General features: G+C 38.3%; 4 protein-coding genes across 4 annotated transcripts in view; 2 read left to right on the top strand and 2 right to left on the bottom strand.

Moving 5' to 3' along the window:
* Positions 1–29,923, bottom strand: part of RECQL (RecQ like helicase) — a 36,327-nt gene extending 6,404 nt beyond the window's left edge. The window contains exons 1-11 of the mRNA XM_007194822.2: positions 29,838–29,923; positions 27,468–27,515; positions 19,439–19,636; positions 17,988–18,167; positions 14,596–14,702; positions 10,185–10,383; positions 3,847–4,013; positions 3,015–3,096; positions 1,806–1,954; positions 1,596–1,713; positions 375–513 (exon numbers count right to left, since the gene is read on the bottom strand). Of these exons, the coding sequence (XP_007194884.2) occupies positions 375–513; positions 1,596–1,713; positions 1,806–1,954; positions 3,015–3,096; positions 3,847–4,013; positions 10,185–10,383; positions 14,596–14,702; positions 17,988–18,167; positions 19,439–19,636; positions 27,468–27,483 (1,355 nt within the window). The 5' untranslated portion in view covers positions 27,484–27,515; positions 29,838–29,923. The remainder of the gene's footprint in view (positions 1–374; positions 514–1,595; positions 1,714–1,805; positions 1,955–3,014; positions 3,097–3,846; positions 4,014–10,184; positions 10,384–14,595; positions 14,703–17,987; positions 18,168–19,438; positions 19,637–27,467; positions 27,516–29,837) is intronic.
* Positions 29,924–30,070: 147 nt separating this feature from the next.
* GOLT1B (golgi transport 1B) lies at positions 30,071–42,967 on the top strand. Its single transcript, XM_007194823.3, has 5 exons — positions 30,071–30,220; positions 35,339–35,430; positions 36,822–37,000; positions 38,143–38,224; positions 40,436–42,967. The coding sequence occupies exons 1-5, from the start codon at positions 30,196–30,198 to the stop codon at positions 40,472–40,474; spliced, it is 417 nt and encodes a 138-aa protein (XP_007194885.1). The 5' UTR covers positions 30,071–30,195; the 3' UTR covers positions 40,475–42,967.
* A 6,760-nt stretch (positions 42,968–49,727) lies between these two features.
* SPX (spexin hormone) lies at positions 49,728–60,317 on the top strand. The gene is made up of 6 exons (XM_057557662.1): positions 49,728–49,951; positions 50,364–50,444; positions 50,686–50,743; positions 51,234–51,296; positions 52,546–52,629; positions 57,447–60,317. Exons 1-6 carry the CDS (start codon positions 49,946–49,948, stop codon positions 57,503–57,505), a joined length of 351 nt encoding a protein of 116 aa, XP_057413645.1. The 5' UTR covers positions 49,728–49,945; the 3' UTR covers positions 57,506–60,317.
* Positions 60,318–62,028: 1,711 nt separating this feature from the next.
* On the bottom strand, positions 62,029–118,611 carry GYS2 (glycogen synthase 2). The gene is made up of 16 exons (XM_007194826.3): positions 118,133–118,611; positions 106,947–107,128; positions 105,890–106,081; positions 102,883–103,065; positions 97,445–97,589; positions 87,340–87,457; positions 87,037–87,157; positions 84,344–84,450; positions 83,286–83,345; positions 81,994–82,072; positions 81,107–81,220; positions 70,825–70,951; positions 67,299–67,394; positions 66,241–66,404; positions 65,071–65,151; positions 62,029–62,995 (listed from the first exon to the last, which is right to left on the bottom strand). Exons 1-16 carry the CDS (start codon positions 118,248–118,250, stop codon positions 62,774–62,776), a joined length of 2,109 nt encoding a protein of 702 aa, XP_007194888.2. The 5' UTR covers positions 118,251–118,611; the 3' UTR covers positions 62,029–62,773.
* Between the last annotated feature and the right edge of the window lie 25,568 nt (positions 118,612–144,179).

The raw sequence follows: 144,179 nt of genomic DNA, 5'->3' as shown, positions 1-144,179 counted from the left end.
AAGATACTATTTATTTTTTTACTTTTATACAATTTTTAAAGGTTACTTTCCATTTACAGTTATTACAAAATATTAGCTATATTCCCCGTGTTGCAGTACCTCCCACACCCCCACCCCTATACTGCTCCTCCCCGACTCTCCCCACTGGTAACCACTACTTTGTTCTCTATATCTGAGAATATATTTTCTTAGATTCAGGCATCCTGCAGGTTCATGTACTGGTTCCCACCCTTCAGACATCTGCTTTTACTGGTTTGCACTTGATGTTTCACTAATGTATTTACTCACTTGAGTAAGGACTCAAAGTAATGTCATATGCTTTCATATTGTGCTTGTCTTTAATTGACAAAAGTGACAAAAAGGTGTGTGCTTACTTGCTTATGTTTTGGCAGTATGACACCATCTCATAGAGCTTCTGTTGTCCCACATTTTCCATCACCACCATTGAACTTATCCTGAATATATCTCCAAAGCCATAATACAAAATACAGTCTGCTTTCATGTCATCTCTACCTGCAGTGGGAAGAATCTTGAGATTGCATAATTACTTTAAAAAGTCAAAACATGCAAAAATAATATATAAAATTTGCTGCCAATATTTTGTAGTCTAAATATATATCTAGAAATTTCAGACGGAGCTGTGAAAGTTAATTTGTAACAGCTGCCCTCATATTTTTAAAAAAATGACTAAAGAGATCTATCAATAATCAGCCTTACTAGCTTAAAAATGTGTCCATAAGTAATCCAGTTATTTAAATTATAGACTTGAAACCACTAATTAAAAACTCAGGAGGCAAAGATGGACATCAAATTATTTTAGCAAATATGAGAAGAAATAATTCATGACACTCCAATAGAACATAAATAAAATTTCTCCATAGGCAAATATAAAACTACAAAAAATATTTCATTGTTTGTTATAAAAATACTAGCCAATAAAGATTAAAAATACAGTATTATTAAACATCACTTATAGTGTTTTTAAAGCTCTTTAAAAATTATTTCTAGGGGGCTTCCCTGGTGGCGCAGTGGTTGAGAATCTGCCTGCCAATACAGGGGACACAGGTTCGAGCCCTGGTCTGGGAAGATCCCACATGCCGTGGAGCAACTGGGCCCGTGAGCCACAATTACTGAGCCTGCGCGTCTGGAGCCTGTGCTCCGCAACAAGAGAGGCCGTGATAGTGAGAGGCCCGCGCACCACGATGAAGAGTGGCCCCCGCTTGCCACAACTAGAGAAAGCCCTCGCACAGAAACGAAGACCCAACACAGCCATAAATAAATAAATAAATAAATAAAGGGGAAAAAAATTATTTCTAGGGGACTTCCCTGGTGGTCCAGTGGTTAAGAATCCGCCTTCCAATGCAGGGGACACGGGTTCAATCCCTGGTCAGGTAACTAAGATCCCACATGCTGTGGAGCAACTAAGCCCACAAGCTGCAACTACTGAGCCCGCGCACTCTGGAGCCCACGTGCCACAACTAGAGAGAAGCCTGTGCGCCACGAAAGAGCCCACACACTGCAACTAAGACCTGACGCAGCCAAATAAATAAATAAACATTAAAAAAAAATTATTTCTGGATGTGAATTACACATACCTGCACGTCCACTCTCTTGGTAATAATTTTCCATGGATTTACTCATTGAATGATGAATAACAAACCTCACATCTGGTTTATCAATTCCCATACCAAATGCAACTGTTGCCACTACTACCTAAAATGTGTTAACATTTTATATATTAATTAAGTAAAGTTAAAATATATTCAAAGGTGAATTGGGCTTCTATTGAAGATCTATTACTTAACCTGAATTTCATTAGCTGACCATCTTCTGTGAACCTTGGTCTTATCTTCTGGTTCCATATTGGCATGGTATGCCCCTGCAGGAATCCCCAGTTTCTGTAAACTAACTGTAACTTGCTCAGAGTCTTTCTGAGAAAAGCAATATATTATTCCTGTAGTGAAAGAAATGGTTAGATATATATATAGTACATTCCTAGAAAATTTTTAATTCACACACTGAAGAGGTTGATAATTACAATGCATGGGGGAAAATAAGAAGTATGAAAAATTCCAAGGCCCTGAACACATACTGATTTTTCAGTGTAAGTCAAGGTCTGATCACCAACTTGCTCCAGAGCAGTAACAAGCCTGGAGCCACCAGCTTGGGTTCCCATTATCTCAGTTCTCTCTCCAACTTTATCTCCCACTACATAGTCTTTCTCAAACTGATGCCTCACAGCTCCACAAGATATTAACAAGCATGCTATGAGAAAAGAGTTTCGTGTGCAAATAAGTTTGGGAAGGTTAACAAAGTTAGACAAACACGTGTGTCTCTTTGTTTGCAGGGCTGGTCAGAACTTCTAAGGTGCTGATACACCCTGTGACTCTGCAGGAGGAATAAACAGCTGCAGCCTTTCTCAAACTTATTTGACCCTGGAACTCCTTTTACCCATGGCCCCTATTAATATCTCCTGAAAATCTACAGAATAGTTTTGAAATTCTACTTGTATACCAACTCTTTGCTTTAGTAACACTTGTCTCTACCTTAATCCTGGAACACATGTTATGCACACTCTCAACTCCATCTATACTTAGTTCATTCAGTATGTACTGTTTATTTCTTTAATGCGTCCTTTACTATAAGGAACTATATTTTATATCCCTTTAGAAAATCACTGCTTAACCTTCAATCATATACAGTGGATACTTACTAAATATGTGCTGTTGATAATTAACATTATGTCATTATGTCCACTCTTTAACACAATTAAGTGTAAATAAGCAAAAATAAATCAGTTTTATGACGCTTATAATCTGTGTAATTAGCAAATGCCACACCTGATTTCTAAGATCACCAAGCAAATTAATTTTATCATGATATTTTCAAGTATCTTCTGCCATGCATTAATATTTCTGGTGCTAGTCTTTTTCTCAGTGTATTAGTATAAATAATATTTGCTACTTTTGGAAAGTTCTCTCTCAGTCTTCAAACTTGGTTTGTTTCTATATTACCTGATTGCCCCTTGTATCTTCCATTAATGAGCTTTACAATATCCTCAATAAAATCTTCAGTGTTTGAGGGCTTCTGCCGAACCTAAAAAAAAGTCAACTTGTTAAAAAGTAAATTAATGAATACCATTCATGCGGTTGTTTACTTACAGCTTTCAAGGCGCCACTCTTTCTTGGGCATGGTGTTTTTTTCTATTACTCTTTCACTCGCCCATCTGACCCTATCACCTCCCAGACTCTTCTTGATCCTTATTTTTGAATTTACCAGAGATGAGGAAACACAGAAGCAGTGAATAACTTGTAAAGACAGAGACTTTTTAAATTTTCTGATGCTACTTTTGTAAAAACATAAACCATGGCAGAAACAACTAGTCAGTAAGAGCTCAGAAAAATATTAAGTCTATCCTTAAAAGGATTGGAAAGTAAAAACAGCTGTGAGGTTATTTACCTTTCAAGGTTGTATATCAGATAAAATCTAAATAGGGAGTATTAGCAAATCTTTAGTGGTATATTAATTTTTGCATTATTTCATAATTAATTTCTATAGAGATGTCATTAGGGTCCTTAGTATCGATACATGCTTTCTCTCCATCCTTGCATAAGAAAGCATGTATGCAAATTTAATGAGGCAGTGTTTTCTACTTAACTGAGCAAAGAATTAAATTGCACAGGAGATATGCGAAGAAAGCATTCTTTAGTAAGTCTGCTTATACTCACTTGATTTTTTTTAAACTTTTAAACATAATTAACTGTGACTCATGTAAATAGACATAATGAAAAAGTAACCTTTCTTCTGAAATCCTTCACAAAATAAATTGACATAAAAGTTACATACCTCATAATAGAGATTTGGCCGATTAAAAGAAGCTGTAAAAGTAAAACACTTTTCAACACACAGTATTTTCTGAGCATCCTTCAAAACATGACTGGTTGCAGTTGCAGTCAGCCCAATTAGCGATGCATTGGGGAACTGCCGCTTCAAAATACCAAGGGCCTTATAATCTGGGGAAAAAAAAAAAAATACAAAGTAGCCCTCTTCCTATTCTTTAAGGAGCACATTACACCTGCTAACATTCTGCAGATCATCAAGATGACTGCAATTTTACTTCCACAGCCATCTGTATCTAAGCCGTGGTTGCTCCCTAGCCTTGGTGATAGACAGGCTTTACTCTACTTCTAACTGGTTCTTCAGAAACACTGTTCTTGGCCATAGGTGTCTTCAGTAGGGAATACCACAACATTCCCAGTCAGCTGAGCACTGGTCTATACCTGCTGAACAGTGGATTTGAGAGGCAGAGTGGGAGGAGCCATAGTGTTTGAATCTATGGCAACTGACGAGAGATAAAAAGACCATCAGTCGAAACCCTTCTACCACAGGTATCATCCAAGAGTGGCAAACTCAGAACAGAAAATGCTTGGTGAAGGCATTGGTTTTTATATAACCCACTTCAAGAAAGCCATTCTGGGCTCATATTTATCAGACACATCTAAGTCTCTAGATAAGTTGACTATGAGTACACCCTTAAGTACGTAAACTATCTGGAGAAAAGTGAAAAAGAAATGTGGGAGAAATGGCTCCGTGCTAAGGTAGAGGACTCCTATGAAAACAGGGAACAGAAAGTAACTGCTTGGGAAGTTGTGAAAGCTTCAAGGGAGATAACATCTGAGTTGGGTCTGGAAGAATCCAGCAGAAGTTCGGGAGGAAGGGAAGAAGAAGAAAACATCAGGCAGAGGAAGCAGCATACACACACGCGGCAAACACACTGGCATGAAATCACTCGGTAGGTTCAGGTATCAGCGAGCAGTTCAGAGGCGCTAGATCACAGGGTGCTGTGCTAGATGGACCTACTGTCAACCCCAGTCGGCTGGGAACTCTAGTCTATTCCCTGGATGGTTCCAAGTTACAGCTGGACCAGAAGAGGAACCTGTGCAAGGCCTGGGAGGCAGGAGGGAAGCAGCTGCTACACTCTCTGAAGGGCCTTCCTGGCAGATAGGATGGTGGGCAAGTGCCCAGCCAGTGCCAGCCTGTTCCAGTTCTTCCCCACTCCTCCTTCAGCCCTTCTTCCCAACTGTAGGCTTCGCTGATCAACACTGGCCCCCTAGAGGCCTGGCAGCAGACCCACGGAGGTGACGGCTACTCGGAGGAAACTAACCAGAGACCTCGCCTGAGCTCCCCCTGTGCGGCCCCTTTGGCAGTGGCCATGCCAGTTGCAGATTCCCCTACAAGCTCCGGTTGGTGCTCCCACACCAGTGCTCCAGGACTAGTCAGTGACTCTTCTCCGATCCTCCAACTCCCCCTCCAGACCTTCCCTTCCCCAGCTCCTCCCACAACTGTGCAAGGTCTGCTTCCTAAAATCAATCCCTTAGCCCTTAACATTCATAATAGCTCGGCTTCCCTGCCCAAACCCTGACTGATACTGTTACTCCAAAGAATATAAAAAGGCAGGTTTAAGTAAGACTATGAACTGAACAGTTGGTTGATTCTAAGGAGCTAGAACTTTGTCCTATAGGAAATGAGTAGTCGTGTGATTTTTCAAGCAGATAAAGGACACAGTCTATGTTTCAGGAATCGTCTTTTGGTGGAAGTGTGAAGGATGGGCTGGAGTAAAGCAAAAGGCTGAAGAAAGGGAGACGAGTTAAAAGGTGGCAATGACAGACTGGAAAAAAAACTAGTGAATATGAAATAAGGCATGACACTGAGGATAAATCAGAAAGAAAAGACTGAAATACATGAACTGGAACCCCATAGGTCCTAGTGACTATTGGGATATGGTGGGGGGCGGGGAGAGAGTCCAAGATTCATCCATTCATCACCTGGCATATGTTGAACACTTTTAATTATGTGCCAAGCACCTAGAGACCTAGGCACCAGAGATAAAGTGAGAACAAGACAAAGATGCTATGCAAACGGAACTACAATTCAAGCAAAGAAATCAGACAATGCAAGGAGTAAACCAATAAGTATCTGATTATCAGCGCATGGTAAGTGGTCATCATGATGACCTTATTGTAGCTGGAGTATAACATGTGAGGGGAAATTGGGCAGAGACAAACGGGGGACAGATCACATACAGTCTTAGGGACCCCAGTTAAGAATATAGATTTTATTCTAAGTACAAAGAGAATCTGCTGGGTAGTTTAGGGAGGGAAGTAACATGATTTGATTTGCTTGCTGGGTGGAGGATGAACTATAAAAGGCTAAGACCGGAACAGAGACCAGCGAGGGAGCTACTGCAGTAGACTGGTGGAAAGGAGCCCAGCTGGGCTTAAGAAATAGCAGTACAGACACAGAGAAGTGGACAAGCTTGAGATTCAACTGAGAGGTGGAGGTGACAGGACTTGGTGGTGGGCCGGATCTGCAGAGGTAGGATAAGTCAAGGACAATGTGCCACTATGAAGTCATTTGTTCTCAGCTCCAGCTCCACCCTTCTGGACTCTGCTTTGTGGTGCTGGCGTGGGGAATCTCTGCTTTGCCGGCTGGCCCTAGAAGTACAAAGTGCAAGGCTGGGGGAGGAAGAAGACTGCTGCTCCTCCAGTCTGCTTCCTGTGTGTTTGCTGGTGTTCCCGAGAATGTCGCCCCAGCAAGGTTTAGCCACCACTTAGCAGCAGCTGAATACAGTTGGCAGTTTTCTAAGCTTTGGAGAACCAACTTCATCACAGGTCCACCCTATCTCTGCCTCCACAGACACCAGCACCAGGGAGCTGGGCCTCCCATGGGTCTGAGCGTCAGCTCCACAAGGCCCCTCCTCTAGGTTTCTAAATCTCATCAATCCCAACTTTTTCTTCTTGTTCCCCCAGCCCTAGGGATGGTAGTTGCTTCTTCTAGCTTTTACCTCCATGATACCTTGGAGTTTTCTTTTTCTTTTTTCAGTTAGCTGCTTATAATCACTTTTTACTTACTTAACAATTCTTTACATAATGTAATGTAAATTCTCTGTGTTCAAATAACTGGTATAGCTTTTGCCTCCTGACTAGACCCTGACTAAACAGATCTGCTAAAACTTTGGCTTGAGTTAACATGTGAGTGGTTAAGTGATTTTCTAAGGTAGGGAAGACTGAAGGGGAAATTGCTTGGGAGAACAGGGAGGAAGAGGGAAAGACACGGAGAAGGGAAGCAAATCAAAAGTTTTTGATCAAGAAAAAAAAAAAAAAAGTTTTTGATCTAGCATGGCAACAGGGCAAATAGTGATTCCCAGTTACAAGACAGAAGGAAAAAGAACAGGCCTTTTGGGAGGCATTTAGTTGTAGTCATGCTAATTGAGATACACATGAAGAAAGAGAAATTTTACAATGTCTTGAGACAAGTGAAAGTGGAAATACAACATACCAAAACTTACAAGAAGCAGCAAGAGCAGTTCTAAGAGGGAAGTTCATAGCAAAAAACATCTACATTAAGAAACAAGAAAGATCTCAAATAAACAACCTAGCTTTACACCTCAAGGAACTAAAATAGGGAGAACAAACTAGGCCCAAAGTTAGCAGAAGGAAGAAAATAACAAAGATCAGAGTGGAAATAAAAGAAATAGAGACTAAAAAGACAATAGAAAAGATCAATGAAACTAAGAGCAGGTTTTTTGAAAAGATAAACAAAATAGACCAACTTGTTAGCCATACTCAACAAGAAAAAAGAGAGAAGACTCATATAAATAAAATCAGAAATGAAAAAGGAGACATAACAACTGATACTATGAAAATACAATTATAAGACAGTATTGTAAACAATTATATACCAACAAATTCGACAACTCAGAAGAAACAGATAAATTCCTAGAAACCTAAAACCTATCAAAACTAAATCATTAAGAAATAGAAAATCTGAACAGACAAACCACTAGTAAGGAGATTGAATCAGTAATCAAAAACCTCCCAACAAAAGTCCAGGACCAGATGGCTACACTGGTAAATTCTACCAAAAATTTAAAGAAGAATTAACACTAGTCTTTCTCAAACTCTTACAAAACACAGAAGAGAAGGGAACACTTCCAAACTCATTCTACGAGGCTAGCATTATCCTGATACCAAAACCAGGAAAGAACACTACAAGAAAAGTTATGGGCCAACATCCATGACAAACATAGATACAAAAATCCTCAACAAAATATTAACAAACTAAATTCAGCAATACATTAAAAGGATCATACACCATGATGAAATGAGATTTACTCCAGGATTGCAAGGATGGTTCAACATCTGCAAATCAATCAATGTGATATATACCACAGTAACAAAATGAAAGCTAAAACTCACATGATCATCCCAGTAGATGCAGAAAAAGCAAAATTCAACATGCATTCATGATAAAAACTCTCAACAAAGTAGGTTTAGAGGGGACAACTCTCACCATAATAAAGGCCATATGTGACAAGCCCACAGCTAACATCATACTCAATGGTGAACAGCTGAAAACTATTCCTCTAAGATCAGGAACAAGACAAGGATGCCCCCTCTCACCACTTTTATTCAACATAGATTGGAAGTCCTAGTCAATAATTAGGTAAGAAAACAAAATAAAAGGCATCCAAATCAGAATGAAAGAAGTAAAACTCACTATTTTCAAATGACATAATATTATACATAGAAAACCCTAAAGACCCCACCAAAAACCTGTAGAACTTATAAACAAATTCAGCGAAGTTGCAGGATACAAAATCAAAATACAAAAATCAGTTGTGTTTCTATACACTAATAACAACTATCAGAAAGAGAAATTAAACTAGACCAAAAAAGAATAAAATCCCTAGGAATATATTTAACCAAGAAGGTGAAATGCCTCTATACTGAAAACTAAAAGACACTGATGAATGAAACTGAAGAAGACACAAACAAATGGAAAGATATTCTGTGCTCATGAACTGGAAAAATTAATATTGTTAAAATGTCCAAACTACCCAGCACAATCTACAGATTCAGTGCAATTCCTATCAAAAGTCCAATGGCATTTTTCACAGAAATAGGAAAAACCACCCTAAAGTTTGTATGGACCACAAAGACCCCAAATAGCCAAAGCAATCCTGAGAAAGAACAAAGCCAGAGGTATTACGCTTTCTGATTTCAAACTATATTACAAAGCTACAGTAATAAAAATATAAGAACATACAAATAAAAGCTATAGCTAAAGTAACGGGACAGAATAGAGAGCCCAGAAATAAACTCATGCATATACAGTCAATAAAGTTACTACAAAGGAGCCAAGAACATATAATGGGGAAATGATAGTTTCTTCAATAAATGGTGGTGGGAGCACTGGACAGCCACATGCAAAAGAATAAAACTGGACCCTTATCTTACACCACATACAAAAATCAACTCAAGATGAATTAAAAACTCTAACGTAATATCTGGAACCATAAAACTCCTAGATGAAAACATATGAGATAAGCTCCTTGACATCAGTCTTGGCAATGATTTTTTGAATCTGAGGCCAAAAGCAATAGCACAAAAGCAAAAAAACTCACACACAAAAAAACAAGTGGGGTTGCCTCAAATTAAAAAGCTTCTGTATAGCAAAGGAAACCATTAACATAATGAAAGGCAACCTATGGAATGGGAGAAAATATTTGCAAATCATATACCTGGTAAGAGGTTGGTTAATATACAAAATATATAAAGAGCTCATACAGCTCAACAGCAAAAAAACCCAAACAGTTTAATTAATATTCAGATTTTTTTGCATAGAACACGTCTGAGTAATCTGATTCAGGCTATGACTGTAGGATTCTGTTGGAGAAGCAAAGAATAAGGTTACTAAAATATACCACAGAACTATAACACTGAGGAGTTAGCTGGGTGTAGATCCTGAAGTGGGTGCTAAAGACACCCAGAAGGATGACTAAAAGAGACAAATTTGAAGCAGATGCAAATTCCTCAACGGATGTGAAGGAGAATCTGGAGGTCAGTAAACCTTTATGGCTAAAGATGGCAAGGTATAATATTTGCTAATAAGCACACATTTCAAAAGATAAAGGCAATTAGACTAATAAACACTACCATGGGGGTGAGGGGTAAAGAGATCAAAGATTCTGCCTCTTGACTCCCCTTATATTAAGGCAAGAAAAAATGAGTAATAACTACCTAAGAAGATAATTTTAATGGAAGCAGGGATTTCCATCATGCAAAGCTGAGTAAGAAAAGAGTCCCTAGCATCAATGGGTTTTCTAGATACAACATACATACCAGGTCTGAAATCGTGTCCCCATTGACTACAGCAATGAACTTCGTCTACAGCAATTCGGGTAAATCTCCTTGCTTCATAGGCTTTTTCTAGTCTTGACATAAACATTTTGCTTTTTGCAATTTTCTCTGGAGTCACATAAATTAGCTTTAGCTTGGAGTTTTTATTTACCATTTCAGCATGAACCCATTTCACATGCTCCTATTGAAAGGAAACACAGACACAATGATAGTAGAGCTAAGCTAGCCGACTGCAATACTCAGTGGTAAATGAAGACATTCATTACTCAGAAGCAACAGCCTTGGGGCTGTTTTAGCAACAGATGTTTACTGCATTAAAATCAAAATGATGTCCCAGTACTAAACTTCATGGCAGCTGTGCAAACAGCATTTCAGTTATTTACTTATTACATCCAGACTGCTGATAAAAGAATAATCTCATTTGACAAAAAAGAGAACAAAAAAATGAATGTGAAGACACTCCAATAAGCATTTACTCCATAAAGGCATAATTCTAAATTTTTCACAATAAATGCCAAAATGTAAGCTCAATGCAATAGGTATGGTGATAAAGGTGGGTTTTATTAATTTTTAACATTATATTTGAAATCATTTCATGCATGTGTGAACTAGCTACTTTAATGATGTTATCAAATCTACTCATAATCTATTTAGGTTTTATGAAGTATCTTATTCATTAAATTTTTATAATATGAAATACATATATTTATATATTATATATATCAGGGGTCCCCAACCCCCAGGCCACAGAACACTACCCGTCCGTGGCCTGTTAGGAACCGGGCCGCACAGCAGGAGATGAGCGGCGAGTGAGCAAAGCTTCATCTGTATTTACAGCTGTTCTCCATTGCTCGCATCACTGCCTGAACTCCGCCTCCTGTCGGCACTATGGTGAGCTGTATAATTAGTTCATTATATATTACAATGTAATAATAATAGAAATAAAGTGCACAATAAATGTAACGCACTTGAATCATCCTGAAACCACCACCCCCCCAACCCCCGTCCGTGGAAAAACTGTCTTCCACAAAACTGGTCCCTGGTGCCAAAAAGCTCAGGGACCGCTGACATATGTAACAAGAATAAATCTTAAGAACTAACAGCTATTAGGTTCTTAGTTGTTCTTTTCTATAATATTTAGAACACTGGATGTTGTATTTTTTCCTTCTAACCTAATTAGGACCAAAAGAAGTGGTGAATGCGATAGAAAGTCAAAATACTTTCAATCATCCCAGCAAAGCAGTTTGTTAACTCGAGATATTCCTAGTTTTGTTAAGAAATGGCCAAAGTGTATTAAATATTTCAGCTGGTCCTAAATGTCCCAGAAATCTTAGAGGAGAACATAAGGCTATTTCCTCAGAAATGGGCAGGTGCCAAAAAATACTAGAACTTCTGGCAGAATAAGTGGAGAAGCAAGGGGAAAAAAGGTTGTCCTCACATCCTATGAACGATCAGTGAAAGCAACCAGAAAACTGGACTTATACCTTTCTCTTTCTCCAACTCTTCAAGCAGTAGTGACATGGCCTGAACTTGTAATCATCACACCTTTCTAACTACAGTCGACCCTGGAACAACTCAAATTTGAATTGCATGGGTCCATTTATATGCAGATTCTTTTCAGTAGTAAATACTACAGTACTGGGCTTCCCTGGTGGCACAGTGGTTGAGAATCCGCCTGCCAATGCAGGGGACACGGGTTCGAGCCCTGGTCTGGGAGGATCCCACATGCCGCGGAGCAACTAGGCCTGTGAGCCACAATTACTGAGCCTGCGCATCTGGAGCCTGTGCTCCGCAACAAGAGAGGCCACGATAGTGAGAGGCCTGCGCACCGCGATGAAGAGTGGCCCCCGCTTGCCACAACTAGAGAAAGCCCTCGCACAGAAACGAAGACCCAACACAGCCATAAATAAATAAATAAATAAATAAATATTTAAAAAAAAAAAAAATACTACAGTACTACACGATCTGCAGTTGGTTGAATCCCTGAAATGAGGAGAGCTGACTACAAGTCACCCGCAGATTTTGACTGTGTGGAGGACGGTTAGGGGCCCCCAACCCTCACGTTGTTTAAAGGTCAACTGTACTTTCCATTATTATTACTCTCTTTTTCAGTTTTAAAGAAGTGCAATATGAGAAGGCAGTGTTCTCCACAGATTCATTTTGGTGAATGAGAAAGCAGTTATAATGACACAAGAGTTTAAATAAAACAAAATTATACGGGAAAGACTAGGAGAACCAGGGCTTCTTGAAGACATAGCTGACTTTAGGTCTGGGAGCAAATATGCAAAATGAGCACACAGTATCTTATAAAAGAAAGCAAAGACTCAAAAGCTATGAGTTAGATTTAGGAGACACCTTAGATAGACTCTCACTACTCAAAGATGGGACTATTTCACCATAAAAAAAGAATAATAACTATGGATCAAAAGACAGCAAACATGTTAAAAATCCATAAGTTTACAATGATACTTGGAAAAAAAAAAAAAAAAAGAACTTATTGACCACCTTTGGAGAATGCTGGAAAACCAACTCTTTCTGAAAATTGGTAAAGAAAGGGAAAGAACTTTCAATCTGCAAAGAGTTAATAAGGAAAAAGTTCTTTTTTACAGAAAAAGTCTAGCTAATATAAGAAAAAGTGAGAATTAGAAATCACCATCTTGTAATCCCCTAATTAAATAATGCTCTAAGGTAGGCAATAATCATCGGTGGCTGCTAAAAACCATTAGATGAAAAGGTGATAGAGAACTTGATAATTATAGAGCAGGCAGACATAAGCTGAACCCACTGATCAAGCTAATGTCACAAAAATATAACTGGGTATTATATACCTCCTGAGTGATACCAGGGGAAAGTATACTCTTGCCAAAAAAAAAGAAAAGAAAAGAAAGCCCAAATACAGTCAAGCTTTTAGATCTAACTAAAAGGAACAAGTAAAACAACATCACAAGAATACAGTCAGGAAGAGACAAAATATAGGAAAGTATAGGACAAAAAAACAAACAAAAAAACCAACCTAAACAATAATTTGCATGGGAAACAAACAAGAAATAAGGGAAACCTATGGATATATCAACCAGTACAACATAATGCATGAACCTTATCTGGACCATGATTAAAAAAAATGATATTTGATGAGACAGAAATCTGAATCTTTTTATTTGATGGTTTTAAGGAACTAATACTAAATTTTTTAGATGTGATAATGGCATTGTAGTTACCTTTTTAAAATGTTAGAGATACACACTGAAGAAGAAGCTACAACTGAAATGATATGATGTCTAGGACTTGTCTCAAATAAATAAATCAAGGGTGGGCAGGAAGGGAAATTGGGGGTATACAGATGAAAAAAATTGGTCATGTGCTTATAACTGTTAAAGGTACTTAACGGATACATGGCAGTTTTTATACTATTCTCTCTACTTTTGTATATTTTTAAAATTTTCAATAATATGCTTTTTAAAAAACAAACACCTTGGAAATGCTTTATTCTACAAGTAAAGGTAAGAGAGTCCATTCCCAAACAGAAGAAATTCCACAGGGGTTGGGTATCTTGTTACTAATTCATTTTTTGTATTTAATTATATTGCATAATAAGAAATTCTTGCTCACTATTTTAGAATGGATACTATAAAACAGTCAGCAAATATTTCCTGTAAAGTGCCAGATAGAAAATATTAGGTGTTGTGGTCCATATCACAGCTACTCAACTCTGCCGTTACAGCATGAAAACAGTCACAGACTACACATAAAAGAACCAGCATGATTCTGTTCCAACAGAACATTATTTATGGCCACTGAAATTTGAATTTCATGTAACTTTCACACTTCACAAAATACTATTCTTCTTTTGATTTTTTTTTTAAAGTATTCTTTTTTTTTTTAATTAATTAATTCATTATTTATTTATTTTGGCTGTGTTGGGTCTTCGTTTCTGTGCGAGGGCTTTCTCTAGTTGTGGCAAGCGGGGGCCACTCTTCATCGCGGTGCGCAGGCCTCTCACTATCACGGCCTCTCTTGTTGCGGGGCACAGGCTCCAGACGCGCAGGCTCAGTAATTGTGGCTCACGGGCCTAGTTGCTCCGTGGCATGTGGGATCTTCCCAGACCAGGGCTCGAACCCGTGTCCCCTGCATTGACAGGCAGATTCTCAACCACTGCGCCACCAGGGAAGCCCCTTGATTTTTTTTTAACCATTTAAAAATATAAAAACTAATCTTACTTCACGGACCACACACAATAGGCAGTGGGCTAGAACTGGCCTATGAGCAGTAATTTTCGACTCCAACGTAAACAGTTATCAGTTTTTTAATTTTATAAGCAACTCAATTGTAGCTAAGGTTCCTACTTCAATGAAGAGTGTAAATTAAAAATACAATAAAAGCCACAGACACATACCTTAGAACTAGAAGCATTTAACATGGTAGCTGAAATTCCTAATTGTTTCAAAACCATTAATTGGTCTTCCATAAGGGAGATCAATGGGCAAATCACGAGTGTAAAACCTAAAAGAGAAAGAAATTTACTTTAAATTTTACATCACCACCAGAATGAGTTTACCTTCTTTACTGTAACTTGTGGCCCTGCCCATCAATTTGGACTGATTTTCAATGCAGCCTTAGCAATATACCACCTATTTCTTACCCTCATTAATAAAGGAGGTAGATACAAATAAACAATAAGCCAAATAAGCAGATATAAGATAAACAGAAGTCTCTCACCCTATCAGTCTTATAAAAATATAGATAGATGTTATCATTTTGAATTTACTCTCATTTTTAACATTCAGTATTGATAATCTTAGTAAAATGATATAAATCAAGTCAAATACTATCCAGTTAGCTTTCCAAAGAAAACATAGCAACTTGCATCATCTAGAATGATAGTTACATGAGTATCCAGTCACTTACTGCACCAGATTAATTTAGTCAGATCAGACATCAGTGAACGGTTTATTGACTGACTCAAGTTCTCGTAATATATCCCCTTTCTCTGAAAACTGAAATTGTTTGCAGCAGCTACAAAAGCTATTCTACATTGTTAAAATCCTACGATCTTATGTTTCTGTAGTTTGTTCCTTAAAAGAACCTAGGGCAGAAAGCAGACCAGTTTAAAAAACATACTCAAGATTAAGACCTTATCAAGGATTTTACCCTCTCAATTAGTCCTCTCTCCTGTATTTTCACTTTCTCCCTCATTACTGGCAACTTCTCATTACTATTTTATTTTATCTTATCATCTTATCTTATCTTATTTTTTGGCCACCCTATATGGCATGTAGGATCTTAGTTCCCCGACCAGGGATCAAACCCTTGCCCCCTGCAGTGGAAGTGCGGAGTCTTAACCACTGGACCACCAGGGAAGTCCCTCATTACGTTTAAACACGGTCAAGTCTCTCTCAAATTTGAAGAAACCCTGAACACCTAATTCAGGGCCCCCTGTCTTTTTCCCTACATAGCAATTCTTTCCCAGGAGTGTCCCTTTCACTGGTCCCACTTCCTCACTCCTACTCACTCCCAAACAATTGCTCTTTGGTTGCCACCCAACCATTTTACTGAAGCTGCTCTAGCCAAGGTCATATTTGAGTCCCTTGTCACTAAGTCCACTGAAACTTCCATGTCCTTATTTTATTTGACCTTTTCCCAACAGTCATCACTATTAACTACTCCCTGCTTGAAATACTCCCTTCTCCAGGCTTCTGATAATACCATACTCTCCTGACTACCCTCCTACACTTTGCTACTCTGTCTTAGCCTTCTCTGTAAGGCCCTCTTTCTCTGTTTATCCCTACACTCTTGGTGTTCTGGTTTCTGTTCTGGGCGCTCTTCTCTTCTCACATTGCTCTGGATGATATAATTCGCTTCAATAGCCATCTGCATACTAACAGCCTCCAACCCAGCAACCACAGATCTCTCGGACCCAAGCTTTCCACTCAAGCATCCTCCTACTCAGAGGACAATTCTACCTGGATATCTTGCAGGCATCATAAATTCAACAGGCCCCAAATTAAATTCATCACCTTCCCTCTCCATTCCCAAATAAGTTCTTTCTCCAATGTACCCTGTTTCAGTGAACAACTTCACCATCTGTCCCAGCCTCAAATCTGGGCAGCTAGACTATCTCTTCTCCTAGTCCTGTATCCAATGAAAACCAAGTCCTACTGAACCTACCTCCTAAATATTTCTGGAATTCCTCCATCTGCTGGAATTATCCTTCTAAACCACAAATCTGACAAGTCTCTTACCTGTTTAAGACCCTTCAATAGCTTTCCACTCATCTAAGGAAAAGTTTTTAAAATATCTTTAAAGACTCTTTCCACATGTCTTGCCCCTCACTGCCTGCCACACTAAAATGCTTCCAGGTTACTGAATACCCCACACCATGCATGTTCTCTCACTTTTAGGCGCGCACACACACACACACACACACACACACACACACACAGTATGGAATATTACTCGGCCATAAAAAAGAATGAAATAATGCCATTTGCAGCAACATGGATGGACCTAGAGATTATCATACTAAGTGAAGTAAGCCAGACAGAGAAAGACGAATATCATATACCACTTATATGTGGAATCTTAAAAAAATATATATATATATACAAATGAACTTATTTACAAAACAGAAACAGACCCACAGACACAGAAAACAAACTTACAGTTACCAAAGGGGAAAGGGTAAGGGAGGGATAAATTAGGAGTTTGGGATTAACATATACACACTAGTACATATAAAATAGATAACCAACAAGGACCTGCTGTAGAGCACAGGAAACTCTACTCAATATTTTGTAATAACCTATAAGGGAAAAGAATCTGAAAAAATATATATACATATATACATATAACTGAATCACTTTGCTGTACACCTGAAACACTGTAAATCAACTATACTTCAATGAAAAAAAAATTAAAAAAAAAAATGCCACTTCCTCAGGCCTTCCCTAACAGCCCCTAGACCAGATCTTTGCACTGACTTAATTCCCTATTAAAACCTTTATCACAAAACCTTTAATGCAATTGCTTGCAATTAAGCTGTACTCTCTAGACCAGGGGTCAACAAACTAAGGGCCGGTTGCTTGTTTTTGTAAATAAGGTTTTCCTGGAACACAGCCACAGCCATCCCTTTACCTATCGTCTGTGGCTGCTTTCCTGCTACACTGGCAGCTGAGCAGTCGGCAGAGACCTCACGGACCGCAGAGCCTGTCCCATTTACTGACTGGCTCTTCGAGGAGAAGTCTGCTGACCCTGCTCTATACCCCTGGTAGTCCCCAAACAGCAGCATGAGTGTCATCGGAGGGCCTGTCAGAAATGCAAGCTCTTGGGTCTCACTCTAAATTAGAATCTGCATGTTGATCAGATTACCAGCTGATTCTTATGCACATTACAGTTTGAGAAAGCACTGCTGGCCACTGAGCTCTGTGAAAACGAGGACCACGTACATTTGCTGACTCCAGTATCTCCAGGGCCTAACACCACAGCAGACACTCCACAAAGACCTGGGGCTCGACTCCAGGCCTACTGACTCCTTTTCTAGTGCTTTTTCTCCTACAACATGTTTTTTAATGATGTTTCAGGAACCAGATAAAAGAATGAATTACTCTCAGAGTCTTTAACATTCCCTCTCTAGGTGAATCCTTTAAATGTGTATTAGTGGAGAGATAAATCAAACAAAAACGCACTTGATTTTGGCAAATATAGGGCTAGACATTTTTTTAAAGACTTAAAGATATATTCAGAGAAACGATGTTTCTTCACGTTAAATTAATGTTGATTAATACCCACCATCTGAACATAACGCTGGTAACTGGTAGCATAAGCTCTTTCCCCCACCTGTAGGCATAACGAGAAATACCTCCTTTCCAGACATTGTTACATTAATCGTTTCCAGCTGAAGTGACCTGAAATTCTGCAGTTTAAAGACATTTTGCAGAACATCCTTAACTTTACCAGACCATGGGAAATCTAGAAAGAGAAAAACAAACCAGATAGATTAGAACTATTCAGCATTATGAATGAGACACAAATGTGAATGGCCGTTTTTATAATAGAGAAGAATCAGATCAATATATAAGACTTTTAATACAATGGACAATTTAACTTTTTTTTTTTTTTTTTTTTTTTAAATTTGTAGAGCTTTCTTTTTTTTTTTTTTTTTTTTATTAATTAATTTATTTATTTTTGTCTGTATTGGGTCTTCGGTTCGTGCGAGGGCTTTCTCCAGTTGCGGCAAGCGGGGGCCACTCTTCATCGCGGTGCGGGGACCGCTCTTCATCGCGGTGCGCGGGCCTTTCTCCATCGCGGCCCCTCCCGTTGCGGGGCACAGGCTCCAGACGCGCAGGCTCAGCAATTGTGGCTCACGGGCCCAGCTGCTCCGTGGCATGTGGGATCTTCCCAGACCAGGGCTCGAACCCGTGTCCCCTGCATTAGCAGGCAGATTCTCAACCACTGCGCCACCAGGGAAGCCCCAATTTAACTTTTATAAAAATAATTTTGAGATCTGTTTAATTCACGATGCTAAGCAAAATCAAATTTAATGATATATCATGAGAAAAAGTACATCAGAAAAAAATGACAACCTTTGCCGGTGATAAATAACTTACAGAGGAGAAAGGTGCTTGGTCAGGTATTTGAAAAACAGTCTGCATGTCCATCAGGAAATTCACAGCATCATAGAAAACTCAACTATCATGAACAAAGTTAATAATTACCTGAAATTTTTGGTGTAAATATCTTGTTTAAAAATGAACACTGGAAAAAAAGGCCCACAAAAGCAATTCAATTCTTTTGAAAGTTATAGTATTCCACAATTAATGATAAACAAGATGCTTGGCAAGATCCTGAATCAAGAAAGGTTTGTTCACTAGGGCAGGAGAATGAACTACCCTTTAACGAGGAATTTGAATTTTTTTCTCAATTGTTTAATTTTTTCTAGTTAAAACCTAAAAAATTGAGTTAAATAAATATCTTATTTTTCCAAGCACCGATTAATGTTGCTGAAACCATATTTGGACAAAATAATACGTTCAGAATAATAAAGGCTTCATTTAAAAAGAACATGGGTAAAGAATGGTCTGCCTCCAAGTTCCCCTGCCACTTAAGGAATGGCCAGTTTCAACTCTTAAGCTACTAGAAAGCACTGACCCAGGCACAATGGTTTAATTCCAGTTCATAGAACTGAGAAGAAACAAAACTGGCAAAGATAAAAAGAAACACAACAAAAAAAAAGAGCAAACCTTCTTTATTCCAAGAGGCAGGTGAAGAATCACATTCGCTGCTCTCCCCAGCATCAGAATTCTCTAAACACTGCTTTATTCTCTTTGTTAGGACATTTTTTTTCTGAATAAGCTCCTGTTGCCTTTCCAGAAGTTCTTGAATTTGAATGTCCACTGCATGTAGTTCACTGGTTATAGAATCCAGTTCCTCACTTAGAGCTACGAGGGAGGAAAAAAGACATAATGACCAGACAGAGTTAATCACAACTTTAGGTTTCCTTATTATTGATTTTTGGGTATTCCTCACCATCAAAATTATAAACTTATCGTAGTATAGCAGAGTGGTTAAGAGCATGTGTTTGGAACCACACAGACCCGAGTTAAATCTTAGGTCTTCCTCTTACTGGCTGAGTGACCTCAGACGAAGTACCTTATACTTAACTGAGCCTCAATTTCCCTATCTGTAAAATGGGGATAATATTAATACCTAGCTTTCATAGAACTGCTATAACAAATTAAATGAGATAGCATATTGAAAGTTCTTAACACAGTACCTGGCACACAGTTAAGCATTTAATCAATAATAATGTTTTTTTTATTATGTTGTAGGGCAGTGGTCCAACCATCTCCTAAATCATTTCAGTAAAGTGACCAGACTTTGAAGCAAGAGGAAATTATTTAAAAGTCGTACCCTAACTACTTAGCTATCATTTTACAAAAACATTCATATTTGGGTTCATACTGTGACATGGTAAGGAGTCGGCGATTATAAACACAATGATGTAACAGTAAAGAGAGAAATCAAGCGTGCTACTGGAATTGGCGTTACAAGGCCAGCATGCTAACTTATAAAGAAGCCTTAACGTATGACTCTAATCAGTCCAAATGTTAAAGTCAAAGTGAGATTTCTTTTGACATCACATCAGTGGAAGCTAGAAAAATTTTATAGATTGGTGTTTTCTAAAACATCTGCCTGCATTAATCAGTGTCCAGTTTTTGTTTTGTTTTTGTTTGTTTTTTTTCTTGGCCATGCTGCATGGCTCGTGGGATCTCAGTTCCCCGACTAGGGACTGAACCCTGGCCCTCGGCAGTGAAAGCGCAGAGTCCTAACCACCGGACCGCCAGGGAATTCCCAATCAGTGTCCAGTCTTAATGCCTTTCATGAGATGAAATCTTACAGTTGTGATTTAAAATAGGATGCTCCAGTGGCTTTGTATTGTACCAACCGCCTGCGTGATTCTTGGTTAGGGCTGGCCACCAGGGAAGTCTGTGGAAATGAAACAGCAGCCAGGTTTACAGTCAGGAGGCTGGCATAAGGTCAGGTGTTGCTGCAGCTCACTCCCATTGTCGCTGATCTGCTGGCTCACCTTGTTGACAGGGGGCAGAAACAGGGGCAGGTTTACTCACAGCTTCTTCAGCTTCTTTGAATCCTTGGCCGGGTTCACATGCAACTTTCTGCGGCAAGTGCACCAGCTCTTCCGCAGGGCACCAGCAGCCTGGAGGTCAGAGCCTTGGGGACAGTGACACACCACATGAGTCCCAGTGACACACAGGTTCCACTTGGTCCTAGTGAGTTTCAGCTCTTCCTTATCCTCCCACATGCCACATCCATCTTGCTGTCCCTACTGCTGGCTCTTGTGACTTCCAGACTAGCAATGGACTTCTTCACCAGGTCCCATGATCATGTAGAGACTAATCCCTGGCATAAATCCCTTATATCACTCATAATGATTCAGCTTCCATGATGGAACCCTAACCAATGCCAAATGTTGTCCCAGAGGAACAGAACATTAAAGATGGGTTCTCTGAATCGTTTCTGGGTCACCTGGAATTGAGTCTCTGATCTGATTAGATTTAAGGGCATTAATGACGCCTCTTTGCAGTGGTAGAAGCGATAATGGTATTCCACAGCATGCAGTAGACGGAGTTAAATTATCATCTATAGACATCAGTAATTAAGTATCTAGAGAAGGCAATGCTCTGGGTGACCAAGTGTTTGCTGTCACAGAAGATTTTTGTAAGAATAATGGGGTTGGTTGGTTGCTTCCGAGTATGCTGGAGCTACAGGGCTGAGATTACTGAATACCAACAAGTTTAAATTCTGCAGGTGGCTGAATTATGATACAAACTGAATTCCCAACCTCACAGGGACTCTTCTGTTAAAGTTAGGACATTGATTTGGAAGGAGTGAGACCCTGAAATCGGGATGGGAACATATGGGCAGATTCCAACGAAGCAGGGGACCTTGAGCCACTAATTCTGCCAAGTCTTTTTTACCCCCCCTCCCTTTTCTGAAACAGCCTCCTCCTGCCCGTTACGGTCTTTCCTGGGGTAGGTGCTCTGCAAGAGCATGCTAATCACCCGCAGGATCTGCCCCCGCCACCTCCCAGCGCTACAAGACCCACGAGGCCCCAGAGGATGAGGTATACAAATGTGAACCATGAGAAAACATGAAACACACCAAAAGAGTTGCATTTGCCAATATCTATCACCAGAAACTATAGCGTATACGTGGGAATAGGTCCTAAGGCTACTAAATCAAGGTGGACAGCATACAATATTGAACGAAGCCAAATTTACTGGTGTGGACTCAATAAGAAATTCTGGATTTAGGGACTTGCCTGGTGGCGCAGTGGTAAAGAATCCGCCTGCCAATGCAGGGGACATGGGTTCGAGCCCCGGTCTGGGACGATCCCACAGGCCACAGAGCAACTAAGCCCGTGCGACACAACCACTGAGCCTGCGCTCTAGAGCCCGTGAGCCACAACTACTGAGCCCGCGTGCCACAATTACTGAAGCCCACACGCCTAGAGCTAGAAGCCACCGCAACGAGAAGCCCGCGCACCGCAATGAAGAGTAGACCCCGCTCGCCGCAACTACAGAAAGCCTGGGCAGCAACGAAGACCCAACGCAGCCAAAAATAAATAAATAAATTTATTTAAAAAAAAAAAAAAAAAAGACAGGACATAGTCCAACAACAAAATTTAAAAAAAAAAAAAAAAAAGAAAGAAAGAAATTCTAGATTTAGTGTGCTAAATATAGTGGCCAGGAGTGGTTCTAATAATTTACTTAGCTGGTCCCAAAGATGAATATCAGAAAGTTGGGGTGGAATGACACAGGTGGAGGTGCCAATGAAGTGGAAAGGCTAGGACCTCCTGGGTATGCTCTAAAGGAGGGAAACCTGAGGCTTAGGGAGATGGGAGTGCTAGAGTGGATTATCAGGTGGGTTGATCGTCCACTCTCCTGTGGTCCGGTCCCCCAGCAGGACCCAGAGGATCCTCCCTTCACCAAGCCTGAAAGAAATGCATTCATGAGGGGAGCCCCAGCATCCGGGAAGAGGGCTGGAGTGGCTGTTCTCTGTAAGCCAGGAATGACCATGGGAAGTACTGCCTTTGAACTAGACTACCTGAATCAACGAGAATGATGGATTCTAAGACATGGGGGCTAAAGGCTGGCAATTCAGTTCACGACCAGAGGAAAGGTGGATGTGGCTGCCATACCGGGCAGTAGAGTAGAACAGTCTGACCCACACAGATCTCTGGCAGTAGCTAGCTGATCGTGACGTCTGAAATGGAAATAGAGGACTTGATCTGTCCAGGCAGAATACAAAGGCCTGACTCTGGTAAACACACGCCTGATCTGAATCACCGCAACGGAGCCCTAGTCCTTCAACCAGTTCCCGGAAATGGCCAGTTTATAGACCTAGAGTCCCTTGTATAAAGTGGAAGTGGGGCCCTTTGAAAAAGGACTCTCCTACACAGCTAAAAATGTATGTGGTAAATCTTTCCACTATCCTTCTCCAGAGAAACTTATCAAGGTAATTGTGTATTGGGAAAAGGAAAATAACTTCTCAGAAACTACCAGACATCAACTCTAAACTGATAATTCCTGGAGAACTAAAATGCCATGGTGATCCACCAGTCAGAGTAGGGACTAGACTTAAGCAAAGCCGATGATCAATGCAGTTCTGCTTGGGTGCATCATACAGTGGGCTAGGAGGTCCTCCAACCTACTCTGTGGTTACTTCCCCAGTTCCAGCAGGCATAATTAGAACAGATATATTCAGCAACTGGCTGAGTTCACACATTGGTCTCCTGACCCAAGAGTAAGGACGATTATGGTAGGAAAGACCAAGTGGAAGGCAGATAAGTGTGCTTACCTATCACAACAGCAAACAGTGCTCTTCCCACTGCCAGGATCCACTAGTGAAGTGTTTGCTTCCCACCCCTGAAACTTTGGACTCTGCTGGTCTAGAGGTCTTAGTTAGCAAGGAAGAACTCTTCTACCAGGAGATAAAGCAACGGTTCCATTTAACTGGAAGTTGACTACCACTTGGCCAGTTTGCGTTCCTCATGACAGGAAATCAACAGGCCAAGAAGGGGGTTACTGGACTGGCTGGGGTGAGTGATCCTGACTATTAAAGGGAATTGGATTGCTGTGACACTGCAGAGGTGAGGAGAAGTGTGTCTGGAACGGAGGGGATCCTCTAGGCTGTCTTTTGGTATTCCCATGTCCTCTGATTAGAGTTAATGGAAAACTACCAAAACTCATTACAAGCAAACTGCTAAGGCAAATCCCACCAGGCAAGGCCCCATGACCAGGTGAGGTGCTTGCTGAGAACAAAAGGATATGGAATGAGAAGTTGAAAAGGCAGTTATAAAATAATAGCTATGACCACATGATCAGGTGAGAACCAAGAACTGTAATAGCTATCAGCATTTCTCCCTTATTTTGATATTCCTATATAAGCCAAATTTGGGTTTTTCTTGTTGGTGGTTGGTTGGTTGGTTGGTTGGTTGATGGATGGATGGATGGGTTGATTGATGTTCCTGCTCCCATTCCCCTAAACTCTAAAATAAAAAGTGTTAATAGTCGCTAACCTTGTATCTCAGGATTTAAGTTAGAAGATTATCAAGAAGGATGTGATTCAGCAAGAAGAGGAATGAGCATCACCCAAAGATGAATAAAAAGAACTCCTGTCCTCTTCGGAGGAGAGGATCAGTGTATATTTGGTTGGACCAGGGACAGCTGTATCATGTTGGGGAGCCAGCAATGTAGAAGGTGGAAGTGAAGCCGTCGCCATATTTTCCATATTTAAGAAGGTCAGTGCAAGGTCAGGACTGGTGACCTCACTGGCATGGGGCAGCAGCTGGGTCCATGATTCAGCTGCTGCTAGATATCCGTAGGGAAACAGCAGGGCCTGCAGCTCCTCTAGATCCTGTTGGTTCTCCTCCCCTGGCTTCTCTGAACACCCAGCCAGGTCATATGCAACTCCACGGGGAAGGACGCGAGCATTCTGACAGGTCCTGCATCACCTACACTGGAGGCTTTGAGGCAATAAGAGACTGATCTAGGTTCCGGTAAGATTCATCTTCGTGGGGAGCAGTTTGTTTGGGCATTCCCCACTGCATATGCATCTTCTCTTCCTAACTGCCGGCTCCGCCAGCTTTGGGCCCAGCTCCAGACACACAGGCAACAGACAGAAAGAAAGAGCTTAACCACTTCCCATATTCACACCAAGTAGAATCCCTACAGTCAGTCCCTTATATCGCTCATAGTGGCTCTGCTTCCTGATCAAATCCTACGTAACGGAGATGTTAATGTCAAATTATGCTACAAAGTCAGTATCATCGTACCTTAGATAAAGTCCTGATTGACTAAGAGTATAAGAAAATAGAGCTAGTTGTAATAAATCAGGGTCTTTTAATGTTTTTGTTCAAAATTATATCACCTCTATTGCCAGCACGGACAACACATGACTTGTATTATTGGAGATGAGATTGAAAAGTGAAAGATTTCAATAATCCGTAACAAAGAGGGCTTATTACTATAATATATCTCAAGAGCACATAGTATTGAGCAGGGATCACACTCCAGAGTTCCTAAGCTTACAGCTGATGCAAGGGAGGTACCAGGCTTCAGAAACAGCACATTTTCTAGCAATATCCCATACTGAAATGAACAACGAAAGGAAAGTGATTTGCCACAAGGGAAGCCATCAAATCCAAATCAACAAACTTGTCTGAAGGCAACTTCAGAGGCACTTCAAATATAGTTCGACAAGTGGGTAGAACAATAGAAGAGGTGGGTTATTTGAAAGGGGCACAATATGTAAAGGCAATGATTCAAAATAAGCATTTCCTCTTAAATAAAATTTATCTATATCATTACTCAGTTATTTTAAAATCATAGCCTACTGAGAAAGCTTAAAGTCTTGTTAAGTAGAATAACTCATTTATGCATTCCAAAAATACCTATACCGAACTGAGGCAAGGTTCTGTAACATCTCTGAAACCCTCACCTTTGTCTCTTAGTAAAGAACATTTGGATTAGCATTTAATATAACTTAAATTGTTACCATTTATTATTAACCCTTAAGCTGTGAGAATGAGTCATAAGACAAAGCCAAAATCTATGTCACCATTTTTTACATATTTATATTTAAATAAATTGTAAAGTTTTTAGGGGTGGATGGGAGGATGCCATACTTAGGAAAACCATTTCTTTAAAGTTTGAAAAGAACCTAATCCTGTTACCCCACTGTTAGTGCTAGTATGTAGCAAAGGTCATATTCACTATATCCTACAAAGGACAGGAAAATAACCATAGAATAAGTTCCTCACTCCTGCCATCCACTTCTTTACTGAATAGTCAGCAAGACCTCACTAATAAGCACAATAGAATCTAGCCAAGTTTATAAAAACAAGCAATAGATGGAAATATACCAAAATACCAAGAGTAGCTGCCTGGAAAAGGTCAAATGAAAGTTTTTCTTTTATACTTTAAAAACGTTTCGAATAGCTCCACTTATAGGAACTTATCTTAAGGAAATAATCGGAGACGCACACAAAGCTTTTGATTCAAAGATGTTCAATGCAACCTTTTTTACATTTTAAAAATGGAGACAGACTAAAAGTTCAACACCAACTTACTAAAAGTGTTAATTATTTAATGTCACTTCAAAACAATAAAATACAGAACAGTATTAAAAATAGAATATTTACAACTTAACAATATGTCTATATTCTATATCTACATATTTTTAAAAATCACATTACCAAACATTATGTACAAAATGTTAAAAATTTTGTTGAAAAACAATACATCTAAATGTTACAGTATTAACCTGACTAGTGAGATTATAAATGATTTATATTGTCTACTTGATAATTTCTTAAGTTCCCAGAATGCTATCAAAAAACATATCATTCCTTGGAACTCTTATGTATTGCTTTTTGGGAACGTAAAATGGTATAGCCACGATGGAAAACAGTACGGTCGTTCCTCAAAAAATTAAACACAGAAATACCATGTTAACCAGCAATTCCACTTGTAGGTATACACCCCCAAAAACTGGCAGCAGGGGCTCAAATGGATATTTGTACACAATGTTTGTAGCAGCATTATTCACAAAAGCCAAAAAGTGAAATAACCCAATGTCCACTGACAGACAAATGGATAAAGAGAAGGTGTATATACATACAATGGACTATTAGTCAGCCTTAAAAAGATACATGTTACAAAACAGATGAACCTCAAAGACATGCTTAAGTGAAATAAGCCAGACACAAAAGGACAAATATTGTATGATTCCACTTAAATGAGGTACCTAGAATGGTCAAATTCACAGAGACAGAAAGCAGAATAGTGTTACCTGCAGGGAAGGGAGGAATGGGTTTAATTGGTACTGAGTTTCAGTTTGGAGTGATGAAAAAGTTCTGGAGATGGATAATGGTGATGACTGCACAACAGTGCAAATGCATGTAATGCCATGCACGTAATGCCACTGAACTGTGTGCTTACAAGCAGCTAAAATGGTAAATTTCATTAAGTACATTTTCCCACAATGTAAAAAAAATCTGAAAAGACATCACTTCTATAATCAGAATTTTTAAAACAAGTATTTTTAAAATTTATTTTTATTAATTTCTATTAAGACTTTTTTAGAGCAGTTTAAGGTTCACAGCAAAATTGAGGGGAAGGTACAGAGAAAAACATGCAATTAGAAAGAGAACAGAATGAACTACAAAATGTAATCATCTCCACTAACCTGAAACGGATGCCATTCTAAAGTTGAATTGGAGAGCCAAATTTCTTTCTAAAAGTGAAAGAAAAATCAGAGCAACAACTTTTTAAAAACAGTACTGTTGATAATGCTCAATGATAATCTGTCATTACGAAGCACAAAAAAATGTTAGAAAGTAAACTATATACTGCAGTGACCTTCCAATAAGGACTACATGCTTCTTCCCACTCTACTTTTTTATGGAAAATTCTCTAGATTTTAGAGAAGTGTCCAAAGTCACATAAACATATAATAACAAGTATGACGTCAAGAACACTGAACAAATATCCACCAGACACAAAGCGATGTCACAAAAAAAGAGCAAAGCTTTGAGGTTAAACAGCTTTACCACTAAATTACTGTGTGATCTTAGCAAAGCTAAACAACTTGTTCGTCTCAGCCCCTTTCCCTGTCTCTAAAATTGGGATGGTGGAAGCTATTTTACAAATAACAAGTTGGATAGATTCAAATACCCCAGATGAAGTAAAACCCATCAACATAATATTCAAATTAATCATTTAACATTTTACTGAATATTTGCTTTAAAGGGTTACAATTTAGACTCAATCTTAAAAGAGGAATTGGTATTCTACAGAGGGGTGAGATTTCAGAGGGAGAGAACATGAAAAGGTCAGAAGTGGGGAAAGAGCCTGGTTTGTATTAAGGAACTCAAAATATTTCTGAAAGACTAAAACTTAAGAGTACACATGAGCAAGTGGAAGGAGGTGAGGTTGGAGGGTAGGAACTTTGTTTAGATTGTCCATAATCTCCAGGAACACCTCCCCCAACTCTGATATGGAAAACCAATCTTTTCCAAAACTAACTTAGAATGTTCGCCAAAGCTTCAGCATCACCCTACTCTTACTCAAACTGCTGACCTTATGCCCTTCCTCATGTAGAATTCTGTAGTCACCACTAGGCTGGAAAAATAAGTAGGGTCTTCTTTACCTTGCTAAGAAGTTTGGAAGGGCCACACCACTAAAAGATACTGAAGGAGGGGAGTAAACCAAGAACTTCTAATTCTTTATCGATATGAATATGTCTTCACCATTTTGTGGAAATATAATTCTCCTTCTCTAGACTGTAAGGTTCTCCAGGGGGGCAGGGATTGAGTCCCTTCACATCTGTATCCACACAGCCTAGCACAGTGCCTTGCATATAGTGCAGGCTCAGGTTTGCTGAGATTGAAAGCAGAGGCTTTTTCTATACTATGAAAGGATGTAATCTACAACCATTTTGCCCCACTATTTTAAACGACTCCTTTGATTATACTGTTAAAAAACTGCTCATAAACTCCTTCCCCAAAGGATGTGATTTAATAGCAAAAGCTATCTGAACATAAAATAGGTTCAAAAATTAATGAGCTATCTATAGCATGTGTGTCAGAAGTATACCTAGGCACTGTTAAAATCCAAAACAAACGGACACCAGTCTTGAAAATTTCCTGGGCAGACAAAACCAGCACAGACATACAAACAAAGCTGAATTTAGCTTACTTTGAAATACTAACTTGACCTGGGGCATTTTTTGTTTCTGCCTCTGGAAATCAGAAGCAAAACTCCGTTTCCCAAGGTTGCTATGAGGTAACCACTAATCAATTCCCTATCCTTTAAGAAAATGTTACTCTTATAACCAATCAGTGTGAAGAATAAACAGTCCTTACTAAACAAGCTTCTTTATAACAATATAGCCCTGAGCCTAATTCCATGTTTCGATTTGAGTGCTCCCAGTTGGCAAACTGTCTTTTTGGTGTGTACACAATGAACTTTTACTAATTACTACTTCCATGATTCAGTGGTTTTACTTGCTATACCTGAACTTTTGCAAGCATCCTCAGGAAATATTTTACAGGGTCTCAGGCAATCATGCATTCTTGACACCAAGTACCAGAGGCTAAATCACACACACACATCCCCCAACTCCTCGCCCCCTGCGTTTAGACGCAACAGCAATTGAATAATACCCTCCCTTACGCTTAGGCGTTCCCAGTGGCGTTTCCCAATAAACAGTGGTTGCAAATAAACAGGCTGTGGTACCCAAGCCTCCTGCATGGAAAAGGCTGGTGATAAAAAAAGACCGGTCGGCAGTGGAACGTGCCCCTAAAGGACCGAGTTCCATTAGAGCTGAGCGATGATAGAGAGTTCCATTAGAAGGGCGAGGGCCCCTGTTTCTCCCCCGCCAACGTATTGGTGGAAGGAAGCGAGCCGGCCTCCCCATCAGCCAAGAAAAGGAATATTAGCTCTTTCAAAGCGGTAACGGGAGTTACCCCAGAACGTCTCCCCAGGGGGTTAAGGAACATCCTCCCCTCCTCGGTCTCCGACCCCAAAACGCCCCGGCCTCAGGTCCGGTACGCACCGCTTTCAGACGCGCTCCAACGAAAACTTCCCGCCACCAGGCTTTCCTTTCTTTCCAGCCAGGAGCATCCACCCTTCCGGGTCGGTCCTTTCAACCAATTGCAAGTAATATCCTTCTCTTATTGGTCAAGGGGTGTGGCCACCATTTGCGCCACTGAACAAAGCCATAGGTGATTGGTTGATGTTGGGAGCAGGCTTAGCCAATGGGAAACGGCTTTGAAATGGGGTGGGGGCGGCTGCGTGTTTCCGGAAGACGTGGCGGCTTTCGCCTGGGCTGTTTCCCGGCTTCGTTCTCTCGACTTTGCTTCACACCCTGGCCGCTCCGAGGTGCTGTCGACGCCGCCCTCACCCCTGCAGCCATGATCTCCTTAACGGACACCCAGAGTAAGTACCTGCTCCGAGGCCCCGCCGCGAGCCCCGGACACCCGTTCCTTGGGCTGGGTCTCGCCCGCCCGCCCCTCCGCCTGCCCGGGTCAATGAATGAAGCTCCGAAATGGGGGCGGCGGCCTGCAAGACATAGCTAGGGCTGCGGGCGTCTGGAGGGCTGCCTGGAGGAACCGAGGGCTGGACTCGCGGTGGCGGACCTGGCCTGGGGGAATAGTCGGTGGGGTCTGGGGAGACGCCCTAGCTGGGGAGGGGGAGCTTTCGCCGAGCGTCTGTCTCGCACCGTGGTAGCGCAGCTCTCACTCCCAGGGAGATGGGCGCTTTGTTCCCGCGGGTGGCCACGAGAGAAAGTTTGATGCGCTGTGCCCGCGGCCCACTCTTGGGGACATTTCTGCACGTGACATGCTTGGGGTCCTCTACAAGTTACTGCTGGTTGTTTGGGAGGCCGAGTTTTAAATGTCACCTATGATAGGCTGTTTTTGAAAATGTGCTTACGCTTAAATACTTTGAGTATTTGCCTTTTGCCACTATTGGAAGCAACCTTTTAAAAGTCCCTTGAAACAACTTCACTTTTCTACCGGCTACTGTCTCCCCAATAGTAAACTCTGTGTTCAGTTAAACGATTTCTTTCGTTAATATTGTATATTGTGCTTTGGTGGCATGTTTTATTATTTTAGCATCTTTCTGCCTGCCACAGAGTTCTCCAGGCCTATCTTATCTCTAAGATTAACATTGCTGTCTGTTTTCATTTTCTAGCAATGTAAAATTTACACTTTTCTATCCCTTTTTGTCAATCTTAATAATTTTGTGTTTACATTTCTGCCAACCCTATGCTTCCTATCTTTTGATGGTCGTGATAGACTTTTTATCTCGCTTTGTTTTATCTGCCACGCCTTTGTTTTTCTTATTTTGAATAACTTACTTGAATTTTAAAGATTTTAAGAACTAAACAGTCTGTTGAAATAAAAATAGAACTTCCTTTAAAAATGCCCTGTTTTAAAGTGGAGTCGTAAGGTTTGGATTCAAATCATGGCTAACTTGAACTTCACCGAGCTGCTAATAACTCCTGCCCACACTGCCACCCGAATCGAGCTCCCTCCCTTCCTCAAATTGGACTGGGTCTGCACCTTGGGTGCCCATTTTGGTCTGCCTGTTCTGATCAGAGAAAATATAAGTATAGTCCTTTTTTGTTTGGGGTTTTTGTTTGTTTTTTGTGGGATGTTTTGGTTTACTGTTATAATAAAATTAGCCATTTTACATAATTGTATAAAAGCATCTTATTTCAGTTTACCATGTGCTTTTATATAAATCGTTATCCTGAATTCTTTTAAGAGCCCTGTAGAGCAAAGAGGAATATGTCTCTTTTATAAATTAAAGGAGGCTCAAAAGAAATTCAATGTATAATCATGAGGGAAGTGACAGAAACAAGACTTGATCCCAAGTCTGCTGGCTCAAAAACCTTTGTTCTTTTCACGGTACCCTACTAGCATCTAAGAAGACTTGCTATAAAGCTTATTTGAAATCTATCTTAGAGTGGAGAAATTGTTCCATAGCAAAAATAGTTTCAACAGTAGATATTTATCCTTTAGAATTGTGCATTGATTTTTGTTTTTTTGAGAGAGACTGTGTAGAATATTCAGAGCCTATTTTCTTTATGATGCAGTGCTCTGTTCCTCTCAATTGAAACCCAGAATTTAGCAGAATTGTATACATAAATTGTTAGGATTTATTTCTAATACTACTAATTACTCAGAGGAAGTACTTAATCTCTACACAGTTTTCCTATCTAACTTTCCTACCTTAGTCTGTGATTATTACATAGGTAAATATATGAACTACTTATCCTGTGTGTAGAGATTCTCTTCTACTGAAGTCTTATAGGGACAAGTGCCTGATTTACATCCTTCCAAAAACCAGAACAAGGGGGTTGGGTTAGAATGTGGGCAGAATAGGAAGCAGTCTCCTCACTTCATTAAATTGATGAGGAGGATGAAATTATACTCTTTACTGCTCATTTGTCAGGTGTTTTAGATAAGACAGTGGATCAGAACACAAAATGATTAGTGAACCAAAAGCTCTTTGGATTTCAAATGGTGTTTGTGTGTGTGTCTAACTGTAGGGATCAGCCATCATTCAAGTGACTTGCCAAAATTATTCTGGGATCCTGATTCTGGAAGAGAAGTACCAGACCAAGTACTGATCATAGTAAATAGCAATTCATAATTGTTTTAGGGAATTCTATAGTAGCACACCCTACCTCACCCCACCCCAGAAAAAACCCACAAGATTTATTGAGGGGGCTGGAGTGGGGCAGTTCCTGTGCTGCCTCTAAATCTTTACTTCATTATGTCACATTGCCTGAAATTCTACCATGGTGTTCAGTTGAGTTCTTTATTGTGACATTTTTACTTTTTGAAAGGAATGGGCATAGTAAGAAAGACAATGCTGCCTTAAAATGTCTTAAATAAGATATCAGAATGCTAACAGTGATTGTCATTGGATTAAGAATATCTCTCCTTATCACATTTCTACAATAAGCTTTTGATTTTAGATACATGTGTCTTATTGGACTGCTTTTATCAGATTATGCTTTAAAAACACGCACGTGTGTGTGTGTGCGCGCTCGAGCAGGAATGAAGGTTTGATAGTGCACAGAGGAAGATAAGTTTATTTTACTGGGTCTGATTCTGGTGGTGAACGAGCAGCTCCAAGTAGGGCTTTAATAACCAGAGGGCTTGTGAATACATAGGCATAGGCAAGAATGGAATTCTGGAGGGGAGAAAATAACACAGCGAGGTCAGTTTGAGACTTTTGACCCATTCAGATCAGGGACTATTGGGCAATAACATGCTAGTGTCCGTTTTGACAGAAAGGTTATAGGCAACCCTCTCTTTCTGTACGACACTGGATAAAGTAGTGGGAATGTTTGGGTTTCCCCTGTGATAGTTGTAAGATGTGGAGCCTGAAGACTGGATTTGAATTCTAGCCGGACTCCACACCACACCCCCGTCCCTCCCTGCACCTGTCCCCCTCCACACGCACATTTGCTGATTCTGTGATCAAGGGTGAATTATTAATCTGAGCCTTCAGTTGCCCACATGAAACATGGGGCTGGTGCTACTTTTTAACCCCCCAGTTTTGCTAAAGGAATTATGACATATTTGTATAAACATCTCATTAAGTGTAAAACCAGGTACCGACATTGTCCTTTTTCACTGCAGTCAATTTTGTACTGACATCTCCTTAGTTATGTTAGTAACAAGCTAATTATATTAAACCTAAAGATGCTTCTCCCAGAAGTTCAGCCTACTCCAGTGCCCTTGAATTTCATTTAATCAAACATATTTAACCTGGCGAAAAAAAAATCTCTAGAATAATGTAATGATGCCTACCTTGCAGTAGTATGGGGAGGATTAAGTTCTATAAGATACGAAAAGCACCTCGTAATGGGCAATTCATGGTAGATTCTCAATACATAGTAGGCATATTGCCATATAGTTTCCTTTCTGATGAACAAACATCTCAAAATGTGTACATAATCATTAGGACAATTTGTGAAAAGATAGAAATGAGTTGTATTTAAATAATTCAGCTGCCAGTGACTAAATCCTAACTACTAAATAGTTATTTAATGGAATTTTCCTTGCTCTTTTGTCCATATTTTCCTGTAGGAAATTATGTCTGACACCTAAACAGTTATTTGGTTAAATTCTCCTAAAGCATTTAAGCATGAAGGTATGAGCCTCCAATTTTCATGAGAATTTGTGTCCGTGGAATACACTTACCAGTGTATTTATGGACAGGTACCTGAATTCTTTTAGACTAACTTTCGGAGAACAAGGCAGCTGGAATGGGAGGCAGGAGTTAACTGTAAATTGAGGTGAAGGATGTCAAAAAAGGCATAGGATATAAATTTTCAACTCATCATAACATTTTACATGCTTAAATTTTTAAGTAGCTGTGACTTAAATTTTAGCTCTCTGGAGCTGAGGCAAAAAAGTAACAGATCAGAAATCACTACTGTGTATTTAAAATTGTGTTTCCCAAAATATGGCAGTTTCGGTCTGATTTATTATTTTATGCAGATAGTGCTGCTAGGTAAAATAAGGATTGGTGACTGTTTCCTGAAAACAAAACTGAAATAATCAAGGAACTAATTTCGTGGATTGTGCTTTGTAACATTAACAGAATAGTACAACTGTAACCTTAGAAAGTTAAGACTCTTCAGACATAAAGATAAGTCTAGGGAGTGTAAAGGTAATAAAATATTAGTTTTGTATAAAGAGTAACCATAGACTTAAAAGCTTATACTTTGTCCATCACTCTATACTCAGTACCTAGAACAGTTGCTGGCGTTTAGGAGTTGAACAACAATTCTTTGTTTTTGAATGAAAAAGTAAAAACCCAGAATATTAATATTAGGTAAAACAGTCTGCTTTGAAATGCTGGAGAGGTGATTGTTGGACTCTTAGACTAAATATGTGAATGGATGCATAGTTGAGAGAGACTTGTAGAAGATGAATCCATAATAAGCCGTCAAGAAGTTAAAAGTCTGAAAATTAACTTTGGAGGAGACGGCTTCTTGACTCTCAAAATCTCTCCTGTAGTCATTGTGAGAAGCAGTCTGTGCTGACCTCCCATAGCATTTCCAGTGGGTTAAGGAAGGAATTCGTTTTCAGAAGGGAAAGAAGGAACTGCAGATATTGTGCATACAAATACTAGTCATGGAATATGAAAGGAGAAAAGGAGACAAAAGTGAACCCACATACTTATGTCTGATGCCAGAAGGGCTCTTGGGAGGGAAAAAATAGTATAACCAAAGGTTTAGATTCCTGATTTGTCTTTCTCTATTATGGGTATGTTTGTGAGAAATGCTCTCTCTCATATAAGGATTAGAAATTCCCATTCATATTTTAAATTTTGGGAGTAATTTTCTGTTGTTAACTTAATTTGTTCTGGATCTTAATGAATGTCATTATAAGTCAACCTGCAATGTTGGGGTCCTATTTCCTTATATCAGTCAAAAGAAAAACTGAAAGTTTTTTCTTGCTTAGTTTACGAGGATCTTAATGTAACTTTACTTTTGCTCTACCCTTAACCATATAACTTATATTGCAGAAATTGGAATGGGATTAACAGGATTTGGAGTGTTTTTCCTGTTCTTTGGAATGATTCTCTTTTTTGACAAAGCACTACTGGCTATTGGAAATGTGAGTTTTTCAATATATATTTTAACTAAATTCATAAGGAAATTTTAACTACTAATGAATTATTGCCTGCTATGAAATTGGGGGGAAATAATTCACTGTTACTCATGTGAAGACTCCTGTTACATTCTCTGATTTCATCAGGGGTGAAACCTGTCAGCTTTCTGTTTAAATAAAAGATAAATGCTTAATGAAGTTTTCTAATTCCATAACTGCTCTGTTAAGTGTTTGATATGTGATTTACAATAGATTAAATCAAGACTGCCTCAAATAGTTCAAAATAGATGACTTGATAGCCCCGTGTCTTGGTAAGTTTGTTAATGTTTTGACTTTACACATCTGAGATTTAACATTTGCTTAAATAGCATAAAATGAACAGAGTTTTAAAAACTATTTAAACCTTTAAAAAATATATTAATAATTGACCTGCTAAGAAAGGTGTGTATATTGTTTATTTGGAATGTGTACTCTGTTGTGCATGTGTGAAGGCTGTGCAAGAGTTCTAGAAATAAATAATAACCCTTCTAAGAGGGCAATAAAGTCACTGAACAGCGATAAAATATTTTTGAAGTGTATGTTAACATTGGGCTTTTAATTGGACATTGGAAAATATAAAGGGTAACGATTGTTCAAAATTAATGTTTTAATAAACAATAATATAAACAGCATTGGTATCTCAGAATGTGAAGCTTAACCAATAGGCTTAATAAACATTTTTGTGAAATATTTTTCACTGAAGAATGGTTATGAAGAAAGGCAAGTGTTTGGGAATAAAACCTGGGAAAACGCAGGCTTTTAGTCAATCACCATCTCTTGTCCATTGTCTGAAAACCTACAAACTAGTATATTTGAGAATGCATGGCTGTATTTCATTTCTGCTGCTCCCAGATTTCCGGAATTAATAAAACTAGGATCTTCTTGCTGGCTTTGCGTGGTTTCTTCTACTACCAACTGGGCCATGTCAGGTTTTCTCCCGTCCATAGGAACTCCTATCACCCCTGATCAAGTTTTCAGAACCAGGAGTACCTTCGGTTGACATATTTTCGGGCACCTTCCCTCTCTTGCCTTGCCGCTCATCTGCTTGACTAAGCCATCGCCATCTAGCTAAAGCTGGGGAAACCACTGCAGATGCAGATGCCGCTGGGTGACACCTAATCTTTCTTTGTTTCTCTTTTCTTCATATAATCAAGATAGAAGAGGACTGAACAGAGTGGGATACAACTACAGGTTTAACGTGGTTCTGCCTCTTGGTGTGCATTGTAGTTTTCTCTGGCCAGTTGCTCACATTAAAAGCCACATGTCTTTTTTATCATATTTAGCTTTGACCTTACCCCTTCAAACATATGCAGTGCATTTAACTGCTTTTTCTGTGTTACGTTTTCCTCCTCTTCTAGGTTTTATTTGTGGCTGGCTTGGCTTTTGTAATTGGTTTAGAAAGAACATTCAGATTCTTCTTCCAAAAACATAAAATGAAAGCTACAGGATTTTTCCTGGGTGGTGTATTTGTAGTCCTGATTGGTTGGCCTTTGATAGGCATGATCTTCGAAATTTATGGATTCTTTCTCTTGTTCAGGTAAGGCAACCATTTTATTTTATTGTTTCTCTTTCAGTAAACCTTTATGTCAAATAATTATTACAGAAACCCAGATGTGTTTATCAGATGCAGATGATTGCTTATGTCAGGGTATAAATTATTTTATAAAGTATTTTCAATGCAATAAAATTTATTTTGTTGGCATTTTACGGCACTCTCTTTATGTTTGGTATTTTCATCAACCAGACAGTGATTGATAGATAGATAGACAGACAGATAGGTAGGTAGATAGATCGATCGATCCAGCATTTTAATATGTAGACTTGATGCTGTACAGTTACTGTCACTTGATGACACTTTCTTTAGTGCATGTAGATATTAGAAAATTTTGGACCAAATACATTATGGGAGGTTTTTTTTTTTTTTTTTTTTTTAAAGATTTATTTATTGATTGATTGATTGCTATGTTGGGTCTTCGTTTCTGTGCTAGGGCTTTCTCTAGTTGCGGCAAGCGGGGGCCGCTCTTCATCGCGGTGCGCGGGCCTCTCACTATCGTGGCCTCTCTTGTTGCGGAGCAGAGGCTCCAGACGCGCAGGCTCAGTAGTTGTGGCCCACGGGCCCAGTTGCTCCGCGGCATGTGGGATCTTCCCAGACCAGGGCTCGAACCCGTGTCCCCTGCATTAGCAGGCAGATTCTTAACCACTGCGCCACCAGGGAAGCCCTATGGGAGGTTTTGATCAGTTAATATTTTACAAATGCCACTTACCCAGTAAAGAATAGTATGCAATGTGAGAAAATACTTTCAAGTAAGTTGGTTTAATTATTTATTCAAGAAAAGTGTATCATTTGTCTTCTATCTGCCAAGCACCATATTGCCCACAGGAAACAAACATTATTAAGTGCCAAATCTGCTTTAGAGAATCTCTCATTTCTAAAATGGGAAATAGACTGTAAAGATACCAGTAGGATGTAATAGTAATGCCATTATAGATGTTTATGCAGAATGTTATGAGCACAACTAAGGAAGGGATCAAATCCAGGGAGAGGTAAGAGATAACTGAATTTTGAAGTCTCTTAAAACATTCAAAACTTTAACAGGATCCTTTCTTTTTACATGGCTAACGGTTCATTTTGGTAATAGAGAACGTGTTCATCCTAAGAACTTTTTTCACCTCTCCCAGGGGCTTCTTTCCTGTGGTTGTTGGATTTATTAGAAGAGTGCCAGTCCTTGGATCACTCTTGAATTTACCTGGAATTAGATCAGTAAGTAATCATATATTTAACAATATGTTTTTTTAAACCATTAAAATAAATGCTCTCTGGGGGGAGGGACAGCTTGGGAGTTTGGGGTTAGCAGATGCAAACTATTATATATAGAATGAGTAAACAACAATGTCCTACTGTATAGCACAGGGAATTATATTCAATATCCTGTGATAAACCATAATGGAAAAGAATATAAAAAAGAATGTCTGTGTGTGTGTGTATATTTATATGTATATATACACACACACACATATATATGTATAACTGAATCACTTTGCTGTATAGCAGAAATTAATACAACATTGTAAATCAACTATACTTCAATAATTTTTAAAAGTTTTTTAAATAAAATAAAAATTTTAAAGATAAATGCTCTCTGATGCTCTTTTTAGAAATTTGAGGAATTGATACATGATTGATAAGTTTTTTATTATGATATAAATGGTTGCATCACATAGATCGTGGTTACCATGAATACCAGAGAAAATAATCATTGCTAAACCTATAGAACCTGAAATTTGGTTTCACTGTATCCATTTTTAATGTTGTTCTCTCTTTTTTCATGTAACTTGGATTGATATGCTATGCTGCCTTTCTCTTTGAGAGTTCAAGGCACTTTTCAATTAACTTTTATATGATCTCTAATTTTAGAAGCGATAATATAAAAGGACACCGTTATTTCTTACAAATATTTTCTCTCTTAGACTGTATCACCAAATGGAGTGCTTTAAGACAATTAAATAAAGCACTGTGATACTGGGAGTCAGATGATAAAATTCCATTCCTAGCTCTGTCCACAGTTAGAACAGTCTTGTCAAATCTTTTTCTCCAGGGCGGCAATCAGCTTCTTAAAGTTGTTTGCAGACTTTTGTAGATGCTTCTAGAGAGGTAGTTCATAGCATTTATTGAATTCTCAAAGAGCTGAAGGATGGCTTACCCACTAAAAATAGGTACCACTATAAGCCTAATGTCATTTCCACCCTCAAATCAGAACCTTGCAGCCCAGATAACCTAGACATTTTTTGAAGTTACCTTTGGAGATACAATGTTGTGCTTTCTCTCCACCTAAATTTACCGTAAAATTCTAATGAATCCATGAGTGCTTTGAGAGCAGCTTTTAGTTTCAGTGTGCCAATCACCTGTTTGCGATCATATAAGTTGCTAGAACCTAGGCTTATAGGGGTATATCCTGATTTCATTTGCATTAATCCCCAAAACTCATACAGTAGTCAATGTTGTTTATACTTAGAGTGTCTTTTGAATGTACTACAACTTCTAGTTATAGAGCTGTAATCATTAATCATGTCCTTAATTTAAGGATTCTTCAGTATTTGCATAAATGGACATCCAATACTATAAATGATGTTTCCTATTGTTATTACTTCATTATAATAAATGCTTAAGTAAAAATGTGAATAATGAAATGAAAGAAAGGGTTAGATGATTGCTAGATTTTGATAGTGTTATATAATCACTTGGGTTATGTAACTTTTAATATCTTCACTAATTACTTTGTTTCAACATCTGTTTGCATCACCATCTGGAATGCTGAAGAAAGCCCAATTGCTTTATATTTGGGGTGGAGTAACCAAAGTAAATAACCACTTACATTAATGTGTGTTAAAACTTATGTTCCATAATTATCGATTTATGCTTGCATCATTAAGTCTCTTTTTAATGTCATTGCCACTTTCAGTCTGAAGTCCAGAATACACATTTAAAGTATTTTTAGTCAGTAGCTGTTGTTAATTATTGAACTTAATGGAGCTAAATCTGTTTGTTCAAAGACTACATAGGCCCAGAAGAGATCCACAATAATGGTCAGTTGAAATATCTTATTGGGTTCATTAATGCATGGATGGCTGACATTTCAGCTTTTTATTTTTTTACTTTTTTTGTTGAGCTAGCAGCGTTAACTTCATCTTATCCAATTTTTTTATTCATTGCGTTGTGTTTCTTGTATTGCACCCTTAAAGTCATATGTGTAACATGTCATGCAGAAACAACTTATAGAAAAAAAAAATTTTTTTATATACACTTATGTGTCAGAAGATGGTGGTGAGTAGTACTGGATTAATCGTTGTCAGTCATACCTTAAATTTCCACAAATCTTATAAAGCTGGGTTTTTTAATCCACATTTGAAGTGTTGATGTAATATTTTATAGTGCTCTAGGCTTTCATTTAATTATCTGTTTTTCTTCTTGCAGTTTGTAGATAAAGTCGGAGAAAGCAACAATATGGTATAACAACAAGTGAATTGAAGACTCATTTAAAATATTGTATTATTTATAAAATCCTTTGAAGAATATTCAGCACAAAATTAAATTACATGAAATAGCTTGTAATGTTCCTTACAGAAGTTTAAAACGTATAGCCTACAGAGTAGCAACAGCAGTTAACAAAGAAGCAGTGAAAACAGACTTCTAACCAAGTCATCTAAGAAGTCAGCAAGCAAACCGAAGGAGATGAAATCTATGTTACAATGCATATTGAAACTCTTGAAGGGGATTCTTACTGTTTTTCCACAATGTGTGAAACACAGCCATCCTTAGAGAACTATAGTGCCTGTTTCTTTTCTTTTTTTTTGAAGATGCAAGCACACCCATAGGCATTTGCTTTTTAGAACTGTAATGTCCTCTGCAACAGCGAAAATATTTCCAGTTGCACTGTGTCTCTGAAAGTGATGCATGAGTTAGATTGGATTATGTCATCGTAATATATTAAAACCAGGAAAACCCAGTGTCGATGTATGAATCACTTTTTTTCTTTTTTTTTTTTTTTTGGTAAACGTATGGTTAAAATAAAACTTTTGTGGTTCTTCTGAATCTTAATATTTTAAAGCCAGATGGAAATCTGAACTAGATATTCTTTGTTGGAATATGCAAAGGTCATTCTTTACTGGCTTGTAGTTTCTAAGTTATAGCTGACTCAGCACTTTTTCTTTCAGGAACACATTCTGGAAGTCCTCATACTTCTTGGGACTCTCACGTGAGCATCTTTATCTTTCATGACATGTAAGCATTTAACAAAAAAAGCATTCTTGGTGATGAAGGAGTCTGTTACATAGCTCATTGCATTGAATAGTTTGTTATTTAAGATACTACGTGATGCAACCCAAATGGATATTTCCATGTTGTGATCCAGTTTTTCTTTTTCTTTTCTTTTTTAAATTTTAGCGGTGATTTATTATTTTGCTTTTCATAAAATAACTACTGGTAATATTTACTTTAAGATGTACCGTGTTAAAAGGTTAAACTTACAGCTATTTTTAAAGGGCTATTTACATAAGCCACGTTTTCCCTTATTTTCAGCTTTTTCATAACATAAAAATCAATATGCATAATGTGTGTTTCATATGATCACTCTTCATTTGAGTTCATGGAGAGAATATCTGAGTTCACATACTAAATTATTTTACTGTAATTAAACTGGCTATAGTTCTGAAAAACATGACACTACAAAAATGATGTGTTGTCTTCTCTACTGTTGCTGCTTGACAGGCAGTAGGAAACAGTAGTTGTTTCTTCATTAGTAGTTTTCCAAGGTGGCACCCTTTTGGTAGATGTAGGAAGACATTTCAAGAGTCATAGTACTATTTGTTTTACCACTAATGATTATACTATTTACTCTTTTTTTTTTTAACAGTTGCAAAGCTTTTTAATGTGTAAAATCCTAATTGAAGTTTGTGATTTTTATTGACAAATGTGTCTACAAAATATATTACAGCCTATGTTATTTTTAGTTAAATCTCTTGATGCACAGAGAAGTCCCAACCTTGCTCATCTAAAGAAGGAAGGACTTGGTAGATAGTCTAATGGTTCAGCCTTGTGGATTACTGTCTTTCTGGTACTGGCATTTGACTTATAATCTGTGAAAACAGATGATATTGACAAAATGAGACTCCTACCTCAATAGTTCGTGGAATAATAAGAAACCTAGTGTTGTGTCTAATGTTCTTCAAAAAAGTAATATCCTCACTTGGAGAGTGTCAAATATATACATATTTTGGGGATTGACTTATACAAGTTGCCCTGTAGGACTCTGTTATACATATTTTTGACTGACCCATATTATTTACAGTGGTTAGATAATTCTACCTTTTTAAAGCAAGAACAGTATCTGTTAATGTATGGAACATCTGTATTATTTAGCTCCTTTGTAGACATGAATTTCTATCAAAATGTTCTTTGCACTGTAACAGAGATCTCTTTTTCAGCAATCTTATTTCAGAAAGCATTATTAGAAATGTGTAAAGGATGTGATAATCTCCCAGTCCTTAGTAAGAGTGAGAGGCTTGGAGCAGTTTTCAGTTTTAAATGAGTCCACAGTTTATCTCAAATGTGAGTTTGGGACTGCTTGGCAGCATTGTATGTTTCTTATTCAGAACCATTGATGAGGCTCTATTTTTAAACATACTTGTCTTCTGACAGAAAGGACTGTACATCATATTGTTTCTTCCTTTCCAATATTAGTCTTCTGTCTTTGTGACAAAAAACATACTCTGATTCTTGCTATAAAGATGGAGGACAAGGTCTAATACTACTTAGCCTTAAGTGTCTCTGGCATTGTTCAAATGTATTTTCTGTAACAGAAACCTATTTGGAATGTTTTCTTTTTCCCCTTATAAATTGTAATTCCTGGAATACTGCTGCTTTTAAAAGTCTCACAGATTATATGATCTAACAATTGAATATTGTAAATACACTTGTCTTCTCAATAAAAGGGTACTTTTCTATTAACTGGTGGTTGTCTCAACTTGGGCTGCTATAACAAAATTCCATAGACTGGCTTACACAACAGATGTTTATTTCTCATGGTTCTGCATCCTGGGAAGTCCAAAATGAAGGTGCTGGCAGATTCAGTTCCTGGAGCGGGCCCTCTTCCTGGCTTGCCGACAGCTGCCTTCTCACTGTGTCCTCACATGGCAGAGAAAAAGAGAAGGAACAAGTTCTCATCTCTCTCCTCATAAGGACACTAATCCCTTAATGAGGAGCCCCATCTTGATAACCTCATCTAAACCTAATTACCTCCCAAAGGCCCACCCCCAAATACCATGACGTTGGGGGTTAGGGTTTCAACATATGAATTTGGAGGGAACACATTCAATCCATAACAATGGTCAGATGTATTTTTATTAAGAAATTCTAAAACTTTAGCATTGCACAATAACCCACCTGGTGTTTTGTGTTTTTTTTTTTAACAACTTTATTGGAGTATAATTGCTTTACAATGGTGTGTTAGTTTCTGCTTTATAACAAAGTGAATTAACTATACATATACATATATCCCCATATCGCCTCCCTCTTGCGTCTCCCTCCCATCCTCCCTATCCCACCCCTCTAGGTGATCACAAAGCACCGAGCTCGTCTCCCTGTGCTATGCAGCTGCTTCCCACTAGCTATCTATTTTACGTTTGGTAGTGTATATATGTCCATGCCACTCTCTCACTTCGTCCCAGCTTACCCTTCCCCCTCCCCGTGTCCTCAAGTCCATTCGCTACGTCTGCATCTTTATTCCTGTCCTGCCCCTAGGTTCTTCAGAACCATTTTTTTTTTTAGATTCCATATATATGTGTCAGCATATGGTATTTGTTTTTCTCTTTCTGACTTACTTCACTCTGTTTGACAGTCTCTAAGTCCATCCATCTCACTACAGATAACTCAATTTCGTTTCTTTGTATGGCTGAGTAATATTCCATTGTATATATGTGCCACATCTTTATCCATTCATCTGTCGATGGACACTTAGGTTGCTTCCATGTTCTGGCTATTGTAAATAGAGCTGCAATGAACATTGTGGTACATGACTCTTTGAATTATGGTTTTCTCAGGGTATATGCCCAGTAGTGGGATTGCTGGGTCATAACCTCGTGTTTTTTAAATTAGCCTTATATGCAGTTTTCTTTTTTTTTAATTTTATTTATTTATTTATTTATGACTGTGTTGGGTCTTCGTTTCTGTGCAAGGGCTTTCTCTAGTTGCGGCAAGTGGGGGCCACTCTTCATCGCGGTGCACGGGCCTCTCACTATCGCGGCCTCTCTCGTTGCGGAGCACAGGCTCCAGACGCGCAGGCTCAGTAGTTGTGGCTCACGGGCCCAGTCGCTCCGCGGCATGTGGGATCTTCCCAGACCAGGGCTCGAACCCGTGTCCCCTGCATTGGCAGGCAGATTCTCAACCACTGCGCCATCAGGGAAGCCCCAGTTTTCTTTTTTATATAATGGTCACATCTTCCACATCCAAACTGTTTAAATGTAATCATAAATAGAAATAGACTTCAGGTAAAAAAGTGAGCGGTGAATTTAGAAATTAGTGGAGAAATGCTTAATTTTTTTTTTCTCTACATGGAAGGAATATATAATACTTAAGTATTTGTGACTTAAATAAAATCACTTAACGTCTGCAATGTTTTGATCTTATACTTTAGTAAGGCTGAAAACCACTGGCCAAATCTACCAGTTAAGGTACCCAATAAGTATTTGTTGAATCCAATTATTAAACTGCAAGTCTTGACTATTGTCTGGTGAATCTGTTATTAAATACAGTATCCAGCACATCTTTCTAACCTTGTCCTCTGGGCTGAAAGGTTCCAACTTCTGCTCTTCTGCTACTTGTATCCATATAGGAGGTTGGACATAGAAATGGCATCCCCAAATCCTTCATCGACTGACACTTTTTCATGGTCTTACCTTTACCAGGTCTAAGACCTATTAAAAGGTCACCTCTGTTTGACTGACTAGGCCAAAACAGCTGGCCCTTCCTTGTCCTCTCCTAGAACCTGCCAATTGTTTTGTGGTATTTACATGGTTTGCGAAAAGACGTTCTTGAAATTCAAAACCTTAAGGAAAGGACGGTAAAGACACTGGCCAATGAGTGGGGAGTTTTATTTTAGATAGCAGGCCTTCTCAGTGTCCCTAAATCTCCTCCTAAAACCGGTAGCCCTTTGGGGAAATTACTTCTTCCACCCCTTTGTGAGACAACTGGCCTATGGGGCTGACTGGCCTTCAGAGAATAAAGCCAAAGTAGGACTTGAACCCAATGACCTCATCATCCTGTACCAAAACCCTCTATTCTGTTATCAGAGAGTAATTTGGATACTTGAGTATCTCAATAGCCATATTGTCCAGGTAATCTTACCCAAGATAGTAGCTGTTTGAGAAAGACAAATATCACGTGATAGCACTTATGTGTGATTTCTAAAAAACTGATACAAACAAACTTAAAACAGAAATAGACTCACAAACATTGAAAACAAACTTACGGTTACCAAAGCGGAAGGGGGGTGGGTAGGTAAATTAGGAATTTTGGATTAACAAATACACACTACTATGTATAAAATAGATAAACAACAAAGACCTACTGTATAGCACAGGGAACTATAGTCAATATCTTGAAATAACATAATGGAAAAGAATCTGAAAAAAAGTTGTATGTATATATAACTGAAATACTTTGCTGTGTACCTGGAACTAACACAACATTGTAAATCAACTATACTTCGATTTAATAATGTATAGATAAAGTTTAAAAATAATTTTTTAAAAAGATAGCTGTTTTCTGTGTGAACACAATAATCACTGACCTTGTAAGAATGCAGTTTAAACTGTGACAGTATTTTTTAAATGGGGCCTGGGCACGCTCCAGTCAACTAGAAGAATTCAGATAACATCAGTGATGCAGGCAAAATGATCTCCATTAAATATGCCTTTAAAAAAGGTTTTGGATCCAATTTGTCCAGTACCCACTGCCGGGTAATCATATCAGCAGAATAAAATTTACTGGTTTTATGCAACAACTGTTTTTTTCTCAAATAAGTGACTTTTCTTAGCCCATCTCTAGGTTTAGACCTGTAAAAATCTTAAAATATTGTGAATTTAACAAAAACATTTGATTGGGAGTCAATGCCCTTTTAGAACAAACACATTCTGGCATGTTGCTTTTGATAAGACTACAATATTGATAATATGTCAAAGCCATTCTGCTCACTTGTGCATATTATGCTGAAAATGGCAGCTTTGACGTAAAACATCTGTTTGTGAATTCATTAGCGGAACTGTTATAGACAAACCACGTTAATTATTTTTTCCTTAAGATTGTAAATGCAAATCACAGTTTGATTGGCAATTTATTTTCCTGTCCCTCTTTCTAAAACCTTTGTGTGTTTTTGGTATGGAGAGGGGGAAAAGACATTTTAGTTGTTTGTTAGGGTAACCTAATAACTGGGTTTCACTTATGAATTCTTTTAAAATATAAACACATGCATAATCTTTCTTCTGTTGCTTTTTTTTTGGAAGTTGTTACAGTCTTTTGAAATTAAATTCTAAAATCCTAAAACCTAATATTTAAAGGAATATTGATTTTCTTTAGATATGGTGATAACCTTTTAGTCCTTAGTTTTTATCTTCCTCCTCTCCTAAAACAGTGGAAAACACTACATTCATGGTTCTGGCTCCTTCTTGCTCTACTTATTCTTTAAAGGGAGTAAATATTCCTCAGGTTTCTACTTACAAACTACTTTCTATATTTCATTCTCATTTACTAACCAGATCTCAGCTTTCTTGGCTGCACATGATCGTCAATTCCAAACATCAAATGCCCAAACCCCAGTCTCTCTTAGACACGTATTTACTGGTAGATAGCATTACCCCTCAAACTTCAGTCCCAAACTAAACTCATCTAGTCCCTCTCCATTATCCCTGATGTTTCTATTGTTAGCCATTCTCCCAGCCATGTAGACTCTAAGTGTTAGTTTTTCTTATCACTTTTTATATCCTGTAAGCTTTACTACTCATAATGTCCAAGGATTAGTAGACTAGCATCCATTAGCATCACTTGGGAGTTTACTACAAATGCAGACGCTCAGGTCCCACCCCAGCTATAATGAATCAGAATGTGCATTTTAACAAGATTCCCAGGTGATTCAAAAGCACATTAATACCTGCGGAGCACTGCTCTAACATTCCGAAGAAAGTGACCACCTCTGTCATCCATGGTACTTTAGCATATGGTGGCCACTCTGGTCCTTGTTCACTGTCTGCCTGTGTATAGAACTGTTTCAACTGGTTATTGACAAATTTGGGTCCTATTGTTCTTGCCTTCCACAAACTCCCTTTTTTGCAGTTCTCTTCCACATCATCAATTTCTCCTTCTCTGCTGATCATCCCCATCAGCATACATGTTCTGCAAATGGTCATCAAAAGAAACCAACACACCTGGTTGATTTAAGCAAAAGAGGACTTTATTAAAAGGACAGTGCGGTTAGTATCACTATTCCGCTAGCACTGGATGCTGGTGTCTGTCACTAGCATTGTAGCCAGTATTGCCCCCACAAACTCAGGCATCCTACAACCAGTGCTGCACCAGAAAGTATTTCTCCTGCTCCCCACTTTCTTCCCTCCCCAGCTCCAGAAGAGTGGGTACATCTGATTGGTGAATCATGCCCACACTCTACCCGATAGGGAGGCTGGGAAAGAGCATCTAGCATTTTCAGCTTCTACAATACAAGGAAGATGCTGCCTCCCACCAAGAATCATAATTTATAGTTTAGGGAATTTCCAAAGTTCCCTAAAATTAAAAGGATTCAGATTTGCTGAAAGGCTAAAAAGAAAAAAATAGCCCACTTCCACCACACTCACATATCTTTTCTAAAAATTCATTTTCCTTTCCCCCTTTTGGAGAAATTTCTAAAAAGGTTGTCCACACTTGTCCTTATTTCCTCATATCCTATTCAACCCACCCCAGTCTAGCTTCTATCCTCAAAAGCCATCATATTCTCAAATCCAGCAGACACTTCTTAGCTCACATCAGTTTAACCTTTCAATGTTATTGGATAGTCTCCCAGCTCCCATGGCCTCATTCTGCTGGAATTTCTTTCTTTCCGACTGCTTCAGTTCAGCTTCCTTTGCTGACTTTCCCTCTGCTCAATCTCTGTAGGTTTGTTCTCAGAGCTCTATCTCTTCCTCTTCTTCTTCTTTTTTTTTTTTTTTTATAAATTTATTTATTTATTTTTGGCTGTGTTGGGTCTTCGTTTCTGTGCGAGGGCTTTCTCTATTTGTGGTGAGCGGGGGCCACTCTTCATCGCGGTGCGCAGGCCGCTCACTGTCGCGGCCTATCTTGTTGCGGAGCACATGCTCCAGACGCGCAGGCTCAGTAGTTGTGGCTCACGGGCCCAGTTGCTCCGCGGCATGTGGGATCTTCCCAGACCAGGGCTCGAACCCGTGTCCCCTGCATTAGCAGGCAGATTCTCAACCACTGCACCACCAGGGAAGCCCCTCTTCCTCTTCTTAACTCCATTCACTCCCTAAGTATTTTTTCAATCCCAATTTTTTCCATCCTTAAAATTCTCAAGATTCTTAAATCTGATAATTCCTGCCTTTAGAAAATAATCTATAGGCTGGTGACCTGTTTGCTGAGCTCTAGAGTTTTGCATCTGCAACTGCCTACTTCACATTTCTCCTTGGATGTCTAGTATACATTTTAATTTTAATATGTCCAAAGACAACTCTTTATTTCCCTCTCTTAACTGCTTCTTTATGAAGTCTCTCCAATTTCAATAAAGAGTTTCATCATTCACCCAGTGATTAAACCAAAAATCTAAGAGTCATCCTTGACTTATTTTTCTTAAAGTCTCATATATGGTTTATCCACAAGTCCATGTTTTCTGCCTCCCAAATTCATTACAGCTCTCCATTCCTTGCAAGGACTCCCCTAATCTAAGCCATCATCATCTTTTGCTTATAACCAAGTTGCCATTTCTTACTCTCCAACTTCAATTTACAGTGTCCTCCCCTGACACCCACACAACTTTGGCTCCATTGGTCTCCTTCCTGTTCTTCAAACAAGCCAAGCTCCTTGCCATCCCAAGATTTTGTATTTTTCTTCTGCCTGAGAATGTCAGCAATATTGATTCCCACCCCAGTTTATCCCATGTCTGACTCCACCTTATCTTTCCAGACCCCCTTTTATTTTTACCTTCCCTAAAGTAGCCCACCACTTACCTTATCACATCATTTTGCTTACTTTTCCTTTATAAAGCATTTAAAAATTCTGTAATTACCTTATTTACCGGTTTGGAGTGTTTTCCCCCTGACTAGAAGATAAGCATGATCAAAGCAGAGACTTGTCTTTTTAATACATGGCTGTGTCCCTTGAACTAAAAGGAAGGATGTCTGTTACATAGTAGGCATTCCATAAATCTTTGTTAAATAATTGAGTGGATAATTATGTGAATGACGTCAAATTCCATTGAGATTCCCTAACCTTTTCATTTCTACCCAAATGATTCATCTTAACTCACCGGTGTTAGCTTGATAGCTCGTTAGTTACCCAAGACAAGTTTTCTTAGTTTGTTCATTTACTTTTGATTCTGCCTGGGGTTATTCATCATTTTCAATAATAATAATAATAATAATGCCTTGGGAAACTAATAGGAAAATCAAAGGTCATGATGCTGATATTTTCAGAATATCTCCTGGCTGATGTGGACAGTAAATGATATTCACCCATCAATCATTCCTCTACTTCCTGCAACTGAATCTCCCTGGAGGAGTCATCAGATCCTCTCAATCTTGAAGACTGACAGGAAGTCCCTGTGGACACTAGCTCTATGCAAAATCAGGAGGGATCCTTGACACTAAGATTTAAAAGCCCCACCTTCAGAACAAAATTAGAAAACTCAGAGGTTAAGTTATAGTTATTGCAGCTTCTGGAAAGGTGTAGAACATGAAGGTAAGTAAAGGTTTTATATACTTGAGATTTTTTAGCTATTTTATAAAAAAGCTGTATAGCTTTTTACCTCTTTTATGTTTAATAAGTGTTTTAGAGGCTAAAGGATAGTTAAACGTTACGCCTTTAAAATATCAGAATCATTTGATTTTACAAAGAAAAAGTTTCACTAATTCACCCAAATCCTCATTTGGGTTAAATAATAAAAATAATATATTTCTAATTAATTTTTTAAAAAAAGAACTCTTTGTGGATTAACTAGACGGTAAACTGGGGAACCCCCTTCTGCCCCACCCTCTGAGCGCTAAAACAGAACATAGCAAAAAGTAAGGGATGTGTAATTGTCCAGGCGCCAGGGAAGGAAGCAGAAGATCCTATAGGCACAGAAAAGACGTTCTATGATCTTTTCATACAGGGATTCAGAAGTCTGGTGGTAACAACCTTGGCTCTTTTCCTGGTGTTTTCTTTCATGGGAAATTCCAACAGTGCTCCGCAGGTAATCAAACGCAAAAATTGGGACTCCTTCGTGCGCTGTGCACCTGCCTTCCTTCCTTCCTTCCTTCCTCCCTCTCTCTTTCTATTTCTTCCCTTCTTTTCCTTCTTTCTTTCCTTCTATCTTCTCCCTCCTTCCTTCCCTTCCCTTTCTTTCTTTCCCTCCCCTCCCTTCTTTTTTTTCCTAATAGTGGGCTGGGCAGCAACGCCTTACTAACTGCTTTCCTCTTCTCGCCGGGTTATAGAGACTCTTTGAGAGAAGGAACTGGACTCCTCAAGCTATGCTCTACCTGAAGGGTGCACGTACGTTCCAAATACTTTGCTCTTTCGACAGCAATAGAGGGAGATCCGTAGGGGTGCATGAATCCGTGGGATAGATGAAGAGCTGTGGGGAGAGAATCCTATCGAGTTTGTTCCCATAAATAATCGAGGTCATCCTGGTCTCAGTTAATCAAGGAGAAAGGTCGGGGGGGGGGGGAGGATTATCAGAAATCCTCCACCCTAAACCGGAGGGTTGCTGGCTCCTGCCCAAAGGGAGACTGGGATTTCCGGGGACACACCGCCCCGCCCTGGCTGGTGGGCGAGATCGCCGCCCTCCGAAGCGCACTCTGGGGCCCGGGGGCGGGGGGCGTGCGGGCTTCACCCGTGGTCTCCTCCCTCATCCGCTCCGGCGCCCCGACCCCGGCAGTTCCGCGCGCCCCGGACCGGGGGCACCCGGCCCCGCCCGCTCCCGGCCCCGGAACCCCGATCGATCGGGCCGGGAGGGCGCTGAGCCCGTGTCTCGCCTTGGCAGAGGGGCGCCGCTTCATCTCCGACCAGAGCCGGAGGAAGGACCTCGCCGACCGGCCGCCGCCCGGTGAGTGCGCGGGGGTGAGGGGGCCGCGGGCTACAGAGGACCGCGCAGGACCGGAGGGGCGCGCTCCGCCTCCGGAAAGGCTGGCCCGTGGGCCTTCCCGGGGGAGAGCCGGCCCCGCCCGGCCCCGCTGGCAGCGGCGGAGCGGGGGATCGCAACGCCCCGCCGGGATGGAGATGGGCGGCGGGGCCCGGGGTTCCGCTCCCGGGCGTCAGGGTGGATACGAGAGCTGTGCGCCTGCCCCGCCCGAGAAATGGGCCTCCCGTTTAGGGCATGATCTTTACAAGATTTCTCTTAAACGCTGTTGTTGTTGCCAATGTTGTTTTCATCATCATCATCATTATTAAAATAGTGATTTGCCTAAAAACTTCAAACAGCTCTATTATATTACTAAAAAGAACTATCAAAAGGTTCAAAACCAGAAATAGTGAAGAAGTGGGGGCCTTTAAGGACGGAGCCAGAGACTATGTTTCGTGATAAACCTTTCCATGCCATTCATTGGATTAAAAAATAACAATACCATTCATTTTGATAAACGTTCAAGATTGTTAAAAATACCAAGTAGACTCATTTTGAAAAATATCAAACACTGTGTTGAGCACATAGGTGCTTATCAAATTTTTGTTTACCTTCTTCAAACCTGCAGTGTAATTAACCTTTTTTTTTACCGTGGGAGGGTAAGTTTTGTTTTCCCACTTCACCAGCTCCCAAATTAAAAATCATGGTTTCTGTTGAATCAGGATGGTTTGTCTTCTGTCAACTTAGATTTGAAATAGTTTTGAATATTTTGCAGATTCTCCTTCAGTCAAATAATTGACTTACATGTGGTCAAGAATGTAGATTATTTTCTCAAACTGCTTTGGAAGGAACAAGAGAGAAGATAGTCCAGGCTCCAGGCAGGGTCCCATCTAAACCTTTCCACCCAGACATCCCATTTTAAGCTCTGAGGGGGAAATTTCTCATGGGTTCTTTATCTTAATCCTCCTTGCTTTCATGAAATTCTCTGTAGTATATAGTTTAAATTTTCTTCCATTCCCTGTAATACACAACATAACCAGTTGTAAGCAGTGTCTAAGGGAAGTGTGAAATGTTTCATCTTGTAAAAATCATTCTGTGTAAGGGGCTCTTTACTGAGGGATCACGGAGGTATTTCACAAGAGATTTTCTAGTATTATAGCATACTGGAATAGGATTTATCTATATGAATATTTAAATGCTAATAGAATCTGCATTTATTTTTTCGTTTCTCCAGAAAGACGAAGCCCAAATCCCCAACTACTAACTCTTCCAGAGGCAGTAGCTGTGCTATTGGCTTCCTTGCAGAAACCCCAAGAAGGTATAATTATAGTGACCTCTTTTAACTACAGGACAGGGAAGCTTTGAGTGCTTTGGGCATTCTGTGTTGAGTACAACAAAGTTGCTTTTATTTATTCAGATTTTAAAAAATAATTAACGGTTGCCCACACCACCAGAAATTCACAGAGATGTTTATTATTTTAAGACTCCCATGCTGCTCATTAAAGTGTTTCCCAAGAAGGTAAAAACATTTCCTTGATGAGACTGGGGGATTTCATGTTAATTCCATAACCCATAGCCTATTGGAGCTTTTATTTCTGTTAGAACTCCAGAAAGTCCAACTTCATTATTTTATATTTGAAAAAACTGAGGCCAAAAGAGGTTTAAATAATCGCAAATCCAGTTACTCGCTATTAAAGTTTGAACCAAATGGAATAGCTGAAAATCACCATTTTTTACTTACAAACACAGCAGTTTCTTATGGTTCACCCTAAGAGATTGGGCTAGTTCTGATTCTAAGCCTGTGTGATTTGCACTATACTATATATCTTCTTCCATGCCAGGATTAGGTGTGTTCTTCAAATAGAGGCTCTCTGTCTACGTAGCATTAAAACCACTAATTGCATTAAGGCATCTGGTTGCACATTAGCCAGGGCTTTGGAGTATAACAGGACTGGGTTCAAATCTTGGCCTTGTTGCTTTACTAGCTGGGTGACCCTGAGCCTTAGTGTCATTACGGGGAAAATGGAATAATGACATCCATGGGCAGGTTGCTCTAAGAGCCAAATGAAACAAAGTACCTACTTTCTATTAGCATTAACAATAGAGGTCATCAAAGCATAGTCAACAGATCTAGATTTTTCCCTCTCAAAAATTGTAATGATGCCATATTTATGACATAATTTAAGTGTTAAAATGTATTTAACAAAATACAGTGAGTAGTCTGGTGGTCAAAGCATAGGCTGCTGGCCTTGGGCTCTGACAGTTGTGCTAGTGGAGAAAGCCTATGTGCTCCCTGCCTGTTATTGGACGGGCCCCATCAGGGAGGGGAAGAGAGCAGGGGGCTCTTTCTGGCTTCTAGCTTATGGCTTTGTTATGAAAAAACCAAACCAAAACAAAACAAAAACCTATGAGAATCAAATGGAAGAGAGTGGGATAAAGAGGTCTTTTGAAATCAGAGAAAGTCCACGGCTGACTTGGTTGAGTGGAGGGGATTATAATACTGAATTCAGTAAATCTGCATTTATGCCTGCTAAGTGCCAGGCACTGTGGCAGGTAGAGAAGAAAATGGATTAAACAAAAACAAGAATGAGAATGGCCTTTGCAGTGAAAAGGCAGGGTGAACAGTCAGTAGGACAGTAGACTGTGAGAGTCATGGCCATACTATAGCTATGACTACAACTACTGTTACTACTCCTTCTAGCTAATAATTATTGAGGGTTTTACTATAATGCAGTGGGTCAGGCACTGTTCCAAGCACTTGATACGGATTAATACATTTATTAATAATTCATTAATCCATAACAAATGAATTACCTCCTAGGATTACCCACTGTCATTATCTACACTTTACAGATGAGGAAACAGAAGCACAGAAAGATTGAGTAGCTTGCCCACTATCACATAGCAGGTACATACTAGTACTGGGATGAAGAACAGGGGGTAACTTATTCTTTATCTGAGAATCAATCAGATGGTCCATGGATTTTTACCAGAAAGAGGACATGGTGAAGGAAGATGAAACTGGTTATTGCTTATAGGGTAACCATAAGAGCAGTTACAATAGCTACAGTATGAGAACATCTACTGTGTGTCAGATATTAAAGCTAATCTTTATAGCTCAGAAAACTGACCCTTCTGAGCTGTATATACTTTCCTAAGGTCCACATAGAGTAGAAGTGATATGGGGAGTTTACACAGCAAGAAGTGATATGGGGAGTTGAACTCAGGGCTGTGGGATGCTGTAGCTCTTTCAACTATGCCCTGACCTCTCAGATGGATGGTGTTGAAGAGGAAAGGCCAGAGTGATGAGGTCAGTGAGAAATGAAGGCAGTCATTCAGGAGTGGAGTGATGAGGTCAGTGGGACAGGAGCCTCAACCCTGAGGCATACCGGAAGGAAGAGCAGATAAAAATCAAGGTCCTAGTGTATAGCACAGGGAACTATATTTAATACCGTGCAATAAATCATAATGGAAAAGGATATGAAAAAAATATATGTATAACTGAGTCACTTTGCTGTACAGAGGAAATTAACACAGCATTGTAAATCAACTATACTTCAATAAAATTTTAAAACGAAAGAGAGAATCCAGAGTCAAGCACATTTTTAAAGTGTTTGTGCGAGTTTAAAATGGTGATACTGACAAATGAAAATTGCTGTGGATATAATTAAGGTTCAGTTTGAGGTGACGGAGCCGTTTCAGTGGATAAAGGTGTATAGGTCACTGGTTCTCTGCTCTCCATATGTGGACTGGTTCCATCAGAGTTCTCTGGAGAACTTGCTGAAAATACAGATTTCTTGGCCTTAGGTCCAGAGAGTCTGATTCCATACTACTTGAGTGAGGCCCCAGAATCTGTATCCTCAAGAAGTTCACTCACATTATTCTGATGATGTCAGGTTTGGGAACAACTGGAAATTCAGAGCCAGTTAATAAAGGTTGGAAGCATGAAAATGGAACTCTCTCCTAGGCCTCAGATGTAGTGGGAAAAGGGCAGATAATAAAGGATTTGCCCTGGAGAATACCCAGAGATCAAGGGAAAGGGGGGAAATCGTATCAGTGAAGGGACTTCAAAAGGAGCAGGCAGAAAGGTAAGAGGAGAGCCAGAATAACAGAGAATCCAAGAAGTCGAGGATGGAAAGTTTCAAGAAAGAAGTGATGAGAAGCATCAAATATAGCAGAATGCTTAGTAAGAGTACAGAAATCAAAGGAGAAGGAAGATTGCGTTGGGTAGGAAGGGTCATTAAATCACGGTTCACAAGTCTTCTCCTCAGCCCCTGCCCAGTGGTGTGATTTGCTGCTGCCTTGCCCGTTCTGAAACCTTGTTTCAAGGGAATTTAGGAAAAGAAGGTAAACTGCAGAGTTAAGCGAAAGTGGATGCTTGCTGGCATGGCTTTCAGAATTCTTGTGATGAAAAGGTGAGAAAGAGTTGAATCATGGGTAGAAGATGCTGCATCCAAGGTGATCTTTTCTAAATTCGGCATTTGGCACTCTTACTGTTTTTTTTTTTTTTCCGGCTGCGCAGCGAGGCATGCGGTATCTTAGCTCCCCGACCAGGGATGGAACCCATGCCCCCTGCAGTGGAAAGGTAGAGTCTTAACCACTGGAATGCCAGGGAAGTCCCTCTTACTGATTTTTGAAGTCAGTAGGAGGACAGTGAGGGTGGAGATGGATTGTTAGTGAAGTCTGAGATTTAATTGCTGGGAAGATGTGAGCTGGAATGGAGAAGGTAGAGCTAATTTTAAAGAAGAGGAGAGGGATCTTCATTAGAAACTTTCCAGAAGAATGTGACTATAGGTCTCCATTTCAAGTCTTTGTTGGAAAATAAATTCAAGTTTTTAATTATTGAAGTTTCCGAAGTGGCTTGTCTCTGATGATGAAATGAGGAAACAAAATTTTATTAGTCTAAATGGATGGGAAAGTTTTGGATTCCCATATGATAGATTAATCATTAGTCACCTTTAATATTTTTATTCTGAAGTCCCTAGGTATTATTTGGACTTATTTTATGTAGTGGATTATTATTTTAAGTAGTGGATTGTTATCTTAATGGAAGATATACAGGGATGATTCCTTTCTTTTTTTTTGTTTCCTTTCCTTTAAATACTAGTATATTTAAAATAGATAACTAATAAGGAGCTACTGTATCGCACAGGAAACTCTACTCAGTACTCTGAAATGACCTATATGTGAAAAGAATCTAAAAAAGAGTGGATATTTGTATATGTATAACTGATTCACTTTGCTGTACAGTAGAAACTAACACAACATTGTAAATCAACTATACTCCAATAAAAATTTTTAAAAATAGAAAAATAAAAAAAATTTTTAAAATAGAGTAGCTGATTATCTGCAATATTTTGAAGTTTGCTACCAATTCAGGTTAAACTGTAACTCAGATAGTCCAACCATATTGTAACTAACTAGGGGAAAGTGGTTTTCTCTAGAGATGACCTTACGTAAAATGAGGAACGGAATTTTGCCTCTGGCACCTTCGCCTCCCTTCCCCATCCTCAGTTTCCTCTCCCTTACCCATCATCAGTTTCAGCCCTTCAACCCATTTTTAGTCCCAGGAATCTGCTGTCATCTCAGTCCGCTATCCCCACCCCAGAGGTGATTCCTCCTGCTCTGAAGTTTTGCAATCCTGCCCGGCTAACAAGTGTCCCTTCTTTTTGTCTTACTTCCACCCCAGACGTCTAGTTCAACTTGTAAGAGAATATGTGCAAATGTGTTCCTCTGTCATCTTTCCCAGCTAAAATGCATTTTAACAGGAAATACAGAAATAGTACCTTGATGCAAGTGAATGGTTCTACTGGTTGGTATTTTAGACATGAGGCATATTTAGAGCAAGACATGTGGCATTTTCATATTTCTACCAAGCACACCATGTAATAGTTAAATTCACTGTAGAGATTCACATGTCAGATGTGAATTCTTCAATGCATCCCAAGCTGAGGTGGAAATTTTTGAAACAAAATCAATCAAAATCCAGTTTGGGGGTGGTTTCCATAGCAGAGTGCCTGAGTTAACATAATGTAGGGGGCGAATGTTTATCTCCTGAGGTTCTCTTCATCTTATATTTTCTTCTTATAAAACACAGGATACATGTTTATGTTATGTATTTTTTTTTCCTAACAGCTGGAGAAGAAAACTTTGATCAAACCAGATTCCTAGAAGACAGTCTGCTAAACTGGTGAAAATATACCAGATTCCATTCAATTTTATTTCTATTCTTGTTGAAAACATGAACCATGTGAATAAAGCCTGTGGACCCTTTTTATGTTCATTTGTAATCTTAGGAACATGTGTAGCCAGTTTTATTCTTCCAGAAGCTAAAGTGATGTTGAGTTCTTAGTGAGAACATCGTTGCTTTCTTCCATTGCTTCAGGTCCTGTTTGATCGCCTTGTGTCTTACTCTCGGATTTTTCAGCCCATTTATAATTATTAGGTTGAAGACTCTTTAGAGTGTTCTTTCGTTTTGTGACAACAGATACCCATCTTGATCTAATCATTCTTAGTTGCTTTTTTTCATTCTGTTACCCACTTGCACTGTCTTATCACTCAGCAGAGAATCTCCTCTCCTTTTCCCCCTTTTCTCACCTCCAAGGAGGGTGAGGCGGGGAAGCATGGCAAGATGGGAAAGAGTAGAGTGTGATTCTTTTAGTATCCAGGAGAGGTAAGTTGTCAGGAAGAGAAGTGGGAAGGGATGATTGGGAAGAAGCCATGTGATCAGACACTGCAGTGTGGTTGCTGAGAGAGGGGACCCTTGGTGAGACTGGAGCCAGTGGAAGGTTCTACAGCTGGAAGCTCCCCCTTGTGCTCTCTGGGGATCTCCCCAAATTCAGTTTAGAAACAGGGATCTAAAAGTTACTGGGAACTAAGCAGATGGAAACACACGCTGCTCTTGTACAAAAGAAACAAACCATTTTTTTAGAGGTAACCCATTTTCCATGGCTAAACAGACTCAAACACTGCTTACTCTAATTGACTAGAACTCTAGGCTTTATTTGACATAAAAACATAACATAAAGGCACCCTGATACAAAATGCATGGTAATATGCCTAATTTATTCATTTTTTAAACTCAACTAGGGTTCAGTACTATCTGAAAAATAAAATACACACATACCTACAGCAAGCATATAGTATATTTATTTGAAATTACAATACGACCATCATGTTCATTATTTTTGATTTAATTACTTGAGAGTTGTTATTGATAAATGTCCCAAGTGGAAAGTATTGTCCATTCTTATTGTCATCAGCATATAGCTATTAGTCAGTAGCTAAAGAATATCATTATGTGAATGTCTCTGTAACTTGGAATTACAATTCTACTGTGTTAAGTAATCAAAACCCTGCTTATAAGATTTGTCTGTGTCTCATTTCATAACTGAATAATGAAACTGTATTCAAGTTAATGTAACATTGATATCTGCCAAAAAATAATATGCTAGCAATAAAATAATCTATGTGGCATTATAATAGGTGCCTGTCATTAATTATTGTTTGATTTTAAAGTGGATTTTCTAGACAGTGTATATGTCCAGTTTATTGAGAATTATTTACTCACCTGACATAGACTTGTACATATGGACTGCTTAAATACTATGTCTAGTCCCAGAATACATTTAAAGTCTATCTTACAAAGTAAATCTTCCACAACTAGAACAATCTCAAGTATTTCCCACTAAAACAGAGTTTTTTTTTGTTTTTTTGTTTTTTTTATTAATTAATTTAATTTATTTTTGGCTGTGTTGGGTCTTCGTTTCTGTGCGAGGGCTTTCTCTAGTTGCGGCGAGCGGGGGCCACTCTTCATCGCGGTGCGCGGACCTCTCACTATCGCGGCCTCTCTCGTTGCGGAGCACAGGCTCCAGACGCGCAGACTCAGCAGTTGTGGCCCACGGGCCCAGTTGCTCCACGGCATGTGGGATCCTCCCAGACCAGGGCTCGAACCCGTGTCCCCTGCATTGGCAGGCAGATTCTCAACCACTGCGCCACCAGGGAAGCCCTAAAACAGAGTTTTTAAAAGCTGTCTAAATGACCAAGGGCTGTTATAATATCAGCTACAATATTACAAGTACTTGAATTTCCTGAACATTGTTCTGCCATACAGATGTGCACATTAACCCAGTAGTTGCATATGCCCGGTTTGCTATAACTTTCTATCTCTCCGGGGGTGTCTTTGCAATTCTCTTTATTTCTATATCGTTCAAAATTGAAATGAATAAGTGATCAGTGGTCAAAACTTTTCACATTGTATGGCTTGTCTTTTAAAATTGGAAAATATCTGCCTCCTGTGCATGTCCATGTACTAGAATACCCCACCTCCAGATAGGACTTGCAGCCACTTTCACCCCGTTCCAATTGCTCTTCTCCTCTTTGCCTCTATAGCCTTCTTCCCCTGTGGCTACGTGGCCTCCAGGGTGGGCTCTCAATTACTCTCTGTTTCCCTGGTTTTCCCCAGTGGATGACTCCTCTCGCCCACCACAGTGATCCTAAGCAAGGAGAGAAGGTGAGAGGTTAAAATCAGCCTCCAACTAGCATTTCTTCTTTACCTGCTGATGAGAAATAAAAGTCTATATCCTACCAACCCTGAGTTACATTATTTTACCTTGGCCTCAGGAGAAAGAGGAGTTGGGAATGTAACCTGTTTGTCTCCTCCTACTGGACTATAAATCCCTTAAGGAAATGTTCACGTCTAATTTGATTTTATCCTTACAACCACAATGTGAAGTGGGCAGTTGTATCTCCCACATTACTTCATAGAAATTTAGGATCGTCCTAGGAAGTCGCTTTGAATCTCCTCAAGTACACTTAACCAATCCCTCTTCTGAGAACTCCTTGTGTCCTGGAAAGCTTCTAGTATAGCACTTGTAATATTTTATATTCCCATCTGTATATGTAAAGCCGGCTCTGTTCACTCTAGCCCTTACCATGGAAGGAAGGGGGGTACAATGCATAAAAAAAGTCTTGCTGTCAGCTGGTCAAGCACACACAATTTTCCGTAGTTCCTGTCCTCCAATTTATGGATACATACATTCTTTATTTATTATTTATTATTTTTTCTTTTTGTATACATACTTTAAGAGCATCAGTTTTTTGTATCTATGTTTCTCCCAATAAAACCATTCATTTATGCAACTACTGTGTATAAGGTGCTGTGCTAGACACACAGTCACCTAACAATCCTATTGGTTGTTCCTCACCAAGCTTTGTCAATTTTGGGGAAAGAACAACTAGACAGTAGGCTTTGTCAGTCTTGGGGAAAGGACAACTAAGTGACTGGAGCAAGGGGTTGGAGTCAGGTGGCAGCAGCTGTCTGAATAGAGGACCAAGTGCAGGGTAGAAACTGATTCTTACACATGCCACTCGAAGCCAGGTGTTTACAAATCAGTCATTTCCATGTGTCCTATACCATTTGTACTCATTTCTTTTTTTCTTAAACTTTGGGTTTATTAATTTATTTATTTATTTTATTTTATGGCTGTGTTGGGTCTTCGTTTCTGTGCGAGGGCTTTCTCTAGTTGCGGCGAGCGGGGGCCACTCTTCATCGCGGTGCGCGGGCCTCTCACCGTCGTGGCCTGTCTTGTTGCGGAGCACAGGCTCCAGACGCGCAGGCTCAGTAATTGTGGCTCACGGGCCCCGTTGCTCCGCAGCATGCGGGATCCTCCCAGACCAGGGCTCGAACCCGCGCCCCCCGCACCGGCAGGCAGACTCTCAACCAGTGCGCCACCAGGGAAGCCCTGTACTCATTTGTAATCAGAGAACTATTCTTTCATTTAAAAAAAAAAAACTTGAATTTTAAAGTTTTGTGTTAACAAGTTATAGCTTCTGTATAGCTCATGCTTTCAGTAGCCGTGGATCAACCAATTACCAATCAAGAGTATCACTTGAATACACACATTGCACCACTTTATTAGGGATATATTTTCATGGTTATTGCAAAAGTGGAACCATTTTATCATGAGATCTTTCTGGCACTTCAGCAAATGAGTATTTGGATTGTAATACAAATCTATTTCATATTTTTTTCTGATCTCCTCTGCAGAGCTTGGAGAGTTGGGTTAATTGGTATCCATTGGGCATTTTTTAAGGATTAGGCTTTAGGTAATTTATTTTCCTTCCTTACAAACCTCTAAATTAGGGGAGTTTGCAACAATCTTCCATTTTGACTTGAGTTGTTGCTTGTATCCGCCATTCTTCTACTCTCCCCTAACAACGGGGTGATAGAGCTGGAGTGCAGTTTTCCACTCGTCTTGCACTATCTGACACACTGTCATTGTTACTCTTCCGTTATTGCCATCAACAACCCAACACTGAGAAGACCTAAACTTTTTTAGAGCCCCTACAAACCTGGGCCAACCAATATGCCAACCAAGGTGTTCACTGTGATCTAAATGTAACAACATTCAGTTGTGGAAAAAACAATACATGAGTGAATGTGGGGTTTGGGTTTTGTTTTTTTTGTTTGTTTTTTTGTTTTTTTGCTGATTTAGGTTTAGCTACATTTAAAACATTAATATGTTTAACTACAATCATTCAACAATGTCTCAGAGACATTGTCCTTATTATAAGTAGACTCTATTTTCTTTTTGCTAATTTTTTTAAAAGACAGTTTTAAATGATATCCTTCATAAGGCACTATTTTATAGTAGGTGTTTTTGCACATATTATCTTATTTAAATGTCTAAAAGAATTTTAAACATGATCAATGCAGTTAAATCTTTAAATATTGATATATTTATTCATATGGATTTAACAATTTGTCACCTATGGAAGATTGACCAAGTTTTCAAAAAGGCTTTCCTTTTAAACAATAGAAAAAACTGTTACAGTCAGATGGTACAGTACAGATGGTAACATCTCCCAATCATTAATTTGAGAAGTGACCTTGTACATATGCATTAATATGTATCAACATCTGGATTTAGGATAGCCACTGTCCTATGGATTTTGATTGTCTGCAAAGCTAGGTATAAATTCATGGTTCTGTCTCATGTGAAAAATAAAAATAATCACTAAAGACCAAATTACTTGAAATATAAAGGTAGAACACATTCATAGCTAAGATCAGGATCCTTTGTGGGGGAAATGGCAGATTGGTTTAGCAGGTACAGAAGCTGTATAAACACTAAGCCAAGGATTATGGTGATGATAACTAAAAAATCAGCATTAGAAATGAAAATTCTTATTGCTTAAAATAACCATTTTAAAAACACTTCCAGTCTTCCTCCTTTAATTAACACTCTTCCTAGAGCCTGAACTGACTGGGGCAAAAGGAGTTGGATTTTATTATAAATTACAAAATTGCCATTCACTTAATCTCCTCCACTTTTTAGGCAGAGAATAAATCCCATTGTTATACTGAGAAGAAGAGAATGAAACCTGTGGCATTTTCATTTCTTTCAGTAATCATTCTTTCTATGTTCTCACTAAATTACCCTGTTCGACCAGAGTGGAATTCAGTTCTTGTATTCGCCGTGCAGCTTCTTCTTCCCGCGAGGAACATGATTCAGAGACAATGGTGACTTGATATTTAACCGATCCCTTTCAGCCTCCTCTTCTTCATCGTATCTTTCTTCCTCATTCTCATCCTCCACATCGCTGCTCTGAGGACTAGAGACCTGAGATCCCGAAGGAGAAGGTGGTACTGAGGAAGGCCTGGGATATTTAAACCCTTCTGTCTGCCAAAGACAAAAATAAGACACAAAACATTAGAATGACTTTTTGATTTTTCAGTGAGGTACACACTTGGCATGTGCATTTAATAAAAAACACAGTTGGATTTTTTGGTCTGTTCAGGGGCTATTAACTTTGATTTATTTTGATTCTGGTCCAACCAAGCTCAAGAGAGACTCCTTAAATAAATAGCTTTCTTTTATCAAGCACTGAAATGTGCCAGGGGCTATATACCTGTGATCTTATTTAATCTCTGACCAATTTGTTCTTTCCACTGACAGAAGAAAATTGAGGGTCCAAGAGGCCAATGATTTGCCCAAGGTCATACTGCATGTAAGTGGTAGAGCAAAGAGTGGTTCCAGGGCTGTGATCATCCCAGAGCCTTTAATATCAACTGCCATGACACACTGTTGAGATTATCAGTCTCTATGTCATCCTTCAGATGTGCTCAATCAAATTCCAGAACATGAGCAGCCTGGATATTCCATGGACAACACCCACTAGAAAGATTCCTGGAAGTCAGGCCACTTCACTGACCTTAAAATTCCACCAGTTCCTTTTACTTCAGTTAATGAGCAAACATCACTAGGTTTTAATCAATTGCCCTTCTACCTAAGATGCAATGAGATAATTCATTTGATAAACACACACTAAGCACCACCTACGGGGCAGGAGGAAACAAAGATGAAAAACATGATCCCTGCTCTCTAGGAGTGCAGATGCTTCATCAATCAGGAAGACAAATGTATAAAATTGTTACAGCACTTATCACTCTGAATTTCAACTATTTTTAGACATTATTATATCATATATGTACAGTCATTTCAACGCTCAGTTACTTTACCTGAAAGCAATACCAAACAAAAAAAGAGCTGAGTCCTACACTTAGGGAGCATAGGAGCTCAATACTTATTATTTGAATTAGTTGAATAAATGAATGAATATAGCTGAATTATCATCAAGGGCAGTGACCACCTCTAAATAAGCTAAGCAAGTCACTCTGTTAGAATCATGGACATGGGAAGTGGAATTTGTATACTGAGGGATTTACAAAACTCTTTCACTTTCTCTATGAGCAAATTTTACCTTGGGTTAACTTTCTAGATCTGGTCCCCAGACACCAAATAGAGGTGGAATATAAGGTATTAGGCAAAATTGTTTATAGTGAAAGTGACTCCTGATTGGAAAATGACATCTGCTTTTGGAGGATCTATAAATACTTGATGAAGGTCTCTAGTATTTGGAAATCCTTGAATTTGATGATTCTTGTAATTGCTCACATTCCTTGTGGAGACCATAGAAGCTTATCTGTGAGGATTTACATGAGATGTTGGGTCCTGTGGGGTATGGAACTACTAAGCTAAAATGGATCTCATAGTCAATGATATGGGTTTCATCTTTTGCACCTAAGTTTTCACCTGGTGGGTAGGGAACAGAGAAGCTTAGCTCTTGGACCGCTGTGTAGACTGCTGTAAGGACTAATTCCACTGAAGAGAAATGCCTGATACTGCCCTACTTCAAGCTGTGTTTCCTTCTAAGCGAATGTGATGACAAGTAATCTGCTCTAGCCTCAAAAATATAAATGTCTAAGGGAATATTAGAGGAAGATGCCCTGGTGGGCACTGCTGAATTTCCATGCATAAATGCTCATCTAGTCCAATTTCTCCTGTGGTGCTCGAATTCACTATTACTCTTGCCAAGTCATCACCCTACATTTAAACGTCTCCTTGGATAGCAAATTCACTTCCAATGAAAGCAGGCCAGTTTCTTTTTGACAACCCTCAAAAGAATGGATGTCTAAGAGAGGTTTCAGGCACTAAGGCAAGGAGAGTTTTCATATGAAAGTGCTTCTCCAGTGACATGAATTAGCTGACTGCTCAGCCTGTGTATAAGCTAACTCTGAACTGAGGGCTTAGAGTTGGTCTGATTTGTCAGTTTCTCTATTTGCTTTGTAGCAACACTATGAAAAAGTACAATAGTTTGTGAATTTAGCTACTTCCAAATAAAAGGTATTGTTAGGACTTACCATACATAGGACATTTAGCTTTCAAAACAAATAAACAATACATAAAATATTTACCATTGGTGGCGATGTGGTTTCCGTGTGGAATTTATCTGGAAAAGCTCTGCTTAATGTCAGGTGCCTGGCATGCTGGTAATACTATGATAGAAAACCAATCCATGGGTTACAAAAGATGTATATTTATATATTTATATCTCAATAACCAAGTTGTTATATAAAATCTTATTCTCCTACTTATAAATATATTTATATATTTTTTTAAAGTGGCAGATTTTATTCATCCTAAGTTTAAGAATCAGAAAAAATATGACAATTTATAGTTTTATCATTTTTCAAGGAATAAGTAAAGAAATACTATCAAAAATTGGAGAGGAAGGACATACTGGCTTTACTGAACTCTGAATTGAGCACTAAGGCAACTGAAAACACTGGTTTTACTCTATAGAGAAGCAGTGTGGCATGGAGAAAAAGATGGGGCCTGAATAATCAGACACACTGGCTTTAAATCCTGCTTCCGACCTTACGTAAGAAACATAGCTTCTAAGGGGCTTATCATCTTGCTTTCATTATAAAATGAAGACAGCAAAATTAATCTTCCTGGGTGGAAATGAGCGTGACTACTGGCATTAGTGTGTGTAGATACACAGCTGGTGGCCGTATCTGTCATTTGTCAGCCAGAGTTGAGCAGTATCTAAGCAGATACATCATGTGAAGGCAACGTCAATTTAGTTTTTATTAAATCATCCACTGCTAAGATATATGAACGTCTGAGTATTTATAAACTAATGGCAGGATTGAAAGGAGGTATTTCCTGTACCTGTCATTTTGAGAAACAAGATTATTTCCACTCCCCACTGTAGTTGAGGAATGTGATCATATTATCTCTTAGTGTGAAACAAAATAGGGACTTTTCTCTTGATTTCCTCATCTTCATGAAACCTGTAAAGCATCAAGTTAAGCCCTGGTGATAGAATAATTAGTAAGATCATGGCTAGATGCTGCTGGACTGGCTGTTCTGGTCTCAAACTAAATATGAAAAATTGGGGTTGGGACTTTGCGAATTCATATCAAGCTCAAAGGTACTCATATTAAGTACGTGAAAACATCACTGAGATCTTAACAATGATGATACAGACTTGACCTTGCAGATTACAACTCGAATTAATTCTTTTATAGTCCAGTGGGATTTTTAAAGGGGTCCTCTGTGTGTATCATAAACTTGCTTACTCTGCCTAAGTATCTCCAATCCAGAAGGTCTGAAAGCCTCTCGGTTCGGTTCCTCTGAATAATCCTCTGGCGGCGTGACTGTTTGCAAAATCCATAGAGAAACTGAGTCAGCTGATTGCAAGAATCATCCAGTGAGCGGAATCGCCTGTCAACGATGTAAATACCTGAGGGGCACAAAAGCCAGAGCACAAGTCAAGATAAGGCTAACCTTAAAGCACTTCTACTCCTGTTCCTTAGGGTCTATCACGAACTGCGTGATTATCCACTCCCTGACTCCCCTACTGCCTCTACTTTATCTTTTCCCTTCTGAGACTATTTCTCCTGTGATTTCCTTCTAATGGCTCACAACTGTCACCAACCCACAGCCAACAAAGCAGATCTTGCTAAAGAAAATCTGGCAGTACAGGGATACCTCGGGTCAGTGATCGTCCTCAGGGCTGCTCACTAACCAGAATCTCCAGGGTGAGACCTGGGTCTCAGTGCTTTTTAGGTTCCCCAGTGTCCCCACCGTGCAGCCACGGGTGAGGACCAGAGCTGTCAGCCAAGGAAAGACAACAGTGACAATGCAATTCTAAAAGACCAGAGAATGGGCAATGTCCAGGCAGAGCATCAGCCCATTCTAACTTTTCTTGCTGCTAGGCAGCATGGACATATAGATGGTGATACCATCTGCCGTCTTAAATGTGAATTTTGATAACTTGGCATGGAACTTATAATTATGCTGATCAATACATGTACTCTAAAGCCATGGTTACTGTGATTATCACTTCTAGGTAATAGAGGACCAAATCAGTTCAGAAACATAAAAAGGTGAAAAGGCAATGTTTGTCCAAGTTTAACACTCCTTTTGTAGTTTGTCTTTTGAGCAATATGTTCAATATTAATATCATTCTAATCTTTTCTATGGACCATATAATGAAATCTATTTTTAATTAAACAAGAAGTATAAAAAGTTTAATCATCAGGATAGCATTAGAGTCGGGCTCTGTGAAGACCCCGTGCTTTGTTTGGTTCGAGGTCCCTTCTCCCGCAGTTGGGTTCATGATGAAAAGCCTCACCGTATGCAGTGGGATCAGCCACATGCTCCTGCATGAAACAGCCAAAGCCGGAGAGGTTGGTGGTCACGCTGGGGATACCCATCACAGTGCATTCGGCTGCCAGGGGAAAGAGACAAAGGTTTGGCTTCAAACCAGCAACAATAGCCTCTTACACACGCAGAGAAGGAAAAGCCCCAGTCCACCTAGTAATAGCAACATTTATTTTATGCCAGGCACGGTACTAAGCTCCTTACATGCATGAACTAATTTAATCTTCTCAACCACCCTATGAAGTGAGGCTACTGTTATCCCCATCTTACAGATGAAGACACTGAGGCACAGAGAGGTTAAATAGCTTCCCCAACTTCACCAAGCCAGGCAACATGGTAGACCTGGGATTTGAAGCCAGGTGCCCAGCTCCAGAGCCCTTGCTCAGAACTGCTACCCTACACTGCCTCTCTCATTCCAGCTGGCTTTGTTTTTTGCTCTGTTCTAAGCTTGTGTCACTAAGTATTTGGCAAGTTTATGGGGTAAGTAAATATGTTTTGGAAAGAACCATCTCCTCCAATCATATTCACGTCTCTTGCCACCAATCCCTTCCACTTTCTTGGGTGCTCAGCGAACCCATGGTTTCTTTCAATCCTCTACCACCTTTTAGTCAAAACCTTTTTTTTTTAGACAATATCAGATGTGTCTTAAGACATGTTAACACACTCAAGGATGTTTGAATTGTTAACATGAAATTTATATTTTATTATGGAATTTCTCTTGGTTGGCTAGTGGGGATGGGTGGATAAAAAGAGATTTCCTCTTGACCCATGTTCTCCTGTTCTGCAAGTATTTCCTCTTGGTTTAGCTCTAGAGAACAGTGGTTTCCAAATTTGGGTGAAGATGGTAGAGGAGAGGAAGGTGGGACGGGGATTATTGACCCATTTGAGAATCAGATGAAAACTCTGGAACTCCTCCCCAGAAAAATTTTGCCTACAATTCTGTGGAACTTCACAGGTCCTTATTTTTATTAAATACTCATTGACACCCATATAATAAAATGCCAGGGACCCATGTAAGCTCAGTATATGTTCATTGAGTGAATTTAATGAAGTCAGTGTTTATCTTCACTGGGTTCTCTCAAAACACAAAACACAGATTTTAACACTTTCTGGAGAGTTAGTACAACATAAAACAACTATGTAAAAAAAGTTAGAGAGGTATCTAATATGCTAATGCCAAATGTATACCACCAGAGGTTTTGCTGTTTCTATAAATAAGGAGGAGCCAACTTCTTTTGGTTAATTTATTATTTATTTATTTTGGCCACACCATGTGGCTTGTGGGATTTTAGTTCCCCAACCAGGGATCAAACCTGGGCCCTCGGCAGTGAGAGCGTGGAGCCCTAACCACTGGACCACCAGGGAATTCCCCTTGGGTTAATTTAAAACAGAGAATGACTCGTTCACTATAGGGTACATATTTCTCACACCCCTTTTTCCATCTACTTATTTTTTACAACACATTTGCTGGCCTTTATCTTAACACACTAAATATATTTCCTCTATCATTTCATGTTAAGTTTAACTTTGTCCTATAAAATGATATTCTGGCAGAAAGGCTGCTGTAAGTTAGATAACATTCTCTTTACCCAATATAAATGACTTCCCACATTCCCTTGGTGACTCATGCTTTGGTTTTGTACTTCTTTGCTCTCAATATTTCCAATTGTAAATTATGTTACTTCCTAGAAATAATAGGAATAAGAGTCTATAACAAAGTTTTAAGTTCATCAAGTGAATTGTTTTAATGTATCTCAAAAGATAGATACTCTATTATCAGCAATTTAAGATAACTATGCGGGCATTTCATAGGTAAGAAGACACTGCCTTCACAAAAGTGGAATTTGTGCCGAGAACAATTTTTAGAACTACAAGAGACGTAGCTGGAGGAGTTAGATCAGTAACTTCTCTGTCATGTTTCAAGAATGGATAATTCTTTTTCAATCTTCCCCCAAAAGTTCTAATGGTTTTACAGCTGCTGGCAAATTATTCTTGGTGGAGCCTAGAACAATAGAATAGGACCTATGTCAAAAGATGAAGAGCCTTCATGTCACTCCTATTGTAAAGATAATAGTATCCTATTTATACAGAATTTTAAATTCTATACTAAAATTCTGGGATCAAAATGTAAAGATTAGAAAAAAATCTTCATAATTCAGTCTATGACCTCTCTAACCCTGACTGCTGCTGCCCTTTACTTGGCGTATAATGACATTGAGATGCAAAAGGCAAAATGTATTCATTATAAATAAAAATGTTTTCTGAGCCTTTTCTTTTACAATTATAAATGGAATTATATCTATACTAGGAGGAAAATCGCTGTTTACCAAGAAGATGGAAAAGCCATCATTGTCTTCTTTGCATTGGCATATATTTAAAGTACTTGTTTCTTTTTTAATTAGGCATTTCAGTACCAGTACAAATTGATGTCTCTTAATACTAATGGCAACCATGCCAGTAGGGGCCAGAAAAGAAAAATAGATAGTGGATCTGAGAATCCACCATCCGAACAGAAAGGGAGGCAGGTGGAGGGTCTGAATTGAACTATGTCATTGGGCATAATACCTACCACTGAACCGGCATTCTATGTTAAAAGTACCTCATTTTTTTTTTTTTTAATTTTATTTATTTATTTATTTATTTATTTTTGGCTGTGCTGGGTCTTCGGTTCGTGCGAGGGCTTTCCCTAGTTGCGGCAAGCGGGGGCCACTCCTCATCGCGGTGCGGGGACCGCTCTTCATCGCGGTGCGCGGGCCTTTCACCATCGCGGCCCCTCCCGTTGCGGGGCACAGGCTCCAGACGCGCAGGCTCAGCAGCTGTGGCTCACGGGCCCAGCTGCTCCGTGGCATGTGGGATCTTCCCAGACCAGGGCTCGAACCCGTGTCTCCTGCATTAGCAGGCAGATTCTCAACCACTGCGCCACCAGGGAAGCCCAAAAGTACCTCATTTTTGAAAGACAAGGGTGTGAAGATGACTTCTCACTGTACATCTTTTTATACTATTTGTGTCTTCAACCATATGAATGTGTTATCTAATTAAAAGATACATATATCCTTTCATTTAAAAAAAGAATTCTGAAATAAATTTTAGAGCAATTTTAGAAACAAAAATTGTTTCTCATATTAACCTCCTTGCAGTTAATTTCTCCTTCATATTAATGGATAGGACTGGTGAAGATATAATCTTTATAAAACATTCTTTTTCTTTGGAATGCAATGAGGCAACAATTCAGATACCCCCTAAAATATGCCCAACCACAATCTCCTATACTTACATAAAAGATTATGTATTATGTCCTTATTCTTAGGTCAGGAGCTACAAAACATAAAATGGACCCCTGGGATAGATCCAACCATTTCTACTAAGGTTTTGGTTTTGTAGTTTTAAATGACATATCATTTAGAAATGACATATCAACTTAGAATATTACATGCATGTGCATAAAATAATCTACTAATAAAATCTAAAACACTTCACAATCTAAACATGTCACATACCTGGAGTATAACCCCAGGGTTCATAGTATGATGGAAATACTCCAAGATGACAACCTCGGACAAACTCTTCATAATCCATGGGTAACAAGGGGCTGGTAGAGGATAGGAACTCTGGGTGCAAAATCACCTGAAAAAGAAAAATTCTAATGAGAAAAAAGAGAAAAGAAAGAAGAAATTAAAGCAAAAAAATCTCCTACAGTTTTGTTATTTCAATACTGTAGAATCCTTGTGTTCTAGATTCTGGGGAAAGAAAGAGAGAGATAAGAAAAAAGAAAGAGGAAAATGTCCGGGTGGTTTTTTTTCTCCTCTCTCCATTCTCTGTAAATATCTATTCTGAGTACTAACTTTTCCTCAGGTTCCCAGGCCTAGATTAGAGGATAGGGAGTTATTGTATCCATTGTTGTTCTCATGCTAAACTCCTCCAACCCAGACTTTACTGACAATAAAGATTTTACTTGGTTCTCTGACTGCTGGTCCTTGTCTTGTTTCTCAACTTATTCCCACCTTGAGCAGGAAAAAGGGGAGCTACCCTTATATGCCCCAGGCATGAGTTAGCCAAGTGAAATGGAACTAAGGGCCAATTGCAAGCTACCAATGTGATGTCACTGAACTGGAGATGGGAAGAGCAGCAGTACCTCCTTACAGAATATCTCCACCATGTGAGTACAATAGTCATAAATAACCTCAAGAGCATAGGTAATAGGAAAATGCAGTAAACAACTAGGATGCAATGAGTTTTGAGCATTACCTTTCTTTTTAGCATAATTGATTTTTTTTAAGTTTATGTAATTTAATTTTACACAATGGTTGTGTTTAACACTGGCCTACAGCATTTCTGAAAATTCAGCAATTGGCTCTCGTGCACCGGTATGAGTCCTTTCTTGGACTGCACAGCCTATAATCTTCTGCAAAGGCGGAGACCAGAGATAGCCAGCTATACTTGGAAAGTTGTGAATAGAATAGCTACTTAACTAGTCACCTAGATGAATGAGTTCTATTTCTCCTATTTATTAAAATGATGAATTATAAATTATAATATAATTATAATGTATAAATTATATTATTATCCCAGTACTTTAAAATCTGATTTTAAAAATTTATTAGAAATTATTTTTAATAACTTACTTAGCTATGGGGGGAGGCTGACAGATAACATATAACTGGTTTGGTGAGAACTTTCATAAAATGGGGAAATAGGAGAATTATATATATGTTTATGTATAAATTATATATTTTAAAAATTATATTAGGGCTTCCCTGGTGGCGCAGCGGTTGGGAGTCCGCCTGCCAATGCAGGGGACACGGGTTCGTGCCCCGGTCCGGGAGGATCCCGCATGCCGCGGAACGGCTGGGCCCGTGAGCCACAACTACTGAGCCTGCGCGTCTGGAGCCTGTGCTTCGCGGCGAGAGGGGCCGCGATGATGAGAGGCCCGCGCACCGCGATGAAGAGTGGCCCCCACTTGCCGCAATTGGAGAAAGCCCTCGCGCAGAAACGAAGACCCAACACAGACATAAATAAATAAAATTAAAAAAAAAAAATTATATTAAAATTTAATTTTATATGAATTATATATATAATTATATATAAATACATGTATATATGTATATATATATAATTTGAAAAAATCCCAAATTTACAGAAAAGTTACAAGTACGATGTGAAGATAATTAATATTTTTTCAAGAACCATTTGTGTATAAATTGCTGACTCGATGCCCATCATCCACAAATACTTAACATGTATTTTCTACAAACAAGAACATTTCCCCTTAAAAAACTAAAAATAGAGTTACTATATGATCATGCAATTCCACTCCTGGGCATATATCTGGAGAAAACTCTAATTTGAAAAGATAATTTGAAAAGCACCCCAATGTTCATTGCAGCACTATTTACAATAGACAAGACATGGAAGCAACCTAAATGTCCATCAACAGATGAATGGATAAAGAAGATATATATATATATATACACACACACACATACCATATATATATTAATATATATATGTACATACACACTCACATATAATGGAATATTACTCAGCCATAAAAAAAGAATGAAATAATGCCATTTGCAGCAACATGAATGGACCTAGAGATTATCATATTAAGTGAAGTAAATCTGATAAAGACAAACATGATATCACTTATGTGTAGAATCTAAAAAAATGATACAAATGACCTTATTTACAAAATAGAAATAGACTCATAGACATAGAAAGCAAACTTATGGTTACCAAAGGGGATAGTGGTGTGGGGAAGAATGATAAATTAGGAGTTTGGGATTAACATATACACACTACTATATAGAAAACAGATAAACAACAAGGACCTACTGTATAGCACAGGGAACTAGACTCAATATCTTATAATAACCTATAATGGAAAAGAATCCAAAAAGAATATATATATATATATATATATATATATATATATATATATATGTATATATATATATATATATATATAACTGAATCACTTTGTTATACAGATGAAACTAACACAACATTGTAAATTAACTATACTTCAATTAAAAAAAGAACATTCTCTTACATAACCACACTATAAGCATCAAAATCAGAAAATTAACATTGATACATCACTACCATCTAATCCTTAAATCCCATTCAACTTTCTCCAGTGGTTCAAATACTGTCCTTTAAACCAAAGGACCCAGTTCACAGTCACATGTCACATTTAGTTGTCACTTCTCCCTAGTCTCCTTTAGTTTGGAAGAGTTCGAGGACTTTCTTGGGCTTTCATGACCTTAACAGTTTTGAAGACTACAGTCTAGTTATTTTGAAATTTGATCTTCAGTTTGGGCTTATCCTATGCTTCCTCATGGTTAGAGTAAGTTATGCATCTTTGGTAGATATAGCACAGAGGTGATACTCTGTTCTCCTCACTGCATTTCATCAGGTGGCAAGGGATTTATACTTTATTCATTACTTCTGATGTTTACTTTGATCTCTTGATTAAAGTCATGTCTTTTTGGCTTCTCCACTGTAAAATCTTCTTCTGTTTCTCCTTTGTAATTAGTAAGTATTTGGGGGGAGTTATTTTGAAACTATATAAATATCCCATTCCTCAATAAACTTATACTTGTATTGGATTCATGGTTCCTTGTGTTATTCAATGTATTCTAATTCATTGCTATCTTTATTTATTTTGATACTTAAATTGTGCCTGATTTGGCCAGTGGGAGCCCCTTCAAACTCGTTTCTGTAAACTTTTGACAGATCTCCATCATTCTTTGAGCATTTCTTTGATTTTTTGACACAAGAAGAAGTTCTAGGCTCATCTTTTACTTTTCCTGCCACAGCCCTAGAAGTAACAATTTCTTCAGTGAGTCCTGGTTCCTTTTAGTATAGAATGATATAAAGACCTGGGTTAGATGTGCTCATTGTTATTGGGGTGTTACAGGCCCTCTCAGCAGTCAGAGAGACACAACATACAACATGTACACACACACACACACACACATACATCTATACTTAGTTTCATTATCTTTAATTTAACACTTATTGGGTCAATCCCTGCTATGATCTGAATGTTGTGTTCCCTCCAAAATTCATATACTGAAATCCTAAACCCCCAAAGACAGATGGTACTTGAAGGTGGGGCTTTCAAGAGGTACTTAGGTCATGAGGATGGAGCTCTCATGAATGGGATTAGTGCTCTTATGAAAGAGGCTCCAGGAAATTCCCTGGCCCCTTCAACCATGTGAGGACATAGTGAGAAGCTGCCATCTATGAACCAGGAAGAGGGCCCTCACCAGAGCATGACCAGGCTGGCAACTTGATCTTGGACTTCCCAGCCCCTAGAACTGTGAGAAATAAATGTCTGTTGTTTAGAAGACACCCAGTCTGTGGTATTTTGCTACAGCAGCCTGAACAGACTCAGACAATCCCCCTCCACTTAACTAGTCTCTCCACGGCCTCTCCCTCACTCCACTCTGGCTCTGACACCTGCTGTGAGTGTCTCTCCCCACTGCGTGGACCTTCCCCACCTTGCCTGGGCTCTGACTCCTTCCTATGGACTACCCCAGCATGCCCCCCCTTCCAGTGTAGACGCCTACCTTGTGCTGCCCCACCTAATGGCTTTAGAACTGAACTGTTTGGGAAGGAGAAAGAGAAAGAGGGAGAGGAAAAGGAAGAGGAAAAAGAAACTTTTTTTTTAACAACAACAAAAGTATTAGACAACAACAGTTGTCTAATACTTTATATAAGTCACTTTCATGCATATTACCTGATTTAATCTTAGCAACATTGTGTGATGAGGACTGTAGACATTCTCATTGTCCTAATTTTAGAAATAAGGAAGCTAAGACTTTAGAAGCATTGGTTATATCTCAGCAGATCCATAAATAGCAGACATGTTAAACTCAAGAAGGAATAAAAATGGTAAAAATGTCCAAAACCAGTACCTACAAATGATGGTTTATTCAATCACAAGAATCACAAATTGGCGAAGCAAAAATGGATAAAATATTTTCCTCCACAAAACATAATTTTAATTCCTATTACATATAAAATATTGCACTAGGAAAAGAGACCAAAGACATAGACAGTTGACTGAGTCTGGGCAACCATCAAGTCAGAAGCCCATTGTACTCTGTTGGTAAATATAAGCAAAGGAGGATTTAAAAGGCATTGTGCCTACTTTGGCATTTCCAAACTTAGGAAAATCTGTACTCTCCAAAGTCCATTTTGGAACATGAAAACATCATGGCTCATTCGTTTTGTTCCCAGCCAAAGAGAATGACGGCACGACTAAAATAAGAAAACAGTTGCCCTGGGTCCTAGAACAGCCAATGGCAGAAGCTCAGGGCAGAGGAAAGGATATCAGAGGTCAGCCCAAGGTTACAGGGAGGATTAAATGAGATTCTGTATGCAAAGCCCCCCAGCAGTCCCTGGTTCCCAGCAGTCCCTGGATCAGTGGGGATAAAACAAATAAACAAAAACTTGTCGGACTGTATTCATCCTGGGAGGGAAGTAAGGCCCCAGGAAGTTAGTTTACTTTCACAGCATGGCAGCACAGGGTCCAGACCTGAAATCTGCCATCTAGACTTTTCTCACTATAGCTTGCCACTGAGGCAGGATGGATGATAAATTCAAGTTTAAAATAATCTGTAACGCTTCCTGAATCAAATGGTCACATTCATATAAAAAACTTGTCAATCCAGTCGGAAAGTTAAGAACCACTCTATAGCCATCTACAAATATGCAGATGATCAAATAGGTACTTATATTAGCACAGGCCCTGAATTACTGTCAAGCTTTTAAAGGATGCTATTAATAAAATGAAATACCTAATTCTGAATTGACCAAAGTCTATGTCAGTGCTTTTGAGTGTATATTGTTAGAAAGGGGCTATTCTTTTATTTCTTTTGTGTGTGTTTGCTTTATGATATTAATCAGTGAATATCTGAAAATGCTCATGAGTTTAACTGCGTAAACACAATTTGTACGAAAGGGGCTATTCTTTTATTTCTTTTGCGTGTGTTTGCTTTATGATATTAATCAGGGAATATCTGAAAATGTTCCTGAGTTTAACTGCATAAACACAATTTGTATGAAAGGGGCTATTCTTTTATTTCTTTTGTGTGTGTTTGCTTTATGATATTAATCAGTGAATATCCGAAAATGCTCCTGAGTTTAACTGCATAAACACAATTTGTATGAGACCAGCTTGCTTCTCCATTCACTCTACATAAGTCATGGACTTTTTTATATTTCTGTGCCTTTTCATCTACTTCTTTGGCCTGGTGAGCCCGCCCCTCTGTTATTTGCTGATGAACTTGTGCTCATCTATCAAGATGCGGCTAACGTATCATCTCTTTTATAAAACATTTTATCAAATCCTGCAGGTACAGATCAATCCTCTGTCTTCTACGCTAATCAAACTCCATTCACACTTCTAAAAATATATGGAGTATGTTGTGCCAGGGACTGGCCTAGTACTAATTAAAAAAAGCTAACATTTATTATGCATTTACTCTGTGCCAAGGACTGTGTTAAACATGGTACCTATGGTTTATTTAATCCTCCCAACAATTCTATGAGTGGGGCTATATGATCACCGCTTTACAGATGAGAAGGCTGAGGTACAGGTAGATTAAGTAAACTTACACATTGAATAAGTGTCCGAGATTTAAAGCCAGGCAGTGTGAGTACAGTCGTGAAGGACTTCACATACCTTTAGAGATGTGTGTGGCAGCCCTGAACTTGCCACTGGGATTTCCTTCAAGAGATCCTGGCCTGGGGATCTTGACTGACGGCCCTAAGTGCCTCACCTGTGCATCCATCACAGTGGCTTACAGAGACCAAGAGGGATGGGTACTAGCGCCAACCCATTTCTGCCCACTGGGTGATTCCTGTAATGGGCAACTTTTGCTTGGGGAATCCCCATCCCTATTAATGGAAATCCCTATTAAAACCATTGCATTGAATTGTTCATAGAGTAAGGCACCCATCTGCCTGCCAACCTGAAACTTCTGGTAGGTGGAAAGGACACATGAAGATGAAACACGAAGAAAAGGTTGTTCAATAAAGGAAAATGTATGTAAGAACACTAAGATACTTAAAATAAGTCAACAGTAAACCAAAACACACACACACCCAAATAAGAATCTTTAGTATTAAGAAAGGAGGCACTGTAACGACTTCCCTGGCGGTCCAGTGGTTAAGACTTCGCCTTCCAATGCAGGCGGTGCAGGTTCAATCCCTGGTCAGGGGGAGCTACGATCCCACATGCCTCATGGCCAAAAAACCAAAACATAAAAAACAGAAGCAACATTGTAACAAATTCAATAAAGACTTTAAAAATGACCCACAGCAAAAAACAAAATCTTAAAAAAAAAGAAAGGAAATACTGTCTAATAATTCTGAAATTGTGTTAGCTGTAGTTTGAGTGTACTCTTGAAAACTGTTTTTGTTTGTTTTTGTGGGTGCATAAGCACGCACGTGTGGGGTGTATGTGTGTGTGTGTTTCCTTCCGTTAGCTAACAAGCCATATTGGGTGGTTTGGGACCATTGCTTTTCCCCTTTATGAGTCACTATATATAGTGTGGTTATGTGTGTACATTTTTTGTGTAGTTGCTAATTTTTATGAATTCTAATGTTTGTTAATCACAGTTGACTTTTCTTTCTGCAAAAAAAAAAAAAAGATAATAAGGCTGAGACTTTTTAAAAACTGGGCTGCCATCTAAGGCTCTTCCTAGCTCATCCTTCCTTTTTGCTCTCTCTTCATTGTGTCTGGCTGCACCTCCCTGCCTGCTCTTGCTTTCAACCTCTTTACCTTTCACAGGCATTTCTGCCAATAAGTGTTTTCATATCTATTCCTGTCTTGGTGTCTGCTTCTCAGAGGAAAAAATCTTAGAAAATAGGTGAGACATGATCACTGCCTCAAAGAACCCACAGTCTCTGGCAAAATGGACACATAAATTAAAATATATAGAATTCAATGTGATAATTCCTATAATTGCAGAAGATAGAAAGTGTCTTGAGAATACAGGTAAGGCAACGATTGTTCTGTCTCGAGTAGACAAATGTATATTGAGGAAAAGTGACAAATGTATATTGAGGAAAAGTGTAAGGAAGAGAGGACTTTTAGGTTGGATCCCAAAAGAATTGTTAAAATAACAGAGATAAGGTTATTTCAGAAGGAGAAAATAATATCAGCAAGTACACAGAGGTATGAAAGTGTTTAATATGTTTAGGAAATAAGTTACTCGTCCATTCCTGGGAAATTGCCTCACTGTTATCACACTTTTTTAAACATCAATCTGTATTTATTGTACATTATAAGTGCCAGGCACAGACAGATCGACAGAGGAAGGTTCACAAATTTAGATATGGATGTGACATGAAAGGTTCTGAGAAAAACAGAAATCGACAGGGAAATAAGAGGCTTTCTTGTTCCCACTATTTTCTTTCCAAGAGACAAAAAATTGAGAAGGACCAGTCTGGGGTAAACTACATGAGAATGAAGCCAAGTAAGTGTTGACACACTCTGTGGATCCAATCCTGCTGAAAAACATAAAGGGTGGTGCATCCTTAGCAGATACAGTCCTGCATTTCCAGGGGAAAATGTGCAGCCTGACTATTATAGGTGCACTAGGTGTTGAAAATTTGGAAATTCACAAACACAAATGAGAAACAAAAATCACCCATAATTCTATGGCACAGGGCAGTATACACAATATGTGGGCAGGTGGGTGTGTAGAATATGTTTGAAATAAAGGGTTAACACAATATGGAACATTTTATAAACAGCTTGTATCACTTAATGCTGTATTATGAGCTCTTCCTACTATTATGAAAATTTCTCCTGCCTTGATTTCTGAGATATTTTTCCCTTTCTTTCTTTTCCTGAACTTTCATTTTTTAATCCCCTCTTAACTCTTTTTTAAAAAATTTATTTATTTTTTATTTATTTTTGGCTGCGTTGGGTCTTCGTTGCTGCATGCGGACTTTCTCTAGTTGCAGCGAGCGGGAGCTACTCTTCATTGCGGTGCACAGGCTTCTTCTTGTGGTAGCTTCTCTTGTTGTGGAGCACGGGCCCTAGGCGCACAGGCTTCAGTAGTTGTGGCTCGCGGGTTCTAGAGAGCAGGCTCAGTAGTTGTGGCTTAGTTGCCCCGCAGCATGTGGGATCGAACTCGTGTCCCCTGCATTGGCAGGTGGATTCTTAACAACTGCACTACCAGGGAAGTCCCCCCTCTTAACTCTTGAGGTTTCCTTGGCTCAACACTTTCCTTCATTCATTCCACCTGGTCTTCCAGCATGGCAGGGTCGTCATTCCTTGGTCTCCACTACTGCCCACACGCCAATAGCTCCCCTCACAACTGTCCTTTTAAACCCCAGACCTATGATTTCCAAGTACGTATTAAGCATCTCAACTTGAATATCTCATACGTAACTCAATCTATCAAAAACTGAACTCCATTCGTGACATGACCCTCAAACCAACTTCATTTGAAGCCTTTCCTTAGTTTTTAGAAAGTACGGGTTACATACTGAAGTCTTGCCTTCTCCCTCTTTCTCACTCTCAGTGTCCACTGGTCACTGAAGTATTGTCCGTTCTGCAGGCAACCATTTCTCCCATTATTCCATTTTCTCCAGCACTTCTGATAAGGCCTTTGGAAGAGGCCCTCAGCATCCCTCACCTGTACTGTTGCAGTAGGTCCTTAATTTGTCTCCATTATATCCACTCATACCTACATTAACGAGTGAGTGTGGGATGAGAAATACATTTAAGAATAGACTATATTTTCCCAAGAAACTTTGCAGAGAAGAGTAGAAAAACATTTAGAAACATCAAGAGGAGACAGGGTTAAGGTAAAGTTTGTTCTTTCATGTGGAAAAATTTAAGAAATATTTGTAGACAGCAAGGGAAGGAGCTAGTAAGCCTACAATATGAAGAAGGGTAAACAGGGCACATTTCCTAAGAATGTGGGAGGAAATAAGATCCCAGAAAAACCCTTAGAATCTGAAGGAAAAGAAGTAAGAATGGCTCAAAATCTGTATTCGAGGCCAGTATGAAGGGACTCATAAGATCTGCTAAAGGTGAAAGAAAGAAGGGACAGTGAGACCTTTCCCTTCGAAAAGATTGGTAAAAGCTTGTGACAACTTGATCTTGAATGCTGGTGAATAGAAGTGAGTAAGGATAAGCAGTTATCTGTTGACACGTTCACCCTTGTCTCCCATGCCTAGCACCATGCCTAGAACATGACATGCCTTCAGTAAACATCACAGAGATTAAGCTCCACGGTGGCAGAAACCAAGTCTTATTCATGTACCTAACCCTGTCCCTTATCATCATAGAAACCCAAGAGTCAAAAGAATGAATTGGTCAGTAGAAAATTACATAAAACCATCATTAAGCACATTCTCTGAAACTGGAAGCTCCTCATACTCTGCTTTTAAGTTGAACTTTATCAAGAAGAAACAAAGACAGTTCATGTTAGTCTCAGAGATTCATTAATTAAAGCAATTCTTAGACTATATGTGTTTCATTAAAAATGAGACCATTTCCTGATGCTTACTGACAGTATTGTACAATGAAAATGAAAGCTAAATTACAACTCAAAGCCATAAATAGTCTTCTATTTTTAAGAATGATACCAAAATAGTCATTCTTTAATTGCTCAAGACAGGAAACAAAATATTATTTACAATATTTCTGATAGACGTTACAACCAAAATGGGATGCTTTTAATAAATTCTCAAAAATCTATTCTGTATGATTTTGAAGTGCCCCACGTAAACAATTAGTTGTACCTTGACTCTGTCTGTGCGGCTGTTGAAAAGCCCGATCCTTCTAATGGTGCTGAGGATGGGATCTGTGGAGTCATCAATCATGTTGTGAGTCGTCACGGGGGGCAAAGATCGCCGCTGAAGGAACAGAGAGAAGAAAATGTCAGTTTGTGAAAAGAATTAACAAGTGTGACTAATTTCAACACTAAGTCATTGGCGACATGATATCCAACCTTTATGCCTTCTGGTCTGAGATGCCACTAAGGTCTTTCATGCCACTAAGAGGAGGATAACAGGGTAAAGAACTTCCTTCCCATACTGTGAATATACAGTACTTGTGTTTTTCACCTGCAGCCACTCTATGAAAAGCCTAGACTTCTTGAGCGCTCCTGGGACTTCTTTGGAGTAAGTGTCCTGGAAGCTTGACTCCAGGTGAGCTACTCTGCCGGTTCCCACTAGGGGGCAGTCCTCTGATACCTCGCTGTTATTGACAAGATTCCCGTACAAGCCTAACACACTTATCTTTCCTTTTTTATAATAATTCCACTCGACTGAGAAACATTCACCTTTTCTCTATAGTGACTCCGCATTCTATGCTTTTGGAAAACTTTAGGAGGTATTTTTAGTGTCATTGCAATATACATCGTTTTTCAATTGGACGTATTGGTTCCAAATGAATTTTTAAAATAGATACAAAGACAAGTTCCGTGAGATTTTTTTTAAAGGAGTCCTGAAAATACACTGAAGAAAGAGAACTTACAAAGGCGTCATTTAGGTAAATACCTAAGAATGACTTTTCTAGCTCTCAGGTTTAAAAATTTCCCAAATCAGCCCACTCCAATGCATTAAGATATGGATCTAAATGGACTTTAACAACTATGGGAAGTGATGGGCACTTTTTCCTTTATTACCTGAGTTGAAAAGATGGCTCTTTTCATAACTGTCAGATCGTCTCGATCCAAAATATTGTTCATGTCAGGAATTTCTCCTCTGTGGGGAAAACAGTTTTAATAATAAAAATAAAAACAGCTGGAACTAATTGAGTGCTTCCTATGTGTTAGACACCGTTTCAAGCAATTTAAAAATAAATGTAAAGCAAACAAATGTTCCTGATGAAGCTCACAAGTTCCTAAAGTTTGAGGAAGTTTGATAAAAGAACACCTTTGCTGGCATAAAAGAAAATTGAAATTAATTTTTAAAGCGTTCATGTTGATGATCCAGAGGACATTCTGATTGTATTTTGCCCACCCCTAAGTACTGTGTTCTACAGTGGCCATAACTTGTCCACCTATAAGTTGATATTTTTACCGGTAACAAGAAATGATGCCACCATGCATCAGGAGACAACACAGCTTTCTCTTCATATTGTAACAAAATCCATATATTTTGTACATATTATTATTTTATAATACATTTTAATTTGATTTTTTATTTCGATTTTATTTTACTTATACATTTTATATATTTTATTTATTATTTATTTAAATACTATATATTACTTATTAAGTAAATGTGTTAACATTAATTAATGTTAATTAATAAATATATGTTAATCTAATATATAAGTAAATATAGGTTTAATATACATGAAGTCAATATATATTTTGACTTAAAATATCATGAAGGACTTCCCTGGTGGCTCTGTGTTTAAGAATCCACCTGCAAATGCAGGGGACACGGGTTCGAGCCCTGGTCTGGGAAGATCCCACATGCCGCGGAGCAACTAAGCCCGTGCGCCACAACTACTGAAGCCCAGGCGCCTAGAGCCCGAGCTCCGCAACAAGAGAAGCCACCGCAATGAGAAGCCCACACACCACAACAAAGAGTAGCCCCTGCTCGCTGCAACTAGAGAAATGCCTGGCTCAGCAAAGAAGACCCAATGCAGCCAAACATAAATAAATAAATTATAAAAAAAAAAACCTCATGAAATCTCCCTCAGCTTCAGACTGACATATTAACCCTTAATCAGATTTCCATCGAACTAGAACCTATCTGTATATATAAATATGTTCTCATTTGTGCAAACTGTTTACAAATATTTGTCAGATGAAGGATTAAACAAAATCTGCTCACATGATGTAAAACATCTTCAAAGGCTACTAATTCCTTTACAGTTGGAACAAAATAAATACAATGTCTAAATGGTTAAGTCTGAATAGTGAAGCCCTAAACGTTTGAAGTGTTCAGTGTTCCAAGCACCTACCTTAATAATGCATCATACAGTTTCTTCCCAAACTTTTCCTTCACAGAATGTGCAGTGTCCCTGTATGAGCAGAAAGATTCACAACTTAAACAATGTCACCGTTTTAAGTCTTTCTTTGCCATGACAGTGCTGTTGTTCTGTCAGTGCAGGCTTTGAAATTACAGGTCTCTTCTGTATCACCTCTTCTGTTCTTTTCCTATTTGCCAGTTTAGCCTGAGTTAAAACCTCCAGAGCTGAGGCAGCTGAACACCCTGACCAGTGCAGAGAATGTAACATTTTTTTGCTTGATGATAATCAGGAGAGGGTGGGGGGAAGGGAAGGGGAGTGGATGGAGGTATCGATGTAATATCAGGAATACGCTGATAATTGTTGAATCTGGGCTGTGGGCAGGTAGGGGAGCATTATACTAATCTCATTACTTTGGCATATGTTTTAACATTTCCATAATAAAATTTTGTTTTAAATTCAACCCATCTTTAAAAATAGCTATAGAGGCCTTATCCTTCCACAGTGGCTCACTCCAATGTTTCTATATTAACACAGTTTTATAGGCATGACATAATCTAACATTTAGTAGCCCAATGAGAAGAGAACCAAGTAGTATGTGTGCTATAATAATCTTAATGAAAAAAAAACAGGTTAAGGAAATAGATCAGAAATCATGCACTTAGGGCTTCCCTGGTGGCGCAGTGGTTGAGAATCTGCCTGCTAATGCAGGGGACACGGGTTCGAGCCCTGGTCTGGGAAGATCCCACATGCCGCGGAGCAACTGGGCCTGTGAGCCACAACTACTGAGCCTGCGCGTCTGGAGCCTGTGCCCCGCAACGGGAGGGGCCCGTTGTGAAAGTGAAAGTGATAGTGAAAGGCCCGCGCACCGCGATGAAGAGTGGCCCCCACTTGCCGCAACTAGAGAAAGCCCTCGCACGAAAACTAAGAGACCCAACACAGCCATAAATAAATAAATAAAGTATTAAAAAAAAAAAAAAAAAAGAAATCATGCACTTAAAAAAATCCCTTTAGGTCTATCGCTTGAGAACATGTACAAGATGTGAGGTTACCATAGCTGTTTTCGCACTGCCTGGCCTTTCAGGGTTTCCACGTTGAAATTATTTGTCTTGGCAGGCATAATGAAAAACACCACCACGGTGACGTCACTTTTATGCATCTAATGAAGGATTAGAAAACACAACAGAGTCAACTATCAAAGATAAAATAAACCATGTGACAGATGGACCTTAAACTGTGAAAAAGAGTGCTTTGAATATCTTGAGATAAAAAGAATACTTATTCATGATTGACAAAAAAATTACACCCACTGTCTTGAGGCTTTTTCAGAAATTTTAATTTAAATATGGCATTCAATCAAGATTTGTCAATTAACAATTTAAAAATCCACACATAGAATATTTTCATGACATCGATCGTCTAAAATATAGAGCAATTGTTATTGATATCACTGTGCTTTTCTGTGGTTAAAAAAATAACATAAATGTGAGCTAATAGTCTTTAAAATTTCAGCTTGGAAAGTTAATGAGGATTTCGTTTGGGTTTATTCTATTTCTTATAGCTAATTTACATGGATTTGCACAAATAGATTATTTACATTTTTCTGTTAAATGTCTTGATTCTCATGATGTTGCGTTTTGGTTTTTTTAGCCCTAAAGTAAGGGAACGAGCATGTGCCCAGAACTTTTGGTGTGGCAGGCACTGTGCTGGGTGCTTTAAACGCATAACTTAACCCAAGCCTGGTAGTAACTGCACAATCGCTATCACTCTCCTCATTAATTTCAAAAGAGAGGCACAAGAGTTTCAAAATTTTGCCTGCGCTCCTATCAGAGGTTATTGGCAAAACTGGGAGTCAACCGGTGTTTTTTTGACTCTACAATCTGCTTACTTTTCCTATTCCAATAAATACCATTGACCTGGAATTTCTCAGAAGGAAATGACATGCCAAACAGCTGTGGGAATGAAAGCATAAACTTAGAACTGTGAACAGATGAATGCTTTTGTATTCTGAAATGACTTACTCCTGAATGTGGGACACTTTACCATCTAATCTGTGGTCTCTGCCCTCTAGGACCTGAAATTCTATTTGAACATTTACAGGAGCCATAGAATAGGAAACTCACCCCACAAGTAGCCAACGTGCCATTAAAGAATAAATGTACTATATGGAAAGAGAATGCCTTCTTTTAATTTCTCCAAAGACTGTAATTGTCTTTGATGTCTAGAAAAATAGAAACTGGCTTTTACTTGACATCTAAGAATAAAGTGAATAATTAATAAAGGTATGGATAAATTGATTAATAATGTCTCTAAACACAATACATATTTGATATAGTTGTGAGTCCATCTGTAAAGCTTGTTGAATAGATACGTATCAGGAAATACTGTGAAATAAGGTTATTGTAGTTTATTCTTGAATAATCTTTCTGACCTTCAATCCTATTTTACAGGCTTGGGTTTTTATTAATGCGGTTTTAGTAAATCTTTTAGCATACTTGGTACAATGTCTGCTCTAAGGCAAGGCTAAATCTATGTCCAAGAAATAAAAACTGAACTGGAGAGCAGTACAGAGCTCAGGAGAGTTTAGATTGTCTCAGTATCTCAATAAGATTGGACTTCTACACTAGTCTCCCCTATTTTCCTGTTACTTATTCTATATTTTTATGTGATGGGATTCGAATATAAGCCAATAACTTCATCAGTAGCTATGACACGGCACTTCTATTTGCACAGGTTTTATTGCTGGATTAGTTTGGAACCTATAAAGCCCCACCCTCCTGAGCAAAAAATGATTCCACCTTGTTGGGATGGGAATCTCCTTTCCCTCCTTCATGTTTCTTTGTGGTGGGACCTCTCCTAGTTTCACAGTTCAAGACTTTCAATCTCAAGGAAGAGGCATGGCAAGTGAGTTGGGATAGGAATAGATTTTGTGAGTGTCTTCCCCGTTCTACAGAGGAAAACTGCTTGGCTGTCAGACGAGTTGCACATGTTCTTCCGAAGACATGCTCTGGTTGGGGAGGATGGCAATGGCCAGAGCTGCCTGTGATTGGATGTCTAATACCAAGAAGTTTAATACCAAGGTCCAATATTAGGAAGCCTATTGATGCCATACACCCAAGCCATATCTTCCATTATAGTTTTTATTGGTTTTAAAAAAGGTGAGGTTTTATACTCTTTGTTCTCTGTTTGCTTGATTTCTCTATATTTATCTTTCAATTGTTTACAAATTCTTTGGGGACAGGTGGGAAAAGGGATGCTATATGGTTGTCTTAAAAATAGCACATATATAAACTATAATGGAAGAGAATGTAAAAAAAAGAATATATATATTTATATATGTGTATAACTGAATCACTTTGCTGTATACCTGAAACATTGTAAATCAACCATATTTCAATAAAAATTGAAAAAGTTAAAATTAACATAAAAATATTCTTTTAGAAGCATTTCCAATAAAATTTTGCTCCTATGATTCTTGAAAAAAAAAATAGCACATATGTGATAAGCTTGTGGCTCTCTTTAAAAAATACCTGACATCATAGACAAATACACAAGCGAACAGTGTGGCAATCCTAATATGTTAATTGAAAGACCAAAGTCACTTTTAGAATAAGGCTGTCATTTTAAGTCTTCAAAATCGTATATTCTTTTGAAATCTATTTAAGAAGCCAGAAAGTTCTTTACTTCCCACAGAAGAAAGTCCTCCTATAAAAAAATACTGTATGGCATTCTAGATCATTCTTACCCTCAGCAGGAAATTTAGCCTGGATAAGGATTCTAGGAAGATGTCAGCTCCTTTGTTTGAAAACTCATACCTCCCAGCAATGAAGAGGAACAACGTTTTTTCAAGATCAAAGTCCAGATGACTAAAACAAAACAAAACAGGTTCCAATGAAATAAAGCAACAGCAACAAAATGTACACATGAGTTCTGTTAAAGTACAAAGGGGACTAGGAAAGATAAACATTTACTTTAGTAACCCTGTTTTCTCTATACCCCAGATCCCTAACATCACACGCTAATTTTTTTTCAGTGAAGGAAAGCATACCCATAGAAATGACCTCGAACAAAATCTTGGATCCTGGCCTTGTACATGGCATGGAGATTTTGAAACTCATGTACTGCTGAAAATTTCTTAACATTCAAGCCATTTGGAGTAATTACATCTGGAAAAGCAAAGTAAAATCATCACGAAAAAGCTCTTTTGAGAGAGGGTAGCATTGTAAAAAAAACAAAACAAAACAATATTTTTAAATCTATCTAGTTAGGTGTCTATTAACATTTCTAGTCTCTGACTATCATAGAATTGAAAATTCATAAAAGTTTATAATAAATTGCTGACATAGAAATAACTGAAATGTTATTTCTGACTGAAATAACATTGAGTGATGGGTATTATGAAATACAGGAATAGCAAAAATAGTCATTGTTAGAGTTTTCATTAATTGATCACTTGCTGTGTACCAGGCACTGCTCTAAACACCTTGCAAGTAACTCATCTAATCCCTGCAACAACCAATAAAACCGGGGTGCCTATCTGCATTTTCAGAGGTAGAAACTGAGGCACAGAGCTGTCAATAGAATCTGTTCCAGAGCACACGTGTCAGGAGGACCAGTAGTGTCTGTGCGGTCTGCTTCCACCTGTTGTAGCTTTAACTGTGCTGTGCACTAAACTACCTCTTGTAATTTTATTTTGGTCAAATGTGTGGGAAGTGTTCTGTCCATACGGAACATTGGAAAAGTAGCCCTTTAGGTCTAATACGTAACTGAGTCTTTCTACCTAGAAGATTTTGTTGCGTGGGCAGGGAGACATTTTTGGTTTTCCAGAATATTGTCTGTGATAAGAAAGAGAGACACTGCTCAGAGTATATGGTGGAAATCACCTACTGAGTTGAATTCATGGGTTATTGTGTTTAGTAGCAGTAAAAACAAAAGGAATAAAAAAATTAGCACATGGCAATGAAGATTTTTGCAGTGGAGATTTGAGCTGGAAGTATAAGTATGCTATCATTTTGAAGGATATTTTACAGTTAACAGGCTATTCCCTTGAAATGCTTCCACAAAATCAACCCAGGCTTCTTGGTCATTTGTTGTGAAAAAAAATTTTAAAAAGAACTGCTGTTCTTATGATTTTTTACTAAGTAATTGGGCATTTGCTACTGATCAGGATAGCGGACAGACCCCTCTTACAATGTATCTCTTTCTATAACATTTCTCTCAGGCTTACTTTGAGCCATACTTTATTGTAGACCCTATTAATTTAATTTTCATTAAACCATATGAAGTAAGTTCTTTTCACTGTCCCCATTTTGCAGATGAAGAAACTGGCCTGCGGAGAGGTTATCTGCTAAGGTCAGATAACCATAATTGTGGTTGCCAAGGGAGTGAAGGGTGCGGGAAGGATGGATTGGGAGTTTAAAGCCAAGGCGGCCTAGCTCTGGAGTCTACATCCTTATCCTCTATGTCAGGCAGCTGTACTGTCCACAAAGAGGGAGAAGGCAAGACTGTTTATGAATACCACATTATTATGACTTTAATTCCTCTGGAATTTTCTCACTGCTTCACAATTAAAAATAAAAGATGTGTCTTGACAAATATTGTGTGATATCACTTATATGTGGAATGTAAAATATGACATAAATGAACTCATCCACGAAACAGAAACAGACTCACAGACATAGAGAACAGAATTGGATTGGGAGTTTGGGATAAGCAGACGCAAACTATTATATGTAGAATGGATAAACAACAAGGTCCTACTGTACAGCACAGGGAACTATATTCAATATCCTATAATACACCACAATGGAAAAGACTGTGAAAAAGAAGATATATATATACATATCTGAATAACTTTGCCATACAGCAGAAACTAACAACTATACTTCAAGAAAATAAGTTTAAAAAAAAAGATGTGTCTTGAAATTAATTGTCTCAGTTTATTAGCCTAAAGAATTAGATCAATGAGGTCTTTTAACATCTGTATTTCTAGTGCAGAATAACCTCCCACGTAGAGGCCTACAAGCAGTGGTATCCAGCACTCCAGGACAAAGAGAGAGAGAGAGAGAGAAAGATGTTTTATTAGAAGTATTTGCCCATCTCCATGGCGTAAATACTCCCACCATGACTGATTTCAAGCTACTAATGTGAATACAGAATTGGAAAGAGATACAAAGTAACACCGTTACATACTATTTCCACCGTACAAATGCAATAGACATAAACGAGAGTATTGATCACGGTAAAATGTAGTAAAATAATTAGGAATTGATGTCTTTTGAGTATTAATTTTGTTTTTAGTATAATATTTAATTGTAAGTTTACATAATTTAATTTTTTCCTTTTATTTATTTTTTTATACAGCAGGTTCTTGTTAGTCATCCATTTTATCCACATCAGCCGATACATGTCAATCCCAATCTCCCAATTCATCCCACCACCACCACCACCCCCTGTCACTTTCCCCCCTAGGTGTCTATACATTTGTTCTCTACATCTGTGCCTCTATTTCTGCCCTGCAAACCGGTTCATCTGTACCATTTTTCTAGGTTCCACATATATGTGTAAATATACGATATTTGTTTTTCTCTTTCTGACCTACTTCACTCTGCATGACACTCTGTAGATCCACCCACGTATCTACAAATGACCCAATTTCGTTCCTTTTTATGGCTGAGTAATATTCCATTGTATATATGTACCACATCTCCTTTATCCATTCGTCTGTCGATGGGCATTTAGGTTGCTTCCATGACCTGACTATTGTAAATAGTGCTGCAATGAACATTGGGGGGCATGTGTCTTTTTGAATTATGGTTTTCTCTGGGTATATGCCCAGTAGTGGGATTGCTGGGTCATATGGTAATTCTATTTTTCGTCTTCTTAAGGAACCTCCATACTGTTCTCCATAGTGGCTGTATCAATTTACATTCCCACCAACAGTGCAAGAAGGTTCCCTTTTCTCCACACCCTCTCCAGCATTTGTTGTTTGTAGATTTTCTGATGATGCCCATTCGGACTGGTGTGAGGTGATACCTCATTGTAGTTTTGATTTGTATTTCTCTAATAATTAGTGATGTTGAGCAGGTTTTCATGTGCTTCTTGGCCATCTGTATGTCTTCTTTGGAGAAAAGTCTATTTACGTCTTCTGCCCATTTTTGGATTAGGTTGTTTATTTTTTTAATATTGAGCTGCATGAGCTGTTTATATATTTTGGAGATTAATCTTTTGTCCGTTGATTTGTTTGCAAATATTTTCTCCCATTCTGAGGATTGTCTTTTCATCTTGTTTGTAGTTTCCTTTGCTTTGCAAAAGCTTTGAAGTTTCATTAGGTCCCATTTGTTTATTTTTGTTTTTATTTCCATTACTCTAGGAGTTGGATCAAAAAAGATCTTGCTGTGATTTATGTCAAAGAGTGTTCTTCCTATGTTTTCCTCTAAGAGTTTTATAGTGTCCAGTCTTACGTTTAGGTCTCTAATCCATTTTGAGTTTATTTTTGTGTATGGTGTTAGGGAGTGTTCTAATTTCATTCTTTTACATGTAGCTGTCCAGTTTTCCCAGCACCACTTATTGAAGAGACTGTCTTTTCTCCATTGTATATCCTTGCCTCCTTTGTCATAGATTAGTTGACCATAGGTGCGTGGGTTATCTCTGGGCTTTCTATCTTGTTCCACTGATCTATATTTCTGTTTTTGTTCCAGTGCCATATTGTCTTGATTACTGTAGTATAGTCAGGGAGTCAGGGAGTCTGATTCCTCCAGCTCCGTTTTTTTCCCTCAAGACTGCTTTGGCTATTTGGGGTCTTTTGTGTCTCCATACAAATTTTAAGATTTTTTGTTCTAGTTCTGTAAAAAATGCCTTTGGTAATTTGATAGGATTGCATTGAATCTGTAGATTGCTTTGGGTAGTATAGTCATTTTCACAATACTGATTATTCCAATCCAAGATCATAGTATATCTCTCCATCTGTTGGTATCATCTTTAATTTCTTTCATCAGTGTCTTACAGTTTTCTGCATACAGGTCTTTTGTCTCCCTAGGTAAGTTTATTCCTAGGTATTATATTCATTTTGTTGCAATGGTAAATGGGAGTGTTTCCTTAATTTCTCTTTCAGATTTTTCATCATTAGTGTATAGGAATGCAAGAGATTTCTGTGCATTAATTTTGTATCCTGATACTTTACCAAATTCATTGATTAGCTCTAGTAGTTTTCTGGTAGCATCTTTAGGATTCTCTATGTATAGTATCATGTCATCTGCAAAGAGCAACACTTTTACTTCTTCTTTTCCAATTTGTATTCCTTTTATTTCTTTTTCTTCTCTGATTGCCATGGCTAGGACTTCCAAAACTATGTTGAATAGGAGTGGTGAGAGTGGACATCCTTGTCTTGTTCCTGATCTTAGAAGAAATGCTTTCAGTTTTTCACCATTGAGAATGACGTTTGCTGTGGGTTTGTCGTATATGGCCTTTATTATGTTGAGGTAGGTTCCCTCTATGCCAACTTTCTAGAGAGTTTTTATCATAAATGAGTGTTGAATTTTGTCAAAAGTTTTTTCTGCATCTATTGAGATGAACATATGGTTTTTATTCTTCAATTTGTTAATATGGGGTATCACATTGATTGATTTCTGTATAGTGAAGAATCCTTGCATCCCTGGGATATGACCAGGGTCATATGACCCTGGTGTATGACCCTTTAAAGGTGTTGTTGGATTCTGTTTGCTAGTATTTTGTTGAGGATTTTTGCATCATATTCATCAGTGATATTGGTCTGTAATTTTCTTTTTTTTTAGTATTGTTGTCTGGTTTTGGTATCAGGGTGATGGTGGCCTCATAGAATGAGATTGGGAGTGTTCCTTCCTCTGTAATTTTTTGGAAGAGTTTGAGAAGGATGAGTGTTAGTTCTTCTCTAAATGTTTGATAGAATTCACCTGTGAAGCCATCTGGTCCTGGACTTTTGTTTGTTGGAAGATTTTAAATCACAGTTTCAATTTCATTACTTGTGATTGGTCTGTTCATATTTTCTATTTCTTCCTGGTTCAGTCTTGGAAGGTTATACCTTTCTAAGAATTTGTCCATTTCTTCCAGGTTGTCCAATTTATTGGCATAGTGTTCCTTGTAGTAGTCTCTTAGGATGCTGTGTATCTCTGTGGTGTCTGTTGTAACTTCTCCTTTTTCATTTCTAATTTTATTGATTTGAGTCCTCTCCCTCTTTTTCTTGATGAGTCTGGCTAATGGTTTATCAATTTTGTTTATCTTCTCCAAGAACCAGCTTTTTGTTTTATTGATCTTTGCTCTTGTTTTCTTTGTTTCTATTTCATTTATTTCTGCTCTGATCTTTATGATTTCTTTCCTTCTGCTAACTTTGGGTTTTGTTTTTTCTTCTTTTTCTAGTTCCTTTAGGTGTAAGGTTAGATTGTTTATTTGAGATTTTTCTTGTTTCTTGAGGTAGGCTTGTATAGTTACAAACTTCCCTCTTAGAACGGCTTTTGCTACATCTCATAGGTTTTGGATGGTTGTGTTTTCATTGTCATTTGTCTCTAGGTATTTTTTAATTTCCAGTTTGATTTCTTCAGTAATCCCTTGGTTATTTAATAATGTATTGTTTAGCCTCCATACGTTTCTGTTTTTTACGGTTTTTTCCCTGTAATTGATTTCTAATCTCATAGCGTTTTGGTCAGAAAAGATGCTTGATATGATTTCCATTTTCTTAAATTTACTGAGGTTTGATTTGTGACCCAAGATGTGATCTATCCTGGAGAATGTTCCATGCACACTTGAGAAGAAAGTGTAATCTGCTGTTTTTGGATGGAATGTCCTATAAATATCAATTAAATCTATCTGGTCTATTGTTTCATTTAAAGCTCGTGTTTCCTTATTAATTTTCTGTTTGGATGATCTATCCATTGGTGAAAGTGAGGTGTTAAAGTCCCCCACTATTATTGTGTTACTGTCGATTTCCTCTTTTATAGCTGTTAGCAGCTGCCTTATGTATTGAGGTGCTCCTCTGTTGGGTGCATATATATTTATAATTGGTATATCTTCTTCTTGGATTGATCCCTTGATCATTATGTAGTGTCCTTCCTTGTCTCTTGTAACATTCTTTATTTTAAAGTCTATTTTATCTGATATGAGTATTGTTACTCTAGCTTTCTTTTGATTTCCATTTGTATGGAATATCTTTTTCCATCCCCTCACTTTCAGTCTGTATGTGTCCCTAGGTCTGAAGTGGTCTCTTGTAGACAGCATCTATATGGGTCTTGATTTTGTATCCATTCAGCAAGCCTGTGTCTTTTGGTTGGAGCATTTAATCCATTCATGTTTAAGGTAATTATCGATATGTATGTTCCTACTACTATTTTCTTAATTGTTATGGGTTTGTCTTGGTGGGTCCTTTTCTTCTCTTGTGTTTCCCACTTAGAGAAGTTCCTTTAGCATTTGTTGTAAAACTGGTTTGGTGGTGCTGAATTCTCTTAGCTTTTGCTTGTCTGTAAAGCTTTTGATTTCACCATCGAATCTGAATGAGATCCTTGCCGGGTAGAGTAATCTTGGTTGTAGGTTCTTCCCTTTCAACACTTTAAGTATATCATGCCACTCCCTTCTGGCTTGTAGAGTTTCTGCTGAGAAATCAGCTGTTAACCTTATGGGAGTTCCCTTGTATGTTATTTGTCATTTTTCCCTTGTTGCTTTCAATAATTTTTCTTTGTCTTGAATTTTTGCCAATTTGATTATTATGTGTCTCGGCATGTTTCTCCTTTGGTTTATCCTGTATGGGACTCTCTTTGCTTCCTGGACTTGGGTGGCTATTTCCTTTCTCATGTTAGAGAGTTTTTCGACTATAATCTCTTCAAATATTTTCTTGGGTCCTTTCTCTCTCTCTTCTCCTTCTGGGACCCCTATAATACGAATGTTGTTGTGTTTAATGTTTTCCCAGAGGTCTCTTAGGCTGTCTTCATTTCTTTTCATTCTTTTTTCTTTAGTCTGTTCCGCAGCAGTGAATTCCACCATTCTGTCTTCCAGGTCACTTATCCGTTCCTCTGCCTCAGTTATTCTGCTATTGATTCCTTCTAGTGTAGTTTTCCTTTCAGTTATTGTATTGTTCATCTCTGTTTGTTTGTTCTTTAATTCTACTAGATCTTTGTTAAACATTTCTTGCATCTTCTCAGTCTTTACCTCTATTCTTTTTCCAAGGTCCTGGATCATCTTCACTATTATTATTCTGAATTTTTTTTTCTGGAAGGTTGCCTATCTCCACTTCATTTAGTTATTTTTCTGGGGTTTTATCTTGTTCCTTCATCTGGTACATAGCCCTCTGCCTTTTCATCTTGTCTATCTTTTTGTGAATGTGGTTTTTGTTCCACAGGCTGCAAGGTTGTAGTTTTTCTTGCTTCTGCTGTCTGCCCTCTGGTGGATGAGGCTATCTAAGAGGCTTTTGTAAGTTTCCTGATGGGAGGGACTGGTGGTGGGTAGAGCTGGCTGTTGCTCTGGTCTACATAATTTAATTTTTAATCATGTCTGTGTTTAGCAACCAGCTCACAAATTTCCTGAAATTTAATAATTGGCTCTTGTGAGCCAAGATGAGCTGGTTCCAGCACCCCACTGCCTACGTGGCTTAAGACATAAGTTTCAAAAAATGTTTTTATGTTTCATTGATAGATATGGAATCATATGGACACACGTAATGACATAATTAAAATTGTAGCTTTGTCTCTAGAGTAAAAATATTTATCTGGAATCTAATTATTACAAATAATGTTTAAAATGATCCTTTCAATGTTTACTATATTAGTAAGGCTCTCTTCAGTTTGTGAGCAGTTCCACTCTAGAGTTGGTATTGCTCTGAATTCAGTGTTTTCATTAATTAAATTAGTTATAAAAATATGATTAATTTGTTTATATAAGCAATAAACTCGCATCATTCAAGTTTCAAAAATTCAAAATACATACTTTGAAAAATCTAAAAAATACAGTCATGATGTGCTATATGATGCTTTTTCTCAGAATGCTCTTAGGAAAAATTTTGTGTTTAATAATCCATTTAAAGTCTGTGGACCTTCTTGAACCACAAAGCATCAGGGATCTCACAATTTCAATCAGAGCCACCGCGTGATTCTTTTACTAGTCAGAAATGGAGTAGCTTATGGGGTTTATAGTTCTAGTAGAACCTCCAAGTGAAGTTAGCAGAAACAGAGGTGAGAGCCTGGGAAAAGTCTGATCCATAGAAAATAATAATCGTTGTCATTTTCTGAACCTTTACAGTGAACCAGGCACTGATCTGAGTTCTTCCCGTATAGTAACTTATTTAATCATTGCAACAATTCTGGATAAGAGATAGTATTATCAGCTCCATTATGCAATTAGGGCAAAGAGAGTTTAAGCAACTTTCACAGTGTCATACAGCTAGTGACATATATTCAACACAAAGTCATTTTGATACTGAATTCAGGCAGTTTGGCAACAAGTCCACAGTTTTCACCCCTATCCTACAGCAATCCCCTTAAGAAAACAGGAAGTTAAGAAAATAGTATATAGAGAAAGCAGGATCCAGAATCTGATCATGGAGAATGTCTGCTTTTAAAAGATGGAAGATAGTAGAGAAACTATTAGAGGCACTAGAAAAGCATCATATTTGAGAAAACTTAGAATATGTAATGTCATGAAAAGTAAGGAATGACAGAGGTATCTGCCACCTTTAACTGCTAAAGAATGTCAAGGAACATAAAGAAAATTACAGAATTCTGAACTTGGTGACTTTTGAAAAAGCAATTTTAGACCAAGTGTTGGAAGTTGGAAATTAGAGTTGAAGGGGCTGTGAGTAAGTGGAAGAACTATGGATTATTTTTCTAAAATATTTAACAAAAGGAGGGAGGATGAGATTGTGTAGACATCTGACAGAGTAGTGGCTTCAAGAGAATTTTTTATTTTAGAATAGAAAAAAAACAAAGCATTTTTGTAAGCACAGAAAAGGATACTGAAGACAGGGGAAAAAAGGAAGATCCAAGAAACAAGTGAGCATATTGATGTAGCAAACTCTTGTAAGAGACATGAGAGTGAGAACAAAAGTGAATCCAAGAGAACCCTTGGAAAGAAAAAAGAATAGCATAGGATCTCGAGGCTGCCACTATTCAAATTACTTGGATTCTTCTTTTTTAATTATCTAGAACTTTGATCTGCTTTCTCTGATATTCAATTGGTATCTGAAAGAAAGACAGCTAGAGACAAGACCACAGCAATCAAGCAAGGAGGATGTATTAATTAGGACTGTTTGGTTGCAAGTAACAGAAACCTACTAACACTAAGTATAATAAGGAGGGATTTATTAATAAGATGCTGGAGTGTCTCATAGCAAAGACTTAGCTGGGCCTCAGGAATTAGTTTATACCATGATCTAAATCACTGTGGAAAGTATAGAGTTCTCTCTCTCTCTCTCAAACTGTTTCTGCTTCTTATTGTACTTCACTGTAGTTTAACTTTCTTTGCATCTCATGCAACATAATGGGAAAATGGACACTGCTAACAGCTTCCAAGGTGACATTTCTGTTATACAAGAGTGCATTCAAACAGACTCATCTGTTTAGACTCCTTCTTATGAGAGCATTCTGATTGGTCCAGCTTATGTCAGATGTCTACCTCTGGACCAATCAGCTGTGGTCAGGTGACAGTGTCATGTTTTATGAACATGCCTCTTGGCATTGCAACCTCTGGATGGGTCTGGGGATAGTTCCCAGAAAAACTTACAAGAAAATCTTGGGAGAAGTAAAACAACAGATTTCTACTAAACAGGACCAATGAGGCGATGTTCTAAGATGTAGGACTAGGGTAGTATCACTCACATTTCTGATATTTTCTGGACTTTCATTTTCTTAAAATAGAAAAATCAACTCAGCTTGCTTACACACAGGAAGTCATCATGACAACCCAGTTCAGAACTAGGGCATTTTAAGCATAGACTATTTGACAAGCACAGATTGTACACTAGTATGTTCCAGATATAGCTTAGTGTTCAACAAATCTACTGAAAATGAGAATTAGAATATGTGTAAAGATTTGAGTGGTAATAGTGAATGCAATTTTTCCTCTTATTATTATTTTATGCAGTTTTGTTTCAAACAAAATTCTCATAGATCGGTGACAAACTCAGGGATAATAATTACCAGGCTTTCTCTTCAGCATGTGTTCTGCCTCTATTGCTGTTATTTCAGAAACAGTGGTGAATACATGAGCACAATGGACTGAGGCACGCTCCATGCAATACCGGTGATAAATCTGCCTTTCCCCAGCCTCTTTGTCTATGTTAAACTGTGAACACAAAACAAAACACACGCACATACACATTTGCTTACACCGATCCTTATACAGGAGCAAAACAAAATCACATATTTCTCATATTGTTTTTCCTCAAGGCTGTGTGAAATTTTATGACCACAAAAGAAATAATGATAAATTTCTATTAAACCCATTACTAAAGCACATAGCTACTTATGCTTACAAAAAGTGCTGTTTACTTCATCTGTGCTTCTAAACTGCCATTTAACCCTCTATGTAAATGATATTTCCCCTTTGCTATAATCATAGAGAACTCTTGATTTTTTTGGCATTTTAATTATCCTTTTACTTATTTTATAAATGTTGAGCTAATTCCTTTCCCCAAGGTCTTTATCATATTTTTTCCATAAGCAATGAAACAAAGCTGACATTAAACTTGATACTGAAAGTAAGGATAAGTATTATCCTTCCTATTCACTAAAGGAAACCTGACAAAGAGAAAAGACAAATGCTTTTCCATGCTATATAACTCCCAACACCGTGAAACTTCAAGGAGTGTACAGTTACTTTAATTAGATGGTGTGTTAGATTGTGTAATCATCCAGTATTCTGGGTATCTTAACTTTAAAAAAAAAAGCCAAACCCCCAACAGTTACTTAACACAGTTAGCAAGCGTTGAGGGCTTTTGTCATTTTGCTTAGTTACTGAATGTTATGTCTCTATAGCTGCATATGAAACTAGCAGTGTCTAAGACAAAAAAGTATATAAAGTTTCTGGCATTGTATTAGTGGGGTGCTTTTTGTAATAAAGATTATTAGAAGCTCAAGTCTATGTATCAGACACTTCTAAGAGAGATATCATATTTAATCCTCATAAACCAGAGACACATTTTTTGTCTTCGTCTTACGGAGGGGGAAATTGAAACTTTTAGGGGTTAAGAAACTGGCCCAAGGTCACATTCCTATTAAGTATCTTAGCAGAGCCCTAAATTGATCCCAAATCATTTTGACTCCACACCTGAGCTCCTGCCTGCTTTTATATCAAGTAGATTCCAGCTCAATCAACATGGCAATCCCAATAACGACTGCACCATATAGAGGAACGTACTAAAAGAAACTCATTAGATGATTCTAGAGATTACAACAGGGACATTCCTAGAGCATTCTTTCTTGACTGTAATATTTGCAACCATCTCTCTGAAAATGTCTGAATCAAGGCTCTGTATGGCATGCTTAGATCAGCTCTATGTGGCTGGTCTCATTCATTCAACCAAATCTCTCATTCAGCGTACATTTGTTTAGTAATTTACATACTTTTGTTGCTTTCAAAGAGCTTATGAATGAGAAAGCAGGTAAAAATTGGGCAGAAATGAGTAAGTGTCTGAGTAGGGTACAGGATCAGAGAGGGTCTGATTCATCCTGGCTAAGGAGAGAGAACAGTATCTCATATTTATGCAAGTGTTCATATTGCCAGTATCACCTCTAGAATGTACGATTTTCAAGGGCAAGGAACATGACTTATTAATCTTTGTATTTCTAAGTTGATTAGATAAATAAAATGACATTTGGACTGAGGCATGAAAGTTTAATCTGGGGAAAGGTTATTTTGGACTGAAAAATTTAGTTGCCCCAAAGAACAAATATATAAAGTCAAACTGTATGTGCAGAAAATAGCAGGACATCTGATGTGACTATAGCATTGGGTGTAGAATGTAGGACACGTAATAGAGAGACATCCTGGTAATAGGACCAGATCTCAGAAGTCCCTGAAGGCAAGGCTAGAAATTCAGCCTTTGTCCTGAATACAATGGCAAGCACTGAAAGGGCTCAGTTAGAGGTATGGTAAAGACATAGTCTATGTTTGAGAAAAATAACTCTGGAATGAAATGTTTCCTATCTCATTAAGTTTTGGGAAAATTAAATGAGCTAACACACATCAAATGTTTAGAAAAGTGTCTGGCATATGGAAAGGGCTCAATAATTTCAGCTATTGTTATTATTTAGTAGTAATGCTGTTGTTATTTTAGAGCATAGTAAGATTTCCCATAGGGGTAGCACTTAACATTTGAATACTATTTAGAGGTGAGAAGATAGGATTCCTAAATGAGGAAACCAAGTATGCAAAACTACAGGGAGAGGATAGCAGAGGCCTTGCGATCCCCTATAATTGAAGTTGAGCAGCTCAAAACTTGGTCAGAGGAAAGAGTTAAAATCCACCAAACAATTGTCTGTGGCTTTCTTCACCATTTTCTAATCCCAAACAGCCCTGTCCTCACTTTCCCATCTAGGAAATCCCATTGCTATCAAGAAAAGAGAGGTCTAAACATAAGAAAACTAATGCCCATCCCCCTTTTATCTAAAGCATTAGGTATTCAATCACTATCATTGAGGAGACGATTGACCAATGGCAGGACCGATAAGAATGAATTTTGAAACATCTTCATGGAGAGTCTCAGAAAATTCATATGCTGGCTGAAAATAGTTGCCATGCTATTTTAACTAATACATTTAAGTCAAAACATAAACAAACATCAAGGTCCCTATGAATCGGCTATTAACCAAAAACGTTTTCAGTTCATGTCTTTGAGTAAAATAGTTCTAATCTTTCTGCTTTTATAAAAGTTAAATGCTTTTATCCTTGTTCTCATTTCCCCCCGATGTCTACTTGCCTGAGTCAGAGCTCACTGACACTGACTGTGGATCCTGTACCAAAGACTAATTTATGACTCATTTCGTATGTGGAACTTTTGAAAACTTTTCATATATATAATTTGGTGTTTTGCTGTTTCACTGAATTTCTAAACCTACTGTGAGCGTTGGAAGGTCTGCTGTAGAAATTGATATGGGGGCCTTTCCTGTGAATAATGATTATGAGTTTTTAACTTAAAACCTAGTTCTTAATTACTTGTTATTTATTTACTAGTCACTCTGCTGAGCAGGACTTTTTACTAGAGAGATGGGCTGGGGTCTGACTAAGCTTCCCTATTTCAACAACTGAGGGGTTTAAACTAGGGAGATATATAATCATATTTGAAGATAGTGTGATATAAACACTGACCTTTTATTGAGCAGATAAAGTTATAATATATAGCTATATATTATAATGGTTTTGTTCCTTAAAAACGATGAATAAAATCTGATGAATATTATTAGTTGTTTTTATTAATTGTTTCATACAATGCTCTTAAGTATTCTGCTGTGAAATATTTGATATGCCTGAAATATTTGATACGCCTCTGTAATATTTTCTCTTTCACAAAAATCAAAGTCTGGTCTTCTCCAGGAAACACGGTGGTTGAGTTTATCACAGATCACAGGTTTGCCCTTATTAGTCTACCATTAGGAAATCTCCCTGATCTCCTGACTTTTTGAATTCCTTGGTGACTTTATTTTAAATATACATCTAATGTTTACAATTTGACCTTCAGGTTCAGCTGACCTTTTTACAGGCAAGCTCTCCTTAGGACCATTCATTGTTTTGCAAATGTTAAAGTTTGTCTGAAAGAACTTTCCTGCACTCAAAATGTCTCCGAGATGGTAGTATAATTTTCTGCTCTCGTTATCTGAGTAGTATTATTCATATTTTACAAACACACACAAACATACACACACTCACACAAACATGCATTCTGTTTCATAGAATTCTAGAACTTTTTTAAACTGGGGGAGTCTTTAGAAATCAACTTTCCAACTTCCTAATGTTCCTGATAGTTAAACAGAACCCTAAAATGCTAAATTGATTTAATTGGCAACATAGATACCAAATCTGCAAAACTCCTGACTTTATGGTACTCAAATGCTTGATCACTATTACTGACAGGATGATATGAGAAACATACTTTTATTAATCTGATTGAACGGATGGAAAATAGGAGAAAGAAGTCAAAACTGAATGACTCTGGGTCATAGAATAAGGCAGTCTTCTAAGATAAGCAAAACCAACTGTTTAGTCACCAAGGATCCACATCCCTGTTTTTTCTTGTTTTCAGAGATATATTTCTTACTCGTAGATCCTTTCATTCATCTTTTTTTCATTATCTTGTACTAATTTCATCTTAATACTCTCCGAATTTATTTTGTTTCATTTTATTCTTTTATTTTCTTTTTTTAAATTTTTTAAAAATTAATTTATTTATTTTTGGCTGTGTTGGGTCTTTGTTGCTGCACATGGGCTTTCTCTAGTTGCGGCAAGTGGGGGTTACTCTTCGTTGTGGTGTGCGGGCTTCTCATTGCGGTGGCTTCTCTTGTTGCGGAGCACAGGCTCTAGGCCAGCGGGCTTCAGTAGTTGTAGAACGCAGGCTCAGTTGTTGTGGCGCACGGGCTTAGCAGCTCCGCGGCATGTGGGATCTTCCCGGACCAGGGCTCAAACCCGTGTCCCCTGCATTGGCAGGCGGATTCTTTTTTTTTTTTTTTTTTTTTAAGGATTTTCTTATTTATTTATTTATTTATTTATTTATTTTTGGCTGTGTTGGGTCTTCGGTTCGTGCGAGGGCTTTCTCCAGTTGCGGCAAGCGGGGGCCACTCTTCATCGCGGTGCGGGGACCGCTCTTCATCGCGGTGCGCGGGCCTTTCTCTATCGCGGCCCCTCCCGTCACGGGGCACAGGCTCCAGACGCGCAGGCTCAGCAATTGTGGCTCACGGGCCCAGCTGCTCCGTGGCATGTGGGATCTTCCCAGACCAGGGCTCGAACCCGTGTCCCCTGCATTAGCAGGCAGATTCTCAACCACTGCGCCACCAGGGAAGCCCTGGCAGGCGGATTCTTAACCACGGCGCCACCAAGAAAGCCCCACATCCCTGTCTTTGATAACTCTGTTTTACTAGACCCCCATAAAGCTCCACCTATAACTCACTGCAGAGTCACAGCAGAAATCTGACCTTTGCTCACTTGAAGGGTGGAGGAAGTAAGGCTCATAGTACAAGTTGATGGCTAGATTCCCTGCCATGAACCTACCATGCACCTACCACTCAGATCTGCATGCAGGTCCAGGGTCCTCACAGCATTTGCCAAGCTTCAGAGTAGACAGCAGCCCGACCTCACATCCGCAGTGTCTGACACTCACCAGATCCCTTTGGATCTTGGGTCTATTGCTCCAAAGTGGACAGCCATCTGGCCTCTCCCTGCTACACTCTACTGCACTCTGAACAAAGTTAAACTATATGAGCTCTCAGTCACCTCAGGGGAGGCTTTGTCATGAATATTGATTGGTTAAAAGGGCATTTCTGCCATCTGGATGACAGATGAAGGACGAAGGTCAATACTTCCCATCCTTCAGCTTCAAGGACCGGAAAGAAAGGTGGTGAGGGGGGAAGGTGGAAGGACTAATTACCTTATCAAGATGGTTGTAGAAATCGATGTTTGCTGCACAGAGATACCTCCCCAGCAGTGTGGCGTGAGTGGTAAAGACTGTAGCGATCGGAAGTTTCCGAGCTCGAGAAAGAATCAGTCCAGTCCCAGCCTGCCATTCATGGAATTGGACAATGACGTTTTTCCCATCGGCATGATCTGTCACCTACACCAGAAAAGAAGCTTTTAGAAAAGTTGGTGGTGTAGTTTGATCTTGCTCATGGCCCACAGCATAAGGAAAGTTATCATGCCTGTAAATTTTGGCACAATTTAAAGGGATCTAAAGATAAAGCAGGCAGATTTAGCAAATATAATGGTTTTATAGAATTTAGTTGCATGTTCGTAAAGCCCCTATATGTTTATGGAATAATCCTCTCTTTCAATATGGATCAAATTTATTTTTGTATCCACAGAGGGGACTCCTGAATAAATGCACAGTAGGCACTCAATAAATATTCATTAAATGGATGAATGAATAATAGCAATATTATCCTTGAAGATTCACTGAGCTGCTGAATCAGGTGGGACCACCCACTTACAAGCTTCTTTTTAATAAACAATAAATGACTTCATGTTTTAAGTCAGTCTCATGTGGACTTTCTGTTCCTTGAAGCCAAAAACATTTTAAATGATATATTATTATTTTAAGAATTTGGAATTAGGGAAAGAGATTAATAACTTGCTTAGAATCAAATAGAAATTTAATAACACACTGAGGACCCAGGTCTAATTCCAGGTCTAATTCTAACACTAGGCAGGGCACCAGTTTCTTAACCTTAAAGTTACTTTGTTTCACTAAAAATATAGCTACCATATGATCCAGCAATCCTACTCCTGGGCATATATCCAGAGAAAACCATAATTCAAAAAGATACACACACCCCAATGTTCATTGCAGCACTATTTACAGTAGCCAAGACATGGAAGCAACCTAAATGTCCATCAGCAGAGGAATGGATAAAGAAGATGTGGTATACGTATACAATGGAATATTACTCAGCTATAAAAAAGAATGAAATATTTCCATTTGCAGCAACATGGATGGACCTAGAGAATATCATAGTAAGTAAGTAAGTCAAAGAGAGAAAGACAAATATTATATGATATCACTTATTTGTGGAATCTGAAAAATAATACAAGTGAATTTATTTACAAAGCAGAAACAGACTCACAGACATAGAAAACAAATTTATGGTTACCAAAGGGTTGGAAGGAGGGATAAATTAGGAATATGGAATTAACAGATACACACTACCATATATAAAATAGATAAACAACAAGGATTTACTGTATAGCACAGGGAACTATATTAGGATCTTATAATAACCTATAATGGAAAAAATATATATATATATATAACTGAATCACTTTGCTGTACACCTGAAACTAACACAATATTTGAATCAACTGCACTTCAATAAAAAATGTTACTTTGTTTCACCCTTACAAAAAATTAATATTTACATTCCACTCCCCTTAATGACTGTTTCCCTAGTGGCAGAGTAGCATCGATAATGAAAAACACCTGTGTTCAAGAAGCCTGCCCAGAGAATTGGGAAGTCTGGAGAGTTAACCTAAGACAGCGGTTCTCATACCTAGGGTACATCAGAATCACCTGGAAGGCTTGACACGCACGAATGTGTGGGTGCTCGTGGAGGCTGGCCTCAGCCCTGGGGCAGTTTGCAGAGGAAGAGTTTGTTTCAGCAACTGATGCTAAACAAGCCTGCATCTATCTGTCATTAGGCCAGATCCTGTCAGCACCCTCGCTCTTCTTCTCCTATGGTGTCACCAAGACAAAGCAATAGGACCACCCCTTCACTTCCCTTTCACCTCAAAGCAGCCCTTTATGGCTGTTGGACTGACTTCATCAGAAAGAAGTTATACTGGTCAAGGGGACACACTCCCAACATACAGTTCTGTGATTTGTCCTTAGACCACAGTCCCACTTTGCTAGGGATGCTCTTCATTCTCCAGTTTTTAAGTGAGGCATAATCATCTTGAGGTAATGAAAGGAATATGAAGAAATCCTACTGCCATGCTTTCAGGAATTGAGTACAGGCTTGGCTCATTTAACAAGGACTGATTTCCAATGCTCTTAGTTTATTTTTACATCTATGGACTATTTCACTGCTGTGGACTCCTTAGCAACTGCTGAGATCACTTCAGCCTTTAGCAAATGATTAAAAGATCTGAGAGCCACTGAAGTCACACAAGCACTCACACATAAACAAAATCAAATATTTCAGGCCATTTTCTACTCCCATGATGTTAGAACTCAAGTACCTAGTGCATGATGTATACTGTTTTTTCTTGCATATATGTTGAATATTATCTATGTAACAGTGAATATAATTGGGTGTTTTATCCACATCATTCTAGTTGAACCTGACATGATGTAAATATTAATAAGCATTATTGGGACTTCCCTGGTGGCACAGTGGTTGGGAATCCGCCTGCCAATGCAGGGGGCACTGGTTCAAGCCCTGGTCTGGGAGGATCCCACGTGCCGTGGAGCAACTAAGCCTGTGCCCCACAACTACTGAGCCTGCCCTCTGGAGCCCGCGAGCCACAACTGCTGAGCCCGCGTGCCGCACCTACTGAAGCCTGCGCACCTGGAGCCCGTGCGCCGCAATAAGAGAAGCCACCGCAATGAGAGACCCGCAAACTGCAGCGAAGAGTGGCCTCCACTCGCCGCAACTAGAGAAAGCCCGCGTGCAGCAACGAAGACCCAACACAGCCAAAAAAAAAAAAAAACATTACTATCACCCTGTTCCAAAAGCTGGTATTTAGTTACGGGAAGGCTGAATGTTTTCTCAGATTCCTTTGAAATGTTCTAGGACAATTAATAATGGCATCATCTCAAAATTGGCTTAAAGTTTAGAGCATCGTTGCTGGGCACAGAGAGCAACTGTGCTTCTCCTCTGTTGTACAACTCTACAGTAAACAGTCTGTGCTTCTCCTCTGTTGTACGACTCTACAGTAAACAGTACCTCTTTCAAGAACCAGGCAGTTAACGATCCAAATATCAGCATTTCATTGGCTTCCTGGTCGTGATGAGGGATACCAACATTGCATGCTTCCCAGAGGTCACCTTTCCACGTGTCCAGGTTCCAAGCCGAATAGCCTATGTCAAAGAGCACCACGTAAGGACTCCCTTCTATCAGCCATCTTCCAAAGTACACCTGCCATATAAAGAACACACAGCCATGGCGTAATACTAGGCAACGCAAGGGAGAACAATGTATTTGGGTTTCGAAGCTATAAACTGTATTTAGAACTCAAAAGCAGATTACACAAGCCATATAGGGAACCATAGTGATAACACGGAGCATCTGATATGTGCGCCCGAAGAGGGAATGGACTGGCACCCATTCATCTAGAATCTCCAAGTTCCTGCTCTTCATTAAATTTGCTTATTTTAAAATGAAGTATTTAGATCGTGTAATCTCTGTTCTTCTGTCCCTCATTATCCTCCTGTGACCTTAAGCCCATGGTTCTAGGATTTAATATTATGGTCTATGTTTTTACGATAGAGTCATAAGGTGAAGTGATCTGTATCTTTAACAGCCTGGAGTTGGATATGTCTACCATGTCACTTATTTTCCTTTATGCAACAGGACTTACAATATTTCCTGCCAGAAAAAAAGTTGTTTCTCTAGACAAATGTGTATAATTTCCCTTATTCCTCCTATCAAAGAAAATGTGACACCAAGTGTTTCCCAATATGGTTGCTGCCAGAGGTTGTAACTAAATGTATTGCCCAAGATGCATTTTCTCTTTAATCTAGCAGCTCACGGTCTAATTCTATTACATTCATCAAATTGATTCTTTTATTCCTGAATGTTTTACCTTGTGCAAGTTTGAATGCAGTAGCTATTTCAAATTTTTTCCGATTGTAATTATTTAGTCACTTATATATCCAAGTTTTAACTTCCCCTTTGGTCTCTATTTTTCTATAGTAATTTACTCATGTTCTTTATTTTATGTTTATTCTCCTATTACATGCAAGGCAATTCCATAAATCACTTCAAACCAGGTATCCTTTACCCGGCAGCCATGTTTGTTCATCGCGTCCACTGCTCTTCTCACAGCATCATTTACAGGTTCACATTGTTCCACCTGAGTCTTCATATTATGCTCAAAATACGGACCAAGCAGAAAGTAATTGTCTCCCCACTCATCTGCTGTTGTTCTGGCCTTTGTCTGAATCACAGTGTAGATGCCACCAACTGTTAAAAAGAAAATGTCCCATTATCATTCAGGTTAGTAGTTCATTTTAAGTGATGAAGGGATGGACATGAGTCTTCATTTTTTTCTGTTACTTAAGCCAACATTTTTTTATTGAAGTATAGTTGATATACAATATTGGGTTGGTACTCATTTTTAAGTTAGCATTTGGGATCCATCAAGTGCAAGGGTTTATTTAACTTTCTAAAAGAAAAATTTTAAGGGACACTATCAAAGAGTTACTATTTTGTTCAATTTCATGCTGGGTGCTTGTCAGAAAGCAGCAGGTTGGCAGCAGCAGAGAAATACAAATATTTCAAGGAGACCTGAAGAGACAATCGGAATAAAGCAGTACTTGGCTTAAACCTCTAGCCACATGGAAGTGTCAAAAGTGAGACAAACGGCTATTGTCACGACACATGCCCTCAGCAGCAGTAATCACCTTTTATCCCTTCTCCAACAGTGGTCCAAGGGGATAAAATATGACCAAGTAACAGCCACTGCTCAAATTATAAGTCTCCCAGGATAAAGAGCCTCTTCCCTTCTAGGGACCAAGCAAGTACCTTTTTTTAAAATATATTTATTTATTTTTGGCTGTGTTGGGTCTTCGTTTCTGTGCGAGGGCTTTCTCTAGTTGTGGTGAGCGGGGGCCACCCTTCATCGTGGTGTGCGGGCCTTTCACTATCGTGGCCTCTCTTGTTGCGGAGCACAGGCTCCAGACGTGCAGGCTCAGTAGTTGTGGCTCACGGGCCCAGTTGCTCCGCGGCATGTGGGATCTTCCCAGACCAGGGCTCGAACCCATGTCCCCTGCATTGGCAGGCAGATTCTCAACCACTGCGCCACCAGGGAAGCCCCCAAGCAAGTACCTTTTGACAAGGAGAAGCAGCTGATGGATTTTGAGGGGAGATGCTTGGCCCAATCCTCATGTCAAACCCAGTGACACAAATACAAGTTTTCATATGGTATTGCATTTTGCCTCTCTGGCATTGCTGCCACCACTATTAAAACACAAAGCCAAAAAATATGTATACTCTTGGAAAATATACATACTGTTATACCCAGCATGTTTACATCTGGAAAACTGTCCTGGGGGAAAAATAAGAAGATGTGTGTATAAGGATATTTATTAAAGAATTATGGTGGTGAAAAATTGTAACCAGCTTAAGCTGAACTAGTTTACTCATGTAACCTGTCTAAGGTTCCATTAGCTCACCTGTTCAAGGGGGCTAAAACAGTACATCACTTGGGGAGGAAGGGCAGGCTGGAGCAGGAGTATTAAAAATTAGACCTCATTGAAAAGGTGATATTTGGAGTAAGTACTTAAAAGGGTAAGGAAATCAGGCAAGTGGATATCATGGGGAAGAATGTTTTAGGCAGAGAGAACAGTCAGAGCCAAGGCTCTATTTTGGGAGCAGAGGGTGCAAGCAGAGAGTCCTAGGCATTCAAAAGGAGGGGTTCAGTAAACAGGTAGGAGGAATAGAGAGGACCAAAGGGAAAAAGACCTTCAGTAAACTGGACAGGATACTTCCCGTGCCAGCTCAAAGCAATCACCTCGTATGAGAATATGAAAACAATCTGAATCAACGTCTTGTGCGATACTTTGTCCATGAACCACAGGCAAAGGAACGACTCAAGAAATCCTGTATAAAATTCCCAAGCCAGTACAGATTCTCGCACCAGTCATCAACCCCACTTCCAAGAACAATTTTGTTACTTGTATATTAAGAAGAAAAAGTCTTATTTTTCACCATGGTTTTTCATAAGGTATTTCAATTCTTCAGGATGTAAAGTCTGATACCTACTGCATCTCTTAAATTTCTTATTTCAATAAATTAGACCTTAAATAATAAATCTTACCGATAGTCATAACTGAGAGCCAAAAGGTAGAATTGCCATTTGCAAATTTTTTTAAAAGTCTGAATCACTCAAAATACACATTTTGGTAAATTGCCTTTTGAGAGGTGAGACACAAAAGGCAAATGTTAGTACTATTACATGATACAACGGGGTTCATTAATTTATAAAAGAAAAGAGCTAATGTAACTACCAAAATGTAAATATTACATGTAATTTTCATATAAGCCTACATAAATTTATTGTCCTTAGAAACTTGATCTTTAAGAAAAAACTTTTTGACCACACCTAAAAGAAATTTAAACTGTCACTTGAGCAGGCTCTGATAATAAGGACACTATCAATCTCAGCTCAGGTGGCTGATGAGGACAGTGTGGGACCAGGAAGAGGCTCTGCAAACCTGCAAGCAGAGCCTTTCAGACTGGACCAGAGCAGACAGGATTCACTTAACCATTCAACCACAAATCTGAGTCTACATAAACAGATGCCAACATCAAGGATGCCTAAATATTTCCCCAAATTCCAGAAAAATTTAGGAACCGTCAAAACCACTTGTTGAGGAAAAAAAAATTAGAGAAATAGTTTGCAAGAGCAACGAAAAAGAAGAACTTTTCTCTAAAGTCTTGGAGTCACATCTTAGCAACATATTTAAAAGTATATATATTTATATAAGCTTTATTCAAACCCACTGTCAATAAAAATGGAAAATCTCCAAATAATCCCTCCTCTTTGTAGACTATTTTCCTTCATCTTTATATTATCCAGGGGACTATGTTATCAGGTTCTGATGGCATACACTTATTAAATGTCTAATTCACATTTCTAGTCTTGAAAACTCTTTTATTTGCAGCTGTGTACCTTGCCCAGAGACCTTCGAACATCCTTGTTTGTTAGATTATGTGTTGCAAATTAAAATACACTCGGGTTAATACAAACACATTTTTATTTGCTAAAGGATGTCAGGGAGAAGAGAAATTTTTTATTTAAAAAAAAATAAATGGTTAGATTTGAGAATTGAAATGCAAAGATAAACACAATTAATTTGCTGCTTCTTTTTCCCACTTGAGGCCTTCAACCTTGAGATAAATAGTCCCCAAATAGCCTTAGAGTGTTTACAAATACCATGGCTATGTTTTTTAGTCTATCAGGAATAAAAACATAAAATTTTTAAAAATTTCATCCCATATTGGTTGAGGTTTGATTGTAAATAAATCTTTCCCCACCCACCCCCAGGCTTCTCCCCGTACAGTCTTTCTGTGGGGAGGTCCTCTTACTGCTATTTCACATGTTCAAGCTCCATTTCAGGCCCTCTCTGTCCTTCCCAGATTTATATGCCAACGACTTTCCTTAATTTTCACTATATTTACCACCTTATACCCCAAACTCCTCTCTCAGCATGCTCATTAAAGATGAGTATGATAGCTGAGAAATAGGGTCATTCCTATTTTCAAATCTGGAGTACAAACTAAAGGTTCACCAACACATATTTTTTAATGAATTATTGTTTTACCACAGTGTAGGTCATTGAATTTGGACTTACCCTTCACTTTCAAACATGTACTTTGTCTTTTATTGATCTATACTTCCCTGAAACAACATGGAAGCTGTCTTTAGTGTGAGGGCAAAGTATCAAGCCTTTTATCAGAAAGAAAAGATGAGCTATCATAGCATATATGTCAATGAAGTAGCTAAAACCTCAAGTTTTTATCTAGAAACACTGCTGATACTGTTAAAAGCAGAATTCCAAGGCAGTATGGAAGGTGGGCACCAGCCAGGAAAAGGAGATATATGTTATAATGTATAAATATAAGCATATATATATATAGACTCTTCACTATTCTTCAATGGTTGAAAGTCAGAGAATTTAGAAGTCTATGATTTCAGTGTGCATAGCTACTAATCTGACCCTCCTGTCCCAAGACATAGTTACAGAAGCAGGGATAGTCATTACACAGTTAGACATCGTTCTCTGAGGCAGCAGGTATTGGTAGGAAAGAGATTAAATGCTACTGGTGACGATGGCCACCAAATGTTTGTGTGCCTAGCAGTCAGCTGGGCGTGTGGTTCAAATCAAAGCAGCCGCAGTCCAGGGCAGTGGGAGATGATACACTAAGAGCATGCCCACAAGCACGCCCCACCCTGATTACATCCACAATGGCGGCTCTGAATATTTTATACAGGGAGGGCTTAGTCATGGCAATCTGGATGAAAGGGAAGTGGAGAGACCGGTGCTCATCTTGCAGGTATGTGTGTGACAAGCATGGTTCTTAGACTGTGTGTTTCATGTGGTGTGGTCCAGGATGCTTTTGACATGACATGGCCACTGCATAGCCACACCAGGCAAAGAAACCCCAACCTCTAACTACAGTGTTGCCCATGATTGTAGTAACTTTGATCCATGTATTTTTTTTCTCTTTCTTCTTTTGCATTTAAAAATAGAAACATGCAATTGCTCAAAGTGAGAGCTAGTGTGAAAATGAATGATCCAACGTCCCCATTGTATGAAAAAACTTTATAAGAAATAATAATAAGGTAACAGAGTGTTAATAGATGCTAAGCACATTTCTAAGTGATTTACAGTCGGTATTTCTTTTAGTTTTCACAACACTGTTAAGGAAGATGCTATTATTATCTTTATTTTTTTAGACAGGGAAACTGAGACACAGAGAGGCTATGAGATGGATCCAATATTACAAAGGTAATGATGGAGTTGGGATTACAATCCAGGCAGTCTGACTCCAGAGCCCACAAGCTTTAGATAGCAGGATTGTAAGTATAGTTGTCCCTTGGTACCCACAGCAGGTTGGTTTTGGGACGCCACTCCCCAACCACCACTGTGGATACCAAAACCGAAGGATGTTCAAGTCCCTTATATAAAATGGCATAGTATTTACATATAACCTATGCATATCCTCCTATATACTTTAAATCATCTCTAGGTTACTTATAACACCTAACACAATGTAAATGGGGGTGTAAATAATTTGCTGGTACGTGGTAAATTCAAGGTTTGCTTTTTTGGAGCTTTCTGGAATTTTATTTTGACTATTTTTGATCCAGAGTTGGTTGAATCCGCAGATGTGGAACCGTGGATACGGACGGCCGATTGTAACTCTACGCAGCAACATACTGATGAGTCTTTGAAAATGGTGGTGGGAGGGGCGGAGGGAGAAAGCGAGCTGTATCACGCAAAGATAAGCATCTTTAAGTCTTGGGGAGGGTGGAATCCTTTCTACTCTGCTCTAGAGAAAGGCCATTTGGAAAACACCACTTAGGGGAAACAGCTTTTTTTTTTTTGGCTCTAAACATTCTGGGTTAATAAAAAGGAACCCAAGGTTAAGGGAACTTTAGAGCAGTGGTTCTCACATCAATCATAGGGGCCTGGGGCTTCCCTGGTGGCGCAGTGGTTGAGAATCTGCCTGCCAATGCAGGGGACACGGGTTCGAGCCCTGGTCTGGGAAGATCCCACATGCCGCGGAGCAACTGGGCCCGTGAGCCACAACTACTGAGCTTGCGCGTCTGGAGCCTGTGCTCCGCAACAAGAGAGGCCGCGGCGGTGAGAGGCCCGCGCACCGCGATGAAGAGTGGCCCCCACTTGCCGCAACTAGAGAAAGCCCTCGCACAGAAACGAAGACCCAACACAGCCAAAATAAAAAAAAAAAAAAAAAAAAAAGATAATGTGAGTCACAAACGTAACTTTAAATTAAAAAAAAAAATCATAGGGGCCTTTGGAAATCTAATGAAATCATTCAGTCCTTTTCTCTGACAAAGCACGTACACGTATGAGCACACAATTTTCACATACAATTTTAGAAGGTTTGCAAACTCCTGGAAGTTCACTTTCATCAAGGTCCCCACCTTTAGAACTCCTGCCTCAGATTGCAGTAGTGGACTTGATCGTAATCCGTTTCTACCACATCTTTTCGACTGTAGTTTTCTGAATTATTCCATGTGCCTTTTGTACCATGTAACCCAGAACTATGGTGTCCAGTTTGAGGAGGGAGCAGGGAGAAATATTGTCAGGCAAGAAGCTGGTGTGGACAAATAATGTCACCTGCCATTTCAGTAAACAAAGGATGTTTTGTGCATAAAGGCATCAGCCGCTGCAGCTGCCCCGATGGTACACCCTGAGGGGAATTCAGGAGGGAGAAAAACAGGATACTGGCCCGAGATAGTTAAGAAGCGTATCAAAGGAATGATTTCAATGAGCCCAGACTCTTGCATCTTTCCAAACACAGAAAATACTTAAAGTCATTAACTTGAGATGTCTGTCTTTGTAATTAGCAGTAACCTTTTGATGTCTGACTACATGTTCATGTTTTTAATTTTTTTTTTTTCAGCAAAAATTGCTATATATCCTGGCTCTTGCCTCACCTCTTTGGAACAGTCCCTCAGAGTGAACTGAGAGGCTATGGTCCTCAGAAAGTCTGCTGAATAAAACACAGTTCTCAACTTTTAGGTTGTGCAATCTTTTTTTCAGTTGACACTGGCTTGGTGCTAAAACAAATTGTTTTTAGTCAACTTTTAGAGGGAAGCATCCATTTAGTGACTAAATTTCAGAAGTGTTCACGTTTATTAGAGTAGCTTACATTATTTTTGACAACATTCATTAAACTCTTTTTAATGATCCTAAATATCCTCAACATGGTCATTGGTCCACAATCTACAATGATTTGGGCAAGTCTGTATAGAAGAAATGATTGTAGCAAAGAAGTTGAAAGTAAAGCTTATTTCCAATATTAGGGCAAAACTCTCCATCCTAGACCATGGCACAGTTACTTTCCTGCTAGCCTGTCCCACAACTAGTAATAATGCTTTTTGTGGTGTATATATACAATGGAATGCTATCAACCATGAAAAAAGAATGAAATTTTGCCATTTGCAGCAACATGGATGGACTTGGAAGGCATTATGTTAAGTGAAATTCATCAGAGAGAGAAAGACAAATACTGTATGATATCACTTATGTGTGGAATCTAAAAGATACAACAAACTAGTGAATAAAACCAAAAAGAAGCAGACTCGCAGACATAGAGAATAAATTAGTGGTTACCAGTGGGGAGACGGAAGGGAGGAGCAGCAATGTAGGGGTAGAGGGAAAAAGTTATTATGGGATTATATGAAATCATGTGTGTGAAAGTTGCAAACTGTAAAGCACTATAGGATTTAAAGAATTTTTCATTCAGTAAAAAAAATTAAAAATAAAAAAATAAAAGAAACCACATCTGACTCCTTAACACTTTCCATTATCTAGAACTTCAATGGCTTCCCATCCTTCGTGGACTGGAAATGTAACTCCTTAAGGCTATTAACTCACCATACACTCCACAGTCCAGCCCTTGCTGGTCTCTCTTGTCTCCTCTCATGCTCCACTTCTTTTCCGCCTCTGAGCTTCCCTCAGATCATTGAACAGAGTATACTTCCTCGCCTCTGCACCTTGGCATGTACAGTTCCCACGCATAGAACATGTCCCCTCTTTATCACCGCCTCCTCATCTCTACCCAACAGCTATTCATCCTTCAGGTGTCAGCTCAAATGCCTTTTCGTCAAAGGTTCTTCCCAAGCCTCCAACTAGGTAAAAACCTCCCCCACCCCCACCAAATTACAGGCAGACCTCAGAGATAATTGTAGGCTGTGCTCCAGACCATCCCAATAAAGCGAGTATTGCAATAAAGAGAATCATGAATTTTTTGGTTTCCCAGTGCTTATAAAATTTATGTTTACACTCTACCACAATCTATTAAGCGTGCAATAGCATTTGTCTAAAAAAATAATGTACATACCTTAATTTAAAAATACATTATTGCTGGGCTTCCCTGGCGGCGCAGTGGTTGGGAATCTGCCTGCCAATGCAGGGGACATGGGTTCGAGCCCTGGTCTGGGAAGATCCCACATGCCGCGGAGCAACTAGGCCCGTGAGCCACGGCTGCTGAGCCTGCGCGTCTGGAGCCTGTGCTCCGCAACAAGAGAGGCCGCGATAGTGAGAGGCCCGCGCACCGTGATGAAGAGTGGCCCCCACTTGCCGCAACTAGAGAAAGCCCTCGCACAGAAACGAAGACCCAACACAGCCATAAATAAATAAATAAATAAATAAATAAATAAATAAACTTATTTAAAAAAAAAAATACATTATTGCTAAAAAAGGCTCCCCATCATTTGAGCCTTTAGCGAGTCGTAATCTTTTTGCAGTAGTAACATCAAAGATCACTGATCACAGATCACCATAACAAATACATTAATAATGAAAAAGTTTGATATATTGTGAGGATTATTAGACTGTGACACAGAGACACGAAGTTTGATGCAGGGGTGCCACAAACCTTCAATTTGTAAAAAAAAAAAATGCAACATTGGCTAAGTACAATAAAGCGAAACAATAAAATGAGGTCTGCCTTTATAGTCCTAAAGCACCTTGTTCTCATTCTTACACTCATTACATTTGACTACAATTACATGTTCAATGTCCATCTTCCCACAAGTTCGTAAATTCTGGAAGATTAGGAATCAATTCTGTATTGTTAAATTCTAAGCCCCTTGTTTTCCAGTGTCTGATACCCAATAGACACTTGATGAATCTTTATTGAATAAGAACAATAAATTTCAAGGTTAATGTGAACAAGTAGAAAAGGTTATTTTGACATCTGAGAATGAACACGCAATAATTTAACTATGACTCTCTTGTTTGTTATATTTTACACAGTTCCATTGTTCATGGGCAAAATTCTGGCAGTAAGGAGTTTTTTTTCCCCTAAGAAATCTTTTGTCTTCTTGGATATGAATACATTTTCTTGTTTCCACAAAACATTGTAAGATGGCTGGAGCATACTACATTCATTTTATCATGAAGAAACTGATATTCAGACAGTTTAAGGGATTTTTTTCTAAGTCTTAGAAAACCCTGACCTTTTTGACTAAAGTCCTGTGTCCGTTCGCCTACAGGGCACTTCCTTAGAAACTGGACATTTTAATTTTTAATGTTTGTGTGGTAATAAAAAAGAGAAGTGGACTCGTAGGAGACCTAAATGCTAGTCCCAACCCTGCCATTTACTTGGTCATTTAGTGCCTTGTAGGCATCCTTTTCATCTATGAAGTGGAGGACTTGGAGTCATGATCTCAGAGATGCCTCCTATCACTGCTATGAACTGCAGGGAAGTAAGAGTTCAAAGTAAATTTTTTCCAAGAAACTGTAGTGTCAATGTCTTGTCAGGGATGGACACAATAATTGTCCATTTATATAAAAATTTCTTAAAAATATGACCATGATAAATATTAAAGGTGTGTTGGAAATGATATCAATTTGGGTAAATCACTCTGTGGGTCCCATCTTGACAAGAAAATTCCCTTCCTCTTGCATGGGAAATGAAAGAAAATAAGTATTGAAGGCAACTTAGAGGTTGAAAAATAAATATATTCATTCCTTCATGCAAAAGAAAAAAACCCATTGAGCATTTTCTATGTGCCAGGCACTGTTCTAGGCCCTGAGAGCTGCATGCATGGAGTCAGGATATAAGATCTGTGGGATAAACAGTTTCACCGGTGTGTGCCCAGCACTGGGAGACAATGCCCCAGCAATGTTTGCTAGAAGGAAGGAGAGGGGCTCTGCTCAGGAGAACCCACACAGAGGTCTTCTGAACTGATTCTTGGTGCAAAGGAGTGTCCCCCAGTTTTTTCCACCAATAAGCTATATCCTTGAGTTCCTGCCTACTCTGTAGAAAACAACCTCTATTTCAAGTCACAGTCTGGGATTTATATGTAGTAGAGATGGCTCTGTTCCCAGGAGCTTTGGGCATATTTAAAAACCTTGGACTGGAAAAAGAACATTAGGAACAGCTATAGGTATAATACTTCACGCTTCCATATTAAGGTTTCTGTCGCCTTTCCTTCTTCCTCACTAAACTACAAAGAGGAAGACTGTGATTTGTTCTCTGACATTCATTCCGTGCATTTCTAAATAGGAAGAATTCATTTTTAATTTTTATTTTATGATTTTATGAATTTTATGAATGCATACACATGAGAGCTTTGAACACTGAGCATAAGGTAAAAATCAGATTCTAAATACAATTTCTCTGATTTTGAGGGTTTGCTGTCTCTGATTAGCTAAAAGGAAGAAGTAATGTATCACATTCATGTTTGTTTCAGATCCTTTAGACTACTGCAATAAACATGTCATAAAAAATAAAAACAAAAAAATAAATTTCAAAAAAATGAACATGTAATAGATCACATCACATGTTATCATTTCAGATCCTTTAAATTCCACAAGTTATCACTGCCTTACCCATCAATCTTTTGACCTGGTTTTTCATGACCTTGAAGAACTCAACCTTCAGAATGGCTCCTTTTTCTTTACCAATATTCCTTCAGTATTAGTGGTAATAGTCTTGACACTTTTAAACTAGACAATATCAATCCATGAGGAATTGTTTTTTAATAATTTTACAGATACCTTTATCATAAAAATCATTTAGGTCACAGTTCTCTGCCTTGCCATCTCCAATCCAGCATAAGTGATACTATACCTTATTAGGAAATTGTTTTAGTTTTGGCAATTTGATTTCCTTTCTTATTTTATAATTTCTATGTTTATGTAGTATTGAAAAAAAATTACATGCATTCTTCTTAATAGGAGCTCAATATTATGCCTTCTGAACTGGTTCTAAGTTAAAACTTTAATTCCAAGCTAATCTTGAATTATTAGAAATGTTGTTAAATATTTCATATAATCGCTAACAGAGTGTGGGGTTAAAGTTTCTAATTGGTCCTGATCAGGCACAGTTCTCCCTAAAATAAAGTACAAAATTGTGCTTTTCTTTGCTGAGAAAAATCATAAGACCAGAATGGTAAATATTAACTCTATATTCCTGTTTTGTCATAACACGGATTTCAAATTTTAATTTAAATGCACATTCTCTGGCCATGACTAATATTTTCAGTTTTCTCTTCCTTCAACACATACACCAGTTTAAGTTTTCATTGCCTTTCATTTCAACCTTGTCGAAATAGACAAGGTTAAACGTAATCTAAACATATTTGGTTTGAATACTTTCCTCACTCACTGGCAAGTCATTCTTACTAGAGAGCATTCTGTGAAATCCTAATCTACATTCTTCAGCAATCTGGCAAATAACCACCTCAGGGGCAGTACAAACCTTTATTGGTCACTTCCCAAGCGACTTCAAAGAGAAGTAAATCCTCCACAGGGAGTCTGGCTTCCCACCGAGGAAGCCCACCCAGGGATGTCACAGATAGCGATCGGCCTCGGAGCATTCTTCCTTCAGTTCTCTGGCACTTTTGAATCCCTCTTTCAATGAACTGTAATCCTAGGAGTGGTGCACGTTAGGGACTCAGAGGTTCAGAGCTGGTAGATCACAGGCTTTGGTAGCTTCTCACAGGAATAAACCAGCAGAAAGAAATCTCATGGCCTTCCCAGAGTATTTCCAATGGAAGGCAGAATTCTTGGCTCCTTTTACAGTCTTTCTGGGAAGGTCCAGTGAGGACACTATCTCCTATCAATATCTACCCAAACAACCCAGAGCAATCACAAGTAAAACCCTCCAGTTTGCGGCTTAGGTAAGCACCCCCCGGGATAATGGAATCTTCACAGACTGATCATGACGTGAGTCCGGACATTTAGCCCTTGTCCTCTTGACCAAACTCCTAGACTCACACAGTCACCAGTACTTATTTCATCACCTCCAAAGTGATCCAGGAATAGCAGTTCCCCTTATAAATTTTGCAGACCGTTGTACGTTACACGTAGAATTGACTGGGATGTATTTCTAAGCTCTAAATCCCTTTAGATTTCCTAAGTAAGTATTATTTTTTCTCTTGATTCCCATTCCTAGATCACTAAGAAAAATTATTTCTACTTATTTTATTCTACATTGACAAATCTAATTTTGATGAGAGGCATCGATCTTGGTTCCCCTTTCCTTAATTACTTTTCTTAAAAATTTCCCTATGAAAATACCAGGATGTCTTTGAGTATAACATACAAAGAATGTAATTTGACTGAATGTAATTTTGATCATCAGACCATCATTTTTTTTTTTTTTTTGAAATTCACGGTCTTTTATTTATTTATTTATCACTGTGTTGGGTCTTCGTTTCTGTGCGAGGGCTTTCTCTAGTTGTGGCAAGTGGGGACCACTCTTCATCGCGGTGCGCGGGCCTCTCACCATCGCGGCCTCTCTTGTTGCGGAGCACAGGCTCCAGATGCGCAGGCTCAGTAACTGTGGCTCACGGGCCCAGTTGCTCCGTGGCATGTGGGATCTTCCCAGACCAGGGCTCGAACCCGTGTCCCCTGCATTGGCAGGCAGATTCTCAACCACTGCGCCACCAGGGAAGCCCCTGGACCATCATTTTAATGAGGTTGTAGAAATTAATTTTAGTTGTATGTGTACAATTACCTCAAATATTATCAAATTGATAAAAAATAATTCTATGGATGTAAAAGTGTTCAAATATGGGAAGAAAATTGCAAAAGACATTAGGTTCTGAAATATGATCAGGATCAGCCTGTCAATAAATGCTATAAATATATTTTTTTCCCATGTGTTTGTATGTATATAAGCATGTATGTGCTAATTTATTTACACACACAGCTACACTCTATATTGTTCCTAAAGGGAGTAAAGACATTCACAAAATGAATGTTTTGAAACCTCTTACTTCACAGTTTTAGCCTACAATCAATATGTCTACATTATTATTCCATATAGCAGCAGAATTGAAATTCACACAAAATATCCTTCACATTAGAATTATGAGCAGAATTCTCATAGGATAGTTTGTTACTTGTTAGTACTTTTACTATTTTAATTTTTTACTATTTATTATAACTAATCTTATTTGTTACTTCTTAGTACTAAAACCTAATGAAAGATTCTAACTTTTTAGAGTTAGAAAGGTTAGAATCTTTAATTAGGTCTTTAGCCATTTACTCTACAGGTGGCCTTATCTACTTAAGCATGTTTTAATGACTCAAGATAGAGAAAACCATATTTCATTATCTGATATTAATAAATCAATGTGGATCAAGTAGATTAAAAATCTCTTCCATGATTCAGTGACGTATTTGATTCTTATCTTTGTCTGTAAATTTAAGTATATAGTTTATTATCCATTCATTCAAGTGGTGGGAAAAAAGTTAAACGGCTAATCAAAAAATTCAAGTACTAGAATAATAAAAATAGGAGCCCAAATTATCGAAAATGACTTTCTGCTTCACAAAATGACTTGTGTTGACATAACCCCTGTGAGTCCTGCAAATAAAAATTCCAATAAAACCAAACAGAAGGATATGTTGACAAGAAGTGAGAACAGGGTGACAGGGTTGTGATAGAGCTTGAAGTTTGCAGTGTCTAGTCTCAGCAACCCTGAGATTGGTTCTTCCAGGATTGAACAAGCCCAAGGATAGCTGATCCACATTATCCAAATTACACTGTGAGACTTTATTCATTCACAGTATGTGCCAGGTATCACGTGCTTGGTTGTAAGTTCATCACTTGTGAGGGCAAGTCCAATCTGCCACTTATCAGCTATGTAACCTCAAGCCAATTGCTTAACTAAGTTTTGATTTTCTTACTAAAGTGAGGATGAGATCATTTGCGTAAGGGACTTAGGATAGTGCCTGGCACTATACTGACCTCTTTAATAACTTCCAGCCTTATTTATCAGACATATATTGGTCAACTAAAAGCTTCCCCTAATAGCAGTGGTTACTATTGGAGAGAAGAGTAGTAAAAAGGAAGCTTACTTTTCTTGAATTTTTAAAATATTGTGCCACATGCATATATTATCTGTTCAAATAATTAATTACATAAAAATTTGGGGGGGATGAACTTAGATCAATGAAAATATTTCATGACATACTAAATAAAAATAAATAGTATGTAAGCAGTATGACTAGTCATAAATAAAATAGTATGACTGATTCAATTTGTAAAAAAAAAGTATACATACACTTCTACTCATGAAATATATATAAACAGAAGACTGGAATAGATATAAACAAATTTCTTACAATGGTTTTCTTTAGGTCGTAGTGATTATGATTAATATTTATGTGATCTTTCTGTTTATTTGTGTTCTACAAATTTTCTGCTATAAACGTGTACATATAGTCATACCATACACAGGACAAGTAAACAGTTTTTTAAAGTGTCATCAGATCACCTCCTGATTGTTTCACTCATTCCCACTCTCATTACTTTGAATTTCTGAAATTCTTGGCTCTCACCTGGGGTTTTGCCTCAAGGACAAGCACTCTCAACAACACATCATCTCCTAATGACCCCTCAAAGTAGACTAACATAACTCTTGAACCTATTATTCCTGACATGAGAACACATTTTGCCAATTCTTTGCTTTTTAGCAGTGAATCCCTTTTTCAAAACTGCTCCCTGAGTCAGCAGAAGTGAAATAATGGAGCCATATATCCATGGGATATATGTTTATCGATCCATGTTATCTGGATGAATCTGCTTCCTTCAGATATATGTGCAAAGAAGGACAGTCATTTATGCAATAAGATTTGGAGGGAAATCAGAGAAAGTTCTCTATTTCCTATATCCCTGAATACTGTCCTTTAAGATTTATGCTAAAAGCACAAATTGATTAGCTGGGAGAGGAAAGAGAACAGTTATCCAGACGGAATGGAATGTGGGGTTTCTCCAAGATGGAAGAAAGACTCTCAGAAGGTCCTGAGCTCTAATTTTACACTCACACCAACATTTTATCATTCAGTAAAAAGAAGTAACATATACCTTAATATCTAAAAAACAAACAACCCAATCAGAAAATGAGCAGAAGATCTAAATAGACATTTCTCCAAAGAAGATGTACAGATGGCCAACAGGCACATGAAAATAATGTTCTGCCACTAATTATTAGAGAAATGTAAATCAAAACTACAATGAAGTATCACCTCACACCAGTCAGAATGGCCATCATTAAAAAGTCTACAAATAACAAATGCTGGAGAGGGTGTGGAGAAAAAGGAACCCTCCTACACTGTTGGTGGGAATGTAAATTGGTGCAGCCACTGTGGAGAACAGTATGGAGGTTCCTTAAAAAACTAAAAATAGAGTTACCATAAGATTCTGTAATCCCTCTCCTGGGCATATATCCTGAGAAAACTCTAATTCAAAAAAGATACATGCACTCCCATGTTCATAGCAACACTATTTACAATAGCCAAGACATGGAAGCAACCTAAGTGTCCATTGATAGATGAATGGATAAAGAAGATGTAGGATATACACACAGTGGAATATTACTCAGCCCTAAAAAAGAATGAAATAATGCCATTTGCAGCAACATGGATGGACCTAAAGAATATAATATTAAGTGAAGTAAGTCAGACAAAGACAAATATCATATGATATCACTTATATGTAGGATCTAAGAAATGATATAAATGAACTTATTTACAAAAAAAAAAAATAGACTCACAGACATGGAAAACAAACTTTTGGTTACTGGAGGAGATAGCAGGGTGGAAGGGAGGGGAGATAAATTAGGAGTTTAGGATTAACATATACACACTGCTATCTATAAAATAGATAAACAACAAGGACCTATTGTATAGCACAGGGAACTATATTCTGTATCTTGTAGTAACCTATAATGGAAAAGAATCTGAAGAAGAATATATATATTCATATATATATATGTATATATATAAAACTGAATCACTTTGCCATTCACCTGAAACTAACACAACATTGTAAATTAACTATACTTTGATTTAAAAAATGGTTTAAAAAAAAATAAGAACTCTGAGCCACAAGGTTCAGGTGGGCTTCCCTAGTGGCAATACTCCCTGTGTTGTACACAGATCCCAGGAAAACAACACATACAAGACTCTGTGGGGAGAGGACAATGGGAGCTCTGTATTCAGTACTTTTCCTGGACTCTGCCTTATGCTCTTCTTTTTTTGGCTGATTTTAATCTCTATCTTTTCCCTGTAATAAACCATAACTGTGAGTATAACAAAAAAATAGTGAGAGAGCAATTAAGAAAAAAATGAAAATTCATATTTGGTTTCCTTGGTAAATATTCCAGCAGAGGTCACCAGATACATTTAGAAAACCACATATTTGCTTTGCTATTTGGCAATCTTCTTAGAGGTCTTTAGGATTTCAAAGGCTTGATTAGCCTGCACCTGCATATCCAGAAAGATTCTGTTAACATATATATATGGAGCACCTACTGTGTACTACTATTATAGGAGCTGAAGTTATTTTCAATAATCAGTAGACAAGTTGCTGCCCTTGTGTGAACAGATAGACATTAACCGTGTAAGCCAATAAACAAATTATATTATTTCCGGGGCAGCTAAGTTTCTGAAGAAGAAAAACCACAGTGGTAGAGAATGCTACTTGATAGAAATGGGTGCTTTAGCTGGGGAGGGCAAGAAAGATGACTCTGAGGAAGTATTGTTTGAATTGAGACAGAAATAATGAAAAAGAGGCAACACTTGAAGATCTGGGAGAAGAGAGAGAAATGCCTTTAACTCACACAGGAACAGAAAGACCAATGTGCTTAGGGCCCAGAGCAAAATGAATAAGAAGTCTGGAGGGGAGAAAGTCAGAGACAAAAGCAGAGAACAAATCATAGAAAAGCTGGTTGAGAACTTGCATTTTATCCTGGTTACATTGGAAAGTCATTGAATGGTTTTATGCAGGGTAGTAATGTGATCTTATTTATGCTCTGCAAAGATTTCTCAGTTTGCTCTATGAAAAATGGAATATTGAGAAGGGCAAGAGAGGAGGAATGGAATCTGAGCTTTTGAAGCCTGCCTATCAGTCAAAAATTCTAGAATGTAAGACTTTATCCCTTCCATAGATAATCTCCAGTTTTCTTCTCAATGCTATAAGAGCAGCAATGAACATGTTATTAACATTTGATCTTTTTCTTCTTAAGGTAAAGAGAATGCCTTTCCCTATATAGTTCATTTCTATGCTCTCACTTGTCCATTGTCTGTAGTGTATTATGCATGGGTTGTTGTTGTGACTACAGAAACAAGATTAAAATGGAGAATTAAATGCTGTATGTCAGGTACTGTGATCAGAATTCTTGACTTCGTGAAGTTTACATTCTAGCAGGGAAAGTCACTATGAAACAAGTAATTAAAGGACTTTGAGAGTGATGAATTAAATACATGTAATGATAGAATGAACACAACTAGATATAGAGAATGATCTCCCAAGAAAAAGAGATAAGAGGAAATCAGAAAGGAAGAAGTAAAACTGTCACTCTTTGCAGATGACATGACATTATATACAGAAAATCCTGAAAACTCCACCAAAAAACTGTTAGAACTAATAAATGAATTCAGTAAAGCTAAAGGATAAAAAAAAATCAATATAAAGAATAAAATACTAGGAATCAATTTAACCAAGGAGGTAAGAGACATATACACTGAAAACTGTAAGATATTAATGAAAGAAATTGAAGAAGACACAAAGAAATAGAAAGATAGACTGTGTTCATGTACTGGAAAAATTAATATTGTGAAAATGTCCATACTATCCAAAGCAATCTACAGATTCGATGTAATCCCTATCAAAACTCTAATGGCATTTTCACAGAAATAGAACAAACAATCCTAAAATTTGAATGGAACCACAAAAGACACCAAACAGCCAAAGAAATCTTGAGAAAGAGCAAAGCAGGAGGCTCACACGTTTTGATTTCAAAGTATGTTACAAAGCTATAGTAATCAAAACGTGTGTTATTGGCATAAAAACAGACACATAGATCAATGGAACAGAATAGAGAGCCCAGAAATAAATGCAAACTGATATGGTCAATTAATTTATGACAAAGGAGCCAAGAATATACAATGGGGATAGGACAGTCTTGTTAATGAATTGTGTTGAGAAAACTGGACAGCCACATGCAAAAGAATGAAATGAAGCCACTCTCTCATATCATACACAAAAATTAACTCAAAATGGATTAAAGATTAAACATAAGACCTGAAACCATAAAACTCCTAGAAGAAAACATAGGAAACAAACTTTTTGACATCAGTCTTGGCAACGTCTTTTTTGGATTTAACAACAAAAGCAAAAGCAGCAAAAGCAAAAATAAACAAGTGGGACTACTTCAAACTAAAAAGCTCCTGCACAGAAAAGGAAACCATCAACAAAATAAAAAGGCAACCTATGAGTGGGAGAAAATATTTGCAAATCATATATGTGATAATATATAAGAAACATATAACTCAATAGCAAAAAAAAAAAAATCTGATTTAAAAATTGGCAGAAGATCTGAATAGACATTTTTCCAAAGAAGACATACAGGTGGCCAACAGGTACATGAAAAGGTGTTTAACATCATTAATCATCGGTGAAATGCAAATCAAAACCACCACGAGATATCACATCACACTTGTTAGAATGGCTATTATCAAAAAGACAAAAAATAGCCAGTGTTGGTGAGGATGTGGAGAAAAGAGAATCTTTGTACACTAAATTGATGTAGTCACTATGGAAAACAATCCAAAAAATTAAAAATAAAACTACCATATGATTCAGCAATTGCACTTCTGGGTATTTATCTGGAGGAAATAGAAATGCTAACTGGAAAAGATAACTGTACCTCCATGTTCATTGGAGCATTATTTACAATAGCCAAGTTGTGGAAACAACCTTAGTATCCACTGATGAATAGATAAAGAAAATGTGGTATACATATGCCCAATGGAATATTACTCAACCATGAGAAAGAAGGGATGAGACTAAAGATGATGTGTTTACAGTTTTTGGATATGCATCATATGAACACTTAAGTTCTGAAAATTAAATTATATCTGCTAGACAAAGAGAAGCTAGAACAAGAGAGAAAAATTTAAATAGTTTGAGAGGATCCACTCAGTGAGAAGAGAGGATGCCTTAGAATGAGAAGGAACTAGAGGACTGCATTTCCTACAATTGGTCTTTCCATAGTCTGAGTATCTCACTGTGAATGTGCCTGAGGGTTGACACATACATTTTGACCAAGATTTTCCACTTATATGCTGGCTATAAAACCCAACCTCAGTTAAAAAAAAAAGCGACTCTGATGTAATCTATGGAAGAGATGGTGGCAATTTGCATTAGAGTGATAGCAATGGGATTAGAGAGAATTGGGTAGTGAGATGTGTTTAAGAGTTGACAAAGAAGATGTGGTACATATATACAATGGAGTATTACTCAGCCATAAAAAAGAATGAAATAATGCTATTTACAGCAACATGGATAAACCTGGAGATTATCATACTAAGTGAAGTAAGCCAGAGAGAGAAAGACAAATATCATATGATATGGCTAATATATGGAATCTAAAAAAAAAAAAAGATACAAATGATCTTATTTACAAAACAGAAACAGACCCACAGACGTAGAAAACAAATTTACTGTTACCAAAGGGGAAAGTGGGGGGAGGGATAAATTGGGAGTTTGGGATTAACATATATATACTACTATATATAAAATAGATAACCAACAAGGACCTATTGTATTGTATACTTAATATTTTGTAATAATATATAGGGGAAAAGAATCTAGGAAAGAATATATACATATATATATATAACTGAATCACTGTGTTGTATACCAAAAACTAACACAACATTGCAAATCAACTATACTTCAATAAAAATAAATAAATACAATTGGCAAAAAAAAAAAAAAAAAAAAAAAGACTTCACAGGACCTGGAGTTGATTGGGTGTGGAGAACTTGGAGTTGATTGGATGTGGAGAAGAGTAGTTTGGTACCTAGTTTGGGCACCTAGGCAGGTGGTCATGCAGTGTTCTAAAATCAGAAACACTGGGTGGCAGAATAGATTTACTTGAGAGATTAGGTAATAACTTCAATTTTAGACATGGTGAGTTTGAGATACCAGCCAGATGTCCAGTAGAAGATTAGATATTCTCCCTACTCAGAACCTCAGAGGAGAGATCTGGGACATAGCTGGTAACTGAGGCCACAGGAGTAGTAAGATCCCAGGAAGAGGGAGTGCAGGGTGCAAAAACAGAGCTCCAGAAAATTCAGCTTTTATAGCAGAGGTCACAATACGGTCACCTGAATTTTACTTGGTACATATAGTGCTTCATATTTACAAAAGGTGCAATGATTTCTCAAAAACGGGAGATTTCATATAAAACTTTGGGTTTCTATTTTCTCCTGAAAAATCTAGATCCTATTTGCATACCTTCACAATAACAATCAGCTGGAGCTGGAGAAATCTGTCTTCTTAACAGTCACCATAGTTCCCTTAGTCTCTGCAGGGCTATTTTACTCATTTAGGTTAACTGTAAATGACTCCCTAAAAACACAGGAATCTTAAGCTTCTGATTTAATTTTTTACTGTGCACATTTGGAGTTGTTGATCAGGAAATGGCCAAAGAAAGAAGTAGTTATTCTAAAATTAACCTTGTAATCTAAGTTGACAATTCCCACCCATTGCATTGATGATAATGAGAAAGATTTTTGACTTTGACCATTGAGATTATTTTAGTGGCAGCATAAATGGAGTCTTGCTCAGACACCCAGAACTTGTTTTTGGAATAGAGATTTTGTTTTGCTGTGCTCTCCTCCCTGGCTTTATTTTAAAAAGAGTAGCTTTAGCCCCTGTGGATGAAGAGCTGAAAGAATGGGATTTGGGGGAAGAGAGAAGGCAGAGAGATGATATCTCTCTGGGGAGAGAGTAAGTCACTCTGAGAAGTTTCATCAAATTTTATGATGCTTTTGTCAATGTATACCCCTCCTCCTTTTTCCCATTAAAACTTCAATAGAATCAATATGACCACTTTTTAAAAACGTATCAGTTAAAAAAATCATCAGAATCCAGAGCAAAGGTGTGTGGAGTTGAGAACAAAATCTGCCAAGAGCAGAAGCCAAAGCCTGATGATACTGTGTGTTTACCAGACTGCTGGAGAGGTCGCATAGTGAAATTGTTTCAGAAAAGGGCTTTGGAGACAGGCTAGTCTCAGTTAGAACTGAACTACTCACTAGCCTGTGACATGGGGGTGATAACACTGACCTCTTGAGGTTGTTGCGAGGATTAGTTAAGAGAATGCATACATGTCCCTGGTACAGTGTCTGCCAAATCCTGCTTTGGCTCAGACCCCAGGGATTGCAATCAGGGTGCATGAACTTGACTCATGGCAGGCCAGCTCGAGCTACGAATCCGCCTCTGCCCTGGTCTCCACTCAGGAAACCATTGGTTCGTTGCCACTGAGACTCCCTTTTCTCTGAGCTCTACTTGGATGAAGGGACACTGGTGTGGAGGTTAGAAATATCAAGTTACAGGCTGACTTTTCTGACATTATCCACCAAAATCAGGATGTAAAATGTGGCCAAATCTTTTTTACACAGTGATTTTATACTAAATATATATATGTATATTTATATATATATATATGCAGACACTAATACATATATATGACAAATATGACAAGGAGAACAAGTTACATATGTGATGTTAAACTAATTTTCTTCCAAAACAGTGTTATGAAAATAGTCGATGTAGTAATATTTATTTCTTTGTTGAATATAATGACATTAGTACGGCCGCGTACTAAAGTGATTTCTGCCAGGGGGAGTGGCTGTCGGTAATTGCCTATTTTACCTTCTAAGTCAATGTTCAGGGTAGTTAGGTGAACCAGGGAATCAGTCCTACCCAACCTTGGTGAGACCAGCCACACATGGGACCCCAATTAACTCTAACACCAATAAGTTTCACCAAATGTCCCCTTGAGAACACATATTTTTGGGTATACCTATTTTTATCAGCCTACTAAATCTCCATTTTTGTGTGCAGCATGCATAAAAACAAGTTCTCTTTAAACACAAATCCTGGATGCCATGGTCTCAGATCATAAGGAAAAGTCATCACGGTCATAGACATCACTCAGCCCTATTATAAACACAATTTTGTAGGAAAATCGGATTTTAAAATTTAATGTTAGATTATATTCATATTGAAAGGTATTTTTTTCATCATATTTCTCACAAGATCAGTACCAGGCTATTTCTCAATCACTGCACTTGGAGGAGAAGTCGTATTACTTTATGTGACTGGCAATTCCATGTGCACTTTGACTACAAAACAAGTTGTTCTTGTAACATGGAAATGGCTCCCAAGGAATACTGTGGAATCACTCTCTTGATATGATTATAATACTCTTTAGTGTTGATTTAGATTGGAAGGTTAAGAGGAAAGCAGTATTAGAAAATGCCAAGAGACTTTTTTTCTAAGTCCATGTGCTGGCCAACGCAAGGCAAATATGTCCTGTTATTTGTTTTCAGAGGTCTTTCTAACACAGTGCAATGGAGGTAAGTATTGTAGGAAGCAAATATATACTTCAGTATATTGATATGAGCATGGGTTTAAGATTAAGCTCTAAATCTTAAGATTAAGTGATTAAGAGCATGGGCTTGACTCTTGGTGTTGTTCTTTTCTTGGATGTGTCATCCCAGGCAAGTGTTTAAATGAAGTCAGTGTTTCACCAAACATGTGTATAGCTGCCTAGTTAAAACCACACATGAATAAATAAATCAAAGATGAATAAGAAAGTGAATGATAAAGATAATGCTGCTCTCTGTACTATCCATAGGACATGTTAACATTATTATGATTTTTTTAAAAAAAGTCTTTCCCTTTCTTTCTTTCTTTCTTTCTTTCTTTCTTTCTTTCTTTCTTCCTATCTTTCTTTCTTTCTTTTTCTTTCTTTTTTTTGAGACAATACCTAGAAACTTTAGCTTGGTTTGCAAAACCAAATGTTTATTTCTTGGATAAAAGAAAACTTTAAGAATCCTTACTTTTTAGATTGTGTACCAAACTGGTTTTCCCATTCATCTTGGGTATATGGCCAGCTGGTTGAAACACATTTCCCAGTTTTCTGGAGACCAGGTGTAGACATGGAACTAATTTTCCACCAAAGGAATGTGAACAGAATTGATTTATGTCCCTGACTTCAGAAAATCCCATAATTCATGAAAATATTTATTCTTGGAAATATATCAAACATCATAATTAGCTAAATAGTACTTCTTTTGTAAGGGACAGCATACTTCTGAGGGTGAACCAGTCAGAGAAGATAAACTAACTGCAGTTCAAGCAGATACTGCCCAGGTAGGTTCAGAAAATGAATAATCAGAATATAAGCATGCAATGTCTTCTAAAATAGCCAAGGAAGAGTTAAAATTAAAAGCAATTTATTATCTCTTTGGCAATAAGCCTAGCAGTTCTTACCTTCAGGGGAGAGATGGGTAGATACATGGGGACACTAGGTTAGAGGTTTGTTATTAAAAACTGATGTTGAGTCCTTCAATCTTAGACCAAATCAACTTCTGGATGGAAGTTCAAAGATACTGTTTGCTCAGAAAGCATTTATTATCTCATCTTTGCACCTCCTTAAATTTAGGCCTTGACTCAGGAATACAGCATACAACTTTCACAAGGTCACTTGTGGAAAAATAGAAAAAGACCTTGAAAGTTGTTATTAAAGTTTGTTTTGTCTCAAATCATACAAATCTTAATTAGGAACTGTAAGATAACCAAATACTTCTAGAAGAGAACAAAATCTATGTTTGAAACTGAGTGAATTCTACAAATAACAAAGAATGGCTTTTTAAGTTTGTGTGAACTATTGGTTCATACCTGGCATAGTTCATCACCTCACAGGAGCTTTTGGGGCAGGCTGGGACATGTGTACCAGTCTGTGAGTGTATATATGAAATTAATAATTTTATCTTAATTGTGTAGAATTTTAGAAATTCACCTCTACCGAAATACATCATTTAAAATGAAAATTTTGTCTCTTTCAGTGAGGAGCAGAGCCGTTTGTGGAATAACAGGAAGAGAAAGTTATTATCTGTTCTAAGCATCAGTTTCTTTCTCCTTTGATTTTTTTTTTTTTTTGAGAGATTCAGAAGATCGTTATGGGGATTTTACTCTTGTTAGTGATGGTAATTATTTGCCAAAATGATACTTTTGAAAAACATCCTCATGGAGAATCACCTCCTTAAACGTGCCTGAGAAGTCAGGAGAAAGGGATTGATCCTCCTCTGGGGCAAATAATTCCTTCTCTGGAGTCAATACAGCATACAGAAATTGGACCTGGTAAAATAAAGCTCTATGAGAAATACTGCTCACCTAGTTTCCTTACTCTGGATAGCAGAAGCTTAAGTGCAATTCAGGTAGCATTCACCTGGTTGAGATATTTCATGCATATCAGTTTCTGGAGGATTTCATTATTTAGGATTTTATGAAGACATAGGGTTAGGTAAGCATGACTGAATTCACATTATGCCATGTGTAACAGGAACAATGTTTAAACACTTAAGTGTAATCTATGCAGCAAAATACAAATGAAAATTCCGATACTAACTTCTAGTTTCTTCTTTGCAAGGAGCTGCTGAAAGCTTTTAGCTAGATGTGTGTGAGAGCAAAGTCTTTCTTCTCATCATTTCTGAATCTTCTTTTTGAGATGCCCGGGGTTTCTTGAAGCTTTCCCTAATACTTCCTAGCAATCTGTCTGTTTCATATCACTCCCTACTAGAAATCACTATCTCGTGTCAGGGTCTGTATTAATACTTCCAAATTTTTCATTCTGCATCTGGAAATGTTCATAGTTTAAGCCCTGAGTCCTATCACTTTTTTTTCTCTTAACTATATCTCAAAGGAGTCCATTTCTCTCCTCTGCCTCTGCCACCACCATGGTCCAGGTCACCCTCAGCTGTAACCCTTTAACTGCCGTAGCCTCCTTACTCCTCCTAACTAGGCTCCCCACATTTCCTTAGCTCTCCTTCCTGCCACAGACACAAATAGTCCATTTTCCATGCAGCAGTTAGAGTGAGCATTTAAATATAAAACTACGACCATATTACTATCATGCTTTAAATATCTCATCTGATTCCATTGCACTTGGATAAATCCACCACCACCAAAACAGTCAAAAACAAAAGCATCAGTTCATTCAGATTCTGCTTGGAATTCAAGTAATTTTATATTGGGAAGGATGTATACCTTTATGATATTGTTTTCCCACCCAGAAATTAAAATATCTCTGTATATAAATGCTTTTGTTAGTAAATTTCATAATATATAAAATTATTTTATTATGATTTATCATTAGTAGTTTTGTAATTTTCTTCATGTAAGATTTTACTTCATTTTACTTTAATTTATTCAAGGTATTTTAAATCCTTTATCATTAGTGTGATATGTGAAAAGAGATAGGTTTTCCATTTCAAGTTTAAATTTCTTCTAGTATAAAGGAAAGGGGTTAATGTTTACGGTTCTCTTGTATCTGCCGTATTACATTGTCTTATTAGCACGGATAGGTTTTTAATGGTGTTTCTTGCATTTTTTTTAGGTAGGCAATCATCAAAAGATAGTAATTCTTTCCTAATATTTATAGCACGTCTCATTTTTATTTGAGTGGAAGAGCTAGAATATACTAAACATTGCCAAATAATAATGTGTCTATGAGTGACACTTATGAGACTTCTTTTAGTGTTAATATTTTAATAGAATGTTTGCTCTTGAACTCTGAAATATAGCTCTTATCATGTTCAGTAACTTTTCTTATTTTTCCTCATTTTTCCTTTATCAATTTTATTTCCTTTTTTAATTTGCTAATTTCACATATAGAGTTTTATTTAAAATAATTTCTTGGGTTTGCTTAATGCTTCCACACTAATCTTTAGGCAGATAGGAACACTGTCTGTTGTGGTCACCTTTGTATCCTGCACCTAGCAAATTGCCTGACATGTTATACACACTCTGGAAGTATTTGCTGAAAGGGTGGATGATTGAGTGTGTCAATAGCTTCCTAAGGAAGTTGCTGCTAATTCCTTATTTCCTGAGGAACAACTTCTATTTCAGTTTAATACTAGTGTTCTGTGATATCTGGGCACCCACTTGTGATTTTTCTCTTTGGTGTTCAGCATTCCTCGGCAAAAATGGTGTTCTTTTGTTTTAAATCACTTTTAGAAGGGAGAGTGATTTCCTCTTTGGGATCTGACCTGAAAAAAAGATTCTCTCGTTGAGCAAAAGTACAATCATTTCTTACAGATTGTTACCAGTTCAGAGCTTAATAATTTCATGGTCCTATGTGATTCCTCTTAACCAATTGAAGTCATGTTTGAGTGCAATGAATGCATTTCTGACCATCCTCCTCAGCACCTCCTTCTTCTCCATCGACATTCTCTGTAACCAGGCTGAGAGCATCACACACTTCTAGAGCACCCGTGCCAGGCAATGGACTAGGTGCTTTATGTCTATTAAGTATTTAGTTCTCACAACAACCCTGGGTGGGAAGGACCAATAGTTTGCCCATTTTATAGATATGGAAAATGAGGCTAAGGTTAATGGATTGGTTCAATGTCACACAGCTAACACGTGTCAGAGCCATGATTACACCAGGAGATCTGGCTCTAGAATCTGCTCTGCTAATGACTGTGGCATTGCCCCTGCTTGTTTCTTTTAAGCCCTTGTCAATGCAGCCTCATAAATATTTCCAGAATTCCCCAGCTTCTCTATTTCTCTGCCATTATCACCCTAGTCTAAGTTACATTCATCTCTTGTAATGGTTTCTAGGATTCACTCTTGCCACTTGACAACTAAAGTGTGTTTTTTTTAATGAAAAATGCAAATTGGATCAAGTCATACTGAAATTCAGAACACTCAATTGCCTTCAAATTCTTAGGCTAAAGATTCAAATTCGAAACCTGGCTTACAAGATCTTGCAGAATCCACTTCCTAATGCTCTCTCTCTTTTTTTTTTTTCCTCTGAGCCCTGACCCCACTGGCTTTCTTTCAGTTTCTTAAATAGGTCATGGTTCTTTCTGCCCCAGAGCCTTTGTACATGCTGTGCTCTCTGCCTAAAATGCTCCTCAAATCTTTCCCCTTCAGATCAAGTGTAACTGTCCCAGAGGGAAGCTCTCTATGGTTCGCTGAAATAGGCACATTTTTCTCATAATACTTATTACAGTTTGTAATTATATATATCTAGTTGTGTAATTATTTGATGGGTGTCTTTTTCCCCACTAGGCTCACATCTGTGTCTTTCTACTCTTTCTTCCAGGCCTGTCACATTGCCTGGTACTCAGTCAAAATTCATGGCTAGATTCATGAATGTATAAATCTGTTTCTGGAGGCACAAGCAGATTTCTTCATATTTAGGCACTTTCTAAAAGCAAAATCAGGAAAGTTTCAGTTATCAAGTATGAGTAAAATGTTGAAATAGCACAGTTAAAAAAGTAATAGGGAAAAGATAGAAGATGTGGAATGGATTAAGGGAACAAGAAAAAGAGGGGGAAAAAAGGACAATGCAGAGATACAGCCCAGCCTTTCTAGCCACAGCTAGCATGCAAGGGAATTGGAAGTACTTGGTGAGGACCAGGAGCTCTGCCTTCCCAGGGAAAATCCTTCTTTGGAAGTGATGTGTTTCTTGCTTGAGTCTGGAGTCTCCATGCATACTAGCAATGCATGCTCAGATTAAGGAATGGAGGAAGAGGAGGAAAGAGATCATTTTTCTTCTATAAAATACATGCAAATCAATGACTATCTTTGTTTAGTGTTTAATGAGTACATTATTCATAAACCCGATAACCCCGAAAGTCAACAATTATTCGAAGAGTCTAAATAGTGTCGGCACCACTGTTGATTCAGTGATACCCTGCGTTTTGTGGCCACTTTCTCTAGCGGAATCGCTATGGAATAGGGCCCCCACCTGCCCCAGCCTCACTATCTAACACGCAAAACCGGGAATTTGATGCTCCAGGGCCATCAGGCTGCATTTCAAATCTCCCACACAGTGCTGTGACCCGATTCTCTTCCTGGGCAGCCATTGTCCCCTTTGCCAGGAACAGTCTGCAGGCTGCTCATTCTGGGCCCCGGGCCAGCTCCTCTAAGTGACACCTGGACCAGGGTGTTCTTAAGCTCCACGCTTCCAAGGTTACCTTCGATATTCCTTCTTAAGGAAGGTTTTTTCAATGCCCTCTGTGTATCCTTGGCTACTTTTGTCATATTGTATTTCAGAGTAATTTTCTTCTTGCCTCTATTTCTTCTCTATAAGACTGTTGAAGGTGGAATTATGTTGTCTTCACCTTTGAATCTCAGCCCCTACCACAATGTCTGGAACATGACAGTCAATAAAAGTCTGATGATTTAGCTTGTTACTCTTCTTTGTATAGTTTCAGCTACTTAAAGTATACATTTTTTAGACAATGTTTCACATGGCTTACAAAGATCCATGTAATAGTGTGAAGGTAGCACAATCTTGAAGTAGGATTAAAAAAAAAAAAGCAAGAACGGGGATAAAAAATATTCAGGGATAAAGTTAAAACTTGACACCATCATAGGCAAAATTCCTTATAGTATAAATTAGCCTCAAATATGTCCACACAAAACATCATCTCTCTTATTCCATTCTTGATGCTCACAAAATAAAAAGCAAAATCAATTTCTCAGGAGATTTCGTTTTTAATCTTTAAATGGGCTTAGGAAACCGAATATATTTTTATTATCATTATTATTTTTTTTAAATTTTTTTGGCCACACCGCGCAGCATGTGGGATCTTAGTTCCTAACCAGGTATCAAACTCGTACCCCCTGCATTGGAAGCATGGAGTCTTAACCACTGGACTGCCAGAGAAGTCCACACTTTTATTATTAAAATTCAAATGATCTTACTATTTAGTGTATGGGTTGAGGAATAGAGAAAAGTGTTTAAAAGGCACCTAATTTAAAAATGAGATATAAATATATTACAGAGTTTACAAGGTGTTCGAAATTAACATACAGAAAAAACTTACATGCCTTTTTATGTATCTATATGGAACTTACATAGATATAATATTTATGTATAAAATAGGCCTTTTAACCTAAAAAACTGTCCTGTTAATATACAAGTAAACTAACCTTCATTAAAAGCCTGCTTGTGTCAAGATTTTAGCACAAGCCTTTTTAGCACACTTTGACTCTCTCACATCTCCACACACAAACACACGCACATTATTATTAGGGATAGAAACCAAATGTAATAAATCTTTAAATGTTAAGTAAGCTTATGTTATTTCCTTGTAAAGCCCTTGGCTAATACATATGTTACTTTTGTCTACTGTTAAAAATATCCTGTGCATTGTTCTAGAATTGTGTAGTTGATTAGAAATGACCATTTACATCTTCGACATGAATTGAAAGCACCAGCGGCCTGGTATCAGGTGGGAATCATAATTTCCAGCCTCATGGAACATAATCTAGTTCTGCATGGCTAAGAGGACGTGCCCGGCAGGGTTGAGTGTTTCGTAATGCAGGCGGCCAAATACCATGCCAGTGGAACAAACAAGAGATAACCTGGGAATTGAGCTGTCATCACCTTCTGATTGCATTTTTTCCCTTGGGAGAAAAACTCCCTGTGTATTTAACCCTTTTAAACCTCAGGGTTTTCTATATTTCTTAGAAAGCTGTTTTCACTCCAAACCAGATTTAACTCAGAATAATCTCATCACATGGATTTGAAGTAGAAGAGCCACGGCTTTGGAAGTGTAATATTTGGACACATGTGTAGTGCTGTGTCCACTGGACTAAACATATAAATGTCATATGACTACACATATATATGTTTTATTTCTCTGATTCCTAGTAGTAAAATGTCTTGGTTGTTTTAAATTAAGTTAAATCTCTCTTCTAAGGATGTTAGAATTCATTTTCCCTCCATATCACCCAGTTAAATCTATTGGTTTAACATGGTAAAGTTTGTTCTCTATTATCTGAGCACAGGTAAAGTAATACAGAATATTTAAAGAGAATGGTGTTTCTTCAACCATTTGCTTCTGTGGGGTTCAAGCTAATAATTTAGAAATAAGAAAATGCGGATCTCGAGTCCCTCTCATCAGGAAACTTGCTCAAGCCTCTTAGATAGCCTCATCCACCAGAGGGCAGACAGCAGAAGCAAGAAAAACTACAATCCTGCAGCCTGTGGAACAAAAACCACAATCACAGAAAGATAGACAAGATGAAAAGGCAGAGGGCTATGTACCAGATGAAGGAACAAGATAAAACCCCAGAAAAACAACTAAATGAAGTGAAGATAGGCAACCTTCCAGAAAAAGAATTCAGAATAATGATAGTGAAGATGATCCAGGACCTCGGAAAAAGAATGGAGGCAAAGATCGAGAAGTTGCAAGAAATGTTTAACAAAGATCTAGAAGAATTAAAGAACAAAAGCCAGAGATGAACAACACCATAAATGAAATGAAAAATACACTAGAAGGAATGAGTAGCAGAATAAATGAGGCAGAAGAACAGATAGGGGACCTGGAAGACAGAATGGTGGAATTCACTGATGCGGAACAGACTAAAGAAAAAAGAATGAAAAGAAATGAAGACAGCCTAAGAGACCTCTGGGACAACATTAAACACAACAACATTCACATTATAGGGGTACCAGAAGGAGAAGAGAGAGAGAAAGGACCCGAGAAAATATTTGAAGAGATTATAGTCGAAAACTTCCCTAATGTGGGAAAGGAAATAGCCACCCAAGTCCAGGAAGCGCAGAGAGTCCCACGAAGGATAAACCCAAGGAGAAACACGCCAAGACACATAGTAATCAAATTGGCAAAAATTAAAGACAAAGAAAAATTATTGAAAGCAACAAGGGAAAAATGACAAATAACATACAAGGGAACTCCCATAAGGTTAACAGCTGATTTCTCAGCAGAAACTCTACAAGCCAGAAGGGAGTGGCATGATATACTTAAAGTGATGAAAGAGAAGAACCTACAACCAAGATTACTCTACCCGGCAAGGATCTCATTCAGATTTGATGGAGAAATCAAAAGCTTTACAGACAAGCAAAAGCTAAGGGAATTCAGCACCACCAAACCAGCTTTACAACAAATGCTAAAGGAACTTCTCTAACTTCTTGTGTTATGGGAAACACAAGAGAAGAAAAGGACCTACAAAAGGACTTACAAAAACAAACCCAAAACAATTAAGAAAATGGTAATAGGAACTTACATATCGATAATTACCTTAAACGTGAATGGATTAAATGCTCCAACCAAAAGACTCAGGATTGCTGAATGGATACAAAAACAAGACCCATATATATGCTGTCTGCAAGAGACCCACTTCAGACCTAGGGACACATTCAGAATGAGAGTGAGGGGATGGAAAAATATATTCCATGCAAATGGAAATCTAAAGAAAGCCAGAATAGCAATACTCATATCAGATAAAATAGACTTTAAAACAAAGAATGTTACAAGAGACAAGGAAGGACACTACATAATGATCAAGGGATCAATCCAAGCAGAAGATATAACAATTATAAATATATATGCAAACAACGTAGGAGAACCTCCATACGTAAGGCAACTGCTAACAGCTCTAAAAGAGGAAATCGACAGTAACACAATAATAGTGGGGGACTTAACACCTCATTTACACCAATGGACAGATCTTCCAAAAAGAAAATTAATAAGGAAACACAAGCTTTAAATGAAACAATAGACCAGATAGATTTAATTGATATTTATTGGACATTCCATCCAAAAACAGCAGATTACACTTTCTTCTCAAGTGCTTATGGAACATTCTCCAGGATAGATCACATCCTGGGTCACAAATCAAGCCTCCAGAAAGTGTGCATAGAGAGAACCTACCTCAACATAATAAAGGCCATATATGACAAACCGAGAGCAAACATCATTCTCAATGGCGAAAAACTGAAAGCATTTCCTCTAAGATCAGGAACAAGACAAGGATGTCCACTCTCACCACTATTATTCAACATACTTTTGGAAGTCCTAACCACGGCAATCAGAGAAGAAAAAGAAATAAAATAATACAAATTGGAAAAGAAGAAGTAAAACTGTCACCGTTTGCAGATTACCTGATACTATACATAGAGAATCCTGAAGATGCCACCAGAAAACTACTAGAATTAATCAATGAATGTGATAAGGTTGCAGGATACAAAATTAATGCACAGAAATCTCTGGCATTCTTATACACTAACAACGAAAAATCAGAAAAAGAAATTAAGGAGCTCCCATTTACCACTGCAACAAAAAGAATAAAATACCTAGGAATAAACCTACCTATGGAGATGAAAGACTTGTACTCAGAAAACTATAAAACACTGATGAAAGAAATCAAAGATGACATAAACAGATGGAGAAATATAACATATTATTGGATTAGAAGAATCAATATTGTGAAAATGACTATACTACCCAAAGCAATCTACAGATTCAATGCAATCCCTATCAAACTACCAATGGCATTCCTCACAGAATCAAAACAAAAAATTTTACAATTCGTATGGAAACACAAAAGACCCCGAATAGCCAAAACAATCTTGCGAAAGAAAAACGCAGCTGGAGGAATCAGGCTCCTGGACTACAAACTATACTACAAAGCTACAGTAATCAAGACAGTATGGTACTGGCACAAAAACAGAAATATAGATCAATGGTACAGGATAGAAAGCCCAGAGATAGACCCACATATATATGGTCACCTAATTTATGACAAAGGAGGCAGAACATACAATGGAGAAAAGACAGCCTCTTCAATAAGTGGTGCTGGGAAAACTGGACAGCTACATGTAAAAGAATGAAATTAGAACACTCCCTTACACTATACACAAAAATAAACTCCAAATGGATTAAAGACCTAAATGTAAGACCAGACACTTACAAAACTCTTAGAGGAAAATATAGGAAAAACACACTTTGACTTAAACCACAGCAAGATCTTTTTTGACCCACCTCCTAGGGTAATGAAAATAAAAACAAAAATAAACAAACGGGACGTAATTAAACTTAAAAGCTTTTGCATGCAAAGGAAACCATAAACAAGATGAAAAGACAGCCCTCGGAATGGGAGAAAATATTTGCAAATGAAACAATGGACAAAGGATTAATCTCCAAAATATACAAACAGCTCATTCAGCTCAATATCAAAGAAACAAACACCCCAATCCAAAAATGGGCAGAAAACCTAAATACACATTTCACCAAAGAAGACATACAGATGGCCTAGAGGCACATGAAAAGATGCTCAACATCACTAATTATTAGAGAAATTCAAATCAAAACTACAATGAGGTATCACCTCACACAGGTCAGAATGGCCATTATCAAAAATCTAGAAACAAGAAATGCTGGAAAGGGTGTGGTGAAAAGGGAACCCTCCTGTACTGTTGGTGGGAATGTAAAGTGATACAGCCACTATGGGGAACAGTATGGAGGTTCCTTAAAAAACTAAAAATAGAACTACCATATGACCCAGCAATCCCACTACTGGGCATATACCCTGAGAAAACTATAATTCAAAAAGAGTCATGTACCACAATGTTCATTGCAGCTCTATTTACAATAGCCAGGACATGGAAGCAACCTAAGTGTCCATCGACAGATGAATGGATAAAGAAGATGTGGCACATATATACAATGGAATATTACTCAGCCATTAAAAGAAACGAAATTGAGTTATTTGTAGTGAAGTGGATGGACCTAGAGTCTGTCAAACAGAGTGAAGTAAGTCAGAAAGAGAAAAACAAATACCGTATGCTAACATATATATATGGAAATCTTAAAAAAAAAAAAAAAGATTCTGAAGAACCTAGGGGCAGGACAGGAATAAAGATGCAGACGTAGAGAATGGACTTGAGGACACAGGGATGGGGAAGGGTAAGCTGGGACGAAATGAGAGAGTGGCATGGACATATATACACTACCAAATGTAAAATAGATAGCTAGGGGGAAGCAGCTGCATAGCACAGGGAGACCAGCTTGGTGCTCTGTGACCACCTAGAAGGGTGGGATAGGGAGGGTGGGAGGGAGGCTCAAGAGGTAGGCGATATGGGGATATATGTATGTATATATATGGTTGATTCACTTTGTTGTACAACATAAACTAACACAGTTTTGTGAAGCAATTATACTCCAATAAAGATCTATAAAAAAAAAAACAGCTGGATACAGGATTCCTACTTTTGTTTGATCTCTCAGTTTTCTAAAGTAATGACTAGTGTTTCTATGTGGGAGCTCCAATAATAACAGGAACCTAGGTGAGTCAGACATTACAGTGGAAAATGTCATGGTTTCCCCTTATAAGATCTGCATTTGACCTAAACAGAAACAAAAACAAAAAAACAAAACCTTCACTAAGGCAGAATCTAGATATAACTGAAAGCATTTATTACATTAGCTATTGGGGGACAGTAATACCAGGCAGTAAAATGGGGTGATGGAAAGGGTCACAGATTGGGTGTTGAGATTTGAGGACATCTATTGTTTTTATCACCCACTGTCTATTTTTCCCCAGCATCTGGTAAGAATACCTTAAATTTCTTCTGAGACACATCCCTCTACCACTCTCAGTTCACGGGTTTTGGTTCCAGAAAAACCAAGTTGTTAGCCAATGTGAGCACAGCATCTCCCAGGCCATGGAGAGAGGTCCATGGATATGCCTTTGACTCAGTGAGAGCCCATAGGATGCAATGAGATATTTTCTGGAGTTTCTAGGAAAGCAGTAGGTAGTTTTCTACTAGACCTGAGTATGAGAGGATGTGAGACTGGAGTTTTACCACCACACAGAACCTGAAAATTAAATAAATATACTAAGGAGAGAAAAGTTAGAGAGTTGAAGAAAATCTTGATAATTCTGGTAACATTTTTTTCTTCCTGAATACAATCTTGCTTAATGTCAGTTCCACTTCTAGGCTTTTCAGTTAGGTGCACCAATAAATCCTCCCTCCTTTTTGTTTTGTTTTAGCTAGTTTGAAGGACTACTAACCAATAGATCAGCTCCATAAACTAGCTTGGTTGCGTTTAGGTAAATCAGCTTAGCACTTAGGTCTTAGTGGCTCTTCTGTAGAATAGCTTGAGCCAAGGTCATTTCCAATGTTAAAATTATATGAGACAAAATTAGCTTTATGGATAAACTATCTATGTCAGTCCCAAACAGTCCATGAGTGTTGTATTTTGGATACTGATCTATGGAATATCTGAATCCATGTATTAACTAGTTAGGTGTTAGTGGTCATCTCCTCTATTCCTAGGGAATCTTAGCAGTTCCATTTTTCATGTTTCCCCAGAGAACAAGAAGACAACCGAAGTGCTCCAACTGAATATGTGAAGATTCAGTTTTTTTTTTCTTGATTTTACAGCACATTATTTTGCGATTTATCATTCATGTCTGTCTCCTTGATTAGATGAAAAGTTATTTGCTAACAGTTGTTTTGCCTTATGGTTGGTTTTCCCAATAAAGTCTTACAGAATATGTTACTAAATTTGGCTGCTGAGACACATACCCATAATAACAGCAATAGGCGTTTATTTCCTCCTAATGCAAAAGCAGCTTGGACGTAGGCAGTCTGTAGCTGGTAGAGCAGCTCCATGACAACCAAGGACCCAGACTTCTTCCAGCTCTTGGCTCTTCCAGAACAAGGGTTTTGCTTTTCGGCTCTTGGTCCAGGACAGCTGATAAATTTGAGATTATGGTGTTCTCCTTCTTTTGGCATTAAAATATCTGTTCTTCCGTATAATGGTAAGAATATGTGTTATTTTTTCGCTCCATGTCTTTATTTGGCAAAATTAAAAGATGGCAAGGCTATGTTGAGGCCCCCTACCTCTTTCCACACAAGGACTCATTCCCTATCCCTGACAAAGTTTAAAAAATTTTAAACTGGTCCATGAAATTCAAGCTTGGAAATCACTGGCTTGTTGTAAATTCAGTATTCACAAATAAATTAGAACAATGAATTACATAAATTAAAATAACCTTTCTCCTTACATCTAGCTAGATGTATGATTATCATCCCAAAAGATTGTCATTTTTTTAAATTGAAGTATAGCTGATTTACAATATTGTTAGTTTCATGTATTGGGTTGGCCAAAAACTTCGTTTGGGTTTTCCATAAGATCTTACGGAAAAACCCAAACAAACTTTTTGGCCAACCCAATATATAGCACAGTGATTCAGATATATATTCTTTTTCAGATTCTTTCCCTTATAGGATATTACAAAATATTGCGTATAGCTCTCTGTGCTATGCCAGTAGGTAAGATTGAGTCATTTTGGAAATGTGACCTGAGAAACGTATTTAGTACCTCTGGTTTAGTCTCCCTTTCTGTAATACGATAATAATAATATCCTCATAATATGCTGGAGCATTAGAGAACGATTTTGATATTATTTTATAAATGCTAAAGATACAGAAACATAACGATGACTAATATTTACAGCAATAGTAGCACACTGTGCTTCAGAGCACAGGTTAAGGAGCTACAATGCTTGGGTTGAACCCCAAATCTGCTACTTAGTAGCTGTGTAACCTGTGTGTTTCAGTTTCATCTGTAAAGTGAGGATTCAAATACTTTAGAGCAGTGATTCTCAACCAGGGGTGATTTTGCTCCCCAGGACGCATTTTGGGGTTGACACAACTGGGGAGAGAGGTGTGTAACTGGCATCTAGCGGGTAGATGCTAGGGGTGCTGCCAAACATCCCATGATGCACCATGCAGTCCCCACAGTACAGAATATTCCAGCCCCAAATAATAGTGCCTAGGTGGAGAAACACTACCTTATAGTTAGGATAACTTACATGAGTTCATATATACGTAAATCACTTAGAACAGTAAGCACTACTTGCTTATTGTTAGAACCAAGCATTGTGCTGTTTTACATTTTCTCATTTAATTCATACACCATATTGAAGAGGTACCATTATTACCACTACTTCATAGGTTAAGAAAATTGAAGCTTAGGAGTGGTTAAGTATGTAACTTGCCCCAAATTGCAGTTAATCAATGAAATCCAGGTTTATGTGATAACAAAGTCCATGTTTTTAACACTACCTAAAACACTGACCCTTAGATATTACATGTAAAGTAGAAACTCTTTGTTAAAGGAAGTCTGCTATAAGTCCCCCTCTTAACCCCCCTTTATGCTGTCTCCCAGTAGCCTGGATCTGGATAATTCAGTCCAAACTTTCATTTTTCTTCATTATCAAATAGAACCAACTCTAACAAAGTTAATCCCTATTTTAGAAAGCTGTTTTAGAGGTTCTTCCTTTTAGAGAAATAAAATGGACTTCCTTGTAAATGTCATCCACTGGTTCTAGTTCTTTCTTCAGTGATAACCTTAAAATGGTAACCTCAGGATTTTTAGGGCAG

This window comes from Balaenoptera acutorostrata, chromosome 11 (genome assembly GCF_949987535.1).
Source record: "Balaenoptera acutorostrata chromosome 11, mBalAcu1.1, whole genome shotgun sequence".
NCBI lineage: Eukaryota > Metazoa > Chordata > Mammalia > Artiodactyla > Balaenopteridae > Balaenoptera > Balaenoptera acutorostrata.
The sequence above is the reverse complement of the archived record's forward strand: the minus strand, read 5'-3'. Positions and strand labels throughout refer to the sequence as shown.

Bases quoted from the DNA above. Each gene is read 5' to 3' on its own strand.
- SPX (XM_057557662.1), top strand. The intron at 50,445-50,685 runs GTAATCAAACGC...GCCGGGTTATAG, and splicing joins ATTCCAACAGTGCTCCGCAG to AGACTCTTTGAGAGAAGGAA. The intron at 52,630-57,446 runs GTATAATTATAG...TTTTCCTAACAG, and splicing joins CTTGCAGAAACCCCAAGAAG to CTGGAGAAGAAAACTTTGAT.
- GYS2 (XM_007194826.3), bottom strand. From the start codon at position 118,250: ATGCTCCGAGGCCGATCGCTATCTGTGACATCCCTGGGTGGGCTTCCT. The intron at 81,221-81,993 runs GTAATAAAGGAA...CTGTTCCTTCAG, and splicing joins GAGCCATCTTTTCAACTCAG to CGGCGATCTTTGCCCCCCGT. The intron at 67,395-70,824 runs GTATGTGACATG...TTCCCCTGGCAG, and splicing joins ACCCTGGGGTTATACTCCAG to CCGAATGCACTGTGATGGGT.
- GOLT1B (XM_007194823.3), top strand. From the start codon at position 30,196: ATGATCTCCTTAACGGACACCCAGA. The intron at 37,001-38,142 runs GTAAGGCAACCA...CACCTCTCCCAG, and splicing joins GGATTCTTTCTCTTGTTCAG to GGGCTTCTTTCCTGTGGTTG. The intron at 38,225-40,435 runs GTAAGTAATCAT...TTCTTCTTGCAG, and splicing joins ATTTACCTGGAATTAGATCA to TTTGTAGATAAAGTCGGAGA.